The sequence below is a fragment of the Telmatherina bonti genome (assembly GCF_933228915.1).
Source record: "Telmatherina bonti genome assembly, chromosome: 8".
Classification (NCBI taxonomy): domain Eukaryota; kingdom Metazoa; phylum Chordata; class Actinopteri; order Atheriniformes; family Telmatherinidae; genus Telmatherina; species Telmatherina bonti.
Window position 1 is genome coordinate 22,259,958 of NC_136626.1, and position 144,179 is coordinate 22,404,136.

Sequence of the window (144,179 nt, forward strand, 5' to 3'; positions counted from 1 at the left end):
TTTTTAAGAGAAAGGTTTACCAACAAGGATGAATCTCAGACTCTTGACTTGAGGGATAGGGAGGAACTTTAAAATTAGCAATGACAAATGATTAATTACAAGATTTTACTTATTGTGGAAAGAAAAAAATCTGTTTTTAATCAGTTTGAGTTTGAGAAAGTTTTGAGCAAAACAAATTTTAATCTCTGCTAAGTAGAAGTGGGTTTGTCAGATAGAGCTGGGTGTCATCCGCATACTTAGCATCGTATTTCCTAATAATGACACCAAGGAAAAAAACAATTATGAAGAGGAGGAATCCCAGATTCACTGCGGATGACTAGAAGGGGTTGTTCAAATTAAGTATGGCTAGAAAGGTAAGATGGAAACCGAGCAAGCTGAGTATTAGCACTTAATGGTTGAGAAGTGTGTTAGGAGAAATAGCAGGAGTCCCTTTGAGAGGAGGGAAAGTCACCCAGAGACAGCTGATAGATAACTGGTGGCTAAAAAAGTGAATAATTGTCCAGCATGAGTTGTTTGTGAGGATTTTTCAGCTGCACAAAATATATACAAGTATTACAATTTGTAACTTAATAGAAGTGAGACAGAAAAATCTCACCGGCTCTTGAGGAAGCAAGGTTTGGGTGTTTCCACCAACAGCTAAAATTAGGTTGACATAACCTGTAGACTTATGTAACAACAGGGCCGCCTAAATAAAATCTCTCTCGTTGTTTGCATTTTGGTTTATTTTGCTCAATTTGAAGAAATAGGACTTTAATTTGCACTGTGCTGCTTTTCTGTTGTTCAGCCGCCGTGCCGTCCACGCTGCAGAAAGCAGTGGTGAAAATCATAGACTCCAAGGAGTGCAATAAATCTGCTGTGTACAGAGGGGCCGTTACTCAAAACATGATGTGTGCTGGATTCCTGCAGGGCAAGGTGGACTCGTGTCAGGTCAGTACATTCTGGAAACAGCTCGCAGATGGTTGTTTTTGTCGCAGAAGCCTATCCATTTACATTTTCTGACAGCGCTTCCTTGTCTTGAGGCAGTTTTTATTCATAGGCCGGTGCCGTGGCTCTCCTTTTTACAATGAATCTAAAAGTAGGGCCAAAACTGTACATTAATACTGTTCCCACCCTGAAAGTAGGGCCTTGGAGGGTCTGTTTACTGTGATCATCTCAGGCTAATGTTATGTGCTTTGAATACGAGAAGGGATGTCATTACAGCTCAGTGACGTATAATCTATGATACTGTAGAAATCAGCTTCCGGTGCTGCCATCCTAATTAAATACTTCTTACCTGCTTTATTTATATTTCACTAAACTTGAACTTACAAGATTTTTTATGTTCTATTAACCCCTTGATTGAAAAACCAGAGGTTGTGTGTTTTATATGCAGGGTGACTCTGGAGGACCTCTGGTGTGTGAGGGAGCTCCGGGAAGGTTCTTCTTGGCTGGGGTGGTGAGCTGGGGTGTAGGATGCGCCCAGATCAACAAGCCTGGAGTTTACGCCCGCGTTACCAGGCTTCAAAACTGGATTTTAATGCACACCAATCCCAGTTTGCTTCACGACTCTGCCCAGTATGTTGCCACTGTGCTAACTCCAGTGAAAACAGAGCCCTTAGGTCTGACTCCTGGGACTGTTTCCAGCAATGTTGCCTCGCTACCAGCTTCACCTGGTAACATCGTCTTAAGTTTCATACATTTATGAGCTCATTCATCATTTATCGCTATTACAGCATCAGTGATTTATTTGTTCTGGATTTCAGCTTTGAATTGCAGTGGAAACTACCAGTGTAGTTCCACTTTCTGCATTGACAAAGTCAACCCAGAGTGTGATAAAGTTCCTGATTGCCCAAACGAGCTTGATGAAAGGAACTGTGGTGAGTTCATGTGGATAAAGGAAAGTGGATGTTTGTGTTGAAGGACATGGCTTTAAGATGTGTTTGTGCCACAGACTGTGGTGTGCGTCCTGCAGTGGGATCTCATAGGATTATAGGTGGAGTGACAGCTCGGAGGGGAGAGTGGCCTTGGATTGGCAGTCTCCAGTACCAAAGACTTCACCATTGTGGCGCCACACTCATTCACAATAAGTGGTTACTGGCTGCTGCACACTGCTTCAAAAGGTATACATTCATTTACTGACAGAAAAAAAAACTGCAGTCACACACTGGTGCTGGTCTTGCTTTTTAACAGCATCCATGCATAACTCATACCCACAGTGATCCCAGTCCGACCAACTGGGTGGTAAGCCTGGGATCTGTGCTAAGATCTGGTGTAGGTGCCTTGGTCATTCCTATCCAGAGGGTGATCATCCACCCAGAGTTCAACGGCACCAACATGGATCGTGATGTGGCTCTGCTGGAACTGGCAGTCCCTGCCCCCATGTCCTACACCATCCAGTCTGTGTGTCTGCCCTCACCAGTGCATCGCTTCCTGAAGAATGCAGAGTGCTACATCGCAGGTTGGGGATCCATGAGAGAAGGAGGTGAGAGATGAACTGTAGACTCACACCAACACATGCTTTGATTTCAGGAAAACATTTTTTTCCCTGGACTATTTGTCTTATTGAACTGGTATAGTCAGAAAGAGCGCTCTGATTGGCTGTTAAGGAGCTAATTAGCGCATGAGAAAGACAGTAGCTCTGATGACAGAAAGCAATCGCTCGATAAGCTTGTCAAGCAGAATTTTTTCTCAGTTTTCATCACAAAAACAAGCAATATCTCCATTAAACAGGCTCATGAAGAAACAGACGACCAGTGGGAACCATTTCTCAAGAGACCGGCTCTGAATGACATCACTAACAAACAATAAGCTCACTGCTTTGTGTATGTGCTTTAAATCCATGTTATCTTCATGTTTCCATTCCTAAATACTGTAGTGTACTAGCTCTCCATAGGCTGGCAGTTATGTCCTCTTGCATAATAAAGCATAATTAAACAAGAAAATGCTCATACAGCAAAGCATGAACACATACAGTATGACCAAAAGACCTTGTCAATGAGTAAACAAGAGAGCAGTCTTTCATCCCTTCCAGTTCTTACCACAGGCTTGGTTATGACCCGCCCAAGATACCAGAATTAAAATGGATTAGTTGTAGTGAAAATGCATAAATCACTCGTGCTATCATTTCCCAGGTTCACTGACCAACTTGCTGCAGAAAGCTGCAGTAAACATCATTGACCAAGCAGACTGCCAGCAGTCTTATGGAAACGTGTTGACTCCGACCATGATGTGTGCTGGATTCATGGAGGGAGGCAAAGACACCTGTTTGGTAAGATATCCTACACATACACTTTTCCCTGTTCGGATAAGGCTTGGACATCTGCACTGTTAATGTCTTGGCAGCCTCTTGCATGGCCCAACTTCTCAAAGGCCCTGAGAATTGGGAAGTTGAACCATTGCTCAGTTGCATCTTTTTACAGTGGTTGATTAACCAGGTCAGAGCAAAGTTAATCTTATTTACTCTAAAGGTTATCAGGACTTCCTTTTTTTAACAGGAAGTGTATATTAATGTATATTAATAAAAATGGGTTTTTAAACATTTTGATATGAAAAACAAAACCAAGATTAATTACATTTTGGTTTGTCTAACATTATTTCTTTCCTAAAAATACACACTCCACATTGCTCCCCCTCTCTTTTTCCCTCCCTCTAATCTTCTTATGTAAGGAAACACTGATGCATTCCTGTCTCGGTCAAAGCACATGGCATCTCAAAAGTGATCCAATTGACATTCTCCCTGTAACTGCTCCTTCTATATTATTCTCCTGCTTCAAAACTCTTCTGTGATCAATTCATTTGCCCTCCTTCTACTAATTGGAGACCCAAAAGCATTGATGTTGGAAAAAAAAAAAAAACTTTCCTTTTCAATCTTCCAGGGAGACTCTGGAGGGCCGCTGACTTGCCGTCACCTGTCTGGCCAGTGGTTTATCGCAGGAGTGACCAGTTGGGGACATGGATGTGGACGAACGGGTTTCCCAGGTGTTTACACTCGAGTTACATCCGTCAGGCAATGGATATCTACATACCTACCTTTCTAAAGTGGAAGAAACAAACTTGAGGCACAGAGGATTTTAATGATGCATCTTCTCTACTAAACTGTACTGTATAAGGACCAAAATCCTGCCTGAGGCCAGACACACACAGACTTGGTAATACACCATTGTTATATGTGACCAACTGGTCATAGGTGCTGTTTGTTACACTGTGCAATTGTCTTAACTTTTTCTTTTATCATGTACTGATAAATAATCAGAAGCTGTGGGTTATGGACGTTTATCCAATGCATGCATGTCTGAAAATATTTATTACAGTTATTTATTTTCCTGACAGGTAAAAAAAAAATACTGATAATGGTATTTTTGTTGTTTTTCTTTTTTTGTGTGTTTGTTTATTTTATCATTATTTTGTGTGGGTCTGAGAGTATGCACCATTCAGCCACAACATTAAAACTACTGACAGGTGAAACGAATAACATTTCTTTAGTTAACAGGGCCTAATTTTGCTGGATGTCTTTACCAAAAATGGACCTTTATCAGCCACATGAACAGTTACCTGCACTCCAACTGGTAATCACTGGAATATACTGAAAACAGAAACTCAGGAAACTCAGGTGCCCATCTAACTAAGCATCCATGATATGTGCTGAAAAAAGTGAATTACCCACAATAGCCAAGAATACAGTACTAAAAGCCAATTCCTATTCCCAAAGGTCCCAAGTGTGATTTGACAGATCAGAGACAAAATATTTGACAGCTGGTTTTAATGTTGTGGATGATTGGAATATGTGGTTATTTATGGGTAATTTTTTTCTATTTCATATCTGTTTGTAGAATATTTTTACTAAAACTGGTCTTTTCTGGGGGAGGAGAAATAATTCTATGTGAAAAAAATATATATTGAATTTACTTTTGAGTGATCCACTCGCTGACTTCAGGCTGAAAAATTTAATTCATTATGTTAGGTTTTACTCTTATTAATAAGAAACATAAGAAACAACCAACATCTTTACTAGCTTTCTTTGTTTTTTGTTTTTTTTTCCATGGAAATAGTTCCGTTTTCTCACGGTCATACTGAAGTTCACAGGCGTTTTTTGGCTTTTACTCTGCAGGAAAAAGTGACCCGAGGTTCCCAGACACCAGATAAACTGCACACATAGCTGTAAAAAGGTGCAGTATACCATCTAGAGTGAGGCAGACCTGCTGAAACAAGTCCACCACTGTGGAGGGCAGCAGATAGAGTGACACCTTGAAAACATGTCAGACAAAACAGTTTTGTTCTCCTGCTGTACTTTGATATAGGCCTGTCTGGAGGCTTGTGAATGTCAGATTCACAGCTGTAATAAACTCCCAAGTTGCTCCTCATTACTTCTTGATAATAATGAATGAAAATCAAGTTTAATTTTTACAAGCCCATATTGTGTTTATTGTACATTATAAAGTAACAGACCTGAAACTCATTAAAGGTGCAGTTGAACAGATCTACTTAGGAACAGCATTGTGCCAACAAGTTTTAAGCATTTGTCATAATTAGAAGCATAACAAATAAAAAATTATCCATTTTCTTTAACCACTTAGTCCAATTTAGGATCACAGGGAAGCTGGAGCCTATCCCAGCAATCTTTAGGCAAGAGGCCATGTACACCCTGGACAGGTCGCTGGTCCATCACAGGGCCAAAACAGAGAGACAAATAACCAGTCACACTCACTCCTAAAATTTAGAGGAACCAACTTACCTAACATATATGTCTTTGGACGGTGGGAGGAAGCTGGAGTACCCAGAGAGAACCCACACATGCACAAAGAGAACATGCAAACTATACACAGAAACTTCCCCGAGCCGAGGCTCAAACCAGTGACAGTCTTGCTGCGAGGCCACAGTGTTAACCACTACGCCACCATGCAGCCCCAAATAAAAAATTATTAATAATAATAATAAAAAAAAAAACATCCTGTCAACTGTAGGTTGGGACTTGCCAGAGCTGGTGATTGATTCAAAGGGGCAGTAGCTGCAACCAGTCACGAAGAGCAGACAGATCAAGAGGTTATTTGCAAACTCAAAAGGACATTTATTTGGCTAAAGGTTTATTTTTATATCCACGCCATCTAATAGCAAACAGGCATTACTTTCTAGGGGGAAAAAAACATCAAAATGCAATTTAGATTAATAGAGACATGTTTTAGAGGTGTAATAAACGCTTGGAGAGGGAGTTTCAATACATCTCAGACACTTGGCTTTAATTACTTTTATCTATTGTTTAAATATTTAGTGTCTTTCTGAGCACAAAGAAAGAAACACACATTAACTGGGAAACATTTTGTCCAGAGTTATGGGCACTATGTGTCCTAATTTGGCACAAGTGTAACTCAAACTCAGATGTCAGATTGAGTAAAGCATTTCAATCACAAGACATGGTTTTGCCAGTCAAACACATCCCTAGTGTAGAAACATTCAACATCTTAAAAGGATCCCCAGAAGATGAATTTTTGTATTTCTTACATGTAAGAAAAAAAATCTTTATTGGTAAGCTGTTCATCAGTAGAAATTATACTGTCCACAGAGACACTGCTATGGCTAGGAGTCCAAAGGCCTTGCCTGCCTGTCTGTGAGGTATTGTGATAGAGGTTGATGTTGTGCTGCCATGATGCACCTGTGTGCACAGATCATGACTTGCAGTGGTGCGCTGCACTGATCCTCACTGTCCAGGAGGGAGCTCCAGGAAGGGAAGGGGGAGGAGAGGTATGTTCACATGCGAGCTCTTTCCCTCTGCAATCTTGAGTTGTATGTTCGGGACACAGTGTTCCAAGCATCCATATACCGATCCATACACATGGCAATACATTTCTGTAGGGAGGAAGCAGGGGGGTTAATGATAATTATATTAAGCCTAATTCTCACAAAAAAGAAGTTCTGAGTTCTGAATGAATATTCAGACTGTGATCAATTTCCAGTGTTATTCAATTATCTGACAGTTACACTTTGGTTTGCAAAATATGAACATAGAAGAAAGATCATCCAATTATATCTTCTATATAACCAGCAGTCCAAAGATGAAGATATGTCACTGAAATAAACGAACCTGCAGTCTCATTTCCAGTCTGAATCTGAAAACAAATAAACTCATGCCACCCAAACACATACCTGCTCAGAGTTGTCCAGTGTGCTCCCAGGTTTACCTATGCACTTCTTGAAGCATTTATCTGTCATTCTCTGGAACAAAGAAAAACAATCATTGCAGAGTCTCACTTCAAACAGTGCGGTCTGGTTAAGCGTCACTGGTTTTGCACGTTTCTACTACGACAGCTTGTTCTTTGAGCCGTTCTCAACATGTTATAGGGAAACTAGACTGTCCAGCTAAACTGCTGACAAGAGAAATACACCCATTGCTAATAAATTATCCATTGATGCTAAAATGACAGTAGCAGCAAACACTCAGCTCAGTCTAGTTAGCTTAGCAGCTAAGTCCATTGATTTACCTGCAGAAGTTCCTGTGCGTTAGCCACCGCTATTTGAACCTTAACCTGTTCCATTATGGTACCGGTGTCCATTTTCCCACCGGATCCCCCTGCGGAAAAGTCTGAACCAAACCCGTCCATTTCTACCTCAGGAAACGCGATATGTGAGATTTATTGATACTACACGTGCTAACACTAGGTTTGGTAAACGATTACTGCCGATGCCCTTGACAGGAGCGGATGTGCGTCGACGTCACTTCCGTACAAGTAGTTCTGCGTCATGGGAAATGTAGTTTTGTTTTGTATACTTTGCTTTGCTTTGCTTTTTTGCATGTGGAACTTAGATATCCTAGTCTGGCATTAATGTTACTTCGACATTTTATTTTGGTTTATTCTGGATTAACTAGTTTCCCCTATAATTACAGAGTCAGAATAATCTAATAATCGGGATTGATTAAGGGGGATTTTTATCATTAGTCTGTTAAATTTCAATAATTTAACCCTTTCTTTTTTTCTTTTTTTTTTTAAATTAAATATAAAGTAATTGTTAGAAGAATCTTGTAATTTTTAAATAGTTGATTGCATGACAGATCAGAGGTATAGTCTTGCAAAATCATTAATTTTCAACAAACTACAAAACAGACAAGACAATAGAATCAAATTGATCCCTAAAGTTATATCTTAACTGTGCTGTGTTCAGACAGTCACATTTTTAGTATCCTTGAGAAAGAAAAAGTCTGTTGAGCTATGTGAAATTTTCACCCACAAATAAAAGTTGAGGTGTGCAAGATGGTGTAAAATGGACAACCAGCAATAACTGTTTAAACCTTTACATTTAGTGATCTAATAATTTGTCAGTTGTCACACTTAATAAGGATTTATTTAGAATAATTTTGACAAGTAAAATGTGTGTCTTCCAGATAATCTGCCAAAGACATAGAATAGGAAAGAATAAGATAATTTAACAACCTACTTTTGATTGTACACAAGCACCAAGTAAAAGTCCCTTTTTTTGTACATTTTGTGCTCCATCAGAGGTTAGACCAGGAGATTGTTTTTGAAACTTAGAGAGAGAATTGTGCAGTCAGAGTTTACTGATCAAGAATGAAGCCATGTCAACAATGTATTGTAAATAATTCCTAAATATTTAAACAAAATTTCCTGATACAAACTGTTATAATCTTGCATTTCGCATGTCCCCACTCTCTGGAAACCCTTACTGAAATATGGAGTAACAGCCTGGACTGGTGACCAGTTCATCACAGGACCGTGGACTGTGGACCATGGAAAGAAGCAGAGATACCCTGTGAGAACCCATGGAGAGAACATGTTAACTCCACAAAGAAAGGCCCATAAGGCTCAAACTAGGAACCTTCTGTATGTGAGTTGACTACTTTACTATGTGAGGTGACAATGAAAACCACCACACCTTCAGCAGCATTCATGTGTGGTGGTATAAGGATGCAAAGCTGCTCTGACTTATATAGAAAATAAATGACCAACAGAATAACAAGATGAACGGTGTGTTTATTGTTATCACACGGCTGAAAACGTTCACTTATTCTCACACTGTCACATGATGGCCACAAGGTGGAGCTGGATTCCAATAAATCTCTCTCAGGTCTGAACCAAAGTGAACATTTACACCTGGGCCTATTTTGATATTTAAAACCAGAAACTACTTATAACTACTGATCATACAGTATTCTTTTTGTCAACCCATTATTAACTTAACTACTTACCTGTAGGTAAATAAATTATAAACTTATCTGAGTTTGTAACATACAGAAACCATCGTCTTTAAATTCTGAAACAATCTCTGCATTCCAGCTAGAGTTTAACTTAATTTATATCCCGCTTGACAATAATAATAATAATAATAATAATAATAATAATAATAATAATAATAATATATAGTCAAGCATGGCCACTATCAGCTTTTGTATTCTCTTCAACCATTACATGATCATTTTGGATCCACCTTTCAGTGTGTCATTTCAGTGGTTTTGCTTTAAAGTAGAACGTTTGGTTTGTCTTGTGACTTGTAAGAAATGATAAAAATTAGTTTTTTTAAAACTGCATTTGAGAACTGACCTTGTGAAAGCAAGGAGTTGCTAAATACAACTTTTACTAAAAAGTCAAATTACAAAAAGAGTTGTGACCTGTTACTAAAACAGAAAGTCATACCAACCTCTGCATTATTCAGTGCTGAGGCCTTGGGAGAGGGGATGACCCTCCTCCTTCCAAAGACCCTTCGCCTGATGTTTCAGAAGTGATGGCCTCAATGAGAAGGCCACCTGCTTGAGTGAACAAACATGTGCCACAGTGATTATACTGGCAACAATAAGCTGACGGTTAATGTCATCGAAACAGACACTCTCTCAGCGGTTTGATGCTACGCTGGGGGTATTGAGGAATAACTGTGGGGGTCTGATTAGTGGCGTGCCTGCCTGGGAATAATTAGTGACCAGTTATACAATGCATGCACACACACACACACACACACACACACACACACACACACACACACACACACACACACACACACACACACACACACACACACACACACACACACACACACAATCATACAGTCTTCAAAACAGTTTGGTTTCAGGCCACAGAGGTGGAAGAAGGGAGGGGAGGGTTAAAGTGCAGCAAAATGAATTAACCTAAGATCATAATCATGAGTTCATTAATCTAATCTGCTTAAAATCTTAATCGCCTTTATGCACACTTGTGTGTATGAAAGTATTTGGCCCAGTCAGCTTATAAAGAAGGCTGCAACAAGCGTAGACTGCAATGTTATGAAAATGTGAATTACCAATGAGTGTTGATAGCATTGAATGTGACGTGAAGCTTTATAGTTATATCAGATTGTAACCTCTGGACTTCATATATATACAGTTACTTTGAGATATTAGAAGTACTAAATTGTAAATCCCTTAGCATGGAAACTGTTGGAAATAGTGAATAAATGGGAAGATTACCTGAAAAAAACTCACAGAAATGCTCTTATCACACAAACTCTGACAGGTAAGAAACAGCAACAGCTTTTAATCTTCAAAAGGAACTGTTGAGTGACAGTAAGCGGGAGAGAAGAATGGGGAGTCAAGGCTGGGGAAACATGAGAAGTGTGGCATCCACTCTGAAATAGGGGCTCCTGCTGCTGGAGTTCAGTCAGTTCAGTGTAAAGACGGGATGCCTCTTCAACAATTAAAATGGCCGGCAGCTACTGAACAGTAGCCATGCATTTTTTTTAAATCTTATTCTCCTCTGGTGATTTCAGTGTGCTTCTTCACAGCAGACATTTTGACCTGTCAAAGCATGAAAAGCACAGGTGCAGCTAATGACATGAACAAAGGCTCTGCTCCATTTGTAAACTGGAGGACAATAGCAGAGCCTTGAAACTGGCACACCTAAATGAAAAGTAGTCATTTAAATGCCATGTTAGGACAAGGTCCTGCAAAGATTTTTGCAGAAAAATATTTAATTCCTCAAATACTTAAATATATCTGCTGCTAGAAAAAGCACATCTTAAAGGAGAAAGCAGCTGTCGGTGAAGTCCTTTCTTTTGCTGTATATGTGCAGGCTGACCTGACTCATTCCAAACTAACCTGATTGTTACTTTAAAAGTTTGCAGGGACTGGAGAGACATTCTTGATAAATTCTTGTAAACCCCACAAGTACTGAAATCCTTCAGAAAATGCCAGGAATTCAGCTGAAGAAACAATCTCATGCTCCTCATAAGGGCTTGACCTGCAATCATATGATCATTAAGACTGTTGGTTATGTGAAGTTGGCTGTGCCACGCCTGGTACGCCTGGAGGAGTGAAGATGCTGATTGGTGTTGTTGACGGCTATGTAATAATCCCTGTGAATTTGTGAGAAAATCCTAAAGGAATAATTTGCTTGCTTACAAAAGGTGTTGATTGTACACTACCACTGAGAAGATAGACATCATGTAAGTTTTCTGCTGTTATTGCAATAAAATGAAAATAAAAAACAAAGAACATAAAAGAATGTTGCAATAATTCTAATATATTTTGTGCTGGTTTTACAGTGTACAGAAGAAATTATTCAGGAGGTAACTAGAAAAACATGTAAATAATTTAAACTTGTAAATGAGGTCATAATTGTGTAAGAATTGTGATTGGTGTGGTAGATATACACTTGACTTTTTAATTCCCTGCTATAAAGAAGACTATTGGTCACTTCCTTCAGAAGATGAATAGCATCATGTTGTGTGTTCTCAGGATGAACAAATACATTGTGCTGTGATTACCAGTTGTACGTGTAAAAGATAATGGCAGTGGGTTGTACAGTGGTGTGGTACTTACCACTGTTGCCACACAGCAAGGACGTTCTCTTGTTTGAATCTCTGTCCTGTCCTTTCTCTGATCAGCTTGCATTTTGTGATTCTTTCCAGATATCCCAGCTTCCTCCAAGAATGCAAAACCATGCATGTTAGGTGACCCAGTCAATCTAAGTAACAGCATGCATGGTTGTTTGTGTCGTGCACTTTTGTGATAGATCAAGCAGGTATAGAGTATTGATGGTCTGTGAGGGTGTGTAATTGCTGTAAAATGTATTTCAGATGTTAGCTATTTTAGAAATGCTAATAAATAAAGGTTTCACAGCTTGTTTGTATATTTTACAATCACTTGGTCAGAACCTGGACAAATATAAGTCAAATTAGTCTTCTATTACCATGTTGCTAAATTATATTTGTTTTGAAAGAGCAGCTTGGTGTTGGCTTTCTACAGAGCTTTGGCAATAGTGGCAATATGAGCATAACATTAATAACTATTGATAAGGGACACAATACATTTTTCAGTTTTGAGTGGGCCATTTGTATGAAACAATTTTTGTGCAGAGACCAACACAGTGCTTTACATAGTAGATTAATACAAGCCATCTTAAAACATTCTAGTGTCTCTTTCACAACATCACATAGTAACATGCAGTATTGCACACACAAACAGAAAGCAAGTATACATTCCCTCTCCTCTTCTCCCCCCATCTCCCCATTTCTACCTCCCTCTCTACTCTCTAAAGAACTTTAACTCATCAATTCATCAAGTAAAACAAATATTCACACACACACACACACACACACACACACACACACACACACACACACACACACACACACACACATATATATATATATATATATATATATATATATATATATATATATATATATATATATATATATATATATATATATATATACATACATACATATATATATATATATATATATATATATATATATATATATATATATATATATATATATATATATATATATATATATATATATATATATATATATATATATATATACATACATACATACATATATATATATGTGTATATATATGTTTTACTTGATGAGTCAATTTTAGGTTTTTCTCTGTATGAACGTTCATGAGAAAGTAAAACTGAAGTGGTAAGAGGGTGACAAACAGAAGGGCAGGTGTTTCTGGATGATTTATAGCAGTGATTTGCGACAGTAAGGATCCGAGTTAAAAGAGGAGACAAAAGCGTTCCGGTGGCGACGCAGCTCATTGGTCAGCAGCAGCAGGAGTGGGCGTGGTCAGCGTGAACACCACCGCTGCCTCGGTTCCGTCTCTCTTGTTCAGACTCACAGGCTGCGTGGCTCCCACCGACGCTCCGCGTGGAACTGAAGTTTCCACATTTTCCTTGCGCGGACAAAACAAAAGTTGGAGTATAAACAAATGGCGCGTAAGTTTTTGTGCTGTTTAGGACGTAATACAGTTTTAAACTCGGAAAGCGGATTTTTATAAACTGCAGCGCAACTTAAGAAGAAGTCGGCGACGGATCAAGTTGTAGCCGAGATAAAGGCATCCGGGTCGGCCCTGCACCTATCAAGGTAAACATTGGTTGCTTAATGCTCCTAAAGTTACGAGAAAGGAAGATTTGTGCATGTGTGTCGCTTGTTTAACTTCCAACATGTGAGGAGTTTAGTTACAGGCTGTAACTCGGGTCCTTTTTTAAGTCGGATGTTTGTAGCAGCAGCCTGACTGTTTCCAGCCTGATGCTAACTTGGGAGGAAAGTTGAGCGCATGCTGAAAATGCTGACCAGAGTTCCACATTTACTGCACAAAACTAATTGGATTTCACGCCTAGACCCTCCACGGAAGTCCATCGCGCCCCTCCTTTTCTTTCTCTCTTTAACTGGACAGAACAGCCGACTTAAATATATCTTCAATGAAACGACAGGAGCTTTAAAGCGGAACATATTTATGTGGACCTTTCAAAGCAGACGCTCTTTGTTGACTCCTGAGCCTTCACTATTCCTACAGATAATTCTTAAGCTACGGTGACATATCTCCCCAGCTTCTTACATGGTCTCTCAATTTAAATCCATAATTTAAATCATATTATAAGACATCCGCCCACTCAGTTTGGCAGCAGCAAGTCTGCCTAAACCCCGTATGGATGATCAGAGGAGGGATTTTGTTTTGATCTGTTGCAATGAGGTTACATAATTTTTATCCTTAAGCAGCTGGTTTGAGGTGTCACATCATTTGTGGACTTGAAAGCTTTGCCTGTGGCACCATCTTGTATGTGAGCCAGCTGAGGAACAGAGCAAGCTGGCAGGAATTTATTGATTCTCTCTTTGATTGGAAGTGACTCACCACCCCGAGATGTTTATAGGTGGGAGAACAATGTGAATCAAAACACGTACAGGTGTTGCTTTCTGTATTTAATATTACTTACAGAAAGCTGACTTTAGAGAGATGGTGTTGGTGGTCTTTTTTTCCCTCCGGAGCGATGACAGTGGGGTATGTTTTAATGATTGATGGAGTGTGCACTCACTTGCTTTCCGTTAGAGTACTCCCTATCTGATCTCCTTTAATGATGCGAAGTCTGAAGTTCATTTCCGTTGTACTGATCATGTTATATTGGGTTTAATCACAACATGGGAGGAGTGTTACTGGTTGTGTTCACATAAAAGATGCACACATGCATGACCTTCTTGATGTCCATCCTGTCCAGCTCTTATTAAACTCAAACATTGATGTAAAACAGTGGCTCCTTTTTTTTTTGCTGTTTACCAGATCAAAGTCAAGATGTCTGTCAGCAACCACGAAAACAGAAAGTCTCGCTCAAGCTCTGGCTCCATGAACATCCAACTATTCCACAAGACGTCCCACGCCGACAGCTTGCTGACTCAGCTCAACCTGCTGCGCAAACGAAAAGTCTTCACCGATGTTGTGCTGAAAGCTGGCAACCGCTCGTTCCCCTGCCACCGGGCCGTCCTGGCCTCCTGCAGCCGTTACTTTGAGGCCATGTTCAGCGGTGGGCTCAGGGAGAGTCGTGATGCGGATGTTAACTTCCACGACTCCCTCCACCCAGAGGTGCTGGAGCTCCTTCTCGACTACGCATACTCTGCCAGAGTCATCATCAATGAGGAAAATGCAGAGTCGCTCCTTGAAGCCGGAGATATGCTTCAGTTCCACGACATCAGAGATGCAGCAGCAGAGTTTCTAGAAAAGAACCTCCATCCATCTAACTGTCTGGGGATGATGCTGCTGTCGGACGCACACCAGTGCCAGAGACTGTACGAGCTGTCATGGAGGATGTGCCTGGCAAATTTTGCTACGCTCTTCAGGACAGAAGATTTCCTCAGTTTGCCCAGAGACAAAGTCCAGGAGCTAATCCTCAGTGAAGAACTGGAGGTGGAGGATGAGAGCCTGGTGTACGAGGCTGTTATTGACTGGGTCAAAGCGGATATGGAGCGGCGGCACAATGAGCTGCCTGAGCTGCTGCGCTGTGTTCGCCTAGCCCTGCTGCCTGAGTCCTACCTGCTGAAGAACGTTGCTTCAGAGGAGCTTGTGATGTGCCACAAGGTGGGGCGGGAGATCGTTGAAGATGCTGTGCGGTGCAAGATGAGGATCCTTCAGAATGACGGCATTGTAACGGGGTTCTGTGCACGGCCCAGAAAAGTCAGCCAAGCTCTGCTGCTGCTGGGAGGACAGACTTTCATGTGCGACAAAGTCTACATGATCGATAACAAGACCAAGAAGATCACACCGAAAACGGACATCCCCAGCCCCAGGAAAGAGTGCGGCGCCTGTGCCATAGGCTGCAAGGTAAGTGTGTGACGTACACTGCAGTGTGTGCATTTTTAAAAAAATGTTTGGATGATTTTCACAGGTGACGGTTTGGTTCTCTGTGCTTTTAGGTTTATGTTACTGGAGGGCGTGGCTCTGAAAACGGGGCCTCCAAAGATGTCTGGGTTTATGACACACTACACGACGAGTGGTCCAAAGCGGCGCCGATGCTGGTCGCAAGATTTGGACACGGTTCTGCCGAGCTTGACCACATGCTATTCGTCGTGGGAGGACACACGTCTATCTCAGGATCCTTTCCTGCCTCTCCGTCTGTCTCGCTCAAACAGGTTGAGCAGTACGACCCGCAGACCAACAAGTGGACGCTGGTGGCTCCGCTCAGAGAAGGAGTGAGCAATGCTGCCGTCGTTGGTGCCAAAAACAAACTCTTCGCCTTCGGGGGCACTAGTGTCAACAGAGACAAATATCCAAAGGTGCAGTGCTTTGACCCCTGCCAGAATCGGTGGTCCGTGCCGGCTGCTTGTCCGCAGCTGTGGCGGTACACGGCGGCCGCCGTGGTCGGCAACCATGTGGTCGTGATCGGAGGTGACACAGAATTCTCAGCCAGCTCAGCATACCGGTTCAACAGCGAGACGTACCAGTGGTCAAAGTTTGGTGACGTGACAGCGAAACGGATCAGCTGTCACGCGGTGGCATCAGGAAACAGACTATATGTGGTTGGGGGGTACTTTGGGACTCAGAGGTGTAAGACACTAGACTGTTACGATCCATCATCGGACTCCTGGGACAGTGTAACCAGTGTGCCCTACTCTCTCATTCCCACTGCCTTCGTCAGCACATGGAAGTACCTCCCGGCGTAGAGGGCAGTGACTCGCCCAGGATCCCTGGTAAGTGATTATAGTTTCCTTAAATTATCACAAACAACAAAAATGTCTAATATTTTATGATAACATGTGGAAACCATCCTTAAAGACAGAGTGGGTTTAAATTGTAAGACGTAGCTATATAGCTACAAGGTCCCAGGTGGGTGACACTTTGAGGCGGCCACTTCAAAGCCCGACACTGTTGTCACGGTTGCCAGTAGTTGCAGTGGTTATACATTATCTAGTTGCTGTGTGTTGGATAAACATAGTGGAGTTTGGAGAGCAGGAGGAATGTCAGCAGTGCTGATAATTACAAAGCCAGTGCTCCAGTATGAGGCCTCCATCACTGGCGGGAGCGAGGTGGAAAGGCAGAGGGATCAGGTCTGTGCTTGCAGTGCCAAAAGGCAAGTGGGCAGGATGCTCTGCAAGGTCTGACACGAGGGATACATTTTAACCAGGTGTACATTACAAATGAAGGTGTGTCTTCCAGGTGAGCTTGAAAACCCCTGATAGCTTGTTTTTTTGGGATCACAGTATTGGATAATTAAGAGCCCAATAAAATTTTTTGTTCAGGTTTCCATACGTCAGTAACTCTGTCCTTGATAAACTAATGTGTTATCCATTTACAGGATTACAATAGGATTTTATCAGTAACAAATATGTTGTCAGAGCGATTTGTTCAAAGGGAAAACGTCAACTCGGTAATCTTATCAGGAATTCAGAAACATAACAAGAGAAGGAGGTGGAAGCATATCTCGGCATTAAGAAAATGTGATTTACTGACGTGTATCATGCCAAACCACTTAAGAATTGCGAGGCTCAATCTGCCTGAAGGAAGGACAGGTGGCTGTTTTCACAGTTTCGTGTTAGATAAGACATTTCCCTGAGGTGTTTCTTGGTGTTTTGCACAAGGATAGGAAGGGGGAGGCTGGTAGCTGAAGTGGGAAGAGGAAGCGCATTTTGAAGGCATTTGGGAGCTTTGCTGGTTGTTTTTACATGTGCCCTGTGGTTGTAGAACGAGTTTTGAATTTCATGGCATGAGGTCTTTTCTGTGATCTGATTTAAGCAGTGATGCAAGCGACGGAAAATAGTTCAATACAACAAGTTTGCAATAAAAGAACAAGACTGCTGTGTCTCTTTATTGGTTCTGGTGTTTTATCTTTTATAGCGCAGTGAAACTTCAGAAGTCCAGCTGATTAGTTCAGCTTAGTATAATAAGATGACACATCCATGTGTTTTTTTTTCTCCTTTTTTTTATTTATTTATTTTTTATAAAGAACTATGTTTAAGGTGTTCTTCGTCTCTTATTTTGCGTCAGACTCAAAACAGTTTTTTTTTTCTCCGGCAAGGAGTTTAAGAGGAAGCAAGTGAGCGGCAGGGGGCTTATGTGTGGCTTGTGTCTACAGTAAACAGCTAGAGATGATGGAACTGGGGGCTTAGCATTACAAGGCTGCTGTAACCATGGTAGCTGAGGATTTTTTGGTGCCAAGACTGAGACAGTCAGGCTGACTGTGATAGATCAAGGCACCACATCTTAATGAATTCTCACTCTTACGTAGCCACCGGCCACTGCCTTCATGTTTAATCACAGCAGTGATGGGGGAAAAAAAAGCTCAGGTTTCCAGCTCATCAAGTAGACTTCCTTCCGCAACGTTGGCCGCCTCCTTTTTCACCAGAGATGGGATCAGAGAAGGGGTAATGTAGCAAAAGTGACGGAACAACAATATAGACACACTTGTTACCGTTATTCTCTTTTGATTTCTCAAGCATCACCCTTAGGTTACCTGATCTGGACCCCAGTGAGGGTGAGATGGGTAGGGGTCCCAATCAGTTGTCATGCATTGTTTTGAGTTTCTCATTAGAATATAAAGACCGAGACGCTCAGAGAAGCCGAGATAAAGTGAGTAAGACCAGAAGCAGCAAGGCTATATTTTACACGGTTTGGCAGCCGGGGCTAACGCCTGCCTAAAAATACATCGCTCCCAAGGCTGTCAACTTTCAGCTGGGGTTAGAGAGGAGAGCAAGTGCGTGTTTGTGTGTTCCCTTCCCCCTTTTAGTGTTGCTGCTTCTGAAAAAGACCAGTCAGCTGTTCAAGTATTCACTAGTATTATTGTAGGTTTTTTACGCAGTTGTAAAACCGCTTGTTTTCCACTCTTACTACCCTCATACACACATTACTGGCGTCGCCTGGTCTTTAAAGAGCCAGCCAACCTTACTCTAATTTGGGAGGAATGAAGGTGCGGCCTGCATTCCCATTATTAAAGATTTGTCACTGTTGCCTGTATGGGATTACCAGGCCCTCTGCTCTTTTTGTCACCACCTACTGTAGTGTGTTGCCCTTTTTGCATTTCTACCAGATGTGACTAACCGCAGCCTTGAGGGCCGGGCCAGAGCCCACTGCTGATGGAAAAGGATTTGTAAATGTAAAAACGGTTGCGTTTATATTTATTGGGGTCTAGATGAAACCGTTTTCCTCTCAAACTGGCTTAAAACCAGCAGAACTATACCATAATTCATCTCAACAGTCTTAGCAGCCACCATTAGGACTTTTTCATGATACAGCATCAGGGTGTAGTTTGATTAGTTTCTGTTACCAGACGACAGGCAGACAGGATGTAACTGGAGATCCTTGCAAAAGTTTAGCACCCAGTTGCCCCTTTAAACACCAAACTATACCAGCCTCAAAATGCCTGCGATCCACATTTGAGCCTCTGTCCCCTCATTACCCCTCCTCTTCATCTCATTCCTTCCCTTTAGCCAACCCCCTTCTTTGCCTTTAACAACAAAAGAAAACAAAACAGACATAAGCAGCCTTCTCCTTTTCTAACGGCTTTAACCGAAGCTCTTATTAGGTAGGCACAGCTCTGTGATAGAGTACACCTGGACGGGTCAGGGGCCACAGAAGGACTCTTTGGCGGGCTCGTTGTATCCCCAAACAGCTGCTGTAAAATGGAAAGGTCACGACAGGATCAGGGAGGAGGAGTGCAGAGGCCCCAGTCACTCAATACTAATGTTTTATTAATGCCTGGCTGTGAGGGCCACCAGGAACGCAAACTGAATGAGGGTTTTATCGTGGCATCTGTGTACAACAACCTACCCCATCCCGTCCCCACTTTAGCCTCAGATACACACACACACACACTCATGCAGCTAGGGCTAGCACGTGCACACACACCTCATCTTCATTCCCTTGAGTAATCAGTTTGCCACATTACATCCCTCAGCATGGCTGCTTAAATTTGCATAAACCTAATGGAGTTTTTATTGGCCTCTTCTCCACGCCGAGTGCAGCAAAAAGGGAGAAGGAAAGGCGATGCTTAAAATGGCTGAATAATCGCCAAGACTAATTTGATTACACTCTTAAAAAGAGATGAGCTATCATACAGTTACTGGGACCTTTTCAGACAGCCAGCTGGGACGGGATGGAGCGGGTGTCTGTCTGCTAATTAATCTGAATTACGCAACATTTGCTGAAAATCCACTGAAGTGGTGCCCATTCAGTCACAGAGTCGCTCTTTGTTCCAGCCTTGAACTGGAGTTTCTGCAAGGATTTGTCTGTCCAAGCCTCATTATACTATAGAGCCACACCAAGATGGCTCCAATCCCACTGTGGAGACCTTCACGTGTCCCTGGAAACTACTGGAACTCGTGAATTTAGTAACTGGGAGTCTTCTGTTGGTGAATATAGGTGAATTGTAGTTGGTCAATTGTAAGCATGGAGCAAACGTTGTTGCACACATGGGACATTTAAGAAGAGACGGCGTGGCTTTTGGTTTGAGTCTTTAAGGTTAATTGGGCTTCTAGAAGGTGCAGATGTGATCTGTGGGGTAAAAAAAGGTGTGAAAGAAAGTGGGTGTTGATTTAATAGATGTGACCATTTCTTTTGAAATAAAGAATAAAGTTTATCCTTTCTTTTTTTTTTTTTTCTATTTTTCCTTTCTTGTTTTTTTTTTTTTTTTTTTGCTTGTTTGTAGGCTCAAAATGAGTTGGGCTGCACAGACACAGATCAAATCAGCCCAGTTTGTCTGACAGGGCATCCATGCTGAGGGTGTCTGTGTAATCCCAGGCATATAGGTTAGAAAGTGAGGATGAATAAACCGTTTCTGAGTAGTGATCTGCACTTAAATGCAAAGTTTCAATGCAAAGCAGAACACCTGAGTCTGTTCAAACAATTGTAGCCTGAAAGTGGGTAAAAGGTGAACACTGTAACAGACACCGCTCAGTCTTGCATAAACTGTCTCTTTCCTTGTCATATCTAATGGTCTGTTACCAACTGTAAAGGGAAAGAATTTAGTTGAGTCTTTTGTTCAGCAGTTTTTTACTAATTTGTGTTTATTGCGGACCAAAGTCCAGATCATGCTGGAGGCCGGACATCATGCGTGCAGCCTGTTAAAGCCCACTGGCGTTGTGGTGGAGATGAATCATGAATTATGAAGCTACAACTCTTAGGAAAAGGTGTTATATTGTTGTAGTCTAAGCAGCAAAGGATTTCATATCATCATGTGAGAGATCAGACAAGCAGCAGCACAGCTGAGAAAGCTCTGGTTGGTGTCCAATCCGTACAGTGAAACTTTATATCAGCTTCTTGTTGTCCAGCAAGTGCTGCTGCTCTGCTCGGCCTTGCCAGAGTCGTAGGAGTCCTGGTTTGTTTTTTTCTGTTCTTTTCTTTTTAATAGTAATTGTAGTGTTACTATTGTGGATTGGTGACTTTTTGTAACCTTTGGACAAAGGCAGGATTGCTGGCGCAGCTTGTCTTCATTGTGCTACACTGGTTAGGGAATGACAAGGCAAATTTTAAAGACGATCATGCTACAACTTTTTCTAGTTGGTTTAAAGTAAAACTTCTCTTCTTCCTTTGCTAGTCTACAATAGTTTTATATAACTTTCTTCAGTTCTTAAGGTGGAAACAATGTAATTCTAATTCTAAAATGTGCAGAAAAATGCAGAAAGGTTTGGTAATAGAAGGTATAAGCCACTCTCAGTTGTAACTAGCTTGACTGTGTCTTGCTGTTGCTTTTGCACCATAAAGGGGCGTGGCTTATAGGTTCAGTCATTTAAACAGATTTTGTGAACTTTGGATGGTGGTTGAAAAATCAAATCTCACTATCTTTCAAGGCAGAAGAACGATCAGGACGTCTGGCTGAGGTGATAAAGTATTACATGAATAAAGTTGTGTAATGGTGAGTCAGAACATGTATTACTCATCGCAATCACCTCTCCAAATCCAAAGTGAACACAGCACTCTCCTGCTTTTGTATTTTCAGCATCGAAAGCATTTAGGATGAAACTTTACATTGGTTCGCCGGAGTTTCAGACGTCGCTATTAAATTATTTAGATTTTTCAATTTAGCAGCACTGAAACAAGTTTCTTTTTTTTTATTCTGGATTCCACATCTTTGATTAAAGGTATTTATCCCTAAACATTGTTGTGGGTTGATCAGATTACCATGGAGTAGTAATATCTCTGAAACTCGGAGGAGTAAACATGTTTAATGATAAACGGCTCAGGCCGGTTTCTGCCTTGAGGCGATTCAGCTGACAAGGAAGTGAGAGGTATTTTTCACCTGTGTTGTGTAAGCATGTATGCCGGACACCTAACCTTCCATAACTCCCATCAAACACGGTTCCTTTAAAAATATTAAAATTAGGAAGCAGAAAGTATTTTTCCACCAGTTTTTGAAAAATGAGCCTCCACCTTTTTCCTGCAGCACTTTGCTCTGCCTGTGTCCTGCTGACCTGCTTCAGGCACGTTATTCCAACGACAACGGCTTCTGTAGTGTCGGCCATGGCAGTGAGGGCTCATTAGGTTATCCAAACAAACCCCCCCAGCAGAGCCTGAACGTTAAAAGAGTTGCCATCAAAAATATGCAAATTAGAAGCACACACCATGTTTCGGTTTCTCCACCAACCCCCCCAAATATCCAGCGTAACATTCCTCTCCAACAGCAGGCGTGGTGCACTAGCTGCCGAGTTATCTGAGGCTGCAGAGAAAGCCAGAGACGAGAGATTCCAGAGAATTCCTTCCTGTGTTTGTAGTTAAAGGAATTTAGGAGGAAGTGTAAGCATAGAGCGACAGGCCGTAGGAACTATGTATCTGGATTACATAAATGAGCAGATGCTTTTGGAATATGTTTCTATCAAAGCCCAGAGAAGCTTATTTTCACACTACTGTCACCACGCTCAGATATTTATTACCTACAAACATAAATGGCTTGAGCAGCTTAATCCCACATGGCGGGAGGACTTGGTTAAATAATGCCCCATCCAGGGGCATTATTAATGCTATGTAGGTTTGCCTGACAAAGTGGCATGGTGATAAACTGGTGTATAGTACGGGGGGCTGAAATTTCCACGTTCCCCTCCATTCCCTGAGAATGTCCACCCTTTGAGTCACGTGTCCTGCCTTCACACAGACTTCTTGTACAGCAGAGTTCACAGGACCTAAACATTAATCTCCTCCTGTCTCTTTCCCCAGATGAGCTATGGCGTCTGGTATGCAGGCATGTGTCTCCCTTCACTGGCTCCAAGGAAGAGGAGGAGGAGGAAGATGAAGAGGAAGGGGGTTTGTGTATTCTCATTGTGGTCCCATCCAGCCCAGTGGACTTTATATTCAGCTGCAGAGATCCGAAGGCCTGGAAACAGCCCAGAGACTGGAAGTCTGCGCCCCTTCCCACCTGATCTGTTTACTCGTACTTTGTGTAACTTTCCCATGCAACCCGCGGCTTGAGTGGGACTTGTTGCCATGCCAACTGCAGGGACCTTGCAGTCATCTCTGCACAGAAACTCACAGGCTTCTCTTTTTCTTCCTCCTGGGGCGAATAAGCTACTGTGACTGTATCAGCCCTGCACTGCTCAGATGACCTACACCACTATCACACACACAGATCATCTCACCAGTATGCCACCAGTTTAACTGGCTGGTTGTTTTACAGGAAGTAAAGCTTTCCTCCTGTTGCGCTTTCTCTCCACTCCTGACACGTTTACTCAGGTGTAAATTGGACAGAAGTGATTAGACCCTTGTGACGCCAGGCGTTTGGAGGAGGAGAGCATACGTTTGTGGAAGTGTATGATTTTCTGCACAGAAACAATCTTTCTAGCTGTATTTTTAGCATTTGGGCTTGGGCTTCCCTCAATTTTGGTGAGCTAAATTTGTACCTTCCTCCGCAACTTAGAAAAAAATCCAAGCTCATGAGAGAGAATGTGGCCCATCAGGGCTGAAGGAGATATTTATCTGTTTCAAGATGTTATTTCAGACGAGTTTTGTCCATTTTGTGTCTCAGGGTTGCGTTTGCTTTTTTTTTTTTTTCTTTCCACATTTTGCCTGCATTTGTTCAAAGAAGGATTGCATCTTTGTTTATTTTTTCCTCTCTCTGAATGTACTATCTTGGTGATAGACAATTTGAAAAAATCTCTGGTTTTAGAAAAATCTCCTTGCATTGATTATATCAGTGGCCGTTACAAAACTTAAATATTGCCAAAACATAAATGGTTTAACTTAATGTTACTCTGTTTTTTAATAACAAAAAGCTAGTTAGCTTTGTAGCTCTTTTTTTTCCCTTTCATCTTTGAATATACCTATAATAGAAGTCCTTTGTGTATAGTTTGTATATTTACATTGTAATTAATGTGTAGATGCATTTGATTTGCACACTTTGTTCAAGGAAACTTCTCAGTGGTCTTAATTTTTGTATCGTTTGTGTTAACCCAACTTGGGTTGTGTGAATAATCAAAGCCTTTTTTGTAGCATCTCTTCAAGTCGCATCGTTCCAAAATCTTCATCCTGGCTCTACAAGTCACCAACATTTTAAAGTTAATGTCAGTTATACAGATGTATGAAGCTATTTCTGATTCAGCCTGTTACTTCTTGTTTATCTGCTCATAAGTGGTCAATAAAAAGGATCTTGTTGAAAAACCTATTCTTTTTGTCCATTTGGGTTTTTTTTTTTTTTTTTTTCAAAGAAGTGCTGGAATTTAGCAGCTCTAGCGTTTTCCAGCATGTACAGCCATGTAGGTACCCTTAACATGCCTGACATAGTGTCCAAGCGCAGGTTAAGAACAGTTTTGGTATTTGGCATAAACACTTCCTCCTATGTGTGTGCTGTGGTGATTCAAACAGTTCTGCTCTAACTTGTACACCTTCTTCATTGCAGCGGCATCACATGATGCTTGCAAACCTTTACATGTTCTAACCTAAATTTTGAGGAGGATTAAGCTCCTCCACACCTCCCCATGCAGTGCTTGTTGAAATGGAAGAACACTCATTTGGATGTTGGGTGGAATGGAGGAGAACCAGCAGAGACCATCATCTCTGAACGTTCTGCCTGCAGGCTCAAAGTTAGAAGATGTTTGGGAAGCTGCTGTAGAAATCTGACATCATGACTTGTCAGAAACTTTCATAATCTTATTTTTTCAACACATTTCGAAGCAAACTGTTCTTTTGGTTATCAGAGATGTGAACTTCAGCACCTGCAGACGGCTTCAAAAGCTTGATAAGAGAGGGTTGATGTGTGATCCTTAACCCTAATCAATATAAATAAACCCCTTAGATAAATGTAATATTCACTATTAAACTTGTTTTTGCATTCAAACAGTGTATGGTGTTTATTTAAAGGTGAGAAACAAGAACTGAAGGCATAAGAAGACTGTTGAGGTGTCACGTTCCTTACTGATCTTTGAAACGTAAGCGCAAAAGTAAACTGTTAAGCGTGACTCGCTTTGTTATGGAAGCAGAACTCCATGACCAGGATGAAAACTTAATTTAGAAAAACCCCTCTATTTCCATACTACTGAGACAAGTTCTAAGAGTTATGTCATTGTCATGAAAAGACCAGGTTATAACTTCTTTAAGATGACATAAGATAAGTTAATGTTACATCATGTTGGCAGGAATGAGAATTCATATTGACTCGAATCAAAACTGTGGATCACTTCCATCCTTCATCAGTTTTTGCTTCCATTTTCCTTCATCTCTGCCTGCATGGAGGTGAAATGAACTGCCTCGATGATGTGTGAGGAAGATGGATGAAGAGATGTCAGTAGATCTTTGTGTGTCAAATAGGGAGGAGGGGAGAAAAAAAAGAACAAAAAGAGCTGCAAGACACCAGAGAATCAGCCAAATCAGTGCTTCATAATTTGCCTGCCAGTTGCTTTCTAACTTATTTTCAATGCAAATGAACATTTCTTCTCATGGCATGAACATGGAAATGTGGGAATAAACACTCTTGGTAAGTCTAAAATGTGGCTTTCAAATGACTTTGGGCTCCAAGTGCATCAACTAACATACGTTTAAATAAAATGATTTGTATTATAAATTACATATAGCCTTCGGGGTCGCCATGAAGCACGTGACACAATGCAAAAGCATTGTTAAATCTTTTCAAAGGCAGCCGGAAAAGCTCAAAGTGCGCCGTTAATTGGATGTCAACAAAAGGCGGCTCTAAAAAAAAAATTTCCCTCTGCAGCTATGACATCATGCCAGTAACGGGCTCTGTCCACTCAAGCATTGTGCTAGTACGCTTACAGGGATTCATCAAAAGGTTAATTTATGGATTTTAAACGCAATGCAGACAAGCATAAAAAGATGAAACAACCATGTCTGAAAGGAAGACCTGGCACCAGCCTGCAGGATGAGCTGGTCATTCAGTGGCTCCCATTGTGATGCAAAATGTGCAAACCAAGTGATTTCAAATAGATCATGCCCACAACACAATTAAACCACAGCGAATAAATAGACTTTTGAAGTCGGACAAAGACAAAAGAACCTCAGAAGCAGCCAAAACAACAACAACAAAAAAGGAGTGGGGTGGCCAAACTGCCATAACAATCTGGATCTGGATTGGAGGTTGCAATGTCTTTGTGTGTGTGTGTGTGTGTGTGTGTGTGTGTGTGTGTGTGTGTGTGTGTGTGTGTGTGTGTGTGTGCGTGTGTGCGTGTGTGTGTGCAAGGAATTTTATGTGCTTCACATGCATATGTGTTTGAGGTCATGTATGTGTAAAGTGGGGAATGAGCTGTACTGCTTCTGGTGAATCTGTAAGAAAGGAAGCAGTGAGGTGGAACAAACACGGACGCTGCTCTCACCTCTCCACCCAAATATCGGCGTGTGTCTGCTGGCCTGAGACCCCCTGCCGAGCCCTTCTGCTTGCCTTGGGCAGGGACACGACTCTCTGATGATGCAAATATCGACCTTCTCTCGCCTTCCCCAGAGGGTCTGAAGGTTGCCTCTAAGAGCTGGCAAAGAAATCCCCACCGTGCAGAAAGGATCAATATGAACCTTCTGGTCACTTCATATCTGATCAAACACAAACACTTCACTAGCAGAAACACACTTTGGTAAATCTGCTGATCTGTGGCCTGTTTCTGAAATGGGCTTTAACAAGTTCTAAGTTTGGTGGTTCAGGACCTTGTGCCATAAAATAGTCATACTCAGTATATCTTGATCCAAGTGCAGAATGAGGTCAAGTCATTGACTTGTGCTTCGCTGAGCACAAAGTAAAATAGTGCAAGTTTATTTCATTAAGTAACAAGTCTGCTTGAGCATAAGTATAGCACATGTACTACAAACTACGTCCTTGCAGTGTACTAAAAAGTATACTTAGTACTTCAACAGACTAAAATGTGAACAACAAGGATGTAAGTGGTGCCATGGCAGTAATACACTACCAGTTAAAAGTTTGGACACACTTTCCACTGGATTTAATGGGAAAAGTGTGTCCAAACTTTTGACTGGTAGTGTGTAGCCAAGATGAGTGTACATGTTGTACTCTGGAAATGTACTTTTGTTACCTTGAAACTACATAATAAAGCATAGTTGTAGAACTAGCCTCAACTGTTTGAACATCAGTTGAAGGGCAAGTTGTGGCACAAGCTGACTATCAAATGTCACGCTGTAGCCAATAAACTTTTCTTTTTTTGTGGCATTTTGCATGAAAAGGGATTTATAAATAAATATTGTAAAATTATTTTGAATTTGACGATGGTGAAATCCTAAATTTGCATACCCCACTTAGAGGAAATAAGGACGTAAAACTATTGGGTTTTTTCTCTGTATTTGACACTGATCAATTACAAGTAATTATTACATATGGAGTTCCTGACAAATATTCCATCTGCTGCATCTTAAACATTAAATTTCTCATGCATTGACAAACGGTTGCCTTGGAAATGTGCTTTACATCACCAATACTGCACAGAAAACTGCCACTTCCAAAAATAATGCAGTGTGATACTCATACATGCGACATGAGATGAATTTGTGGAATATTAAATTAGGCCTGTGATCATTATTCAGATAAATAAAAGACTAAATGGTAAAACAAACGTGCTCAAACAGACAATCATCTGACAATGATGAAATATCTAAAAGAAACATGATCATCCCCTTACACCAAGATTCCTGCAAATATTTTGTGCCGTGATGTTGACTTGTCTTTAAAGAAAAGGACACCCCAGCAATTTAGTTCAATCTGAATGTGCAGCTAAAGAGGATTAACTCTGGGTCTAAACCTGCCAGCGAGCAGGTTAGTCTCACAGAGTATGTTACCATAGTAACTGGCTCAGGCTTCAGCTGCACTCACTCACTGTACACAGGAAAGTGGAAAAAGTTGGTTAATGTAAAAAAAAAAAAAAAATAATTATCTCTCTCTCTCTCTCTCTCTCTCTCTCTCTCTCTCTCTCTCTCTCTCTCTATATATATATATATATATATATATATATATATATATATACACATAGAGAGAGAGAGAGAGAGAGAGAGAGGAGTAAACTAAAAGAAAAGAATGAAGCATGAAGGATCAGAGGTCCTAGGCCATCATTTCCTCATTTTGAGCATCTGTTTCAAGCACATGTTCTGACTCATCAGATTTTGTCCTTCAGCCAGTGACTCAAAAAATGAAAAGAGGACAGCAAAGCATTTTGAAGTGGGGGTTTTCTGAGTTGTGTTGCAATAAATAAATTACAACTAACTGGAGGTCAGAACGAGGTCTAGAAGACAAAGAAAATATTCAAAAAAGCTTCCTGTATGACTACAATAATAATTTTAAAAAAATTAAACCTATTTTCAGCTGAGAAACGAAAATTATCTGGAAGATTCAGCAGATTCTGCTGGAGACGCAAAGACATCTGCACAAAAACTGTATGACCTCAAGGAAAGAAAACCTCTCCAGAGTCATCAGCACAAAATTCAGCATCACAAGTTGAAAAATGTGAGCCATTGAAGTGCAGCATGTTTGGAAGAAAGAGAAAGTAAAACTATGTAAAGAAAGTCTCTCTAACTTTCAAGCCAATGTGTATTAATAGAATAGAATAGAATAGAATAGAATAGAATAGAATAGAATAGAATAGAAGTTTATCAGTCCCAACCTTGGTAATTTAGTAAATTGATCATTAATTATGGTTTACAAGCTCATTCTGAAAGTAAACATGACACCATCTACAGAAAAGAAGCTGAGAAATCTGTGAGAAGAGAACACCTTCGACACAAAGCGAAAGATCCCAAACACAAAAAGATTCCACATTTATTATCATCTCAAGTCTTGGGATTTTTGAAACATAATAAAAAAATCTGTGGCTAGACTTCAGAAGAATGCAACACAAAAGATGCTCCAAGAGAATGAATGAAAACGCCCACATTAAATCTGAAACCTTCTCTGCAGCTCTAGAAAGGGTGTTACAAAGACGGCAGGGTGCCTAAACTTTTGCTTCAAGTCATTTCCTAATTTATAAATTTAAACTGTGAAAAACATAAATAAAATATTTTTACAAAAACATTAAATTCATAAGTTTACTTTCATGTCTGTGTAGTTTGGAAAGAGTCTGTCTTCAACATACTTATTTTGTCAAAGTGCCCAAATATTGTCATGACACTGTAAAGAGGCTTCTTTTTTTTTTTTTTTTTAAAGACATATCCCTTTGTTTGTGTATCTTGACAGAACAGATCTTATGAATGTGAATGCAAAGTATGTGTGTGTGAGAGAGAGAGATGAAAACACCAGCAGGAGCCTCATCATAAAAATTGCAGTCCATCTGAGAAGAGCCTTCACTCTTATATAAGTCTCCCCTGCTGCAACGCTGTGTAAGCAAATGTCAATCTTCCTCTGGAATATTCTCCATCTTTTGCCTCTCTCGTGATTTCTGTTCTTTTTTTTCTTCTTTCTGGGCTGGAATAACAAGAAAAACGCAGAGATTGACAAGAAAACGCAGCCAATGACAAGAAAAATGCCTCATAAGATACATATGAATCTTTACAAAACAGTGTTGACCCTTTTCTTATTTTTGCTGCTGCTGTTTGTTGTTAAAGCTGACTCTACATCCTCATGCTACCTCCCCCCCGCAAGCACCCCCCTTCCCCTTCCCCCACTCCCACCCCATTCCACCCCTGACTGTGGGCATCTCAGTTGGCAACAGCTCTTAGGTTTCAGAGCTGACTGGTTAAGCGAATGAGGAGTAAACAGAGTGCGAGACAGCCAGCCAGCCAGTCAGACAGTCTAACCACTGGAGCGAAGGCAGGGGTTGTCTCGTCTCAGCCGTCTGAGCAGGAGATTGTCTTTGTGTGTGTGTGTGTGTGTGTGTGTGTGTGTGTGTGTGTGTGTGTGTGTGTGTGTGTGTGTGCAGGGGGCTCTCAGGAGCTGACAGGTCAACATGCACAGTAAGCAGAGAGAGACCTGAAGCCGGTGTATTGAGTGTGTATACGCTAGCTGAGCTACAGACATTGAGTTATGTGTATGGAATGTAATTTTCTGTCACAGTTGAGTGCAGTCAGATACTGTGATATAACATGTTCTGGCATTACCTTTTATCATGCAAGATTATGAATATGCTGAGCAACATGATAACCTAAAAAGAAAGTAATATGATGAAATGATCATTTCCTTCATCTTGTCATTTAAATAAACTTATATTACACATTCACAATTCTTCAGACCTGTCGTTAGAGTTATATTTCCCAGTAGAGACATGGAGAGTCTCATGTGGAGCACACGTCCCACAATCTTTTTTTTTTTTTTTTTTTTTTTTCATCAAATGTTTTTCTGCCTTTGTAGCCTAATTTCACCAAACTGGAAGGCAAAACAGAAATCCTAATCATTAAAACACATACACACAATTTATAATCTAACAAGATGCATAATAACAGCTTGATGCAAAGGTGCAGTCTCTGTATGTTCCTACAGACTTCCTCCCTTTGTTCCTTTCCACCAGATTAATTTCACTACCTCTATTTCTGAGTGTGTTTGCAGCGAGGACCTGTGGCTTTGACAGGCGGGAGGAGAGAAACAGGAGCTCTGTGACAGAAGGGCACTTTCAGACTTGCCAAGATTCAGACACTGAAATAGCTGTTTATACAATAGAATAATTACCCAGCAGCTGCAGAGGAGAGATGAGGAGGGGAGCGTTCTGGTTCTGGCAGTGGCACCATGCATTTAACCATAAGAAAGTTGATCATTGAGGATTCAGGCCTTTGATGAGCTCTGCTCTGTCCATTTCGTTTTGCACTGAAGTTTATTTTTTATTGAGAAAACCAATATTCTGCAGATTTCTTCCGTTTTGTCAAATAGCAATTTAATAAAATGGTAACAAAAGAAATTTGTTTACAAGAGTTTATAAAGAGTGGGAAATTAGACATTTTCATTTTAGGACTAAACTCTTAATTGAAGCCTAATTTTGTTTTATTTTAAACCACGTAAAATTAGCTGGAGCTTTCACAGCAACAATCATGTGTAGCAACCTCCATTTTTATTCTCACTCACAAATCTTCTCATACTGTGAATTCTCCACTTGAGACTTTAATTCATTTCCATGATGTGAGACTAATAATCTGCACTTAACTCGCAAAGCATGGGAGATTTCTCAGTGAAAGCCAGTAGGGCCACATAAAAAAAAAAACATTAGCTGACTAAACTGGGCACCGTATCTTTGCTGCCCTTTTGAAGATCTGTCTACAAGAGTTATTAACTGAACTGGTGACAAAGGACAGCCTAGATGGAGTCCAACATGCTGTGGGAACTGGCCTGACTTACTTAACTAGACTTTAGCACGGGTGGTAATAAAACCTCAGCTCAGAGCAGTGGACCACCACCAGGACAGAACTTATGAGTACAGTCGTAAACCACAGAGAAAACTCCCACATGCCTCAGGGTGTCCTTCACAGGGTAAAGAACTCGTCCAGTGTTCCATGTTCAGCTTGCAAATTGCATTGTCCATCCCTGAGCCCATGGAAAGATGGTCAACCAACTATCCCAATATTATTCCATGTATATTTTAGCATTTATCTGCTGTTTTACTGTAATTCTGTCCCAAAGAATGACATTTCTAACATATTTCTCCTGTCCCGTGCAAACAAAGGTGGGAGACCCATCTGAAAAATGTGCTTCCATTTGCAGAAGGCCCCATTGTGATGTACCGTCGTCACGTCACAAAGTCAACACGAGGATGGTTTTATTCACAGAAAAAAAGCACACAAAGACTGTGAGGGTTGACCATGCATGATGAGCAAAAATGTGGGCTGAGGAGAGACGAGCCAGCGGACATTCCAGGCGAGCCTGGCATACTTGGATTCATGTGGTACAAAACGATGCATTTCTCTTTGTCTTTATGATAAGGACGTCACAAAGCTCTTTGTTCTTTGCATGGAAAGAGTTTTTTTTTTTTTTTCAAATGTAATTGCTACTTCCTCTGACTCTCATTAATAAAACAGAGACTAACTCCCAGTTGGGTTGAAGCGAGGCATAAAAAGGGGGTTTGCTAGAGGGTGAGATGGCATGGGGAGGGAGGAGGGTTGATATGTTGCCTGAGGTGACACACATGTCTCCTCTCTGACACACACACACACACAAACTATAAAACCATCTTGCTTCTCCAATCAAAAACCTCTTCTCTGTTATAGAAAAGAAAAAGTTCAAACGCATCCTCTGCAGCCTGAGAGATGGAGCTTGGCAGATGTAAAGCGCCCTCTTACATTTACAGTTCTGCAGAAAGTCACACCAAACAGAATTATGAAAATAAGCCACATGCTTGAGTGTGTCTGTGTGTGTGTGTGTGTGTGTGTGTGTGTGTGTGTGTGTGTTTGAGGCGACCACTTCTGTTGAGCTGTGCTCAGTTGACCACTGCGGATGAGATGTGACACCGAGGATGAATAATACAATAGAGAGATACTCGGACATGTCAGCAGCATCTGTCTGTGTCTGGGGCTGACATGTGTCATCCTCCCTCCTCATTCAGAGCACAGCGCAGAGGCTTATACAAAACTAATGAAGCAGACACACGCTGTATTAACACACACGCTCCCACTCACGCAAGCACACAGACATCAAGGGGCAAACAAGTAGCTCTGATTGAAAGAGACGGTGCCATGTGGACGCATCGTGACCAGCATCTCATCTCAGATTCCTTAGATTCCCCTGGGCCACTCAGTCTGCTTCTGATACACAAAAATGAGTTCCAGCTCAGGTTCAGAACAGGTTGGTCACTGCAAGCAGGAGCAAAACACTGAATATTTTATGACTTGACTGTTCTGAAAAGCTACTTTCTGCTGGGTGGATCATTCAGGGTTGTAACTGAACTGAAAGAGAGTTTTTAGTCATGTTCACCGCTCTGCTCTGATTCACTAAGACCTGATGGGAGGATAATAAAAAGATATATAGAAACTAAGGAAGGAAGGAAGGAAGGAAGGAAAGAGAAAAAGTTTTTCTGCTCGTTTAGAGTAGCTGGCTTCCTTTTGTGGTGGAACAGGTTTTGGTGCTGTTACAGTAGATGAAAGCGCTCTCATTGGAGCTAATGTCACATTATCTTTTTATCCTACTTAATACGTCTCAACCCTCTGCCAGGAATCTCAACATGTTAATGGACTGAAATAAGATCCATGGTTTAAAAAAAAAAAAAAGAGAAAACGTGAATTATGTGTGTTTGGGTTTACACTGTTTACACTTCGCTGTGTGTATGCACATGCACCCTCATGAGTGATTTGATTTGCTTAACAGTTTCATGCTCTGCTTCGTACATTTAATCCAGAAGTGATGACAAGTGCAGCACCTGAATGTCAGCCCTAAACTGTGAACAGAGATCAGAGGTGTTGGCTGGACGGTTTAACTTCAGTCAGAAGAGAACATATGCTTGTGAGGACAAGTTTTAGAGTGGGATGCTTGGTTAGAAATGTAGATTTGTTTAAAATTTCCTGTATATAATACAAAAAGCCCTGTGATGGACTGGCGAGCTGTCCAGGGTGTACCCTGCCTTTTGCCCAAAAGACTGCTGGGATAGGCTCCAGCTTCTCCGCAATGTAGGAATGAATGAACAATACAAAAGGTCTGGAAGGCTTGTTTTTATTCATTCGGTTTTTTTTTTATTAGTTTTTTTTTTTTAAAGATACAAAAAAGATTTTTAAAAAAAGAAAAGAAAAGAAAAGATAAGAAAAACATCCAAACTTTTTTTAGAAGTAAAGCTTGTATTTTTGCTGATTCCTCCCTTTTTTCAACAGAAATCCCAGCAAATGTGACTATATGAAAATTAATGAAAAGTGTGGCAACAAAAGATTGTGGACAATGTTCGAATCACGATTATACTTTTTCTCTAATATCAGTTGCTCCAATGTTTCCTATGCTGAAGGGAAATGAAAAATAAAACAACTCCGCTTCTTGCAACTTAAGAGAATTTGGTCAGTTCTTGTCTCATGAATTACTGCAGGTAATTTCACAAAGTGAATGATCAGAACTAGTAACTACTGTTATGAAATCTCAATCTACTGATATTACGACTTAGGTCCCAAATGATTTGAACAACAACATGATTATAATTTGTTTTGGGGTTTTTGTTTGTTTGTTTGTTTGTTTTTTCCAGCATTGTACACTGCTGCTTTGTCTGGACTTTTCAACATCACAAATCAGTCCAGATGAGTCCTGGTCCACACCGGCATGTAAAGTGGTGGACTAAAACTGTAACCGTTCAGGTTCTTAATGGTTTTAAACTCAGAAGTTGGAGTTTACGAATTCCCAAAAATTCATCTGGAGAACACCATGAAATCAGATTTCTGACTCTGAAAGCTAGAAAAAAACCTCCCATCCTAATATTTTAAATCACATAGCTGACAGTGATATTTGTGTATGTGTGTCTAATTAAATCACAGCCTTCTGCGTCTTGTATTTGCACGTAAAACAAAACAAAACAATGAAACATGTAGTTTAACTTCTATGAATAATAAATAAGTAACTCTACATTTACAGGGGGGGTCATTTCTACAGGAAAATTCTTTGGTTGATGTGTGACCAAACAGCTCCATGTTAGACATGATGTAAATGTTTTACATGGTGATAAGCAAAGCAAATCAATGTGGGAGAAAAAAAACTCACGATTAAAACACTGTAACTTTGCAAACGAGGTCGTCTTAATATGTTATTTCTGGAGATAGTTTTACACATATTTCGCTTCTGCTCTGAACAGCTGGAATACATGCTGATGATAATAATTCATAATGGATACTTGGTTGAAACTCGTTTAGGATGACTTTCCCCAGTATGCATTTGACTTCAGTGTCTGTGCTTAACTGCAGCACCTTCGAGTGATTATATAAACGGATTTTCACATTCTGGATGCAGGCAAACAAATCCACTCAGCCCTTTCTTATTCTGGTGTTTGGCATTGCAGCAGTTAGTGGCCTTTTGGTTCTTTGGCAGCGTCTTCCTGTCTCCACTCACTCGCTCCTCCTCCAACCCCTTCAACAGCAGCCAGACAGCCATCCGACCCTGCCAGCTCTGGTGGGAGGCTGGCGACCGCTTGTTCCAGCTCCTAAATCAGAGAAGCTGTGTTTAGATCCCCCCCATAGTGCACAGCTACACTTGCAATACGAGCACTGCTGAGCTCCACTCTTCCAAGATGAAAGAGGGACGTGCCGAGGAAGCTTTGTGCAGTTATTCTCATCCCTGTTAGTCCACTAAAAGCTTGATTTAAATCTGCTTTCTGTTTTGGCAACTTTACTGATTTTCCCTCTCTATGAAATAATGAGATAACAAAACTGCAACACACTTAACAAAAACCTCAAATAAATGCAAGATGACAGACAACATTATGCAGACAGATGAAGAAACTCAGCTGTTTCTGATGATGTTGAAAGGGTCATATGGGCATAAAGTGCAACACCACAGGCTATATTCTTTGAAAGAGATGACAAATCCTCACAGAAAGCCCCTGGAGATAATGCATGGACGTTTAAGTGCACCATCAACAGAAGTGCATCTACTTCCAGAGCTGCTCCTGGCTCCCATTCACTCACTTTACAGCCATTTTCTGTCACTATCCTCCTTTTAGGGTTTCCTTCAGGCGTTCCTGTTATTATGGTGTATATGTTATCATTTTTCTACTTCTGATTCCCAATACACATATTCCCCTGACTTCAAAAAGCAACTCTGATGATGGCTAAAAAAAAAAAAAACTTTACACAAAGCTCCTGGGTCTTTCCAGGGAGGGTGAGACTTTGCAACTTAAATTACCCACGTTTCCTGACATAAAGAGCTTTCCACTCAAGCTGCCAAAGGACTATTTTCCTTGGCACCACTAGCAATTGACTCTAGCTAGCAATGCAGTGTACATTTGTGTGTATGTGTGTGTGTGAAGTACGTTCTAATTCTTTGAAACACCCTGGAGACCTCCCACACTGCACAAACTTGAACAATAGTGTATCCTGAAACAGATGCAAATCACTTCAAGTTGTGGACAGCAGGATTGCACCACCTTGTAAAATGTTAAAGGGGCCATTACTGATGATTGAATGACTGGAAAACTGACCGAGGTTTATACATACCGATAAACCACAACATTAAAACAGCTAACAAGCAGGTGACGCCAGGAACATATATTATACATGAGAGCCAAAGTGATGTCTGCACAAATGGATCAAAAGTGTTCCCAGTTCGCAGTTAATAAAGCAGTCCGTGGAAGGACTGCTGGTGATCTGGCAACAGTCATGGCAACAGCACTCCTTGTGCTGGCCTTTGTGGTGTGTCCACATGAGAGCTACCCTTGCACAAAGAAACGAGAACTTTAGTGCTTGCACAGTACATGGCAGCAGTAGCTGAATATGGGCTTGAATAGCTGCAGATCAGTCAGTGTGTCCATGGTGACCCATTATCACAGCCAAGTGCACCCACAATGGCACCTGGGAGTGAAAACTGGACTGTGGAGAAAAAGGAAAGGGACATGGGGACCATGTTGTCTTTTACATCATATAGTTGGCTGCGTGATTAGCAGCAACACGCATTATGTTCTTCCAAATGAGTCAAGATTTTGCCTCCAGCAGCTGGAGGATTACAGAGCAAAGTGTGGAGAAAATGCAACCCAAACCAAATGCCACCACTTCGGTGTCAGTTAATGATATAGTACTAATAAGTTTCCTTTGTTCAAACACATATCATTCAATATTATTATTTATATAAGTATAAATGTACCTATATACATACACATATACGTGTCTACATACATACATACACACATACATATACCTACACATTTACATACAAAAATACATACATTGAATTTTTGTTTCATATTAATAAATGTTATTACATCTGTACATAAACAAACAAAAAAATAAAAATAACACCAAAAAGTAATATACCACATACCGGTACATACAAACTGCTGTACTTCATGTGCTTATCTTCTTTAGTTGGTTTGATTTATGTAATTATTGTCTTGAGAGTAGGTTGGTGAAAGGCCTAAGAGGATTTTAACTCTGACCAAATTAAACAACAGATGAAGAAATAAGCTAATCCAAGATTTTTCTCGATGGAAAGGTGGATGGAGCCAGGTTAATAGCATTGCCTAGTTTCCAGCCTTTATTCTGTGATAATCTACTGAACTCTGCCCTACAAAGTTAGCAAACAGTAACAACACAAGTACAAACAGCAGATTGAATTTTGAGCATTTTATGCCCCTCCAAGCAAAAGGTGTTGAAATTATTTGACACTGTGCATATAACATGAAAAGTAAGCAGTTATATTTCTATTTAAATCAATGTGACATTAATATTTAACAGTTAATTGCACCAAAAAAGTTTAGACATACAGTTTCTGTACTTGTGTTGCATATATTAAATTTGGCTCTGTGGATTATTTTTCCTTCATTGCTAAGAACTCTAACCACTAAAAATAAAATAAATATAAATTACACAAGTATCACTTACCTGGAAGACAATAAACAGAAAGATGTATGTCAGTAAGACTCAAACAGATATAATATGAATATGCGTTTACTTTTCTCTGGAACAGGCGGATCTGTCACAAAGATGGTCATTAATCGCTTTCCAATACAGTGTAATCAGCACACGGGGCTAAAACCAGTCCAACAGGACAGTCACCGGGCCATAGCTGACTGCAAAATGCAAATCCTGTGAGCACAAAGGGCGAGTCAGCACTAAGCACACTTCCTTTATAATCCATCTTTTCAATTCACCTGAGGCGTCTCTTGTGAGAGAACAATAGCCTTCCATCTGATCTCTACCTGGCTTAATCTTTCTCTGTGGAGGCGCTCTCACCATGGGCCCCCACACAGGGACTTCCTTTGTTGGGGTACAACAAGAGATCAGTTGAACAGGTTGGTGGAACAATGACTCTTTCATCCAAGCCAAAACTATAACAGCTAGTTTTTAGATCTCACTTTTACAACCCATGAGAAATATCTGTATATCAGCAGGAACTGCTGCACTAAATATACAAGCTGATGCACGCTGCAGGCCATCACTCTTCTGCTCTTATATTGCTGATAAGAGCAACATACAACCTGAAATACTTTTTTATAAAAAGAAAGAAAATATTTCCAGGGTGCCAAGGAAGTTATGTAAGCTGACTTTGAAGCAGAGACATGTTTTACTGTTGGCCATCTTCCTGCTATCACCTGGGGTGCTTGAAAAGAGGACAAATAGAGGTTTGTGTCAGCCAGGAGGAATAAAACTACACTCAGATAAGCAGTCATGTAGAACATTCCTTCACTTCATCACTTGCAAAAGCAGAAAGAGAGGATACTGAGGAAATAGATTCAGAAACACACCTGATATCCAACACGGCTGAGAAGCTCACAAAGGTCTGAACAGATTAAACTGATGGGTCACACAAAGAAACTTAGGATGTTTTTCTTATTTCCTGTTTACTTTAGCTGTGCAACACAATAAACATAAACATCGATTAGCAGTAACGAGACTCTTCTTCATTTAGAAGACAGCAGATGTAAAAGGTGGAAACTGGAAGAACAAAAGCAAATCCAAAACAACGTGCTGACACAAAGTTAATCAAACTAAGATTTGTTTCAGTGTTTTATGATGTTTATCTGCATGTCTGGCTCTGTGGAGAGTCTATTTGTTCAACTTTGCGGTGAGAGCAGCCTGACACAGAAAAACAGCAGCCAAGACTCCGGGCTTCCTGCAGAACTGCATTACATAAAACGCCTCCGAGCTGCGAAGCGGTTGGGTCGAGGTGGATCAGAGACACCGGACGAGAGGGGAAGCGACAGGGAGAGATGAAATGGGCAGAACAGTGGAAGGAATGAGACAGAAACAAAGACAGGGGGAAGCAGCCTGGAAAAATAATTGTTGAGAGGAGACAGAAGAAAGCCACTAATGACAGCAGACAATAAAAACTGGCCACTATTGTAGCGTCTGCCCTGCCAGAATGACAATAGGGCAGGAACCAACAGTCCTGCTGTTAGTGAGGTCTACAGAGGGATTGAACAGCCACAACCACAAGGCCTGAAAATAGAGCTTTGTCTGAGAGAAGGCTGTTATTAGCTCGTCTAAACATGGGGTCAATAACACTGTTATTGCACCTCCTAGACACTGAGAAACGGGTAGGCAGCCATCTAAATGGGTGGTCGGGATTACTTTGATGAGCAGTGAATAGAAACCTCAATAATGAGGCAAAATTATATGTCGATTGTTTGCAGACTTGCTTTTTGGCATAAACAATAACTGTCCAAATATTCGCCAAAACAACTCTTTTAAAACTCACGCGGTGATAAAATTCAGACAAAACAGTTTCAAAGCTTTTTATTACTAAATTTCTCTAAGGCAGCAGTTTGTGCTCACAGGTCTCTAATGTGGCAAAGTGAAAAAAAAAAAAGTAGAAACATCAGTTTTGCTGTGTGCTACAGATGTCATCAGACAAGTCTCGGTAAATAAATGTTTACAGACAATAATATAATAAACATTAACATTCATTTTCCCCTTCAAGTATGCTACTATCCAAAGTGACTAGTGTAAAATTGGCCGAGGAAACATAATATATTCATGATTATTTACATGTTACAGGTCCAACAGGTGTGTGTGTGTGTGTGTGTGTGTGTGTGTGTGTGTGTGTGTGTGTGTGTGTGTGTGTGTGTGTGGTGGTTGGGGACTGGAAACAATGCAGTTCAATTTGTTTCCACACACATAGATGCACAAATACACGTACACACACATGCACACAGTGATATGACAGAGGATCTGCATGACACAAAAGCGTAAAATACACAAAGCATTTCATGACAACAATTAAGACTTCATTTGATCAGAAGAGCGGCAGCCTCCACCTCCACCTCCGCTGAGGTTATGACCATTCTGGTGCAAAACTAAAGTGTTTCTTCCGCCAGTTCTCCTGTGGTCTGTCGGCACTCAAACTCTACAATGAATTTTCTCCTGACCCTGGAAAATTACGCTGAAGGTTCTGCTTTCAGCAATTAGACACGGCCCACTTCAGCAGATGGAATTTCCTCAGCTGTCATGGAAATAGATCTGATGGCGTCCCGCTGTAAGAGTGGTCACGGTGTCATCTAAATTTTAAAGTTTTTGGAATAAGTTAGCAAAAGCAGATTGTGGGGTAAAAGTTGGAAAAATGAGCTTTGAACTTCAATTATTTTGTCAAATTTTGGAAAAGCATTTGGCCGTTTAGATTACACACTAGAACTGTGTGTTAAACAATATAACCAAAAATTTTGAGCAGATTTAGAGATGCCAGATATGAGTGGATGACAATATTCTGTAAACATGCTTGTTATGAATACTTACTGGAGGACTTTTTGTTTTTTGAACAAGTAAAAACACTTTGTGGATGACCACACAATCAGCAAGGTCATTAATCCTTCATGCAGGAGCAAAGAGGAAGACACAGCGTCAGCTGGATGTTTCTTTGGTTAAACCCACTGAAACAAGCAGACCAACTGGTTTAACTGCAACGTTACATCATGAACTGAACCAGAGGCAACACAGTCAATGCAGCAACATCAACACATATCAGAAGATTAAACATACACTTTTGATTTCAGTTTTTTACACAAATGATTCATAAACTGCCCAGATTCTACAATGACTGGGTACCATACTGTATACACACACCAATGTGTGTACTTTAAATGTTTACAGAAATCAACAAATGGGTTTCCGTTTCATTTTGACATCATGATTCACGTGAGACTTTTTTGTACGTATAAGAGGGCGAATAATGCCCGAATCATCACCTGCACTATGTACAATAATATACATAATATACACACAACCTGCTTCACTCTGGCTTATGATTTAAGCATTTGTCAATATTTTCCTTCAAGAGACAAAAATATCTTAATGGTCAACTGCTTTAGGATTTATAGGATTTTTTCAATGCAAAGGGAAAACAGGGACAGAAAGCTGTGTTACCTTTTCTTCTGAAAAGAAATAAATGATGGTCATTCTATTTGTAGAACCCCTGCATCCGTCCGTACGTTTTTATGTCGTTGATAATAACAAAAAATACCAAAATGAGCCCTCATCCTTAACTCAAAGCGACATCATCACAAATAATCTGAAAAATAGACCAAGAAAAAAAAAAAGGACCCTGACAACTTCACAAATCAGCAAATTCTGGACGAGTGAAACAAGCTTTTAAAAACAACCTGTCATTCACATTAATTTTTCATTGGATTTATAAAAACAGTACAGCATTGGATTGAGCTGTGTGTCTATAAATGTTAACCTGCTTCAGTTCTGCATGCTGCTCTGGCATCTCCACTTAATATCTAAAGATAGTATAAATACATCATTCATATGATTTCAGAACTGCTCAGTACGTCATTCTGATTTCTTTCTAAATTTGTGGTCCAACTTTTCCCCACTGCAAACTATCCTCAATACACAGCTGTTATTGTCTGATGGACTTCTGATTGTTATGTTTTGAGAAAGGCCTCCAACCAGCAGACTGAAGCAGCCCAAAGTAAATGTTATTCGAACCGAACTGTGTGACATACATAATGTACAGAATGCTCACTAGTGCTTCAAAAACATGGAAACAATGATTAAAACGATGATGAAAGACATTAAAGGGACACTTTTGGGAAATGCATCTCAGATGAGACAATAAAGACCTTCATTGCATCTGCAAAGTACCGACTGCAGCCGCGTTTAGCCACTTTCCTGTATGTCTAACTAGAAATCCAAGTAAAAAGCTTTCAAACATTAAAGTCTGAAGGCAATTTAATTTAGGTCCACGCTCAAATTTTGCAGATTTCTCCCATCACGAACAAAAGATGTGATCTTTTATGGAACAGTTTAGCTGCACACCATTTAAAAAGCTAAGAGTCACAGCTGATAGTAAAAGTCAGACTATGCCTTAAAATGTTTAAGAGACAGATAAGAAGCCAAACAGTCACTTGATCAAAATAAATAAAAAGAAAAAAATCATCATTAAAGTCAGCTTGTACAACTAGCTGCAAAACTACAAGTCTAATCCACAGTTGAAGCTTTCTGTAATGAGCATAATTAAGACAAGTACCGATAAAAATGAAATGAAGCTGCACAATCAAATTATTCTCATTAGAAGTTCCTTCATTTAGCCTGGAATGGAGCATTTATATGTGCAAATGGAGCTTCAAGCAGAGCTGTTTCACGTTGTTCCAGGTCCAGCAGAAATGTGCAGTGAAGACCAGGAGTCCATCGCTGCAGTGTTCATGCCTCACTAAACTGGACTCGCTGCACTCCTCCCTGGAAACACAACCAGCAGTTCCTCTTCTTTGATGCTCCTTTCAGTCACATCCCATTCAGCTTTCGTGGCTTTAGTCTTTGGATTGATTAAACTTCATTTTCTTTCTTTCTTTAATAAAAATGCTACAATGCCTTTGTTTTTCAACAAGTCATCTCCCCATACTTGTGATCAAATTAGATATAAAACTACAAATTAAATAAAATATTATTGGCAGATTAGAAGCAAATGTGGAGTAGCAGTGTTAAAAAAAAAACATTTTCTAAAACATAATGTCAAGTTGTTGATTGGTGACTTGGTGATTGTTTGGGGAAGACGGAAAATTAAAAAAATATAACATCCTCCTTGTTCAGATCTTCTATGGTGATGGTGTAGGGTGGTGGGACGCTGTGGCTGAGCCCAGGAACATTTGAACTGAGGTTCTGCGGCTGCAGGTGGGCTTGCAGCTGAAGTGACGTGGGAGCTTGTGCGTGGGGAGGAATGGTAGGAGGCTGTGTGGAGGGCTGAGGATGGAACTGTGCAGAAGGCAACGGGGGCTTCTGTACATTTTGAGGGTGGGAGGAGGTGATGGAGGTGGTGGGCTGTGCATCTGGTCCAGTGTTGTCTGGAGGACTCAGCTGATCTGTCAGGCACAAAAAAAAGAAAAGTCATTAGAGAACAAAGGATTAGTGTGTAAATGGCACAAATATAAGATTAGTCTGCAATGGGTAAATGAATCTAAATCGCAATCAATCACATGAAATTGGTGGTCGTGTTGCGAGAGAACAGGATTAAAATGTCTGTGTCAGCTGTACAGCCGGCCATTAATCAAAGGGGAGCATATGAAACTGATAGGTGTTTACAGAGGGAGAGGCCAACATGAAAGCAGGCATTAGGGAGGAATGTTATCGGGTGCGGTCAGGTTTGCCCAGGTGAGAACGCATGCCTCCTTGTTTATGTCTGAGAACTAAGGATTAATAATGCAGCAGAAAACACAGACATGAGGAGATTGTGATTGTTACCTGTGTGGTGATGCAGGGAGTGGGACTGAGGAGGAGCTGGCAGAGGGAGCTGCTGGTGGGGGCTGATGGACCGTTTGGCCCTGAGGGCGTTGTCCTCTCTGCCGGACAGCTTCAGAGGAAGCATCTGCTTCATGTCCACTGAAGCTGAGAGAAAAAGCCCAAGAAGACAAATGCACAAAGAGACGTTAGGTGATTTAAATTAGATTGCCAAAGCAAACTGGAGCAATCCGACCTCTCTTATGTCAATACTCGATAAACAGTTGGTTTACCCAAATTAAGACAGCTAATGCGATTTTAATGGGGGCAATCTGGTCAAGCTCGCATCAGGCAAGAGGAATTAGCAAGAAAAATCCATTTTTACATGGTTTACTGCACTGATAAACGTCACCTGCTAGCATGAATGCAACACTCATGATGCATATTTAAATGGACTGAACTTTTAAAACGGTGAGTCTTTGTTGCCATCAGCTCTGACTTAGACAACTATTGCCCAAACGAAAGCATAATGCATTTCAGAGCTCTAACTCCAAACTAGCACAGACAGGCATAAAGGCATCTGATATCCCTCCCTTTAGCACATATTTGGTTCCATTTCAAAGAGTGACTCAAAACTAGCTTACATCTCGACATACAGCGATGTTTCCACAGGCTGACAGCTCTGACAGCATCGCTGCTGCCAAAGGCTCTGCAATCATGTTCTAGTGAAGGGAGCCGCTAACTGTCAGATCCACATTTTTTGTTGAGGTTTTCATTTCACTTTATGAAAACCTCTTCTTGTTGTTGAGTAACTTGGCATTGGTTCATCTGAGAACTTTCTTTACAGTATTATTAACTTGAGTCCTCACCGGTGCTGTCGGTGCGATGTGAGGCTTTGCCGCTCTTTCCCCCTTTCCCTTTGCCGCTGTTGATTGCTGCCAGTTTGGTGGGGATCTGCTGCTGCACCCCGACCGGTTTGTGCTGCTGGTTGGTGGTGCTGAAGAGATGGAGCGGCACCTCTGTCTTCAATGGCAGTGGAAGTGTAGAAGAGCCCGTCTCTCGCCGGACAGACACTTCAGGGCGCTCGGGATAGTCAGCTGGCGCCACGGACAAACTGGCACGTACCAAGGGTTTCTGGGGTGCAGGAAAGTCAGAGACGCTGGTGGAGGTGGTGAGGCCAGAGGATGAGAGGAGCTCCCCGTTCAGACTGCCAGACATAGGAGCCACCTTGAGGAGAGAAAAGTTTATTATTTGCTGGGACGTGACTGAGGCCTGGTTCTTGCTGCAAATATCATCTTTAAAGACTTCAAATTCAGGATTTCAGTTCAAAGGGTGGTTTCCAAAGCCTGAACTATAATTATCTGGATCTGCGGTCCAACTGGGTTTGTCATAAGAGTTGTGCAATATCATGTCTGTGTGTTGTGCGTGTGAGCTCTAATGAGCCTCCACTGTAGGTTTCATATGGAAGCATCTTATAAAAAAAAAAAACCAACAAAAAAAAAACCAACTAATTAATTAAAAACTGAATCTTTAGAAAAAAGAACCAAGAGATAATCACAGTATAAATCACCTCAGTGATTGGCAAGCCATTACGGACATGCAGTCTGTGTAGATAAAGAGTATTTATAGGCTATAGAGCTTCTGAGCTTGCATTTAAGAAAGCTTTTTTTTTTTTTTTTTTTTTTTTTTTTAACTCATTTAAAGAGAGCTCAAGGACAACTTGCATGCACACACAAACACAAAATGAGAAACATAAGACCCATAATGCTCCCTGTGCAAACAAAGGCATGTCTAACAACACTGACAGGTCTGTTGGATAAGGAAGGAAACAAGAAAGCGGCTCTCATAACATTAGAGGATAAAAGACATCGGCGGCATTGTATGCAAGATTACTAAAATGAAGGAAAGATGATCTCCAGATCATGTGAGCTGTATTCAGTGTGAAGTTTTATGCTCAGAGGCTTGTGTTGAACAAAGTACATAGAGCAAGTTTCAAGTCTTCCAACAGCCCACTAAAATAGCAGCAGGAAATGCTGTTTTCTGCTTGGCATTCGATGATATTTTCTTTCCAGCAACTGATATCTCTCCACTTAAATCCACTATAACTGACACCTCGGCATACAACCTCAGACAGTTCAGAAAGCCAGTCGCAGCTTTTCCTCTGTGATTTCTAGAGTAGACATCTAATTCTTGATTTATTTATCCTTTGTTTGTGTGTAAGCACAGAGAAGGCTGCTACTTAAATGACACTGCACAGATTCTGGCTGACATTACTGTTTAAATAGTTCCCATTGCTAAAATGATTTCCATCAGAAATGGGCAACTTCAATTTTACATATTTTTAATAATAAAAAAAAAAAAAAAATTTAAAAAAAAATCAACTGAATATTTTTGGATGCTTAAATTGTTATTTTTAAAATAATTCAGGATATGAAAATAGCCAAATATTATATCCATGTTGATATTAATTTGTAAATACATCTACAGACGCTCCTGCCAGACACTCAAAATGCCTCAAACTTTGTAAACAATTAAAAACAGTCTTAATTGTACAAAAAAGCAGCTTCAAAGCTACTGGGATTTATGCTGACATAAAAAAAAAGTCATGATGATACATTTTATGTCGGAAATAAGTTAAAAATGACTATACGAAGGAGAATGCATTAATAGGATATGTGCAGATGTGACACAGGCTTATGCTGCGGTGGTCAACACTGCAGCCTCACAGCAAAAAGGTTGCTGGTCCGAGCCTCGCCTGGGGGGGAAGTTTCAACATCAGCCGTTCTGCGTAGTATGCATGTTCTCCCCATGTATGCCTGGGTTCTCCCAGGATGCTCCGGCTCCCATCCACTGCCCAAAAACATGCATGGTCTTAATTCATTCGGTGTGTCTTAACTCTGGTCTTCAGGACCCCCTGCCCTGCAGCCTTACTTTAACACACCTTAATGACATTAATGGCTCGTTGACAGGCAAGCAAAGAATGCGTAGGTTAATTAATGTGTGTTGGAGAAGGAACACATCTAAAACAAGCAAAACAGTGGGTCCTAAAGACCTGGATTTGGAAACACTGGGTTAATTGTCACTCTAGTCTAAATTCTCATAAGGAAAATGGTCGTTTCTCTTGGCTTTGTGGCGGACCGGCGACCTGTCCAGAGTGTACCCTCCCTAACTTAACTGAAGTGGCTGTAGCCTTAAAAGTTTAAGCATGACATCAGTCAGTACCTGTACTTTTGGTGTAAAACCTGATTGATGGTGATCCTAAATACTACCTACACATGATGACTGTTTTTCCCACAGCTGTAACTGCAAAGCATGACATGATGACCTCAGGAAGACAGGGGCCCTTGTGTAGGGCAAGTCTCCAGAGTCTCTTCCCCAACCTTACCTTTCCCCCATAAATTCTCCTCTTTCAGTACATCAGCACACAGATGTTCCATTGTTGCCGGAACAAGGTGATCAGCTTTAAGTGACATAAACAGCAGGTTTCCAGGGTAGCAAATGTGCAGAAGCTGAACAGTACAATGAACCCTGACTGACATCACATAAACAATTAGCACTGACTGCCTTCCAGAGGGCTTTGGTAATGACAGGTTTGGACTGGTTAATTATATGGCCAGGTTTCTCCCATCCTGAAAACCGCCTGGATCCTCCCATATCACACATATCTCCACTCACACTACTCAATGTGCTGCCTGTGCATTATGGACAGCACCTGGAGGCAGGTTAAATCTTACCCAAATCAGATAATGTGTACAGCAGTAACATGCCAAACCCTGAGTTATAAATGTGTTTTACGGGCAATTTCATAGAACATTATAACAATTAGCAAAAAAAATGTAGGCTAAAGGCATTTAATCCAAATTCAAGTTGTTTTCAATAAAAGTCCTTTTTGTTGTTTGAACAGAAGGATTACTCAGAGCACATGCTGTTCTGTGCAACACCATTAGGCTTAGTTATGTATGCAAGCATGTAAGCAAAAAAAATTGAATTAATTATTCAGTTCGACTTTTAATAGCTGATTAATCCTCTAATCTATTTATCGAAAAATTCAATATTTTCAAATTTTGTCACTCCCAATCAACAGAAAAGCAGCTTTTTTTCCTGTTTAATATAGGAGTTAAATGAGTTTTTAGGAGTTAGAAAAACCTGCCGGATAAAACAGCTGAAATCAACTGCTGCTGCTTTGGGCAGGTTTCAGCGTTTGTTGGCACATCACAGACCAACAAGCTGCAAAGCAGCACTCAGTTCAAAATGACTTGCTTTACTTTTGAGGGTTTTTTTTTTTTTTTTTTTTAAAAACAGCTCATGTACATGGTGTTGTTCAGCAAAGTTAGTCAGAGTTCTTCTCATCCACACAGGTCTCCAAAACCCAGTGAGGACTTTTCTTCCCTCACTTGTTTTTTTTGTAATACACCAACACTACTAACCTGCTGCCCAGGGGTTAGTATTAGTAATGCACATTAAGAAGTATTAGCAGCTGCTCTGCATTAGACCAGTTTTGACCAGTTGGAGGCTTTAAACTGGAGGATTGGGTCACCAGAGACAAAATGAAGACAGGATGAAAAGAGCTGCCACAACAAGCAGCATGAAACCAATGTTTTGTTTTGCTCCTCTTAGCTAGTAAGCTCCTGTATAAAGTGATTACCTTCTAAATGGCCATAACATTAGCTGTTGGATCAAATAAATAATTACCATAAACATGACATGCAATCATGGTAAAGCCATTAAAAACTTTTCTAAACGAGTGATTAAGATCATAAAAATTGTCTTAAAACCAAAATGAAAAAACAAAAAATAAAGAAAGGCTTATTTTTACATTTGATACGAGCAGCATTTCTTAGTCTCACACTATTATATATAAATCCAACATGCGTTCTTAAATGACCACAGCTATCTTGTTTATTTCAAGAATATTAATCTTGAGAACTCCAAAACACTTTCCTTTACTGCAGCGTGTATTTGCAGATTGACCAGCAGACAACTGCATCTCCACTGTGACAGGAACCAGCTACTGAGAAACATTTCATCTTAGTCAGGTCAGACGCAATTCATAAAATGCTTTATTCCCCAAATAATTTATAGCACTTCAAAGTGGCAAAAAAAAAAAAAAAAAAAAAAAAAACCCACCTTATGTTAGTGTATAACCTTTTTTTGTTTGTTTGTTTATTAATGTAAAAATATATATTTAATATATTTAATATATTATTATTATTATTACTATTATAATATTATAATATTAATATTATATATATATATATATATATATATATATATATATATATATATATATATATATATATATATATATATATATATATATATATATATATTTTTTTATTTTTTATTTTTTTTTTTTTTTTTAGTTTCCAATAATCTCTTTTATTTACAGCTTCTAAAAGTGAATAAAATAAAGCACTGGTTATTGATTCACTAATAGCACAAAGGGTCAACTACAAGTAGGAGCTATACATGTTGGTGGATAGGACTATACACAGTTTTTCACTACTAAGCACTGACACATGGCCTCAGGTAAATGTCCTCCGCTAAATGCTCTGTCTCAAGTGAGAAAAGACCAAACACACAGGCTGATCACAGAAGTGTATCGCTATTGTTTGCATGTGTGCATGATCAATGACAACTGATTTTTATTGGAGGAACATAAAACTCAATAGCTGAGTATGGAGGAAGGCCGAGGTCAAAGGGGGGGGCACTGGGAGCATTTAGCATCCTGATGTAATCTGGGAGTTTTCCTAACAAACAAAATGCACAGATATTCACAGCCACAGTTCCTGTAAAGGCCTCTATAATTAGAAGAGCATTGCTCGTCACGGCAGATGAAGTCAATTCATGCAGAGGCTTCCACTGCATTGCAGCATAACTGCATGTGGTTTTCCATGAGCCACTGCAAAGTATTATAAGCTTAATCGCATTCAAGGACTTCTCTAGTCAGTAATAAGTTGATAAGTGGCATCATTACGTCTCATGTTAAGACGCCAGTTAAATTAGGCATTGACATGGTTTAAAATCTTCAGAGTGAAAAAGGCAAATCGCTGAATGTTTGACAAAGTTATTTGTAAAGTTACAGTATGTGGCTTTAGAAAAAAAAGCCAACTTGTAAAAAGAAATTGATTTTTTGTAGTTTTTCCTTGAAGGGAGTGTCAGGTCATATCCTGACCTGTGTTAGTCAGCTGGTATGCTGGATGAAAGACACATTGCTGAGGGGTCTAACCGCATTACTGGAGACACTATTCACACAGAAAACATAGGTATGATAGCGTGTACTTGTACCACAATCAACTGAATGTCACACAACAGGGACAGTGACTCACTGAGCTGAAAACTTTTGCCCTCATTTAAGAGAACATTAGTCAAAGTAAACAAAACATAAGGTGTGTTCTGTGTGAACTCCTGATGACAGAAACATGTTAGTCAGGTAGTACGGCTGACTTCTACACTGCTACAAAGACAAAACCAGTCTCAAGATAAAAACCTCCCAAGCAGCACAGCAAGCATTACCTCTCCTCAGCTTGTCAAAGAGAATGCCGTCAACTAAGCGGTGACTGGATGATACGGGCCTTTGAAAACACTCAGGGGTTGTGTTAAGCAACATTTCTGTGACTCCTTGGCTGATCTGTTAGCACCAGGCATGAAATTACAGTCGGCAGATCTGACTCAAAATTCCTCTCCCATGAAACTCACAAACAATGGCCCGCATTGTAGATCACAGGGGGGGAAACAGAGATACAAGGGGAAAATAATCATGGGGAAAATAAAAAGAGAGGATGTGAAGGGAAGTAAAGAAAGATGACTCAAAGACTGGTTGGAATCTTCTGCTGAGTATTTAGGAATATACGCGACTGTCCATGTGTTTATCAGCTGAAGCCATTCATGAAATCAGACAAGTTGTGTGAGCTGAGATTGCGGTATTTTCTTTAGAGATGAACATCAGAACACAGGAACTTAAACCAGTTCCTACGCTGGGCCCAGTAAGCTCCTTGACCATTAGGTTTAAAACATTTCAAATGTTTTGATAACGCTTATAGTTATGGTTAGCTCAGGTGACCTTTAGCCATTTTTTTTAGTTATGCTGCCATTGGCTTAGACTGCTGGAGGGACGCCACATGATGCACTGAGCACTTACTACTACTTGTCTTTGTTTAGTCTTTATCCTCCGAGCATTATTATTACTGATATTAACAGATTATCAAGAGCAGCTTATCAATTTTGTTAGTGTTGGTGACCATTCTTTCCTTTCCCCTTCACCCACAACAGCTTGAGGCAGATGTTCGTCCTTGCTTAGTCTGGTTCTGACAGTCTGACTGGTGTCTGTAAAAATGTCTTGAGATGACCTTGTTGTGGTTTGGTCCTATGCAAATAAGAATGAATTAAACTGAATCACAGAAAAAAAGAAGATATCAGACAGATCAAGAACTGGTGAGAAATAAGTGAGATAATTTGTGCCAAAAGAAGTGCTCATCCTCGTTTATCATCACCAAGCTGATGGAGCAGATTGGGTCCCAAAGGCAGTAAAAAACCTCTGTTAGACAGAATATCATAAAATGCATCTAAGATTTAAATGTACATGGAAAACATCAGGCTTCTTGATCATTTATTTATATATTAAGTGATGCAACTGCTCATTTGCAATGTGCAACCATTTCTTTCAAAAACTGTGTTGGGATCTCATTATCTTGGACACTCGATAATGAGTTACTTAATAAATTGAGTGTTTTCCAAGTTACTAAAGCTTGCTGTGTAATCAGTTCTAGTCACTGTTCCAGACTAATCTGGCTGTGACTTAAGTCTGATAGAGTCTGTTACCAGGAGTGGTAGTCTCTGTAAAATGCAGCAGATTTTAAACAAGTCTCATTTTTCAGTATTTTCTACTTATTGAATCTGGTAACGGTGGCACAGTGGCCTCACAGCAAGAAGGTCACTGGTTCGATCCTTGGCTGGGGCAAGGTTTGGACAGTGGCCTTTCTGTGTGGAGTTTGCATGTTCTCCTCGTGGGTTCTCTCCGGGTTCTCCGGCTTCCTCCCACCGTCCAAAGACATGCATGCTAGGTTGATTGGGTACTTTAAAATTGTCCCTAGGAGTGAGTGTGAGCGTGAGTGGTTGTTTGTCTCTGTGTGACCCTGTGATGGACTGGTGAGCTGTTCAGGGTGTACCCTGCCTTTCACCCTAAGGCTCCAGCTTCCCTGCGACCCTGAATTGGATTAAGCGATTAGGAAAATGAATGAATGAAAGAATCTGGTAACTGCACGGTTCCCACTGCTGATGATGTTAAGTGGAAAACAAATACCAAAATTAAAAAACAAATAAGATTCACAAATGTTGTCAGGTGACAAGCTTACCCTGATTTTTTCACTCTTAAAAAGTACGTAGGAAGTTATCTAAGTACTGAGTTAATAATGCAAATGTTTGTTTGATAGGAATGTGACGATATGCTTTTGTCCCGATTCGATTTGATTCTGATTTTTTGGGTGCTGATTCACAATTCTTCAATATTGCTGATTTTTGTAGTCTTAAAAACAAAAAAATGTATAAAACTTGTTTTTGTCATTTTTCTTGATTTTAATTAAGAAAAAAAACAACAACACAGCAGCCAGACCATCATTCTGCTGGTATAATGCCCACGAAGACAAGTAAAAAGATCAATAAAAACAACTATATTGGATTATTTTATTTATTCAAAAGGAAAAAAAAAATATTTTTTTTTTTTTTTTTTTTACAAAAAAATCTATTTTAAAATTGTGAAGCAAAACATCCTGATATTTGATTTTTTTATTTTTTTTATTTTTTTTTTTTTTCAAATTCGTTTCCCATCCCTGTTGTTTATTATATGAATATCTTCGGTCCTTATGGCTGGCATCCACAGTTTTGACGACTAGATAAGTGCACTGCTAACTATGTTCATCAGAGATAAAGCAGTCTACGCTGCCACCTTCTGATGACAGTAAACTAAAAATAAAGAAACATAACAGATGTGCATCATTTTAAATTTTTCTTCAAGTTGGTTTGATAAATGGATGGAATCAAAGCATCATGAAGCATCTGCAACAGAGCCCCCTCTCTACTTCCAGAATCAAATAAGTGAATATTTGTTGTGGGAGAGGAAAACACTGTCTCAAGTTTCATTGGTTCTAGCTGTTGGCTGCAGCCTCAGTCAGGCCTGAAACTGGAGTTCTTATGAAATGTTACATGAATTAGATAGCAAAAAATGTAGTCCAGCAGTGCTTCAACACAAAATGCATTAAGTATGAACCATTTCAATTCATAGTAAACACAAAGTACATGCTCTGATATAAAGTTCGTAGTATACAGGTGTTTAGTTTGCAAGGCTCAAGGTAACGGGATATCACTAACAATTCATGTTTCACTACAGTCTTAAAGAATTTACTTCAAAACTAAATTTAACTGTTTTACAGAAGTTTTTTTTTTTTGGCAAATATTTTATTGTCGAAATGTTTTTCCCTTTGTTTTGTCTTTGCTGTTACACACTGATATGTTTAGCATTTGTATAAACATGTGGACATCTCAATTTTTAAAGATGCAGACCATTACTTTTCTATTTTTGTAAGTAAGCAGAAGCTTATTTGCAAGTCTTTTATGATGAGTTTCTGCTAGACGCAAACGATATTTCAAAAAAATGTTGCAATTTGTTTTACTGCTCTTGTCTTTGTGACATTACCATGGGCATTACTACAGGACTCCCACCTCAATCGTTTTCCTCTTGATTTTCTTCAGGTGTTCCAGGCGTTCCTTTTCTTTCTCCACAGCCCTGGTGGACTCCCTCAGTCTCTCCAGGTCCTGTTGGTACGTCTCCCTCTGTCTGTCCAGCTCCTCCTTTTCTTTTGCCACATGTTCCTGCATGAAATTAAAAAAGAAAAAACACAAATCAATATTTCACCTTTTACATCTCATGAGTACACTGGATATAAAGCAGAATGAAAATTATTTGTACTCCAAGTTAAAGACATTCAATCCTTGGCACACATCTAAAAAAGTGCACCAAAGCCCCATTTCACCTCCAGTCGTCTGCATTCCTCCTCTCTTTGTCGTAGCCGGGCTTCTGTGGCTTCGACTTGCTGGCGGTGCCTTTCCCTCTCCCTCTCCCAGCGCTGCTGCTCCTGCCTGTGCTGAGACTGTAGCTTGTGGAAGCTGGCAAGCTCCTCTCTCTGGAGAGCCAGAGTTCGCTGTTTCTCTTGCTCCAGCAGCACATTTCCTCTGTGGCGACCAGGCAGGGAGGTCCGCTCGGTCAACGAGGCCCGCTGCAGCTCAATTTGACTGTCCTGCTGCGATATGATGGCCTGATGGAAAAGTAGAGAATAGAAAACATAATATGATGGTAAATTAATTCAGATCTTCAGTAAATATATTAGACAATGTTGGCTGTTGAAACATAAAACGTTTTGGGTTTTTTTTTTTTTTTAAATTAAGGGAGAGAAATGGCAATAATAAACCATGATCCTAATTATAACGTGTAAGAGTTTCAGATGTCAGTTCACAAATAAAATGAGTTGATCCCATTACCTGCAGACTATAAAGTCTCTGGGATAGCATCAGCACTCTGTCAAAGAACTGCGATATAAAAAAAAGAAAAGATTAAAGAAATCAAATTATTGCTACAATCATTAAAACTATAGTGATTAGTGGATTAATAAGCTGTTTTTTGTCCTTCAGTGCACATGGTAATTAAAATCCTACAGTGATGTGTGGAAAATGGTAACATAAGAAAAGATGCTTACCTCAGCCTCGGGAAAGGAGTTGGACCAGATTCGATTCCATCTCGCTGGAGAGCAACAACTTTCATCAACCTGTGGAACAGCAGTCAAATGTCAATGATGATGTTAGACAATGTTAAAAACAAGAAAAGGACAAAGCCTCCTGATCTGAAAGGTGCATTCTAGGGAAGGACCAGCAGGGGGAATCAACCATTATGGAAAAAAAGAAGCCCACATGTATAGAAGTTTATGATAAGATTATCTAAAACATTTTCTTCTAGTTTAGGGTCTAAATCACAAATTGGACTTTCTTCAACACAACATAATGTTCATTTTGTCATGCATCGTCCCATTTACATGGCAATGGAAAATATACGAGTGTTTTTTTGTGGAGTCCATAGATATCAGCCTTTTATTACTTTCATCTTTATTTTGTCAGTGTTTATTACATTGTATCTTGTCTAGTGCTCCACTTTTGCTGAATGTGATGGGTATATTTTCTTTTCTAATGCTGTACAAAAGTGCTACATAGTTCAGACAACTTTGCACTCATTTTGATCGAGTAAGTATGTAAAAACATTTGACTGGTACTACACATTGTCACCAAGAAATAACCTTGTACATTAAAATCCAAGAGGGAACTTGCCTTACCTTTGAGTAGACGTTCCCATGATTGTTTATTTGAGACGTGGTCAATTGACCTTTCACAAAACCCCACCCCTAAACAGTCACACGTTGTTAGCATCTCTGACTATGTAAGCTAAGTCCGACATTGCCCACGATGACAAAGTGATACACCCATGGATTATGTAAATCAGACAGCAGGTATTCTAAGAATTTGTCTGGGGAAGTCGTGTTTTTTTTTCTTTCCGAAGCCAAAAACACATCTGGAGCAGTGCCTACAATAGGTAAAACATGCAGAAGGCCTCACTCCCAGCTGAATGTCTTGAAATATAAACAAGCATACATACGTGTGCTCACAGGTAAGGCAAGTGTTGTTCTGCTTGAAAGGTGATGACATCACCAAAATTGTTTATCAAGTTATGATAAACAATACATATTGTGTATTAGGATATCACTGCCAGAAGATTACACCCTAAATTTAGTAAGCCCATTAGCTAACTTTGGTGAACGTCAAAGTTAGCTGTTAACTGTTGTGTTGCTTCTCAATGCTGGGAACCCTCTAATGTTATGTTTTTTCAGTTTAACTAGTTGCGTAAAAGTAACTAGCTAACTAACCTGTTAGCCTCTAACAAGCTATTTGAACTCATTTTGTTTTAATATTTCATTCAGCCTTTTAAGAATGGAAAGCCTTCACCCAGTAGTTGCTGTGTATTATCCCTCCACTACATATTGGAACTCTTTTTGCCTCGATCTGGAGGATATTGTACTGGTATTGCTCCAAAACCAGTCACTAACACACACTGCTACACAGGCTATCCCCATCATGACTTTTGCTAACACTCCATTGGCTACAGAAAGCTTGACAGGCATAGCAACGGTAAACAAGGGGCAGGGCTTTTGCGAAAGGTCTACAGGGGCTGTAATATAATGTACTTTAAAATTTACCAGTATAATTTTTTCTGTCCTTTAGAGGAATGAGAACAGAACAATGTGCAAACTTTTTATGAGCCTTTTCACCACATAACTGTGCACCCAACTGCCTGACTTATAAAGTCACTTTGTTTCAAAAGAGCGCCAACAGTCCTTAACTTGTAATTATATTTAGTCTGTGTGATTATTCTCAAGGACCAACGTTCACTGGAATTAACAGAATGTTCTGATGCTTTATCTATTTATACACAAATGAAGTGACCTGTGTCACCAGTAAACATGAGGACATGGAAACTTCCCAGATGACTTGGCCTGGTTATTTCTTTATTACAGGAAGTAACACAGTGACTCATCCCAAGATTCTCAGTGTGCATGTGTGTGTGTGTGTGTGTGTGTGTGTTTGTGTGTCTCCAGAGCCCCTACCGTCTGCTCCAAGGTGTGGCTGCCACAAAGGTCTTTGAGCTGAGGGTCAGAGCTGGCTCTCTGGCTCCTGTCTCTGTTTCTGGACTCACCAGAAAAGTTCTTCTTCACAATGCCATCTGGTATAAATACACAGATAAATACAAAGACAGGAACAGCAACACAAACAAATAAACAAAACAAACTCACTGGATTACATAGAAACATTTACAAAGGTTGCACAAAAACTTCATACAAACACAGAAAACAGATAAACTATATGGAATATGTATGTAATATGTAAGCCACTTTGAATATTTGTGTTTTTAAATGATAAAAAAAAAAAACCAAAAACAGTCAATCCAATGAACAGTATTTAAAAATTTATTAGAGGTTGTTTAATAAAAAGGCACAATTGCTACTTAAATACAAATGAAAATCAGTTAGATGATAGATTTCCTCAGGGCATTAAGTGTGCTGGACTCACTCTTATTAAGGATGGTGGGGCTGCTGTCATAGCCTCCAAAGGTGTCTGCTCGCCTGGGCAGAACCCCAGAACCAAAACTCTCGTCTGTACGAGATGGTTGAGTCTCTTCTCTCACTCCAGACTGCAGCAGGTTCTGAAGGTTTTCCACTGAGGTTTAAAAAATTAAAAGTATGTTTTAACATAATGACTGGACAGAGTATGGACGTGAAAACAAATCTATTCAATGATACAGACTGCTAACATATTACAGGATTGGGGTGAATATAAAGAAAACCTGTATCCAAAGTCATTAGTGCTGCGTCTCTGATCTAATGGCAGATGCATATATTGTACAGCATTATCATACCTTCAGTGATTGCTCCTTTGAGCAAGTTCTCCCCCTGCTGGAGGTCAGAGGCATCTCCACGAAGCAGCAGTCTGGAACGGGATGCCGTGTCCTCAAGGCCTCCCATGCACTCTGCCATGTCTGCAAACAGCTGCAGCTTCTCAGTGAGAGCCTGAACGATCACTGCATCTTTCTGGCTTAGCCGCTCTATAAACGAGAGACACAGAATGAGACTCATACCTTAAAAACAATTTACGATTCAAAATGTGTGACGAGTTTATTCTTTAGGACATTAATTCAACTAATTTCACATGTCTTCTGAGCTACTTCTACTCTGATGCTCTGACAGTACTTAAAATCAACTTTAAAATTGACACATGACCACTTCCTGCTGGTTTCTCATTATTCCCCAGGAGTTTTGTTGATGTCCATCAGTGTTTATTTGATCTGCACTTACCCTGAAATTCTTTAAGCCTGGACGCTCGTGCCTCTTCTTCCTCGCTGAACAGCCTCTCTTCTGTGTGTGGACAGCTGAAGGAGGAGAGAGAACAGATGCCACAGCAGATATAGAGTTAAAGACACAAACACATAACTGAGTATTGCTTTTCTTTGTTTAACGTTTGGCTCAACACTGGAGCAAAAAATCCTCAGAATATATTGGTCTTTACTTTTCACATTAAGCAAAATATTTAATGACACAACCAGTGGATCAATTTTGGACGAGCCCAAATAATAATATAATGGGCTGATAACAAAGAAACAAATCTCCTGTGCAACTCAGTCACCTCTCAACAGCTTGTCTTATGTGTGACATCCAAGTGTTCCTGTCCTCCTTAGAGGTAGTGTGAATCTCATACATCTCTGGCTCACTGGAGGATGCACAGATGAGAAACATGGCTCTCTCCTCATGGGCCACCTCCCTGACTATCAGCTTTTGGAGAGAAACCACTGACGGCTTATTGTCCTGTGTGGATTAGGAGACAAAGAGGAGGAGAAGGAGGACATTATCTCTAATTACTCTAATAATTATGGTCATCACTTTCAATGCATCCCTCTTTGATTCAAATATTGTTTTAATTGCGTCATCTGGCAGAGAAAAAAACAAAATCACTCACCACTGTGGCAAATACATATCTCTGATCCTTCTCTTGGAGTAAAAGCAACACATCAGACAGGAGAACAGCGAGTATATCTGAAAGGATAATCAGAAGACACCTTTAGAAAGGCAGACAATGAAGGATAAAAGAAAAAAAAATCATGCTTATATTTAAAGAGAAAGTGACTATATCTGCTTATCGCTAAAATATATTTGATATCAGCAGCATACCTTTAAGTCTGCCAGAGGCAGCCTTCCAGCTGACTGTACCCTCATGAAGCAGCCTCCTTCTCCCCTGTCCGAGGTCCTCCCTGCGAAACACTCGACCATCTTTGATTTTTCCCAGTGCCTTTGGCTCCATCTTGTTGTGTATGTCTCTGAGTCGAGAGTTTTTCTCATGGAGATTAACCAGTGCGTCCACCTGTACGATGGTGTCTTTAATCAAACCCAGTGCCCGAGTCAGATCCTCGTGCTCCTCTGAACCCACTAGATACAGGAAAAAAAAAAAAGTTTATCTGTTTCTGAACATCACAACTGTTCCTTATAAATTGGAACAATCTGGAAAATAATTGTAATTCCTTAAGAAGAAGAACCTTCAGTGTTGAGCAGAATGCGCTCCACCAGCACTGGATACTTTGTGATTCGCTGTGTCACTAACAAAATGCACTCCGTCACTCCTAACCGCCGCACAATGGGCAGGTTGTTGATTTTCTTTCAAGAAAAACAAATCATTTATTTATTATTTGTCATTTATAATTATTAAACAGTTCGATGAAATCAGTTAAACGAAATAATGAATCTTACCCTTATGATGTTTTGAAACCTTTTATTGTTGTGCAGCTGATCTTTATAGTAGCTTACAGCTTCCGTGTGGTGACTACAGAAGTCTCCATAACAGTCCTTCATCCTTTCTCCGATATCACCCGAGAACTGGACAACAAAGAAAGGTGTCAGTTTTTTCACCAACACAGTGTTTTTGTTCTGGTTTAGACTGCATGGTGGCATACAGATATTAACATGAAAAACTATGCATCACACTGATTATGTAATGAATTGTAATGGAAATTGTGACTGGTTAGACATGCGACGGTAAAAACGTTCTCTGTACTTGGTTAATTAGGATGTCTGCCACTCTGTTAATGGTGTAGTTCCTCTCGCTGGGTAAGATTAGGTTTTCTCGCCGGCGCTCTTTGAGACTTGACAGGAAATGCAGATGAAGTTCAAGGAGGTTCTCTAAGCGGGGGAACAGGCAATCCAGCCTGATGGCGTCCATCTGAAGGTTCTCCTTTAACTCTCGGACGTACACTCGCAGCATTATCTTCAGTGTCCGCACATGGTGCATCTCTGTCTGCATCAGTTCTGTGTAACAACATACGTGTGTTATGGACAACAGTACTATGGGTTCTGAAAACTGGTGCAACAAAATGCACTTTCCCCTTAATTTGTTTGTTTTTTTTTGTTTTTTTTTGCAGCTGAAGATGGTGGTGTTTTAAATATAAGAATCTTTACCAAGTAATTTGATGCTGCATTAGTTGTTACAGGCGTTAAATAATCCTAAGATCCATGGACATTTGCTAACCTATGGCTTATTGATCGGACAGACACTGTACAAGTGTGAACAGAACTCACCATAAATCACATCCTGCCTCTTAACTACTTCTTTTGAGTGCTTCTTCAGATACTGCTGGTCCACAGCCAAACTCCACGAATCTGCTTCCAAGTCCTGAGCGTCTGACTCCAGATCAGCACGCACTGCTGCATAGTGAGCTTCTGAGGACAGGAGGAGAGGAATCAAACCTTATGGTGTATGCAAACATTCAACAGTTTTCCATGGTCAGGTTCAGTAGAGCAGCAATCGAATAAAACCCATATTCTTGACTGGGGACGATGAAGGTGTCCCTAACATAATACCAGTGATATACTCAAATGGACAGCTAAGACACGACAACCAAACATACTTTCCTTTAAAGGATAGCATAGAGTCTTTAGATTAATTTACTTCTCATCATTTACAAATAATTAAGAACCACTTGCTAAAGATGTGCAAATGTCTTGAATTGTAGAGGATCCAAGTCTGGGGATAGCTGACTGCTGAGTTCATGTCTTACTTTTTAAGGTTTTGGCGGGACTGAAAATGATGTATGAACGTAGTGACAGCTTGGCAAAAGAAACCAAGAACTCTTGGCTTAAATGATTACTTTAAATGAAAACTTTACTTTTAACAATCACCCCACACTCATGACACTACTGAGAGGGTAGACACATCCTGTCATGTGATACATCTTAAGTGCATTCATTAAGACGGAAAAAAAAGCAAAAGACAGAAACTCTGCATCTATAGAAGCTACTTCGTGTTATGGGTGTGTTTTATGAAATAAATGACCCTCGCAGCGTTCCAGTGAGGTAGAATACATGGAAAACTAGTATCCACTTATCCTGTCTCCCTCTCCCACACACTCCCGTTTAATAAAACTGGTGAGGTCACTCCTGACTCCACAAAACATCCACCACACTCTTCTCTCGTTTTGTGAAAACTCCCTGAAGGAAAACAGTCAGAGGAACTGAAAGTCTGGCATGTTCATTTTTTAAAGAAAGAAAAAAAAAATGGTGCAAACTAAAGCCAAAGGGTTGAATTCATATCCATGTAACAGCTCACCTTCTACGATAATGGACTCGGTAGTGGAAGGAGCAAGGGAGATGGCGTCTTCGTTGCAGCGTTTGGACCGCAGAGCATCTGTTTCATCCATTTCCCCGGGGATAGATCTAAGGGAAGACAACCACAGGTCCAAAGGGGCACACATGTGACAACAGATTCAGTTTCATTCAACTACCTGCTGGAAGTCCAGATACACCAAGAAGCCAACACATCTATTTACCAAGAGCAGCAAAAAGGTTGACGCAAGATAATCAGAGACACGAGAAATAACAGTTATGTTCTGTCTTTCCTTCTGTCTTTCAATCATTATTTTTGCATATCTAAGACACTATGTGTCCCTCTGTCTCACCAGTCTCCCTTCATGGGTTTTTCTTTGCATTGCAGCTGCAAAACAGTCTTCTGAGAATAGTCTAGACTCACTTTCAAAGGCTGTTTTATTAGAAGAGACAGCTTGTCTTTATAAGTTAGCTATGAATACACATCTAACAGTGGCACAGAGGAAATCATATCTGAGCTGAAAGACAAGAATCTAAAAATATTCAGTATTTTTACAAAATCCAGAAGATTTTGAAAACATGTAAATCATTATACATTTGAGACGAAGATTTTGTGTCCTTTTTGGTTGTTTTCCACTTGAAAGATCTACTGTCATACAGAGACAACTGTTTGAAAAGGAAACTAGCAAGAGAAAAGAAAAAGTAAGATGACTAACTTTTATGGCTGATGTACTCACCCTGAGCTATTGTGACGGAGGCTGGATGCAGGAGCTGAAGTTGAGCTAGTATTATGGGCGGCAGTTGGCTGGGTACTTGATCCCCATGAACTAATGGTCATACCTGAGGCACTGGGAATACCTCGGTGGCCATCCAGGACTTGAGATGCAGTTGTGCCTGCCTGATCTTTGTCTCTGTCTCGGTCTTTTAGCGCTGGGAAAGAAAGACGAGAAGCAGGTGAACGGAGGAAAGTAGATGGGGTTGAGGAGGAACGTGAAGACAAACAAGGAGAGGACAGAGAGAAAGGAGAAGATGACCAGTGAAGTGGAGAAGAGGAGGACTTGTTTGAATCCTGTCCGAGGCGACCCCAGTACTTCTTCAGCCAAGATCGTGGCAGGAATCGGAAGAATCGGCAGGTGATCATGTCACGACGCATCAATACTCGCATGCCCACACGTCCAGACAAACCCCACGACGAGGCAGAGGAGGATGGGGACGATGGTCTAAAAGTCCTGGCGCAAGCTTTAAAGGACTCCGTTGTTTGGCTGGCAGAGCCTTTGGCAACCGCAAGTTCCATTGTAAATTGTTTAATTATCCAAACTCCAAGATAAAGTTTGAAATTCTCAGCTGCAGTTTCAATGAGTATCACAACATGTGTAATAAATTGTGACTTCTAGGGTGTAAACGACAAGATGAGGAGGAAAGCACAAAACCTGGTTTTATATGCGACCTGCCCTCTGACTCTTCTTGTCCAGGGTCTTGTAGTGATTTCTGGAAAGATGTTCCCTTTTATATTTCTCGCACATTCGGATTCTTTACTTTAGTTTTCTCTCTCTCCTTGTCGTCTTCCCGACCCCCCACACAAGTCACTGATTGGCCAGAGCGAAACATGAGGAGAAAGGAGTGTGGCTGACAGGACTCCAGCTGTTCAGAGAGGAATAACAACTGCTACAGGAGATTAACTAAAGCTGCCGCTGCTGAAACCGCTCATGTCTCCTGTGGGTTCAATCACATGCTGTAGCACCTGCTCAATGCTACAACAAGCAATGATTTGCATTACATAGGACCTGACCACTTCATAATAACAAACAACAATGAAATAAGACAACACAACGCTGACTCTTAAGCTAGTCAATATAAAGCTCTAAATAGAGCATATCCATTTTTATTATCGTGAAAAAGTCATGAAAAGACATTAGCCAGTAATAATGTTACTTCAACTGGGATTGTCTGTGTAGCAAGTTTTTAAATATATTTTACTTATATATTCATAATATAGAAAAATGCCTTCCAATGCATCTGTGTACTGGCACCAAACATCTGTCTTTAAAAACTGTTATTATTAAGAAAATATGTTTAGGGTGGACTTTGGAAACAAGCTACAGAGATCTAAATTTTTTTGCTCCCTTATCATCTGTGATCTAACAAATTTTTGCATTTACTGTATTTAGAGCATTTGAAATTTGGAAAAGTGGGGAACAGCAAGAACATCATCTGGCTCTTCTTCACAGCAGCTAATCATCACCTTTGCCAACTGACTGTTGGAGACCAATCTTCTCCTCCTATGCTCAGTGTGTAGGCAGACACACATTCACATCAGAGACCCAAACCCACATAGAAACAGCTAGCCAGGTTTTAATTAGACAAAGGAGGAACTTTAACCATCTTGTCATCCATCAACGCATCCCCCTGTACTTATACTGATAGTGTGGTCAATAGGATTTATGAATGCTACATCTGCTTATAAGTAATGTTCTGCTTACCAAGGTTAGGAGATCCAGATGTGCCAGTCCTCTGAAGAGAGTCTCTCTGTTTGGAGAGAATTAAAGATTAAGATTAATAATGCTTTTGTTTGCAATAAGCTTTAGTCTTTTTTCTACTTCCAAGTTATGATATACTGGATAATTCAGTTGTGTGTATGACACAGCAAATTAAGTTACTAACGTGAATTCACTACAGGCTTAATTCTCATTTATCTGTGTAGTGATGTTTACCTTATTCTTGCTGTTGGTGCACTCCCCTAGCAGAGACTTGCAGCTCTTATGAACATTTACAGCACAATCTGAAAAACAGGACAGGAACTTGGAGTGAGTGTCTCAGTCAACCTGAACCAGATTTATACAGTAGAGAATGGTAACAACAAACGCATGGAGGCTTCTTAAAAATGTATTAACTAATCACTTTGGGCTACATGAGACTAGTGCAGCAGTGCTTCCAGAGCTGAAAACTGCAGCTTCTTTTTGTTTACATGATGCAATCAGGACTTCTTTTTACACAGTAATTGGTTTCTCTTTTTGCCAACTACTCTACCTGTGTGGAAAACAAACCGAGTGGCAACGAGCTTAGTTGAAATGAATGATTATATCTATGCTGATTAGCAGAGATACAAATCAGAGCTGTTGTGGAAAAACACACAACAGGCAGTTAGCCTTCCTGTCTTTTTACTCAGTTACTGGAAAGACAAAACATTGTTGGGGAAAAACAACATCAGTCTTGCAGCCTGGCTACATGTTGTGTAAGGTAAGCAACAGAAGCCTTTCCAGAGAGAAAAGACTGCCAAACAAATTAAGTTATCATCAATATGCAAACTATGAGCCAATCCCATCCCTGCCAGGTAAAACCAGGCTGATGCTCAGTGTGTAGGCAACAGACACAAGTGCATAAATGATAACTTTAGCTGCTCCAATGTAAAACCTTATATAGCACAGTTACCAAAAAAGTAAACTAACTGCATCAAGTAGATCTTCTTTAAAAAAAAAAAAAATAGCATGACACACAATACAGGACAGAGTCAAACCAGAGGGATGCAAAAGTGTTTTTTGTTTTTTTTGTTTTTTTTTAAATTAATTGTGTGTTAACCATGAAATACTAATAAAGCCCCACACCTGAACTTCAACAAATTTTCAGACTATGGAGCCCCTGAAACCAGGAGAGTCTTCAGGTCAGAGAGTTTTATAGTGTTATATTAAAATACTCAGATTTCTAACCCCATTTCCAACAGTTGGGACACTGAAAAATGTAAATAAAAACAATTAGATTGATCATCCAATGATAATTTCATTAGACAACACTTCTCAAAAGATTAAAAAAAAAAAAAAAAAAAGTCAAATGTTGAAAGTGAGACATTTTATCATTTCATGAAAATATTAGCTAATCTGAAATTTGGCAGCTACACATCCCAAAAAACTGAGACAGGGCTATGTCCATGCAGTTTCCCAGGAGTGTGTGGACAACAGTCCACACACTCCTGGGAACAGATTAGACAAGCTGTATTCGAGAGACATACTGTCCACCCTTGTCTTATGTAGATTCTGTTTTTAACTGGAGAACGTTCTGAATTACAACCAGGCCAGTTCAGCACATCAAGTCCTCTACAACAAAACCAATCTGTTGTATCTACGACAGTAATTAGTTTAACAATGTCGTTCTGAAATATGCAAGGCCTCTCCTGAAAAAGATGGTTAGATGAGAGCAGATGTTACTCTCACATCTTTTAATTTAGGTAGTATCTTTCTAGACATGACAGCTGCCACTATACACTCATATATAATCAGAAATACAAGCTTTAAACTGAGAGCTAATACAAGCTGAATGGTTCTCTTTAGTCCAGAATATGAAGTTTTCCACCTTGCCTTGGTCCATTTTAAAAGTTTTGACACATAATGTACTTCTCCTGAACTCAACAAGTAATTTCCATGATAGAATCATGCCTGTTTTGATGCCATCTGAGGACCTGAAGTTTGTAGGTATCCATGACTGTTTTCTTATTCTATCAACTACATTAGATCTGAATGATATGGACAAAAATGTAATTGTGATTTTTCGTACCAATACTGCTGGTTTGTGATTTTATCTTTAAAATTTCAGCTGCCTTGTAATGTTTGTACAGAAATATACTTTCTATATGAGATGGATGACTGTCACATGAAAATATAAACTGATCTATATCATATTAATAGCTTCACTAACCAACTACATGATGCTCCCTGTGGTCAAAACACTGAAGCCTGAGCAGTACATTTCCCTTAGAACAGTATCATATTTTGTCCCTACAGTAAAAGCTAAACAGTGCAATGCCATTTCTCTCTGTGTTTCTGTACTGCAAACAGCAGAGATTCATCTCGATGGTACACACACAGAGACACATCCCCCAAGGTTGAGAAGCCCATCTGAAAATATGATGGGAGAGTAACTCGCACTTTCTCCAGTTTTGCACTAAACAACCTGTACATAAATACGTAAAATCTATTAATGAAATGAAAGTTATTATTGTATTTCACAGGGTACGGCTGACAGATGTCTCACAACATGGAGGTACAGCTCTGAGACACAGACTTAGGAGTAGCATGAATTTATGAGTTTGCCCTCACCACACACTGAAAGAACACTTTTGTCATATGTGAATGAGTAAATGGCATAGCTACAATGTCTGGATGGGTAGGATGAAACATTAGCACAACCGTTGCATGAGCTTAACCTCTAAAAAAGAAGACCCTAGTGTCGCACGAGAAAGACAAAAGGAAAATGCATCTAAATCAGTGGATTTATAGAACTGATAACCTGGATCAGGTGTAACACAGACTGTATGAAAAAAGATGCATGGAGCCTCTTTGACGTCACCCAAAGTTTTCAGAAGATCTGAATTTAAACTTGGTGGGCGGTTCCTAACATCGCCATCTTGGCGGGGTCAAGCAAGTCGTCTCGCCCAGAAAATACAAATATGGGCAAAGAGGAAGAGCTGAGAGGGGGGCTGTGAGCGTCATGGTGGATGATTGACATCGAGCGAACTCTGTGCTGCCTGTAACTAAGAGCTAACTGAGCTAACCCGGAGTTAACCAGCTAACGGAGGTAAGCAGGCTAAAACTAAGTTACATTGTTAACCAGCTAAAAACCTTGGTTATTCTATGTTCTTCTTACTTGCAATGGGAGATCCTATACCTGTCAATCAAATGAACACGCCCCTAAATATGCTGAATTTCAAGATTAAAATTACTTTTAAACAGGGGAGTCACAAAAAAAATCACTACCCCACAGTTGTCATCATGAAGGTAAACCTCACCTATTAAACCAAAAATGGATTTTTATACCAGTAAACATGTTTATTTCTGCTGTGAAGTTGGCCTTTTTAACGTGGGAGTCTATGGGGATTTGCTCTGTTTTGGAGCCAGCTCCTAGCGGATCAGGTGGGAACTGCAGTTTTATGCACTTCCCCATATAGGCTTCACTTTTGACCGTAGGAGGTTGCCACTTGGTGTAGCACAAGGGTGTTCAGCTCTGGTCCTTGAGGGCCACATGCAGGTTTTCCATGCATTCCTGCATTCAAAACACATTACTCAAATTAATCTGTCATTGTGCAGAACTTTATTGGCTGTTGGATCCATTTAATGGAAGCCAGGTGTGTTGGAACAGAAATACTCTGTAAATCTGCAGTACAGCCCTGCTGTAAAGCCTGTTGCATACTCCACGAGAAGAGAGAACTTTTTTCTTGTTCTCGAGGCTCCGAGAAGAAAATTACATCATTTTGTTCTCGCGGACGTGTTTGAGGACAGTTCTTGACACACCGGGCTGGCAGAACTTTTTTCTTGCGGGACTGTGAGTATCGTGTGATTGGTCGGACACTGGAGGTGGGCGTGGTTAACACGGAGAAAGCATGAAGCGGAGTTGCTGCTTCCGTGTGTTTGTTGTTGCGGGCAAAATGGATTGTTTTGATAAAACAGCTGATTGAGATAGTGAGAAAGTACGAACATTTTTACATGTGGCATTAAAACACTCAGACCCTGCCGCGTGCACAACCCGCCCAGCCGCGGTTGTTAAGTTGCTTGTTAAATATGTAACTAGAAAAGCACGGAGAGAGCGGAAACCTCCGCCAAGCACAATGTTAAAGAATCCTTTTTTAAAAAACTCCTGGATCCAAAATTTAATCAGTTTTTCAACAACAACTCTTGAAATATTTATAAAAATCCGTCCGTAACCTTTTAAGTTATTTTGAGCAAAAAGACGCCGGGGAAAACAACCTCCTCGGCGGAGGTAACAACTGGGTTCGCACATAAAAGCAGACATCGCCCCCCGCAGTGACCCCTCCCCGCTGCAGACCTGCTTCTCGTGGAGTATGTATGGACCTGCCGAACAAGACGTTTTTTCTTGTTCTTGCAGCCTTGAGAACAAGAACTCATTTCTTGCGTCTTGTGGAGTATGTAACAGGCTTAACATGTAAAACCTCTTCAGTTTACTAATCCCAGGGTAATAAATTGTGATTTTGATTACAAAACTATTAATAGTTCAAACCTAACCTAAATGAAAACAGATTTTGATTATTTTGAAGACATTGTGTGTTATAGATGATGGAAAATTTAACCTGATTTTATCATTAGGAACATTTTTCTAAAATTCTGGCAGTTTTTTAACTAATTTTCTTGTTGATTGCAAAACATCTTCACTCCAGAAAAACTCTGCCTCTTTACAGTGCTCTTTTCATGTACCTGACTTGTTACTACTTCACCAAACAAGGTGCAGCATGTTCATCTAGCCATTTTTTTCAGTAAAACTTATACAACCTTTAGAAGCTTCATGCCAACTTTTTAAAAACCTATAGCTACCATCAAATCGACTGAGATGGTAATTTTCCACCCAAAAAAGTAACATTTTATATGTTTTCTAAATTTAGAATAAAAAATCATATTGGGTAATTGATAAAACAAAAAAATAAGTAGAATGCCTTCTATTTGTTTTATTTATGGTATTAAACTAACTCACCTGTCAAAAAATGTTAAGCAAAGAAAAATCTAAAAAGGTTAATTCTCTGACACGGTCCTTTACATTATTAATAATGTTACATGAGGCATGACAGTGGCAGCTTGGTGTTTGTTTAAATCATAGCTTGTTGACAAAGGTGTACCACTCCCGTCCTTTGAGCAACACAATAAAAACATGAGCCAGACTAGCAGCTTCCACTTGCTGCTGCACAGCCTGCTGTGAAGGTTTCAATTCCTGCTCCCCTTCTGTGTTGGTTCAAAGAAGACTATGGCAAATGGTACCATATTGTTTAAAAAAAAAAAAAAATTACTGAGACCAGTGATCTTCTTTCTACATGTTCATGGGTGAAATCAAGGATAGATCATTTTAATTGTAGGGGTAGAGTATTTGCTTAAAAACAAGTTTAAAAAGTCCAGCTTTTACCTCACAACAATTAGCTTTTTCATCAACCTTTTTAAAAGCTGAATTCAAACAATAGTCAGCACACTGAACAGGCAAATGTTCACCATCTAAAAACCTTGATGGCTGCACTGGAACTTGTGGTAGCCCACAAAGGCAACAACAGCTAGGAACAGCTAAAAGGTTTCCAAACTGATCTTTAACCAATCCTTCTCCTGTCTGTGTTCAACTCCTTCTCCAGTAAATGAAGAACAATTTTTGGCTGAGCTAAAGGATAATAAAATAATAACTAACTTCTTTGCCAGAAGTACTGTGGCCCCTTTTGAGTCACGTCTAACAGGAGAGGCCTGACACAGAGCAGAGAGCAGGCGTCACCTTAATAGCAACAGTTTTTTCGACTGTATATCAGACAGCCCCTCTTAGAGATTAGAGATATTCATACTCAGTATTTACACCTTTTTTCACCTTTGCTCCAACAAGTGTTATAGAAAAAAAGAATCTCTGAATCTATTTAAAAGGCCGAACATATCAAAGCAAAACAAGCCATAAATGACTAATGAAGTCTACCAGTAATTTACTGCATGTTACCTGCAACAAAGCTTAAATCACACTAGTGATGCAAGGTTGTGAAAAGTGCTGCAAACAAAATCAAAAGATAAAAGGACATAAAGGCCAAGTAAATCTAAATGATACATTAAAGCATGTCCTTGCAATAACTTTAGCGTAAGTCATCAATGACTAAATTAAATGCCTCAAAGTCTTGTCTGTTGAGGTGACGATCCTCAAACTACATCTGAAAAAAAGATTAAGTGGAAATCAAATGTTAAGCACAGATAAGAAAGTACACCATGTTTTCTGTTTAGTGATATGACAGAGTTTATCAGTTCTCACTGCGGCAACAGACCACCTTGATGCTTGGCAAACGCACAGTTCATGATATCCAGGCCAGTGCCTCAACAGAGCGTATGCAGTCGCACAGCTCGGTTTCTGAAGATAGGATGATACATGGTCAAGTGGATGTACTTAAGTGGCTAAGTGACAGCTCTGTCACTCTCAAACAATGTGATCAATGATCATGTCAGCAGCTGATCCATGGGATATTCTACCCTCATCATAACCATCAACACACCCAACATCTGCTGACTGGTAAATACCTGCACGCAATAAGTAGCCTCGTGGTGTACAGTGAACACGTGAGTCACTCAATGAAATGCAAATGAGGCCTCGCTCAAAAACATTCACTGTAGAATATGTAGTGTTATGGGGTAAGGCTGCTCAAGTCAGGCTCCAAATAGACATGGGTGAGTTCTCAGAAAAATGTGAGTTTGTAAATATAAATTAAAAGAAGCAATCATACATTCCGTAAACAGTCTTGAATTTAAGACTGAATTCTACCAAATGATTAAGCAAGCACTAAAAAGAATTTTTAAATGTGTTAGTAAATGCTGATTTTGCTGAGAATATGTCATCCCAAAATGCTTTAAAACAATATTTTCACAACACATTGCCTGGTTAAATGAAAACTGATCAAAGGGAAATCATCCTACAATACATGAAGAGGCAATAAAAGGAAACTGGGTCACAATTATTGCACCAAAATTCTTACTTTCAGTTCCAGCAGCTAAAATAAATGTCACTAGCTTCCTGTTTTACCATAACCTCTTTATTTATAAAGCACCTTAAAACAACCCCAGATTAATGCTGCACACAAGTAAAATTCATGCATGTAATAATGTGTAAAACAGGTCATTTTAAATTCCTGAGACAAACGCCACAATCTCCAAAATAGAAAACCAACTTGTGACATCATCTAGTAAAACAAGAAAGTGGAAGGAAGGAAGATGCTAAAACGGAAAAACAACTCATCTTCAAAGATCACACCTCTTACGTGCTAACCATAATTACCCCAGTAAGATCTGAAATACTCTGTCAACATGGGAACTGGAACACCCAAATGTTACATGAGCTGTTAATGTAATAAAGACAAAAACAAGTGGACATGAAATTTCTATGTACTACTGCAAACTGAAGAGACCCAGAATTTCAGGTATGAGAAACTAAAGAGGGAGAGATGCAAAGAGGAGCGACTAACAGGGTGAACTGGGTGAGACCTGGCTGTTATGCACTGGCAAACCTGCCAAGCACAATTAGCACCATGTGACCCAGTCAGAGAAAACTCCGTCTATGATCAGAGCAAAGGGTTGAAGAGTGAGGGGACAAGTTGAAACGTCCCCTCAGGCTAATTAAGCTAGAACAGACAGCGCCACCTGCATATAGTAATAGCAGGGATTTGTCACAAAAGTATTAGTTAAGACATTAAAAGTTAAAACTATTTCGTAAATTTGAAATAGTTGGCTCCAGTAGTGTATAATACAATAACAACCCTGTGAGCAAAGGCAGTTCAATAAACTTTTGTAGACAGGCAACTAGAAACTAAGGCTCATTTGCACCCACCTACTATCCAAGTTTACCAATTGAATAAGCAAATCGTATTTCATAGCACTTATAAGAAACAAGTGCATTTTAACAGCTGACTTCGGGTCAACAACAAAAGTTATTTCTGCAGCTAACTAACTAACTAACTAACTAACTACGTTAGCAATCACCTGTTGAGTTTCTCGCAAAGTCTACGTGCAGCATCCACGACAGATCATCGAAACTGTGCATAAAGTCAAAGTCCAATAAAGTTGTGAAGCAGATACTTTGATATTTTACGCAGTCCTATGTTGTGTGTTCACTATAAGCTAATTAAAGCTAACAGCTTACTCAGCCAACCTTGTTTTTCAAATAGGGGCGCAGCTAAGACGCTAGTTTTGCTAAATGCTAGCCAGCAAAGACTAACTATGCTGTAGTATAGGATACTTAACTACAAACTCAGTTTAAAGGGAAAATACTTCTAAATGGCATCATTTTCATGACGGCTTATTTAGACACGGATATAATACAACGCAGTGAAAAGAAAACTGTAAAGCGCACTGAGCTGGATATGATTAGCTATTAGCTTCCCAGCTAGCGGCAGGATGTGAGAGAAGTCCGTTGAGGGAAACAACGGGAGTTCAACCACCTGATCCCGCTAGAGCAGCTGCTTCTTACCGTTTCAGCAAGACTCGCGTTTGTCTCTATCAGCTGCATCCGAAAGGAAGTTTAAACTGCCAAAAAGCTTAATAAATCACATTACCAGAGGAGCTCTAATAGAATTATGTATCCCACATTCTTGGTTTTGTCCAGTTTAGTGTCTCTACTGGGAACAATCTCTGGCACACAAACGACGCATTCCACAGGCTGAATCCCCACAGGGCTCGGTTCAAATTAAAGGGACACTCACTTGTTTTCACACGTTTGTGTGTGTGTGTGTGTGTGTGTGTGTGTGTGTGTGTGTGTGTGTGTGTGCGCGCGCGCGTGCGTGTATCACTAACACAGCAGCGTCTAGATTTTGAAACTTTATCGCACTCTGGAGACATGCATCAAGAGAGATGTGATGTTGTGTTCTGGTTAATGTCACACAACTGTAATATGGATCACACTGAATGTGTGGAGCCATGCACCTCGTGAAATATGCCAGAGCACATTTGTATAATAAACAGCACATTAGACATAATCATACATTAGATACCCCTCTACCAGACTGAAGGATTTATAGATATTCTGGGCATATTATGGCTCTCACCACATTACATGCATGTAGGTCTCTGGGCATAAAATAAAGAAGTGAGAGCACAAGATGACTTAAGGTGTGTGGCCTTGGACTTCTGTATGTGGTTTAGTTCAGTTAAGGAAAAATAAATGCTACTAATACTGAGAAATGGTTTCTGTTTTTGATTATGTAAAATTCTTTGCCCAAAAAAACCACGTGGCTTACAAGAAGACTATCTACAGTTACAATAATATAAACAGACTCATAACAAAGGTCCTCACGATAGATTTCAGTTTTCTGTGTCTGAGGATAATGAAAACAAATAAGAGAATATACTCTATGGGGGTTTAAAAGTATCGCCTTAAATCCAACAATTGCTGAGAGATTAATATCGTCCAATTCTGACTTTTCAGAAGCAAAAGTGACACTTTTTAAAATAATACAAGAACACTTATGTTCAGAGGTCATTTATGTTTTGAAGATGTTAAATCTGAGATATGTTTTTTTTTTTTAGATATAATTTTTTTTTTTTATACCAGTAGTATATTTTGCTGCTTTTGCTTTCTGATTTGACGTTTATACACACTCTGCATAGTGATTAGTGTTGTTTTGCTTTGGGCTCATGCAGGGTCAAAATTAAACAAAGTGATTACATAAATGTAATAACACCTTCAGGTCACTCATTATAATTAGGTTGTACTTTAAAGTAAAAAAAAAAAAAAAAAAAAAAAACTGATCATGATCATGCTGCTTTGATGCACTTAGTCAAATATCTATCCAGAAGTGGTCCAGACTTCTGCATGGATATTAAACTAAAAATTAGGGGGCTTTCTATATGTGTTTGACTGTGTAAACATCATTTTGAATATCTGTCGATCTTAGAATACTTATAATTCTGAGGTACTTTTGTTACTTTTCCTTCCAGTTTGTGCAACCAACCAGTTCCCCTGTAAACCATCACGCTCAGCAGCCATTTTTAGGCCAAATAGAGGTCACTTTTACTGCTACTCTAAATTATTTCCCCCTTTACTAAAGAAAATCTTTCTTCTGCAGAACAGTTTAAAATAATTATTAGAAATCCAATACTGACATTTTTTACTCATGGTGGTCACGTGTTCATCGCTAACTGGAACCATTTGTACAATTTTAAAGTTGTTTAACCTTGGCAATTTTTTATCCTGTTTTAATTGCATTTAATGTCAGTCACTTACTTATTCATTTGAAAAAAACATTTGATTTAATTTTTATATTTTTTGTGTGACACTTTTTAGCTCTCCCAGTCACTGCAGCCTCAGATATTAAAGTGGCTCTAGGGATTTAACAAACAACAAAATTATAGCCCCCATTGTTTCTGTTTCATAAATCCTCTGTTCAAGGTTCTTCCATACAGCACAGTACCTACCGCCGCCTTGTGCCAAACAACCTGTTCTATATGTCTCATTAGGTATCGCATGCTTATCACCTGACCTGTAGGCTGCATTGGTAGGGCTTAGGACTGACAGACAGAGGAACCTGGAGGTGTTGAAATGTCTTACACAGATCTACTCCAGGTATGTTTCCAGAAAAAGCAGGGCTTACTTTTTTTTTTTATAGTAAAAGTGCAGCCAGTAGAAGAATATTAACATAACTTAACAAAAGATCCAGAGCAATGATGCAGTGAGAAAAAAAAGTGCAATCACCTCAGAGGGCTTAAGTGGAAAATACTTTGCAAATATGAAGAGGAAATGAAAATAAAAACCAAAGCCCACAGTCAGTATGGTAAATGGCAGTTGCTGTATCATGCATATCCTGTGTTTTCATGCCATCCGATTCATAAAGTTGTGAACAAGTGTTCTGGGATGAAATAAAGTCAGAAAAAGAGTGTAAATGGATATTCAATTCAGTTTCTTGTGTTTCTTTTTGAGGTGGTTACAGTGCTCCAAAAGGTGGGAGTGTTTGCATGCATACACTAACTAGGGTATAAAAACAGAACAATACATTATAAGCACAACACCTGTGCATTTGTTTGAGGCAGTAAACATGCGTGGGTGCATGTACACCTGTGACTGTGGTGTTACTCACTCATGCACTGCAGGCCATGCTTTTTCTGCAGGGTCTTGCTGCACAGTGAGCATGTAGCACAGCTGGAGAAGGAACCCGGAACCAAATGATGCCCGCTACTGCTGCTGGTGCATGTTTTCTCTCTTTCTCTGGTCTCCCTGTCCCTCTCCTTGGCCCTCTCTTTCTGCTGCTCTTTTTCTCGGTTCTTACCCTGCAGAAAATCAAGAGAAGCAATGAGTTGGTTTTTTTGTATGCATATTTCTGCAACATCCTACATGCTTATGTGTTCCATCGCATAACCGTGTCAGAGGCAGGCTATATAACAGTGTATGTGTGTGTGTGTGTAAGAAGATTAAAGTGCATAATTGCAACATGCACCAAGGGAACTGTTACCAGTTTGTTGTCGTGATACAATAAAATACCAACAAGGGGAGCAAATTGAATCTCTGTTCTCTCACAAAGAAATAAATTGTTTCTCTTATTATAGACAGTTTGCCTCAAACACTGCTTGTCTGTAAGATTGTTTACCTTGTCCCTATTGAAGGAGCCAGTCATCCTGTTCCTGAGAGAGCTGAGAGTCCTCTTCACTTTGGTCCCTTTTTCCACCTTCTCTGTACGGTCCTCTTCTTCCTCATTCCTTGTCGAGAGAGAAGATATCAATTTATATATGCAATGCATACAATACAGTAAAATACAGTATATAATAAAGTATAATCCATATATAACATTTACATCCATTAACCAAAAAATAAATCACTAAAAATATTTAGTGTGTAATTTTTTTTAGATTTAAACACATCATAAATCTTTGTAAGCACCAATTGTTAACAATGGAAATTTGAGCAAAATTACCATTTCATGTGCATCTTTTGAGTTGTGTCCACAGAATTTTACATTTACTTCTAGCAGTCCATTGCAGATTTTATCTATTATCTGTTAATCTGTTGCAGATATCTGTTCGTATCTTATGTGCCTTCCATTATGCTTCTCTGTCTCTTTTTGCTTATTTAATTTCTATTTAATGTGTTATCGTTCAATTTATTGTAACTATTCCTTTTTTTTATTTATTTTTTTTAGAAACTTTGGTCTTTTTTAATCCTCCAGTTTAATTTATTTTGCACCATACTGGGATTCTTTAATGTCTTATGTGAAGCACTTCAAGTCTTTTACATGAAATGCGCAATAAAAATAAACTACAAATAAACCATCCAAGCACAGATAGTGTAATGTCCACCTACATATAATGGTATCGGATTTTCTCCCTGCCAGTCAAATTTTCATCGCACCACTTACTGAAACACTGGCCAATGTATGATCAATCCACCACTAGATTAATTGGAAAAAGTTAGGTCACAAAATTCAGAACTTTTTTTTGTTGTTTTTTATTCAGATTACCCTCCTTGAGGCCAAAAATTGTATTCTCTCAAAATAAACCCACAGGAATTGTTTCTAAAATATTTGATGTTTGATTAAATATTGTGAGTACAAGAATGGGTCATTTGAAGGCCTTTCTCCTGCACAAAAGAACAGTGTTACATCAGAGCCAGCTAAATCTTTTGCAGGAACTAGAGTTATCCTTATCTCTCTAGCAACCAGAAGTTTATTTTCTTTTGTCAACTTGGTCACCACTATTACAATTTAATGTCATTAACTAATGACATCACACACGGATGAAAAAGGAAAACCTAGAAAAACATAAACTTTTGATGCATTTTTTAAAAAAAAAAAAAGAAGCTGTTTTTGCTAAAAAATCTTTCCTTGTTGCAGTCTGACAGTCTTACATATACATACACACACAAAACCATAATATGTCATGTCACAAAGACTTTACCAATTTCTGCAAAAGACTTTTGCAGAAATTTGACAGTTTTTGCACACATGAAATTCACAACCAGGAGACACTGAGTAGTTGCAGTTATTACCATTGCTGCAACAAAAGTAAACCACTTTATTAACCACTTTATTAAATAAAGCTTCTCTACACAACCATGGTAGAATTCATTTGATGTCACATTCATAAAGGTCAACACCTCCACAGCTTTAGCTACAAGAAAACAATCAAGAGGACGATACTTACTCATTGAAGAGGAACTCGTACCAAGTGAGACTTCCTGAATCTTTGGTCTCTGGTCGATTGTTTCTCTGTTTTGCCCTGTCAGGACAATGACACAAGTTATTACAGAGTGAATATCAGTTTAAATGAAGGACAGGCCCAGATGCAAACCTTAAATAACTGTTAGTGAAAAGCTTGTCACAGCCACATTTTTGTAAAGAAGAAAAAAAAAAGGCAAAGTGAAAGGTGGTTTTAGTAGCACATAAAATTCAGTTCATGATTATATAGCAATTAAAACATTTCAATGATTAATAGATCCTTTTTGGGATTATTACATACAGCCCTGCGCAAGTGCACAAACAGGCACATGCAAACCTACATGCAAAAAAATAAAAAACATGCAGGGACTCATAGTGCCATATGTACACAAACTCAGGCACACTCTCTCTCTCTCACACACACACACACACACACACACACAGACACCCACATACACTTCCTTGTCACAATGTGGCTCTCCTGCTGCTCTCAAAACCAGCAGGTTGCTAGAACAGCAGCAGGAGCATGCAGACCTCCCTCTCCTGTTTACTTACCCGTGGTACAGCTTTAGCTCCTGCAGAACTTTCTGTACCATCAGCCTAAGGCAAACAAAACACTGACACTGAGTGGTGGCTGTGAGAGGCGAGGAGAGGAAGAGACTGCTGGGAACTAGGTGTCAAACTATGATTTAGAGAAGTATCCGCCCTTGTCTGCTGCCTCCACACAATTGCCAGAGTACACACATATATTACACACAGACACACGCATATAGACTGAAGGGCCATCTAAGGAGCTAGAGAGGAGACATGTGGGAGGGGGAGATTGCAGATATATTACATGGAGGAGAAATGTCAGAATTGGGAAAGCCCCTCTGTTATGTGGGAGCTATGAACAGACTATTTACAACTACAGAACAGTATGTGCACGAACCACTCAAAGCTGTAAGTATATTTTACAGTTCCTTCCTATGAATCAAACCAGACCCGTATCCTTTTTCTCTTTCAAGCATCGCTAAACCTGCGCTGCCAGTCAGACAGAAGCCTCTTCTGGAAAGGAGGGATATACTCCTCGTATATTCCATGTCATAAAGGGTTGTGTACCCTTTCTCAAGTTGCAGGTGTAATTGATGATAATGTGTCCTTACATGTGGTTCTGTCCTTCAGTAGAGTGTAAATTTTCTTCAGGGTCAAACTCTGCCACTGCAAAGAAAGACAAACAGATCTGGTAAATAAGAGTAGCAGCTTGCAACGTGTAAAACACACAAACCTCTGAATGCAGAAACACTTAACCCCCCCCCACCCCCACCTCCGGCGGCCCTGGCGGCCTGTTTGGATGTCTGGACAACACGAGAAATGTGCGCCGCACGGGAACATTCATCTGTAGCAAGGATCTCTGAGCGAGAGTACAGCTGCTTGCCAGGAACACTGGTGGCCTGAAAGAAGAATAAACACACATATATGTCTCATGCATATCTGGTCTGTTTTACATCCACTACCCAACATATTGCAGCTATGTATTAAGAGTCATTTTGTTCCCAGTGGTTTTACGGAGTGCCTATCTATGGTACATTCAATTTTTTGCTCTTCTAAACCAGGAAGCTCTCTGCACTTCAGCAAAATATAACAAATGACAGACATTTATCTGAGTGTGTACTTATTTGGTATTACGTGTCTAAGTTGTGCTCATCTATTGGCCTTATTGTTTTCAAGAGCCAAAATGGTGCTCATGCACAAGTCCTAGATAATGTTTATATGCTTAACTGCTCCAAGAGCAACTTGTTTTTCTCACACTACAGTACAGCACTGTCCATTGCTGTCATCTGTATGTTTTTTTCAGTGCAGCTAATCTCTGTTTTTTAATCTAAAGAAAAAATTGCCAGCAGGGTTGCATTTGTGCTACATGCTGGTGTAGACAAGTAAAAGACTAAAAGCATGGACTTAAAACAGGGCATTTCAGTTCAGTAGAACTCTCTGTGGGGGAGAATGTTGCAGAACTTATTATGCACAACAAGTTCAATAACGCACAGAAAGAAAAGTTAAATAATTCTCAGCAATACACTGGAAAAATGAATACACAGAATTCTTAGCAGAATCCAAAATGGTTTGACATGAATCATCTCATTGTATCATGGTGAAACTCACTCAGGTGAGGGAAAATAAACATATATTTCTTGCACATGTCAATCTTCTAGCAAAAAAAAAAAAAAGTTGTGAAAGTTACTAAAAATTAAATGTAGACAATCTTCTTTCCGTGTTCACATCTGATTAAAATGCTGAATATATGAGAATTAACATGCTAATGAAATTTAAAAACAAAAACAAAAAGAACATTAGATGTGTTTTTGCAGGATAAATCTAATCAGCAAGTTTCCTTGTATCATGAAGGTCTGTTTTTGCCCAAAACAGACATCGGTTGGCTGGACTTTTTCACTTTGCTGAAGCACAAAATGTGTGTTAATCCTCGGCTGAAAAGTGAACAAAATAAATTCTCTGTACACTGTTCTGTTGGCTAGCTCTGACAGCTTCCTGCAGTTTTAGGAAATTACTGAGCTTCATTACCACCACCAAGGAGCTTATGTTTTTGCCCGTGTTTGTCTGTCTGTATGTCTGTCTGTCTGTATGTTAGCAACTTTACACAAAAATGATTGGACAGATTTTTATTTTTTATTTTATTTTCTGGCAATGGGTTTTTTTCTAACACAGATTCCAGTACATTTCGGGGATCTGGAAGGAATTTTGGAAACAGGAATTTTGAAACAGATTCTTTACAATATGAGAGGAAATGAGCTGCTTGCCGGAGGACAGACGGTGCTCTGTGCTTTTCTAGTTTTAAATAGAAACAACTTACTTGGGATTACTTTTTTAGATTGGTTCATTTTGAGGAAACTCATTTTGTTAATATGAAGGGAAGTTCAAACATATTGATAAAAAATTATTTTTGAAACCGTTACCTTCAGATTGGGACCATCAGGCTCATCTTCAGGCTGTTCAGACCAGCTGTCAGATTGCAGCTGGCTGGCCTGGAAAAGAATCTGTTGCTGCTTAATATCTTCTCTGTCTTCATCGCTGTCAATAGCCATGGTATCCAGACTCAGTCTGGCAGCGCAGCAACACACACAGACAGCAGCAGGTTAACCAGGCAGTGTGACCAAAAACAAAGGTTTATAATATGAAGGCTACTTAATTGTGTGTTTACTTTGTTTCTTTTGTTTGTTTGTTTTGTCTTCTTTCTCATAAGATATTTGGTACAGTATTCATTTTAACATCTTAATGAAAATGAAACCACTATACACAGCCAGGAGAGAACAGTGCTGAATGAGGGACAACATTTTCTTTCTCAAATAGAAATTTAAGACAAATATCTATGAATAATAAATGTAGTTTGAGCAGAATAATTGAAATTCTTCTTAATTGTTTACAACCATCCATCTTACCTTCTGCCAGAGTTAATGGGCGACAGAGGGACACCCCAGCTGTGCCTCCGAGATGTTGACATGGATCTGACAAGAATAGGAAAGCTGTCCAGGTCTGGTTCGCCATCTAAATCCATCGCTGGTTGAGTCTTTACTTCTTCTTGTCCTGTTATCGGTTCAGCTGTTTCCATTGATCCCAGCAGTCCATTTAGATTAATTGTCAAGCTTAAACCTACTGCAGGGCCAACCGAGTGACCACTATCAATGATGCAACCTGGCAGCAACTTAGGGGTAAGCTGAGTAACCACAAAACTGCAAGGGAAGTCCTTTACAGACTGGTCGCAGGAAGGGTGTGATGGTTCATTGACCTGTGGGGTGTGTGTGGTCAAATTCTGCAAAGGTTGGGTTAAGGCTGGACCGTCTGTTTTTAGAGGAACCTTTGGGTCAACAGATTCAGGGCTTGCAGTGGTTACTAAGGATGTAGTAACCTGTGAGGCCAGTGTACCTCCCTCCAGGTCTTTGAAGTACTCAGAGTTTCTGAAAGAGGAGCTGAAGCCCTGCAGATCCTCCACACTGCTGCTTACTTCAACGCAGGGGCAGTCGTAGTCACTGACTACTGAAGATGTATCCTGCATGGTAGAGGGAGGAAGAGAATTAATCACACCATTTTTCCATTATAAACTGCACATACTGTATGAAGTCAAAATATCTACTCTCATGTTGCCATCTGGGTTGTGAAAAAAATACTTTAAACTGTCACTGGATGGGTTAGTCTGCAATGGACTGGCAACCTGTCCAGGGTGTACCCTGCCTTTCACCCAAAGCCTGCTGGGATAGGCTCCAGCTCCCCCACAACCCTTAATTGGAATAAGCGGTATAGATAATGAATGAATGAATGAATGGATGGGTTAGTTCTATCCTGACTGTGTCTATGAGCCCCAGCAGATATATGTAATGGAACTATTTAAGAGAGAGAAAAAGTGTCTTATGAGAGTTTTACAACCTAAAGGAAAAATTAGTTTCCTGTTTGCAAGTCCATGAGAAAAATGCAAATTTTTCTCTTTATTTTTACTATTCGCCCACATGCAAACGGGGGCGCTGAAAACAATATTTCAGGAGAATATCCTATGTTTGGACAATCTGACAGTGCAGTTCATGTGCATACAGAATGAGCACCATTTTGGGGCTTGCAGCATCAGGTTGTGTACCGCTGCCTGTGTGCAAAGATTGTGCTCATAATCTTATTAACAGGACTCTGATAGTTGTCTGAGAGACTGTTAAAAAGTATAATAAGTTATTGTTTTTCCGTTTCTCGAGTACAAATTTAGAATACCTGTGCTGAAGAATTGAAATTTTCTAACTACATTCAATAAATATGAAAGCTGGGTAAAAAATATAAAAAGAAATTTCTGCAGTTAAGAAATTCTTCAAATTATTTGTTTGGAAATGCTTATTTTTGTATGTTTATTTTATAGCTTTGTATAATGAATCTACTTGTACTCAAGTCTACTTGTTAACTTAATGCCTTTCAGTTTTGCACTTTAAATTGTACTGATGAGGTTAAAATGATTGAACATTTTTAAGAGCTTGTTGGTTAAATTGTTTTGCCAGTTTCCAGAAGTACAGTGGAGTCGATCAATAAGCCACTGAACCCAAGCAAATAGAATGTGGGTTATTGTTGAGGTTTGAACAAAAAGGAAATACATGTTTTGACTTCATGGAGCTTCTTTACCTTTCTCATCTTCTGACATGTATTATATCACTTTAATAGTGATGGGCAGAGCTCACAAACTTTAGGTCAGAAAGGGGTTGTATTTTATTCTTTTTTTTTTTTTTGGTTTGCATTAGTTTAAAGTTTTGACATTATATCACTAATAACTTTAGTTATTAGTGATATAACTAATTTATATTTATATATTATTTGTTATATCCATGGTTTCTATTTATTATAAGAGCTAAAGTCAGTTTAAGGGAACCCAGAATATAAGGATTTTTCCAAAAGAGAGAGGACAAAGCTTTACCTGGTTGTCACTGGTGTTACCAAAGAAGACATCCTCAGCGATGGAGGCTGGGGATAATGAGGAGGAAGATCCTTTTCCACTGGGAGCATGAGGCCGGACACTGAGCTGGGCACTGGGATTCTCACAGGGCTGACTACATGGTTTGCACTCAGATGCTAGACAACAAGGATTTAATTCATTATAAACATATCTCAGTAGCTAGAACAGTGCAAGGAAAAAAGAAAAAAAAAGTGCAAACAGGCAGACAAGCTGCAGATTTTATCAGCTTCACAACATCAATGTACTCAGTCAGATCATGTTCTGTGTACGGTTACATGTTCTGCTCCAGCTACTTGCTGAAAGCTCCTTTATATTTCCATTACATAAACAGATTCCTTGATTCACATGATGCCCAGCCACCGTCACCACTAGCAACCGCTCAATGAGCCAGTATAAGTCTCCATGTCAGTGGTGGACGGGCTGGAGTTGATTCCTTCTGCCTAAAAAGTAGCCAACCACTAGTAAACAAATAAAGTGCAACGCTAAAAAAGAATAAAGGGAACACTTAAGACATCTTAGATCTTGATTAATTCAATATTCTGGTTGAAAATCTTCATTGCTTACGTAGTGGATGATATATGGTGTGAACAAAGTACCATAAATAATTTGAATAAAGAAACAAGAGCAACCCATGAAGATCTGGTTTCAGAATCATCTTTACAATAAAAGGTAGAAAGATCTGGTTTATAGGTTGAAAAACTTCTGCGAAAAAGTCTTAAGCAAATTAAAAATGAGGTTCATCAGTGTGTGTGACCTGCACATGTGCTCCCAACATCTGGCCATGCCCCTGATGAGACAACAGCTGTTCTGCTGAGAGAACTCCTTCTAGACTAGGATCAGGTCATCAGTCGACCCCTGGAAGCTCTGTTTTTAATTGCAGCGGTGGATGGATAGAGACTAGATGTCATAGAGGTGTTTGGATTCAGGTCTGGTGATGGCCAGGCTTGTCCACAGCATTGATGCTTTTGTCATACAGGAACTGCTGACACACTCCAGCCACATGAGGCTGAGTATTGTCACACATCAAAAGTAATCCAGGTCTCACTGCAACAGCACATGGTCTGAAAATGAGTCTAAGGAGCTCATCCTTGTACCAAATGGCAGCTAGGGCACCTTTGACTAACACATGGATGTCTGTGTGCCTGTTAATCCTGGAGCCCTCTGGCAATCGCCAGTTGGGCTGTGTGGTGTTGGGCTGTGAGCACAGGCCCCACTTGTTAATTTCAGGCAATCATATCTCCCCTCATGGAGTCTGTTTCTGACTGTCTGAACAGAAACATGCCCACTAGTGGCAAAATGTTCCTCCTTGCACAAATGAGCAGATAGTGGTCTTGATGAAGGGTTGTTGTCATCCTACAGCCTCATCCACATCTCCTGGTTTACCGCTGTCTTCGAGTATCTCCTCCATGCTCTGAACACTGGGAGACACAACAAACCTTCTTGCCTTCCTGTGTTGATGTGCCATCCTGGAGGAGCTGCCCTACCTGAGCACTGTCTGTGTGTTGCAGACTCTAGTTTACGTGACCTCTAGTGGTGAAGCCATTGGCAAAATGCAAACGTGACCAAAAATCAGTAGAAGATGAAGACAGACCTGTGGCCACCAGCTGCAGGACTATTCCTCCTGAGGGGTTGTATTGTTAATATCCTCTCATTTCTCCTTGTTGTCACTTTCATTTGTACAACAGCAGGTGAAATTGATTCATAATCGGTATTACCTCCTACCTGGACAGATGGACATCTCAGAAGTGTGGCTGACTTTGTGGAACATGATATGATTATGTGTCCCTTGTATGTTTTAAGCATTATAAGATACTGTAGCAAATTCATGCACCATGGATAGTAAAATGGAGTTAGGCAAAGCATACCTGTTGTAAAGGTGTGCAGTTTAGAAAATGGAGCTGAAAATTTTTCATAAAGTCAAGTGAATGTTTCCATACTTCCCATGAACAGGATTGATTGACTACCTTACTGTGCTGATTGAATACTTTACTATTCTATTACTACTTTTACAGATGGAGTTTGGTCTTCTTTGTCTGTACTGATGTGAAAACATTCATCAGTCTTATGTCCCTCCTGCAACTTATAGTAGTGGTACTTTACAAGATGGGTCACCTCTAAAGGCCTGAATGAATGACCCATTTGATCACGTAAACTTGATGGACTTAGGTTAAGGAGCAAAGTAGAAAAGTGGTGGAAGCAAATAAAAAAAAATGGTTAAGGATGAAGTTCACAGCAGCAGTCTCTTACTTAAAGGTCAAGGGCTCAATACCATCCACCCCCCAACCTGCTTCCAAATATGGCATTTGTTGTTCTAGTTCAGATATCACTGTAACCAAATAGCAAACATTTTCATTCATGCTCGTTTACTGATTGGTTCCATGAAAGCAGAGTGCTAATCGGAGTACAGATAAATGATCATATCACAGTAGTAGAGAATTTAACTTAATGATGATTCTGCTAATGGCATTTATGCATATCATTGTTGTTCTGTGGGCTCACACTTTTTCTTCTTTTATCTTTTTAATCTGCTTCAGTAATTTGTTCTCAAGTCTCTGTTGCAGAAGAGGCTTTGATCGCAGAGAGACTTCCTGAATGAATAAAAGAGACATCCTGCGAAAAATCAAAGCTTTTTTCAACAATGAAAGAAATTCTAAAAAAAATAAACATAAAATTGAAAGAGGAATCTTTTAACTTGATCAGAGTTCCTCTGATAGTCTGTTTCTATGTTTCTTCTGTGGTCAGAGCCTGTTTTGTGCTGGGAAACAAAGTGCAGACTGAGTCCTGCACTATGTCCTGCTGTAAACCTGCAGCATCCACTCCCATCTTCTGCATGACAGCCAGAGATGCTCTCGTGTAAACACGCATACACACTGGGGACACACTGTGGATCCAGTCTTCTATATTTCTAAATCAGTGTTTAAGGCTGCAGGGGTGGCAGAGTCCCTGCTGCACGGAGATTTTGTTTGCGTCCAAACCTCTCTCGTGTTAAGTGTAAACTTAGACATTCAGTACAGAGACTGCAGCGACTTCTTGATGCTGTTCTGTGGAGCCGCTGTGGCCTTTTATGGTTTGTCTTTCATATCTCCTGAGACATGACACACTTCAGAGTGTGTGCGTGTGCGTCTGTGTGTACATGTGCTCAGGTTTGTGCTTTTGTGACCTTGTAACCATTTTGGCAATATTACAGTAAAGCTTTCTTCTTTTTTTTTTAACAGTTTAGCTCCACATAACTAAGGGTGGTCCCACTCTGAAGCCAAAATTAGAGACTATTTACAAAAAATCATGTGAGGACTTAAACACCTCACCTAAGTCTCTTTGATTAATTGTATTTATGCAATAAATTACGTACTTTCATTTATTCATATGCTTAACATTGTTTTATTTATCTGCACTTTAAATCCACTTAATTACCCTTTCCAGACCAGTCTTACAGGACAATATATTAAGCATGTTGGTGCACATGTGCAAAAGCTAGCAGGGTTGTGATTTTATGTTGCCTGTTGATTTATATGCAGGTCTTAATCAACTGGGACTCACATCAAAGCACAAAGGCGATATGTTCATGAACATCAGTGGACTGAATGGACTAAAACTTTGTGCCGCGTAATGCCATCTTCCACATGATGCTGTCTTTAAAAGCATCTGCTGATATGTTTAACTTGTGCAATATGACTGTCATCGCAGTTTCACAAAGCACAAAGAGGGAAATGTTGCAATTTTGCAAAGTAAAACCTAGGTACATGTGATGATTTTTTTAAAGTTTTGCAAGTCTTTTTAATCTGAAACTATATGCTTGCCAACATAAAACGGATACGGATGAACAAATAAACCTCAATACAGTCAGCTATTACGCTGATTTTATCTAACTAAAGCAGTCAGTTGTCTGTTAGTGTTTACTGAGATCAAATTTTGATCTTTTTCTACACAAATCTACAGGGTCATATTTGAAGTGCAGCATATACACCTAAATTGATCTCTTTACAACACATTATCCTTGATTCAAAACTTTAACTAAAGCTATGTCATTACTTATACAAAACAATAACAATGATGATAATGCATGAAAGAAACACATACTAAGCTTTAGAACACTGTTTGTATATTATTATGATTACATATATGGTACGACGTGGAGTTTGAAGAAGAGCACCGAACACATTTATCAATTGAGGAAAAAAAATTCAGACCAACCGTGGGAAAGAAGGAAATGAGGGTGCATATGCTCTGCAAACTTTGCTGTGCATGTCTGCAAAACTACATGACAATCACAAAAGAAACCATGGCATCATGTGAGAAAGTCCTATGATTTTTTTAAAAACACACATGGTGTCTTACTTTATGTAGACATAGTATGATTATAATGACACCTCCTAAATAAAGTAAATCAGTCAAAAGGCAACCTGAAAGCCAGCAGCTGAAACCACAAATGCTAAAATACCAGTAAGTGTTCCACATGTGGGCCAAAAAGCTTAAATTAAAGTTGTGGTGACCGTTTAGTGCCTGCATGATTGAAGGACCAGTGTTGCTTGTGTCTCATTGTGCATCACAGATGAGTGTGTTGGTGAAAACAGAACACAGAGATCTGAGCTTGAAGCAAAACATCAAAACAACAAGCAGATCCCCTTTGATCAGAAATTCATCTGCCTACAGTTTGAGAGTGCCGAGCCACAGAACAAAATGGAAGCCTTCTGCATCGGGCTTGAAAACTAAATTCTGCGTGTAACATAGCAGGCTATTAGAAAACATGACCTGTTGTCTATGTTGTGTGCGCAGATCTCATCTGCATATAGGCTGTAAACCACACAGGTCAGAAAGTAGGTCTCATTAATCATCACGGGTTTCTTTTTAAAGTCCATCATGCAATGTGACATTTGTGAGCTCTCACATTTTACACGATGCACACAAGTGTGAAATGACTCAGTGCACTTTGTGTCAGACTCTCACAGACTAAAAAAGTCATCCACCACAAAACCCAAACAGGGCAAAATGATCAACAACAACTTTGCAAAAAGAGCTGAATGGAGCGCAGAGGAGAAGCAAGGAGTCACAATTCACACACACACCAGGGGTCGCTTGCTGTCTGCTAAAATACAGTAAAACTCAATTTAACTCAGATTACCTCTCTTGAAGGACCATCTCTTCATCCAGAATTTGGAGAAGGATGGCCAGGAGTGATTAAGAGGCGAGTCGGCCATAAGAGCAGCGCAGTGGGGAGGCCAGCTTGAACTGGAGCTCGCTCACACTGCTGCTCTGGCACCCATCGAGAGGAAGAGGGAGGTGAGGTGAGAGGAGGGGAGGGGAGAGGCTCAGATCAGTGAACTGCTGGTTGGGGATTACCTCCAGCAGAAAGAAAGAAAGAGCGGGGAAGAAAAAATGTTTAAAAAATTTAAAGGGGTTGAAAGAAAAACAAAAAACGAAGCAATCTAGGGAGAAAAAAAAGAATAACTGCATATTTACTCCCTACAGCCTGATTACGTTTTAAAACCATGATCAGGAGTAAAAGGAGGTATTGTAGCTCTTCTTTGTACCTATAAATTCTGAATATCCATGGATCTTTAAGTTTATGGTGGGTGTTTGTTAAGTTTATCTCTAACAGCTGACAAACCAAAGAGGTGAGTAGCAAAATGAAGTAATGTTTGCATTTAAATGTCAAGCTTCAGTCCAAAATGCACCATTTTTACTTGCTGAAACAAGTTTTAAAGGAAAGACTCTGTTTTGGGGAAACGGAGCAGAAACAGAAAAAGAGAAGGAAGTCCAGCCAATGAACTGTGCAATGACATACTGTGTTGTTTTTTTCTCCCATTTCTGACTTTTGTCCAAAGTAATAAGACATTAGTAAATTATTCATCATTAAATATGTATTAAGAAACAAAGAGGTATAATTGTACAAAAAAAAGAGCATAATGCATATCTTCTAAAGCAACACAAGGACAAACAGAGTTAGATATTTTTTGCAACCATTACGCTTTTTAAAACTGCACCAGTACAACTGCTGTCAATCAGAAACTTTTTCACACTTTTCCACAGATGTAGAAACAGAACACTTGACACTAACAAGGTGAGTGTTAATGTGTTACAACAGAACTATACTGCATGTTCACATGCATAAACAACAAGGTACTGGATCATAGTAACGGATAACAGTGTTTGGAAACCGACGGACTTTCAGAAAAGACACACACAGACGACTTACTTTAGATGATACAGCAGATATCATGTGACCATGTGCAAATCCTTCCCTTTCATTAAAATAAAAAGAAAAGAAGAGGACAAGACGGCTGAGCTCCTTTGGGTTTGACTGTGCAAACGGCTTTCTGGTCCCTTTAGTTCATACAGCCAACCAGCTGCTTCCTCTTTTGTGCAGCTGATGGGTCACACTTATAGTTTCACACATCATTTTTGCTGTAAGGCAGCTGACGCACCCGATAGCAGCGCAACACTGCAATGAGTGCAACTCAGCACAGACATCGAGTGGCATATTGACAGTAAACCTTTGTTCTCATCTCACAAACGTTGTGTCTCATAAATTCAAAGGGTTTACAGCAGAACACTGAAGATGGATCATCACAGCACATTAACACTCATCAGTTAGCAGCATTATGCCATGCTATCTGTTATCTCTCACCTGCAAGAGGCTCTTCAGTGTTTTAAACATTTGTGGTTTTACGCCTCCCCTGCACTGTCTTGAGAAAGAATTTCGGAAGACCTGGCAGTGTTTACGGCACTTCTAGTCTGAACAAAACCTCACCACCATGTCTGCTACTCCTCCACTTCCAGAGTTAAATGTGAATTAATAAGATCTGCCTTTTTTTTTTACCTCAAGGAATAATTCACATGCAGTGAAAAGAATAAATGAATATTTGTTTGTATTAAAAAAAGTGACAAAATTTATACTAACTGCAGAAACAGAGGTGCGCCTTTTTATTTCTCCTTTTTTCTGATTTAGCTCTTTTGTTATGTATGTGTTACTGGGTTTGCAATGAGAGAATCCTGAGTGAATAGACTTTGACATGAAGTTAAGAATACAACCTATAAAACACTGTCAAGAAGCCCTTAAGCCAGTCATTCATGTCTTGTGAAATAATCATTTTAACAACCCACAACTACAGGCCTGTGACTAATCCAGCATGAAATGTTGGCAGTTGTGGCAGAAATTTAAAAAGCAGAAAAAGCGACAAGATGTGGAGAAATGTTTTCCTTACACTGCAGCAGTCATGATATACTTGTTGATTGTCATTTACTAGTGTTTGTTGCTTCTCTTTGTGAACTGTTTCATGTCTTTTAAAAGAATTATACAAACTTATAGTTTGTGCATCATAAATGTGCAGAGTGCATCAAAATCAAAAGTCAATGGCAAACTGTTTCTATAACTATTGAATTGCTTTAAGAAAATAACTGTTATTTTGTTGTTCTGTTAGACTGAGCCATTTGTATGTACTTGTCACAGACCCACATACATGGAAGCTGCTATATTTGTGCCAACATTTTCACTGTAATATCTGAGTGGAAAAACACTTGTGTGTGTGAATTTAGAACTGTCTAAGCTTTAAAGGTGCAGCACCCACTTTTTATATGTGCCAAAGCACCGTCTGGGATAAGTAACACCTGAAAAGGGACATAGGAGACGACAATATACAATTTTTAAACAGTTGGCTGTAGTGCTGTTGCTGCACCTAAGGCCATCGTATCCACACACACAGATGAAAATGTGTTTATGCCCTGCTGGTGGCCACCAAACATTCAGAACTGTGCTTGGTATTTGAAGTCATTTTGTGTGCATCTTTAACACTAGAGTAATCAATATGTCAGTGAAACTGTACCCAGAATGCTTTATAGAAAAAAAGATCCAGGACTTAATTATTTTAAAACAGTGTTTCTCATTCCAGATCCTCAGGACCCACTTACTGCATGCTTTAAACATGCTCCAACTTCAAAATGCCTGAGTCGGATTATTGAACTTCCTAATGAAATACTTTGTGAGCTTGTTAACCAGCCTTTTATTTCATTCAGGCATGTTAAGAAAAGGTTCCCTGTAAAACATGCAAGACAGTAGATTTTACTGGACCGAGAAACACTGAGCAAAGATAACCAAGTGAGATATTTTTAATAATTCTGCTGTAATACCACAATTTAACACTAGAGGTGATAAATCTGTCCTGACATACACTGAAGAAGGAGAAGAAAAAGAAGAAATAATTAATGGCTGGAGCCCTGTACTGTACTTTCCAGGTCCTGCACATGACTACCTACTTTATCTTTCCATCTCACCACTTCCACATGTGGACAGTATAGAACAGGTTGAAATGCCTTTCAGTGCATAATAATAATAACTACAGTTTATACAATATCCTTATACGATGCATATGTTAAAATTGTGCAAAAAAAGAAAATTAAAAAGAAAAGAAAGACAAAACTTAATTGTATTAACTGTTCTGTGTTTTGCAACCAACACATACAATAGAAACACCACAAAGATTTAAAAAAAAATAAAAAATTGGGGTATTTTCATCTTGCTGTTAGTTGTTGGTGAGCTATTTTCTCATAATCAGGATTATCAGTTAAAATAAAAGAAACACGCAGTAGTTCATTTCACAGATGCCATGAGAACTCCCCAGACTGGGCTCTTGGGAATTTGACGACCTTCACCCCAAGCTCTCTGTCTGGGTTTCTCATCATCAGGCGCCATGAACCCACGGCTGTCCTATTTGAGGAAGCTGTTGCCGTACTGAGATGACTCTGGTGTACATAATGTTTTGGTAGGAAGCAGATGTCAAAATGAGTTCCAAATATTAGAATGTATGTTTTCCCAAAGGAACACTGCATTACTTTGACCCATCAACCGTTTCATATAGTGACTAATCACTGCATCCTCACTGTGACCCTGAACTTATCAAGTAGTAATAAAGAATGAATAGATCATAACCTGATATTCTTCCACCCATTTTTTTTTTTTTTTTTCAATTTTAAACTGAGAATTTCCTTAATTATTCAGTTTCCCTGGACCATTTCCTCCAGTGGTAAAAAAAAAAAAAAAAAAAAGGAAGAAGTCTGCAGTAAGATGGTTTTCATGCATGTCAACATCCAGTCCCATTTAATCTTTGGCTGCAATGGCTATATAAGTAGAGAAACCTATGGTATGGTCACCATCATTCCCTGACCTTAACCCGATGGAGAACACACTCAAAAGGAAGATCTCCGACAGTGGGCAGCAGTTCACCTCAAACAACAACTTTATCCATGGATATTCAGTGGATCTCATTTCCATGGCGGTTCAGCAGGGGGAAAAAAGGATTTTCTGCAAAATGAGGAAGAAATTCTAATAGATAAGGTTGTAAAATGTAGAAATATTTCATTTGGTGGACACGGGATGTCATCAGCATCGCCAGAAAGGCAGAGTTCTGTGCGAGAGTTTGTATTTAATTTTGAACAAATGTCTCAAATTTCAGTTAATTATGGTTTTAATTTCTGGCTTTGGTGTCGCAGTTTCCCGTTTCTCCAGATTTTGTGCGTACGCCAGGGTCAGAGTTGGCGTGGAGGTAGGGACATTTTCCCGCCAAGTCGTGTTTTGACAAATCCCAAAAGGTGACTATTGCCTTACGCAGGGTGTGTACGTGCGAGAGCTTAATAAATGAGGCTCCAGGTCCTGGAGGTTTTCGATGCATCCTTGTTCCAACACACTTGACTCAAACTAATCAGTCATTGGGCAAAACTTCATTAGTTGTTGGATCAATTTTATGCGAGTCAGATGTGCTGGAACATCACAAACCTGCAGGACATCGGCCCCAAAATCCGACTGTGGGCGCCCCTGTACTCAGGCAACATGAAAGAAAGGGCTATGTTGATATGGAACTTAAATAAACTTTTTGTTTTGCTTTTAGAAAAATTTATCTCCATTTGATTTGAGAAAATAAAAATAAATATATTGATTTTTAAAATCAATATATTGATATTTTCTCCTCAAATCTATTGCCTCCACCCAAAGCAAAGAAGTGCAAGAAGACAAACTCTCCATTAATTTTATTCATAATTTTAATATAAACAGTTAATTGTTGAATAATTTACACACAGCAAGGTCTTTATTTTCATATCATTGCAACATTTTCTTTACATGTCACTTCTTGGCTCTCTTGAAAACATAGAAAAAATAAACTGTCAAACGTTCTTTTAGTCATGGCACATTTTTGATCCTGTACAATATGCATTTATTTCTGTTTGAGTGTAAATTCAACATGTTGATATCTGTGATACATAAAGATAATGGCACATTTGGATCCAGTGTGAGGGATGAAGCGATCTCTGTGGGTTTGGACTGTACATACACACGTTTACATTTGTCGTGTGCACACGCACTAACATCTCATCATAATGTACACACAACCTATCCCAAAATGAACACATCAGCATATCCATCTGCAATAAAACAGACTTTAATGAAAAGGTAACCTGCAAGACTACACACAGCATTCTGGGGACCACCTATGTGCACTGAAGAGAAACTCAGAGAGGAAGGAGGAGAAAGAGGATCAGCAATCAAAGACAAAGAAAGCCAACACAGAATCAACTCCACTGATATAAACAACACAGAGAGGAGGAACAAAATATAGACATATAAGGTGAGTAAACTGGAGCAGACCACTGACAGACAGGTGACTCTTAATAGGTCATAAAATGCTGTTTTTCTCATGTCATCTTAAAAAAACAAACAAAAAAAAACAAAAACAAAACAACAGGATCACCATTCCGACAGTCCATCACACTGATTTAATTAATTCATAGTGGGAGGTGTTCCATCTTCATACTCGGCATCTAGAGGAGCAGCTTGAGGAAGAATGACTACTCTTTGATGCACCTCTAATGTTGCTCTTCCAAGATAACAGAAAACTGGGGAGTCTGGCTTACAGCTGTTTTAGTGACATGTTAAAATTAGACTGAATCTTCAATCTAAGCCTTTTAAGTATAGAAATTATTTGTTTGGCATTGCAACACTATCTTTAGGTGCCTGTTCTGCAAAAATAGTACATTTCTTATCAAATTCAAAGGCCAATTCCTTTCCAGATCAACATCTATGAGCTTTTCAGGGCCATTCTGCAAAATGAATGCGTTCAGTCCTCTTCCTCAGACTCCCCATCGTACCAACGTACAGTTACCCTGAGCTGCAGAAACAAACACTGGCTTTAAAATGGGCTTCTTTGCATTTGGAGTCATAGCTTTTTTCATCAGGTCTCAAAAATATTTAGTTGGATGCAATTTGCATCTTTGTCACTAGATGTCTCTTATTCCTGCATAATGTTAATGTAATATCTATGCAGGATTAGGGAAATACCTATAAAACTATTAATATTTGTTTCAACTCATTTGAATGTAATTTACTCTTAAGAAGGAAAATGAATGCAGTTCCCAAAGTATTGCACAATTCCTTTAACACCTCCAGTTTTAGTCTGAAATATGCTTCTTTTTAAAAGGACTGCCTTAAATTTTCCTTTTAGCTTATTCTCGTGTCCTCTTCTTTGAAAGGATGTGCAGTGGTCTTTTCCAGTTTTTCACATAATTAAAATGACAGTAAAAATAATAATAATAAAAGAAAAACACATCTGCTAAGAAACAATTTCATATAAAAACAGAAGGTAATGTCATGTGTGACGCAAGAAAGGCTGTGATGGGTGGCATGCTGCTCTGACTGGGTGGAAGGGTAAAGGGGGCGGGGGGATTCAGTGGACAACATTCAGAAACATGCGTGGGATTTCTGAGCAGGGCTGACAGCGAAACGTTTCAGGCCACATACTGTTTGTTTTGTTGACAAAGCCCTCATCTTGAGTTGTGCTGCTTCTGTTGAATACATCGACAGAATCAACTCTTTACTGTGCGGTGAGTTTTTGTTTTCAGAAAGAGAAAAAAAAAAAACAACTTTAAATTTAGAAAAAGCTATGTACATATTGATAATGTTAAATTCATAATGTACAAGAGTAGTAAAACTTTACAGTCAGAAAAAGTAATCGTATTTGTCCTCCCTACTTTGGCTAAGAAAAATAGAAATCAACATCTCTAAAATGTAATACTTTTTCTCTTTAAAATGAAACAACACAATGATTTGTTCTCACTCTGCACTGCATCCATAGCATGCTCTGTCCAACCAGAGTTCAACAAAACAAAAGAAACTTCCCTAAAATCAAGTGCATTATTATTTTTTCCCAGGCCTGATAAGATTTGCTGCTATTTACAGAAAAGAGCTTATTAATCAGTTCATTCTTCTTAAATAATGCAATATATGAATGTATTTCAAATTCTAATGCAATCATTTCTTGCTGATTGTGTTGGTTGTTTTTTTTTTTTGTTTTTTTTTTGCATGTGCTTTGGAGTTTTGCTGTCATGACAGACAGATGAGAAGCTAAATCAGTAAGCATCAAATTATTAAGCTGATTGAAGTATTTCATCCTCCATGCGCAAAGCAAGCCAGAGCTCAGCAGAGTAGAGACACAAGTTCAACAGTATTTTTTTCTTTTTTTTTTTTGGTAAAATATCATCAGTCATGTAATTCCAAATTACAATATTTTTTTTCTGCAGATCACAGCTAAAAGAAAACAGAATGCAGAAAAACACAATTGTTGTTTTCATGTTTTGGGGATGGAAAATCCTCTTCAATGATTGATGGAGACGAGTCAGTCCGGGCCCAGTTCAGGACTGGGCAGGAGGGGTCAGGTGGGGCCATTAGTCTGAACAAGGCACTAAGGGTTGGTGGCCCTGTTTGCTTTGCCACCTCTGACCTGGCAACACTCCCATCCAAACACTAGAGGGCAGTCAGAACCACATCCCCAGCCGGAGGAGAGGACTCCTGATTATCTTCTAAAGTTACTTGTTGAGAACTTGTCCTTGGGCTGATCATGGCAATTATACTTTTTGCAAGAATTCAGAAAACTTGCGCTTCAGTCATATTAGATAAAAGATAGGTAGTTCTTCCTCCTCATCCTCTTACCACAAAGCATCAGGCCGCCTCCCTGAGACAAAAACTTACAATCGAGATTTTGTGTATAGAGATTTTCGATAGTTTGTATGGCACACAGGACTGTCCCAGTCCGGCTTTTCTCCTTTGCAGATGGGAGGGGGTGTGGGGTCTTCCTCATTATAAATTCTTTACCAGCCCACGCATCTGTGTCCTGATCAGCCACAACAGACCCAATCCATGGTGTTGACATATAATAAAGGTCAATTTTTTTTTTATATTCACAGTAGAAAAAGATATATACATAAAACAAAAACAGGACAGGAAAAAAGACAATTGGAGGATATGTGGGGTTTGAACTGAGAAAATGTCAGACTGGAGAAGAAGATGAAGAGTAGTGCTTCGTTGTGGTCGAGATGTGATTTAGAAAGCATGAGGTCTGTGGCTGAGCTTGGTTAGCTTTGGCTGTGTAAAAAGGTATCAAAGATATGCACCAAGTCACAAGACTCCCATTATGCTGCTGTCAAATCACCAGATATCAGCAAAGAGGCAGTCCGGAGGTGTGCAGCTTCTTCCAGTGCATGTGGGAAGCAAAAGGACAGGCTGTTTATGACGCCAAATCACAGACTGCCTGGGTTTGAAAAGATGAAAGAAGATTTTAACGCCAATGTCTGGAAAAGAGCTGCAGGACTGGAATTTTTAACAAAGACATGGGCAAATATTCAAATACTAGAGCTTCCCCATGACACAAGGAGGACCAAAAACAACAAAACAACAACACAGGGAAGATGTTAAACCATAGGGAAAGGAATTAATCAGTGGTGTTGGTAATGTACGATGACATGCTGTTTGATAGGATATCCAGGAGATGACAGAGGCTCTTTGAACTGATTCCTCCATATACACTGAGGTAGACTCTGGCCAGACACAAAGACATATGACCTACAAACTAACAAAAAACAAGTGCACCTGCTCCCCAACATAACTTACTCCACCTGGACAAAAACCAACATCATCGCCCTTCTCCTGAACGATCATATATGCTCCACCGCAACGCTAGCTGGGTTTTTTTAAACAATGACAATAATCATAATAAAATAAATATCTGGTATTTTAAAGATATGGGCACTATTGTTATTAAAAATTGCATATGTGAGCATAAACACCACCATAAAAAAAGGGATCATAGATGGAAACGAGTCCCACTTTCAAACCACAGCGTATTTCTGCAGCTTAGTTAAAAAATGTTGAGTACTTAATGCTAAAAGTGTAGGTTTTGTGTGGAAACGTGACATAAGTGAGTCTAGGTCCATCACTGTTCGTGTACCAACATCTGAAGGGCATCAGATGTTTTCAATGTTATCCTCCTGATTCAATCCTCTATGTCACAGATTATGTACAAAGTACAAAAACCATAGATCACATCTGCTCTGGCTCAGTAATCACCTAAAATATACATCCTGACCTCAGAGAAATGCTGACAATGTCAGTTGGGTTTTGCAACCAAACCTTAATGCTGACACTATTATATATATATATATATATATATATATATATATATATATATATGTCAAATATGTGCATGTGTGTGTTGTACTAGCAAGTGTGATCAGCCTGGAAGTGTCTCTGGGTTTGAAAAGGCACTATATTGATATGGAGACTGCTTCTTTGCCATCTCTAACTGGATTCTGTGGGTGCTTGCTGTTGGCTGAAGACCGCCAACACTTTGGCTGCTCTGTAGGTGCTGATGGATGTTCAGTTGGATTGGCAACCACACTGGTTTCTGTCCAAAGTATATATACACAAGTTCATCTTTGTTGCTCAGCTGTCGCTTTGATGACTGCAGTGCTCAGAGAGTGTTTACTATTGGCTGTGATGCGCTCTGAAAGGATGCCGGGGTCACTTTTCCAGATCTAGGCAAAGCTAACAGGCAGATTTTTTTTATTCCTTGCAGGCAGGAAAAAGATCTGAAAAAGTAGGAAAAAACATATGTGCGATGGTGTGTGATGACATCTGCTTGGCAAGCAGGTGGGCTAAATAGGAAGTTAGGGAACGAGAAGTTTTGTCTAAAACCTGAAATGTCAGACCTGAGTGAAATAGCTGTTGCACACTGTGACCTGACTGCTTAAACTGCATGTGATAACAGAGAGAATGACAGGATTAACAATCAGCTCACAGTCGGCTTTGTCAGATGCATTGGAACAGAGGGAGAGAAAGGCTGCCCACCTTTTATGAAGCAACATTACCTCCAGTAACAAACACCCCAGCCTGATCCAGCCACAGATCGACAGCAGACTGAGATGAACCAGATGCCCTTTGAGCTAAAAACCCCCCAATCCCCTTCACAAAGCTTTTAAAAATAAAATAAACTAAAATAAAAAATAACTTTTTTTTTTGTCAATGCAGCAGCGAGGTTCCCTTCAAATACTGACTGCTGTAAAGTTAAAAAAGGTTTGTAGAAAATGTTTTCAGTGTTCAGTATTAGAGGGCTTTGTCATCCAGATGGAGCAAGAACTCATGGGAGGCTGCAGGCCTAAGACACGGAGAGCACTGATGGTAGATTAATGTGATTTCTGGGGCTAAAAGATAGAAACAAAAAAAGAAAAAGAACAGAAAACCTAAAAAAACAAAACACTAGTGAAGCCTCTGATGAAATATTACAAATATGAACTATTTACATAAAACATCAATGTCATACAGTATATTATATATAAAACATTGGTCAAAGACCAATATTTTATACATACTATATATATATATATATATATATATATATATATATATATATATATATATATATATATATATATATATATATATATATATATATATACACACCTAATAAAGTATATCAAAGCAGCAGCTATTGGTCAATCTGAGGATCTTTTTTTTATCCAATTATTAACTGTTTAAATATCCTTCAACAACATAGTGAGGACAGAAATAAAATGAAGCAAAAAAGAAATAAAAGTATAAAGCAAATAAATTAAAACTATTCACCAAACACCAGATGAAATCTGTGTGTTGTTTGGAATTCTGCAGAGCCAAAAAGAATAAAACCGAAAAGAAAAACATTCCTCTAGGAATAAATGTTTGTTCTAGGATCAAGTTTTTGCAAGTCATTCCACTGATTAAGTCATCGTACAAAAGGAACTGAGTGTAAGCACTGACAGACACTTCTCTTTGTTTATAGGCCACGTATAAAAAGGCCACGATCTGAGTAAAAAGATTTCATTTGGAGAGCAAAGAGAAGGAGCACAGAAATGTGGAAATGCAGATCGGTGGGAGACTTGGGGAAGGTTGAGCACGAGCAGCCTTCTTGGTTGTACTGTTTGTTGTGTTCACAGTTTTTTGGGTTTTTTTTCTAATTTTCTATGTTTTTTTTTTTTTTTCTCACTGTTTCTGTCACAAGAAGTCCTGGAAACATGTTGAAAGATACTGGTAACATTAAGTCTGATGTGTCATGGAGCAAGTTAAAAAGTGTTTGCATCCCGTGCTTGCCTGTGCTCGGCAGCCGTGAGGAAGAAAATAAAAAGTCCTGAGATCTGCGTCTTTATCTTTTCATTTTTAAGGGCTCCTCCAAGAAGAAGAGGAAGAAGGAAATCAATAGAAAACAGAGGAACATGAAGGATAACAGGAGAATGGATTGGAAGAAAGGGGGGGAAGGGAAAGGTTAAAGAAGTCATTTCAGGAATCAGGAAATGTTAGGAAGGGCTGGATCTGGGCAACGATAAGATTCTTCCGTTTTTTTTGCCACCGTTCATGTGTGTGTAGGGGACGTGCTCCTCGTAGTTCCCCCTCAGGGCCACCGAGGGCCCGCTGTCCCTGCCTAAACTCTCCTCTCTCTGGGAGTAAGAAGATGGGTCCAGGGGAATGCTTTCCATGTTGTCCAGGTCCAGGTCAAACTCCTCTGTCTCTGGAATTTTGTTCTCCTCGCTGTAGAAGAAGGAGAACTCCTGGAAAGAAGGGTGCAGGTCGTCCCGCAGTATCTCGATGATCTCGTGGAACGTCGGACGCATCTTGGGATTGTACTGCCAGCACATCTGCATGAGGTTGTGCCTTGGAAAGGAGAAAGAGAAGAAACTTACTGAAGGTGTATCTTTGGTAGACGCTGAGAAAAGCTTTAAAATGTATGTTATGTTAGGTAAACATCAATCAGACTATCAACGGCTGATCACTCAGGGACATTCCTTAGAATAAAAAATAAAACAGTCTAGTATGCACTCACTGATAAGTTTAAAATACAGTAACTGTTTTGGTTAGTACATCTTTCATTGTTATATATGTGTTATTGTGAAAGGAGTAGAAGTCTTATTTTATTCTGAAGGTATAAAACGGAAGGTGTGGACGGAAGTAAGTTTTGGTCTGTGTAGATGTGGTAAACATGGCGTCAGTTAAATAAAGTTAACATTCGACTTCGAAAGTGAGTTTTTTTTTTTTTTTTGTAACACTTACATCCTCTCAGGGCAGTTCTCTGGTCGGTCCAGGTATCCTCCATCCATAACAAACTTCAGGACTTGCTCATTGGATAAACCCTGGTAAGGCTGCTCTGCTAATGTGCTAATCTCCCATAGCACAACGCCAAAAGACCTGCACAAACACACACACACACACACACACACACACACACAGAAATACAAGCAGATGTTGTTAAATGCTACCTGTATGCCTCAGGATTTGGAAACGCTACACATTAGCTGCTGAGGTGCCGCTTACCAGCAGTCTGAGTGGGCCGTGAAGACCCCGTCCTTCAGGGACTCTGGAGCCATCCACCTTACAGGAAGCAAGCCTTTCCCTCCTTTACGGTAGTAGTCTGTCTCGTAAATGTCTCGCGTCATACCAAAATCTGAAGAAAGACATGACGAATGAGACACTTCTAGCATCAAAAGCTACACTCCCTGACAAGCAAGGAGCTGATAAAAGAAAAGGCATGCATCTGCACCTCCTATCTTGACGGTGAAATCCTCTGCCACCATGCAGTTTCTGGCTGCCAAGTCTCTGTGGACAAACTTCTTGGCGTTGAGGTAAGCCATGCCGTCTGCAATTTCTGCTGCCATCTGGAGCATGTCCTTCAGAGTGGGCGGTGAACGGCCTGACGGGTTGTTCTACAAACCACACGAACCAAAACGAAACGATGAAGTTCGTCAACAGCCTTTGAAAATAATTCTTGCTTTTACTCAGGCCAATTTCAAGCCAAAGGGGTTGTAGTCGGTGCATTTCAATTTGATGTTCGACCTCAAGTTTTACTGAAAGTAAAATAACAGTGAGGAAATGTGTACCTCAGAGTCTGGTCTCAGGCTCCGCAGGTAGCTCTTCAGGTCGCCGTGAGTCATTAGCTCCATCACCACCAGCGTGGGTTGACCTTTGGACACGACACCCAACAAACGGACCTGTGAAAAATAACATGAAAATCTTTTCTTTATGGCTGGTTTAGTCAACAAAAAGGTTCAAATTACATTAGTATGTGTTTCTAAAGACTCATTCCTGCAGATACACACATAGAAAAGACAAAAAGAGTCGGGCTGATGATACCGAGCATCATGCTTGCAAAACAATGACTCTTTTGAAACATATTAAATATAAATTATGTTTAACATTTAAAAAGGGCCGGTGTGAGAGTCTAACTGTTTACCAGATAGTGAAACTGCCACGTTAATAAATCATTGCTACACGTCAATTCTCTCCTCATCACGCCGTAAATAATAAAGAGACCTTGTAGATCCCAACAGGATTTTTACAGCGGACGGCGAAACACATGGCGGTTTAATTGGTGCCTCGTAGGTTGTGTAATGAAATATTAATGGCAGGCAAAGATGCAATCCGAGTGTGAACATTTGTTTTGGAGTCAAACTGTGAGTCAATATGGTGGTTTCAACACAACGAGCCAGTCATGAGTCTGTGAGTGAAACATGTTCAAGCTGGTTTTTGCTGTAATATTCTGTATCCAACGAGTGCTCATACAGTCCTGTCAGTCAGAGCTGAAGTGCACAACGAGGACGGGGTTTAACTAAGTGATTCGTACCACATGGTGACAGCTGAAGGCTTTCATGACCGAAGCTTCGTTGAGGAACTCGATCCTTTCTCGCAGGCTGGCCGATTCATTAACAGTCTTGACGGCTACGCGGGTCTCTGCTTCTCCTTTCACAATGTCTTTGGCGATCCCTTCGTACACCATGCCGAAGGAGCCCTGACCCAGCTCTCTGAGCAGCATGATCTTCTCCCGTGGCACCTCCCACTCATCAGGAACGTATACTGCAAGAATGACCGAGACAAGGCGATGATTTCACAGAAACAAGCACAGAGGAAGCAAATCTGGAAGGATGTTACGATATTCTCCTCACTGTCGTTGGCACTGAAGTACTCAGGGTTAGGTGAAGTGATGAGATCCCCTAACGGGCCTTCTGTTTGCCTGCGACACATCCACACAAAGAATGTAAGACACGGCAAAATTTATGAAGATGCAAATTTTCTCCAATATGTCCTCTATTGTTTTATCCCGTCGCTAAAAACTGAAGTATTCTTCAAGCATTGCTATAGGATCGTGTCATATTACACACTCTTTAAGAGTTTACCTCTTCTTGACGACGATAAACACTCCACCTCCCACAATCAGTAGAAGAATCAAGCAGATGACAGGAGCGCTTACAATCCAAGCTAAACCTGGATTAGCTGCATCAAACAAAAAATGTGTTATGATGAGGTTTTTAACATTTAAAAATACCAACAGGAAGCAAAACAGAATAATGGGCTCGACACACGGGGGGATTCCTGTGATGCGGCGAAAATCGCTGCCCTCCTCCCGCCTAGCAACAGGTGACATTCCTGCATGTGAAATTTCACCCGTTCACCTCGACGTCGTCTTGCGACGTGACACAAGAAAGTTGGGAAATGTTCAACTTTTAGCGCTGTTGCATGACTCGACAACCAATCAGCCAGGGTTTCACTGACTTATCAAGCAAAACGTGAATTTTTCTAGATCAATGTTAAAATCTGAACTGAAATGATGATATTCACCAGGATGTTTCATTGCTTTTAAAATAGGATCAATCTGGGGTTGGTTTTTTTTTTTTGTTTGTAAACTAGAGTTAACAGCAAGATTTGTCCATTTGAGCAAAATCTCCCGACTCGTCATTTTATACGCCTCATCTGTCACATACTGCAGGGAAAAAAGCCAGAATTCCCTCCAACATCATAACCAATGGAATTTCTTGGAGACAAGTGATCTGGGAACGTGATGCGTTGTCACTGCTGTTTGTCGAGTTCCACCCCCCCCCATGTGACAAGCACATAAAACTTGACATCTTATATGCAAAGCTGGCAGTTTTAAAAGAAATGTCACTTTACATTTTCCAAAAATGAAATAACATTTATGAAGTAACAGCCAGATAAATTAGTTTCAGAAAGAAAACAAACAACTGTAAATGTTGGGCAGCCTTGTGTCTTACGATTTGGCATGAAGAAGTAAGTTGTTGCTGTAAAAGAGCCATTTCCTGCCAAAGACGTAGCTCGGACCTTCACACTGTAGTTTCCAGGCTGCACAAGTGGGAGTTTGGTGCCATTTAGCTTGAGGTAGGCTGGCCGTGAAACACAAGCCGTGTGATACTGAACAAAAACAAAATGAAATACAGTTTAGCAACATTAGTCATGCCTAAGCAGGTGTGTGTGTAAGAGTGTAGGAGAACAGAGGTTACCTCAAAGGTTAATTTACCCCAAAAGAGTTTTTCTAAATAGAGTTCTGCAACCTAAGTGGGATCTTTTATAAGTAAAGAAAGTGCCATAAAAGCAAACTAGTAAAACACTTACAGATGTAATAATGAAGTGTGGAAAACCAACTTTTTTCCCCCAGATCAATCACTTAAAGGGTCAGAAAAACTGTCTTGTTAAATGCAGACAGATTATATTGTTTGTCCAGCTTACATATAAAAAGTTGTTTCCACCCAAAATAGCCAGGAGTTTTAGTCCCAGCAACTTTCTTTTAAAGGAACTAGAATGTCATAAGCTCCGACTCTAACCTTATGCATCCAGAGAGCAACCCTATGAACCTCTGTCATTTATCAAGCTCACTTATAATTAAAACAATGTAGTATCAGCAATAGTGTGCAGGAGTAGAAAAATGATGGAAAACAAAGTAAATAAAATATGATGCCACTGGCATGCATTAGGGTGTCATGCTGGGGGATGCTGGGATGTTTTTCTGCACACTTCCATCAACACATTGCAGCGATTTACAGCACTTTACACAATAAAACACATTTTCTACTGGTTTTCTGTGTACTGTATGTAAATATAAGATTTGCAAAGTCCTTTTTAATAACCAGACTTTTTGTAGGCTCAAAAACAGCTGTTAAAAAGTATTTAACTTTTGAGCTACCAACATGCTACAAACCAAACAAGCATTTCAAACATCCTACATGCTTTGACTGTTGTTTTAAATAAATCTAGACTGGTATCCCTGGGCTGTTGGGTACATGCAGCGGATGTTCTCTGTGCAGTGTAAAAAGAGACGTCGCCTGAGATGCGACTCCATCCCTTCCACTGCACTCTAGTCTTCCTTCCTGCCTCTGTTACTATGGTAACAGAGCAGCTGCTGGCTCGTAAGGTCAGGCAATGCAGCAATGAATAGCAATGAACGGTGAACACACTCATTTACAGCACGTAAACAGCAAGAGCAGTTAGCACACTCTGCCACAGACAAGAACTTTTATTCCCAAATACGATGAAATTTTAATATGCAAACACACGCAGCCGGAGACATGAGTGCATGCAGAGGTAGCAATGGGAGATCCTAAACAAATATTTCCTTTCTTGCTTTCCCTACTTGAGGAGGAGACACTGTAAACAGTAAACATTTCCTTTCCTGTCTACCTTTTGTCCCCAGATTATACCAGATTTCTGCCTTTTCCCCCCTCGACTTAAGCTTTTCCTCTGCGTCTGTGTTATCTCCTGAGCAGAACATAACATTGAATTAAGACTGAGTCTCAAGAATCATTGAATTCAAGATCATTTCTGCCCCCATCTTGCCCACCTCACTTCCCCTTTCCTCCCTGTATCCTCGCCCTTTGAATGTTTGATAGTTGTTGGTACTGACCTCTGCGTCTCCAACCTTCTTGTAGAAAACTTCATAAAGGATGATGAGGCCATTGGGGGAGACCGGTGCATTCCACTTAATCAACACATAGGGAGGCTCAGCTGTCACAATTTCATGGGTAACAGGTTCTGGGATGTTGTCTGCTTTTTCTGCAGTCAGCATACAAAGAGGAAAACTTTCAGAGAAAAAAAATGTTTTGTGTACAAATGACAACTGCACACCCTCAATATCTATTTACCCCCCACTAAAGGCTGAAAGAATTTGGTTTGTGTGCATGAAACATGCAAAAGACACTTTAAATCGATGGTGCTTTTGTTCTCACCCTCTGGCATAGTTCGAGCACTAACATATGTAGCCATGCTGCAGCATTTGAGGTCCGTCAGATCGTTGCAAGCCATTATCTCTATCTTATAACTTGTGAAGTGTTGTAAGTTGGAGATGACTGTTGATTTCTTCGAGAACACCTTTAGCTCCACCTGGAGAGAAACAAAAAGAGACCGAGTTGCGTCAACGGTGTCTGTAATACAGCTACGATGAGTCATATCAAATTAATTTCTTAACGCGGTTTTGTTTTTCTTCCCAACATCTTGAAGTAAACACAAGCATTAAAATTAGGTGAGACCTTGGATTCCTCTTGGTTTTCCTCTTTGCCTTTAGGCGAGGCAGTGGTGGAGCTAAACTGCAAACTGGGGATCGTGGTGAGAGGCAGAGAGGATTGGGTGGAGTTGGCAACCCCCACTGAGCGGCGTCGACGGGATGATCTAGAAGAACAGAACAAGTAAAGAAGGAACTGGGGTAAATGATAAGCAGGCTTAGAGGGTTGTCTGTTTCATGTTTGCTTATCAAACATGAAATGAACAAAGCAGAGATCCACAGAAAAAAAGAAAACATTTAATGTGTATTGAACTCTTGCAGATGACAGATGAAGCAGCTGTTGCAGAGACAGACAGAGAAGACCTGTGCTCACACTAACCTTTACAGCAACAAGTCTAACTTCATGACATTTATCTAGAAGTAACATCTACTGCCCTGCCGGAGGAACCAGCAGCCCCTTCCACTGGATGGTGCCAATGAGCAGATTCCATTTTACACTCAGATAGCTAGACTATCAGTCAACCAGAAGACCATGAGGTCAAAACAAAGAGAAAAATCTTTGCTACTCTCCAAAAGTGACATTAATAAGTGTCATTAGATTCCTGCAGTGATGCCTCGTCTCTGCTGCACTGGGCCGGACGGAGTTAAACCAGAGCTGATGCTTACAGAGGGAACTACCTGCATCTTCCTTTTTATGCCACGCGAAAACAGCATGAGAAGTTCTGCCTGTACCAAGACCTTGGCTGGTTCAGAAACATGGGTTCAGCTGAGGTGTGTGTGTGTGTGTGTGTGTGTGTGTGTGTGTGTGTGTGTGTGTGTGTGAGAGACTGGGAGTTTGTGTGTCTCCAAATGCAGTCTGCATGACTGCACCCCTGATTGGCATGAATGATAATGGGCAAAGTAATCACTCCCCTAGGGCAGCAGAGACACTCTGGATGTTTGTGTGTGTGTCAGGGGAAAAGGACGGGACACTGGAGTCCAGACACTCAGCACCTCCCACCTTTAGAGCCCACCCCACTCACCCCAGCAGTACCCAGTCAGAAAACAAGGGTTTAGGAAAACTACACACACATACACACAGATCCAGATAGAGGAGACAGAGTTGGCATGGAGCAACTTTAAGACACACACTGTGCTGTCTGGGACAAAAGAGGAGTGATCTAGCTTGACTGGAATGAGGGGCACAGCAATCGCAACAGAAATGAACAAAGCAAGATGCTCCAGTGCTGTAATGCCCGTTGTACTGAGTTTTTAAAGGCCACAAGCCTTTTAAAAACAGGCATAGAAAGTTGTGATGAAGTGCTGGAAAGTAGCTGATTTCTCATTCTTCATTCAGGTTCCTGGAAATTCTCATTCTGAGAATATCCAGGAACAATTACAGTCATAAACAAGTCGCAGCTACAAGAATAAACTGACATTTCCCCGCTTTGAAAGTGAAGTTGAGACATTTTGGCCATGAACCGTGTACCTGCTCTCAAAGACTTCATTGTGGAGGTAGTTCTCAAAGGTCTTGCGGTACTCTATCTCCTCCTGCTCCTTCTTCAGCTGACTGTCTGTCTTGGGGCAGGCACAACACTTTCCGCCTGATGTGGGCTCATCTGTGTGGTTCCATTTCTGCTCATCTTCACTGTCGAGGTGTGTCGGGATACGAGATGGCAGCTTCATGCCTGGACAAGACAGACCGCAATGAGGGAAGGTTGAGCAAATGACTAAAGGGAGCAGCTGATAAGTGAATACTCCATTGGCTAAATGGGGAATAAAAACCTTGTAGGCAGTAATCAAACTTGTAGAGGTCGCTGTCCTCTGGTTGCTTACGACAGATGACCCGGTAGTGGGTAATATTGCCGTTGGGATTGGTGGGAGGCTTCCATTTCAGGATGATCTGAGAGGATGAGTTGGAGGACGAGATGGGGTCCAGAGGCACAGAAGGCTCTGAGGGGCGGGGGTAAAGGTACACAAACATACAAAAGTCATTTAGTCTTCTCAAAAACAAAATACGCTGAAGTCTTTGTTATAAATTGGATGACACATCAGACAAACACTGAGGAGATGCAGACAGAAAAGCTCTTTTTTGGTTTTTATCACAATTTCTTTTGCTAATCTTTTTGCTAAAAGGTTTAAGGACATGAAGCCTCCTACTGAGCTTTCCTGCATGGAAGCAATGCAGAGTTTTACCAGGCAAAAAATCCTGTTAAGGATCTCTAAGGGCTGGGACACATACAGTAAATTTGTTAAGCGTGTGTTCTGTAAGAAACATTTCATGGAGCCTTATGATGGTCGGATGCTCAAAGTCTTAATAAACGCATGAAAATCTATATAAACAAGTTAAACTTACTGGAAGCATTGGTGCGGACATAAATGATCTCGGTCTTGGCTCCGTGAACCTGGTTGTCATCAGATGATGACAGCTGGGTTATGACCATAATGGCGTACTGTGTCCATGGTTTCAACTGTTTGATCAGGTGCCTTGGATCTTCCGCCTTCTTAGTATCCGAGGAGCGAGGTGGTGGCTCCACATCCGCAATCATCCAACTGTTAGAGCCACAGGCATCTTGCCCGTCAAACTCTGTCACATTTTTAAACGGTCTGCAGCAGGTCGAGAAAAAAAAAAAGATGTATCAACAGAGCTTATTTAGCTTAACAACGCAAGGTTATGGTGGAGAAAATATTTTTACTCACGCCTCCTTGTAGAGAACCATGAATCCCAACAAGTCTCTAAAGTCTAATGGCCAAAATGGCTCCCATCTCAGCATAATCAAGTTTGGCGAAGTCTTGATTGAGGTGAATTTCAGCAGCTTTGTCTCACCTAAAAGACAAGAAAGACGAATCAGCCTGTGACTTTCTATTAAAAAGATAAAAGATTTTATTGCTTTCTTGAGAGGGACACAAATTGAGTTCTTTAATGTAAAAAAAAGAAAGCAGTTTGTGTTTAGCCAATGAAAAGCTTAGAATTATATACAGTCTGAACTGAGCATGTTAAGACTCCTGAAAGGTTCTGCATTTAAAAAATAAACAACAAAAAATTGACCTTTTTACTAAGGTTTTTATTGTATACTTCTTTTAGCTCGTAAAAAGTCTGAAGACACCGAGCTGCTTGGACTTTATTTCCTGGACTTGATGATGACATCACCATTGCACAGAATTAACTAACACCAATTTAATGGCTATCTTAGTGTGCTATGAAAGACTTAGCAGCTGCTCATACACCATAGGTCACAGAAGGCACGAGCAGGCTTTCAAGAGATGTGTAATGCAAAGAAGAGATGTAGATTCTGGCCTGTAAAGTTCAAGTAAATCCTCCTGACTTCTTCAGTTTTCTTTAACTGTAACTGTCCATTTATTGTAATATCATCATTAACAGCAAGGTACTCAAAACTGTACTACAAGCACACAAAGGAACTAAAATAAACACAAAAAGTGACAATGTGGTGATCTTACAGGAAGCTTGGTCGCCGTTGTTGCGAGCGATGTCCCCCTTCTGGTTTCGCTCTTTGGTTCCCGTTACCTCCTCCATCTTTCTGATTTCAGACAAACAAAGTTTGGAGTTGTGGAGGAAGAACGTACGGCCGCGCAGGATAGTCAGGTTATGCTTGGACCAATCCCACAGCTCACGCAGGTTGCGGTTGTCCAATGCATAGAAAGCATAGGTGCTAACGGAGACAGATGGAACGCAGATTAATACCAATCACAGTTGAAGAAACTAAAACAAAGAACAGAGTATGGAGAAGGACTTACTCTCCCTCAAGATGTTCCCCCTTTATCATACGTAGCTTTCTTAGGAAGGAGAGGGAGACCAAGGCGTAGGCTCTGCGCACAGCAAGGTAACCTGTGATCACCTCAAGCTGTCCCAGGCTAGCCTCCAACTCAGCTGCTATATTATCTGTAACCCGAGACATACACACAGCCAGAGACAATTACAATTAGAGCAAACCCGGGGGGGGGGGAGGGGGGCGCACCAGGAAGGAAGGGGTGGATGTGTAATATTACTTACTCCCTCCTTGAATCTTGATGATCATGTTGCCTTGAAGAACAGTGCACCCTCTTAAAGCCTGTGCGGAAGTTATGGAGTCGATTGTCTTATTTCCCACACACAGTTTAGGACACAGGCCTGCACATGGTGAGCATGTCAGCCTGCAAAGAGGAATGCAGGTTAGTTCAACATCTAATTCAATGTTTATGAGAAATGAGAATAAATGTGACAAGTTTCTAACATGACAAGTATCAACTCAAATGTTTCAGTGTGTAGGAAATGGCGAATAAAAAAAAGACTGAATGGTGCAACGCAGGAATGCACACTGCTGCAGTGTTTGGTGTGGGTTAAGATGCTGGCTGACTTCAAAATTTAATCTTTTCAATGGGATTTAACGGATCTAGATTTCGTCTAGTTTGCCTTTTGGTGAGCTAGGTATTTAAACATTTCTACAAAAAAGAAAAATTATGAAGAAAATACACACATTTTTAAGATTTCACATTTTCAGAAACAACCATCTGATTGTTACCAGGTCTAAAAATCATGTAATCACATCTAATAGCAGCAAAGAAATACGTTTTCATTAAGGAATTTATTTTTTTTAAAAAGGAGAGAGGAAAAAAAAAAAAAGGTAGGCGCATATTGTTTTAGAGACCAATCTGAGAAAAGTAAAGATTGTCCTAAACCTGCCTGATGCAGCAGGAAAATGATGCCAAACACTGCAACAAATCCACCACATGATAGCTGAAAAAGAATGCAGGTGTTGAAATGGTCCACCCAGAGTCCAGAACGCAGCTTGAACTGACTGAAATACTGAGATGGGACCTTAAGACAGCGAGCAGGAATAAGTGCTGCAAACCTCAGAGAGTTGAGGCGACATTGTAAAGAAGACTGGGTCGTTTTAGAGAGTTTTTTCTACTTGGAAATCCTTGTGACGTCCCGGGGGATAAGGTTCAGTGATTGTTTACCTTCTACTGGTTAACAAGGGCAGGTAAAAATACATCAGGCGGGTGGAAAATGTCGGATAAAGTTATTTCCAACGATGGCTGGTGAGTTTACCAAAGAGAGACATCCTGCTGCATTTGTTGCTGTGGGTTGCTGTTTTCCACTTCGTTTTCAGGGTCTGATTCAGGTTCCAACATGTAGGGCTGTATGATGTGTGTTGACATTGTATTTTGTTGTTTTTTATTGAGTTCATATTAGCCTAATCCTTCTGTTTATGAGATGTTACAATGACGGCGAAAGCAGTTGCGGTGTGCGCTTCCGATGTAGTGCAGTGGCGGGAGGCGGGGCTTAATGCGGAAGAGTCTCAATCCACTCGTTTTGCCCGCAGGCTGATCTGACAGCCTACGGAGAGGGTCGGTCTGAAGTAAATAAAGCCATTTGTGACAATAACTCGATCAATCCCAGCCCTTCTGGTCTCAGAAATAAAAATAAATTAGCCTGAAATGCACATAATAGTTCCACTTTAAGTGCTTGAATTTACTTTTGTTAAATTAATAATATATTATGTCATGTATCACTGATTAGCTAAATTAGTATTCATTTAATTTTAAGGACAAATATTCTTTTACACATCCTGGAATAAAATCTGACATTTAACTTCACTAGGTGACAGTTATTTGGTATCATGGTAACAGCATGAATTAATTCACCCTCTGATTGGATGCACTGATGCATTTGAAAGTCTCTCAATAAACCCATAAGCTTTTAGAAATGAAATCAGATTAAACAAGCCGTTCTCCACATTGGTACGGATGCAACAGGCAGGAATTCGCAAAGAATCTGATCACAGAAACCCAAAGGCTGAAACACCAGCTGCCGCTCCCAACAAGCCTTCCTCTGTTTTTTCCGCTCAGTTCTGCCAGTGACACCCTCTCTCTGCAACCATGTGCTTTTGCACAAAATCACATACACACACACATATGTGCTGCACTGAGGCCTTGATAGCGCCTTTCAGGGAAATTCATTCACTAAAGATACGTCTCGTCTAGAGAGCAGTCAGGAATACGTTGTACAGACAAAAGCGACCCTGCGCTTCATTCACAAACAAGCACTTTGTCTTTGAAACACCCTCAAAAGAACCTAATCCTCCTTTTTATTCCACTTCCAGCCTTCACCTTCCTAACAAAGGTTAGCTTAGGCATTGCCTAAAATTCTGAGTTTTGGTTGGTTGGCAGGAAACTCGAAAACAACCTATAATCACACTGATTTTATCATTAATTAAAAGCAAGAAAGTTTATTTAATTTTCCCAGTATTGTGGAAAATAAAACCACGTATCAGCTGAAGGCGAGCGGATTGGCAATGGATCATCATGGTGGATTTGGAAGCTTTCAAATCTGTTTAATAACTCAGAGTTGAGAAGAGTTTTATCAAACAGTCACCTTTATAATGCAGCCCCTGCACATAAGGATCAGCTAACAAAGAAAGCTGTTGTTCACTGTGGGACCATGTAAGCTCTGCATATACTGCCCGCTTCTAATTCTGTGTTTATGCAACTCTTATTATAATCCCCTCTCCAGGAAGCACACACACACACACACACACACACACACACACACACACACACACACACACACACACACACACACACACACACACACACACACACACACACACACACACACACACACACACACACACACACACACACACACACACACACACACGGTTACCCAAATTTTGCCAGTAACCATGCTGTCCTCACGATGACTTTCAGTAAAAATACATGAAACTCCCAGAGGTCCTTTTCTGGATTTTGCCACACACTAATCTTTAACACACCGGGCTCTTCTTTATTTCAGTCTCATCAAGCTCTCAATACTTGACTCCAGTCAGAACCAAAATCCTTGTTTTCCCTACGACTTGGGGTCAGAAGAAACGCTGTAAGAGGCCCTCTAAAACAACAAGAATATAAACAAATTAAAGGGTATGTTGTGTCTTTTTTTCCCCCACTTGGAAAATTGTGTATTCAGTTTCTTAAAAAGCAACGCTCCAGTTGCAGCGTAGAAAGGGAGAATGTTACTGAAAACGCAGACATGCAGGCAGACAGGCCAGGATGAGAGACAGCTCTTAAAGGGACAGTGTTAATCTGAACTCTGTGACTCAGACTCCCGGCTCTGTTAAAGCCATTGAGAACTGAGACCACAGCTGACACTCAGGTTTGGTTTGGGCCCAACCCTGGCAGAGGCAAGTTTGTGTGTCTGTCAACACACAGTCATACTACAGTCACACAGTTCTGAAAATATGAGAGAACTTGTCTCATACAGTAGGAAAAGGTAGATAAAGCCAATGATACTCCCTTTAAAAGATCAGACGTGATTAACATCTGTGTAAAAAAAAAAAAAAAAAAAGCACGTTTAGAAAACCTGAAATCATTTTCCAGTTAAATCTAACAAAGAGTTTCAAGCTTCTTTTGGACATTAGGTACCATAAAAATATTCATTCTTGTATGAATTTCTTTAAGTTTAAACAAATATTTGTACATACAAATTATATAATTCATCCAAACTTGAAAAAAAAAGAAATTAATTTAATTCACAGTTGAATGCAGTTCTCTTAAAAGTAAAACTTTAATTGCATGTATGCTGCAAAAGATGAAGTAAAATCTGATTAGTTGGAAGGCTATGACATGTTTAGTAAATAAAACAACAGTTTGAACATCTGAAACATTTTCAATTAAAGTCTGTTTAACCATTTTTTTATTTGAATAACAGTATTTGTTATCTTAAGACGAAAAAGTGTCAGAAAATGTAAACATAAAAAAAATTCTCTTTAAGATAGAAACAATTTCAATGCGAAAGGCCTTCTTGCTTTCTATGTTGATTTTGGGGTCGAGCACAGCGAAAGTGCACTTCCATTTACATACAAAGGGAGCGGGGCGATAGGGGGAACGGATCTCGAACAGACTGCTGTAGTCTTGTCCACTTCTCTTAAGCTACTTAGATACTTCAGTGGGCAGACAAAGGAGGTTCTTCTAGGTCTGGTTTCTCCTAGACACTGTCACTAGAACAACATCTGCGAGCCAATTAACGGAATACAAACACATCTACTGAGGCACCGTTATCTAATCATAATAACGACGACAGTGGTTTTGATTTATTTAGCACTTTTTGAAACATTATTTAAAGCATTATTCCATCTTATATTCACTCCATATCCATACGTGCTGGCAAGCTACATGTGTAGCAACAAATGGCCTGCTGGGGCAGACTGATGTGGCAGCCAATCCACGGCAAAAGTTTCTCACCAATAATAATTTCATGTTCTTTTAAAATCTCTTGCACCAAACAGGTTATTTTTGGTTGTAACATACAGTGCGGGATCATGTTACAGCTGATGTAACAGATATCTCCCTGCCTCATTCAGAACAAAACACTGATCCAAGCGGGATCTGAAGCTTCAGATTGTTGTGTTTACATGTTTTGTTCTAATTACCCTTTTTCATCCAAATGCTGGTGTCCATGTAAACATGGTAAATAATGCACAAAGCTAATCAACATTGACAGAAATGATTTGTTAGACAAACTTAACATGTGCCATTGTTTAAATTGGTTTAGTTTTAACAAACTAGTTTTTTTCTGCGAACAAGTAACAATGGAAGTGATTGTGTGAAATCAACACGTTGCATTTTCTCACATTGATCGCAGTCCGGTCAAAGCAACATACCATGATGGCAGAATTATTAATATCTGTAAATATAGAATTATCTTCTATTGAACTAAAATAATTTATCTTTACCAAAACTGTGATTTACACACAAAAAAAATGATGCAAACCTTTTGGTCGCCATGGTGATGCATACTGATGCGAGTGTTTTTGGTCTACATATTATCAATAGCCTCTTTCCCACTGTAGGAACCATTTGACGTTCCTGTAACCTTTTCAGTTCTTTGGCGCATTCGGACAGATCGGAACTTAGGGACCATGCCCCTGAGTTCCTATAACCATTTCAGCGCCTACTCAACTTCCAGGTCTTTCCTTAGTTCTGTAGGAACGCATCTGACGAAGCAGGCTGACGTAGGTGATAGCTACGCCCTCGCGCTGAGCGCCGCTACTTAATTTCCGCATCGTCAGACCCCGCCATTTTTAAAAACCACTGTTTACGGAAGCATGGAGAACGCAGCTGATAAGTGGACGGACGACGAAGTCAGAGCCCTGCTGGCCGTTTTTTCAGCCGAGGAAATCCAGAGGGGGTTCGAAAGCACACAAAGAACACGATGGCCTTGTCGCTCTCCATTTTTGCTCCTTTGTGGTGTTTTCCTCTTTGCGGTTTGTTTTGTTGCTGAGTGGCGCTAAAATAACACGTCACTGTCGCAGATGGTTGCGTCAGATCGGTAGCGATCGGGTCTCCGACTCAAGTCCGAATGCAAAGTGACACGGTTCTCTGGCGAAGGACAGTTCTTAGAACGCTTTAGTTCTCAGAACACAGTTCTTAGAACGTCTCTGTCCGAATGAGACTAATGGTGCAGGGACATGGATCTGTACTTTTATAATGGGAAGCTAAAGGAGACAAAAAGCCACAAACTCCCACTTCTTTGCAAGTGAATATATTTAAGTATGACAACTAGTAATTAGTCAAGATAAATCTCCAGGTAACTGATGCAGGCCTGTATGATATCCTCTGACATCATGGCTATGGAAAATTGTGTATAGGAGAATGTGTATCTATTTCTGATCTAACATCTTTCTAATTGTGTGTGCAGCTTCTCGCCAGATTAAGTCACCGCAATGATGATTGTTATTGCTGCTGCTAAACAGCATGGCAGCAACACTGACACAGACTGCAACATTGCAAAGGAATCTTAACTGTTTATCAGATGGTGTATATGCACACAAAGTGGTGTGCAAATGTTTTCGATGCTTTGGAGGTTTTGTTTCTTATCCAACATTGAGTAATGGCAGGAAGCCATAAGCTTCAAAATTCATTGTGCACCCCAAAGAAGCAGTCACAGTCATCATGATGAATGAAAGAGAGAGACAGACGCTTTGAACAAGGAGTCTGGAAACAGTCAGCATGGTCCCCACAGAGCCCTGATCTCCACATCAACACATCTGCCAAGAACCTTGAAAAACTGCACCCAGGAGAACTAAACTGTGACTGGTTCAGTTTTTTATATTTACTACAGTTTGTATTTACAGAAGGGAAAAACGACATTATTTAGTAAATCATCCTCATGTTTTGCAACAATGAAGCTCAGTGAGTGAATGATCATGCCATTAAAACCGGCTTTATCCACGTTTCAATGAATGTTTTCATCGCCTAAAAAATTTATACCTATTTTGCGCAGAGGGTCCTTCAACAGAGGATGGACGCAACATTTCTTTTGCCACCATCGTCTCAATATGGACCTACCTTGCTTTAACCAGCACCTTGTGGTAATTCTTTACTAGCAACGTAAAGGAGGAAACAACTTACCAAACCATTCGCCAACCGCAGAAAAAATAATAATGCAGATGAGTGAACCGCTGCTCTGGTACAAAGTGTGTTGCACTTTAAAAATCTATTCTAATCGGGTACAACTATGAGAACAAGCAGAACCAAAACGGCAAAATTGCTCTGTGTGGAACCCGTTCAAGAAAGTTAAAACTAAGGCCCAGTGTAACCTTTGCCAGGGAAAGCTAGCATGCAGGTCTACCACAGCTACAGACCACTGAAGAATGGAGCATTCAACAGAAGGTCCATCCACAAACTGGCAGTCAATGGCTAAGTTTGTCACCAGACAAAGTAGGTTTGATGTTCTGCACGAAGAGCTCATCACAGATATGCTAGTCAAAGACGTGCTTCCCATCAGCAAACTTCCCTCCGCTCTCCTAATGTCTTCTCCTCCTTTTTATTCATCTTTTTGTTGGGACAGATCTCTTCTCTTTTAGTCCAGCTGAAGTAACGGCTCCTCTGATCGCTGTGGCATGAATGTTTAAGCCACATAAATATTTTACCCAACTGGAAGACATGCTACCCTCATTGCACAAGCCTCATGTATGTGTATTGAAAGCATGTAAACAGAAGTGGTTTCAAAACACATACTTGGCCTCAAAACAAATGTATGTCATCTTTGTTTGGCAACAGCTACTGAGATTAAATCAGAAGGTCAATATTGTCTTCTGTCCTCTTTTATAACTCAACATCCTGAACAAGGTTGCACCCAAGCCTTTTGCACATGCACATAAAGCTGTGAGAAGGTGGGACAATTTTTGGTTGACACTTTAACACAACTTTATTTGCAATAAAGGGCTCAAATATTCTGAAGGACAAAAACCTCTTACAAGAATCTCTTCCTTTCACCTTTAACTTGTGTAAATATTCTTTGACACACTGAAATACTAGCAGCGCAAACCAAGTCTGCAAAACCTTCAAACAGACCCAACAATTCTTCCCATTCATACAGCATGTCTTATTACTTCAGCTGAATAATCCATTGAGCACCACTCAGCCAGACTAAATAAACCGGTTCCAAACAAACCTTCAAGCCAACTCAAGATTACAATTGAACAATTCTTTAAAAGAGGAAAATAATTGGCTACAAAGCTCAATTCACATTATTTCCGCCCAAATACACCGTTGTGTGCTGTTTCCAAAATAATCAACACTCGCTAATTACAAATGATCCATGCTGATAAGTATTTTGCTTGTTACCACAAACATAAGCATTGATAAACATATCTGCTCAATAAACTGCATGAAAACAGCCGTCTTTGTTCTCTGGTGTAGATTGGACTTTCTGCAGCGCTACATACAGTAGGGACCTGTTTGCAGGGAACTTTGCAGGATTTTGGAATATAAGAATAAAGAATAGAAAGTAGGGGTGGCAAATCGAATCGAAAAATAGAATTTTGAGATTTTTTGCTTCACAATTTTAAATTGATTTTTTTTGTTAAAGAAATGTATTTATTTATTTATTTTTTCAAATAAATAAAAATAATCCATTATAACATTATGTCATTTTTATTGATCTTTTTACTTGTCTTCTTGGGCATTATAGCAGCCGAATGATGGTCTGGCTACTGTGTTGTAACAGATTTTAAATTAAATTGGCACCCCAAAAAAAAAAAAAAAATCAAAATCGAATTGGGATTAAAGCATATCATCACGGCCCTAACAGAAAGTGAGTTTGAACTCTTTTAACTTCTTTTTCCTTCAAAAAAAAATTTGATTCACTTTCATACTTTTCCAAGAATCAGAAAAGTTCTGACTGGTCATTTACAATTTTTTTTCTTTTTAAATTCAGTCTCTTGTACATAAGCGTGTACATGGGCTTTTCACTAGACACAACTATTAAGAACGTTTCAAATAAAAAAAAAAATAAAAAAAATTATTTGATTGCCAATAATATAAATATCTTTATCAGCTTTGTGTGACAGCTTACATTTTCCAGAATTTTATACAAAACATAAATTCTATTTTAAATCTGCTTTTGGTAACTTTGCTGTTTGCCAAAATTCCAACACCATCTTAAGAGTACAAATGCTATTGTGTCCAGTGACCACAATGCATTTATTTTTGCTGTGTTGATAGTGGCATTTAAGGTGTGTGTGCGTGCACAAGTGTCTTTATGTGTAAACATAACGTACGTAGTGGAATTTAAAGTGGTGTATCCGGAAGGACACTCCTGAATGCAGGCCCCATTGTGGATGATGTACTCATCGCAGTTGATCTCTTGGCCCTGGTTTTGTTGTTTCGCCTTCTTACACTGGTTGTGAAGCTCCTGGATTAAAAACATAAAACAAAGCGTAAATCCACAACAACCACATTAATATTATGATTTGGGTCAACAATTTCACTTATGGCCAACCTGGCAGAAAGAGAAGCTAACGCAGCGCCAGCCTCTGAAGATGTAGTATCCAGGAGGACATTTCTCTACGCAGGTGTTCCTATGTAGGAGGTTCCTGCAGGCCACACAGCTGCTGGCGTTTCCTGGTTCAGAACAGCCTCCCAAGCACTGGTAGTGGCAGCACTGGCCCTGGCTGCTGCATGGAGCATGCTTACATTTATCCGAACACACTGCGGAAAAGCAGAGGAAAGGGAAAGAAACAGTAAATACCAGTTCTTACAGGTGGCGAGGACTGCTATGTTAACCGTTGAATCTTATATGGCAGCGGGAAAAGAGACCTATTGGACAAAAAACATACAAATAACCTGCTCAAAAGCAAATCTAAGAAGCATGGAACTGAATATAGGCAAACATGTTGCTTTATTTAGTATAAAACAGCTTACAACACAACAGAGCATAAATGGGGGAGAAGGAACCAAACAGTGTTTAGATCTGATCTGAGGACAGTGAAAAAAAGACAGGTCTACCAATATCTGAATATAGCTGCACAAACAATACCCAGCAGCTGACCGACACCTGAATTCCTACCAAGGTGATCTTCTCACCCTAAACCTATCCACTACTCAGAAAGAAGAGGTTTATAATAAAAAAATATTTAAAAAAAAAAAAAAATCCAAGCTGTATTTGCAAAACATCAACTGTACAAAAGCTGACTTTCTGCCTCATGTTTATGAGCACGTTAGCAACCATAGTTTACACACGATGGTCAACAGCAGAGGTCTATAGTACCATGGAAACAACTCTTGACTGCCAAACATTGTGTCGCTGCCTCTTGTCAGCTCTCAGTTGACCTATTGGGAAACAGCGTTTGGTCACAAGAGCCTGATTGTCATTTGTGATAAGATTAGCAGTCAGGTCTGACTTGTGCTCTGTGTGTGTTTTTAAAAGGCTCGTCTGAGAGTTGCAAAGACTCATTAGATCTCACCTTAAATCAGACACTGACCTTTTAAGCATCTGCATATACAAGCTGGGAGAAAACAAGAAAAAAAACTCACTATAAGCCATGGATAGGTAGGGATTTTTTGGGATGTAAATACAATTATATATCTAATCCATAATATAAATTCACCTTGCACGCACACGCAAAGTATTTTGTCCAGACGTAACCCCAAACTGAGTTTCCTGTCCATGACTGTGTTAATCAGGGTCTCTCTCAGGTAAAGACTGTTGGGAGTAGCGGCAGACTTGGGTCAAATAACAAGCTACAAACATTTGTAAGAATCTTCATGTTGCTTTGGGATCTTTAAGGTGAAAACCAACTACTCCAATTAAATGAAGATTTTGATCCTATAATGAACAACTTCTGTAACATTTCAGTTATAAATTCAGCATTTATGACCAGGCTAAAGATATAATATAATATAATATAATATAATATAATATAATATAATATAATATAATATAATATAATATAATATAATATATCACATCACATACAAACAAACATGGCCAACATCTAGGGTAGTTCATGCAAGGGTCACTCCACTACATTTTGTTTCATATGAGCTGTAAACTTACCACAGCACACAATTGGCTCCAACCCACAGAGAAAAATGCATAGCTCTGGCTCAGCCCTCCCCTCTCTGTCTGTCTCCTGTGTGTACGTGCGGCAACCACCACCTCCTGTGACAGAGCAGGGAGGGCTTCAGCCGAGGCTTCCAGTTCCAGCCAGGGATCCATGCCGGATTACCACTCCAGCCTAAGATCCACCCTCAGCTTCAGCCAATGTGTTTGCTGGCTGGGGGAGGCAGCCATTCAGTGGCCTCTTCCATGTTGGGGAGGAGAGACGGCCAGGTTTAACCCTGGCCTTGCTGGGGCAGACATAGCTAAGAAGCCAGCATACCAAGGAGGATGAATCTGCTGCTTTGGGGGAATTACAAGCCCAACACGGGAGCTAGACCAAAAACAGAGATGGGTGGAGTTAGTCAATCTATTTCACATCCACACTAGAAAGGATCAGGAAGCGCATGGAAGATCTGCAAGTTCAGTTCAGCTTTCAGGGGGTTTTATGTTCTTGTTCATGGGTATAGATCAACAGATACATCCCATGCTTGTCTGTCTCAGCTGCAGCAGTACAGCAGGATAACGCCACCACAGCAGAAGGATTATTCCTCATTCTGCTCACGCTAGCACCACTACACAAGTTAGCTGCTATGCCAAACATGCTTCAGTAAGCTCATTCATTCATTCATCCCCCTCCTCCTCGGTCCTCACCCCCACAGCCTCACCCAGCCCTGCACCACTATCTTTTGCTCTATCTGCCTGCCTGCCTTTCTAGGCCACTCAGCCCCTCCCACTTTCATTCATACAACAGTGTTTTGTGCTCACGCAAGGGGGGGGGGGGGGGGGGGGGGGGGGGGGGGGGGGGGCTGTTATAATTTCCCTTGTACTTCAACAACAAGGAGCATCGAGCAGCATCTTGGAGAGGTTATCTCTTATCAAGCTCCAAAAGACACACACACAAAACTTGCTTGTGTCAGTCCATTCATGTGCTTGCCATTTCCTTACACACACCTACACACAGTTCCAGTAAAGTCTTTAAATCCAACGCCTGATCAAAGGTGTGTTGTGTTTACCTTTCATTTGGCCTTGGCAGTAAAGAGTCATAGCTGCTCCGTCCTCAGGGAAAGAACATGGGAGAAGCCACACAGCCAATAGCATGGAGCCACACACAGCAAAACTTCCTGCTCTTAACACATAAAAACCTCCCATTTAATTGGCAGTTTTGTCTAAAGGCAAAAGTGCTGGGAACAATAACAAACATGTTTTTACCCAGGGCCTTTAACGCAGGAAAACACATGCACGTACATGCTCATCCACCCTCTTCCATACAAACACACACACACACACACACACAGCTGCTGGATTCACGTTTACTATATTTGGCCACGGTGGGAGTCCTAAGCTTCAAAAGCTTTGCTATAAATGCTCTGAGTGATCTGATGTAAGACATTTGCCCTGAGACAGTCAAGGAAAGGGATGGGGGGGAGGGGAAAGAGTGTAAACAAACACACACGGATCGCTGAGGAGGAGAGCGACACCATCATTAGAAATGTCAATATACACGGAAGCAAACAAACACACGCAAACTTAACATACAGGCAGAAAAAGAGTTCTATTTGGTGATCAATGAGCAAAAAAAAACAGAAAATAAGTAAAACAAAGAGGCGGAGAATGAGAGGAGAAGTGATGTAGAATAGAACAGAAGGAAAGGAGTAATGGTGATGTAAGGCTCTCACGAGCTTTCAAGTAATACATGGCATCAGATCTTTTTGCAAGATTTATATTATTATTACTAGTCCACACAGAGAACGACACATAAACTCCCTGATACTACCATCTCCCACTTGTTTCCTTAGAAGCTGCATTGTGACTCAGTATCACAACATCTTCTATTCAATCAGCTCTATTTATACACTGTCTGGTAAGATAAATAATGACGGAATGGCTAACATGAATTTAAAAATAAAGTCCTGCTGGATTTAAGCAAAAAAAAAAAAAGAAGTAGTGAATCATATTTTTCAGCTGGAAACAGGTTATTAAATCCTTCTTGTTCCACAACCATGTGAGAAAACACATCCTGTGCATCAAGAAAAAAAAAAAAATCCAAAACATCAAAACTGTGATGAATCTTCATCTTTGAGAAAGTAATGTGGTCAGAAGAAAAATCCTGAATGACTTGAGTCAGCAGAGTTGAGTCTGTGGGTTGCACCAATTTAAAAAAAAAAAAACAAAAAAAACATGCCAACTCTTTCTTGCCATTTCCAGGTCTAGTCCAGTGTGCATGGACTTTAGGCACAGAGGCCTAAATCCAAAACAGTGTTTGTGCAAGACATTTATGCATGTCAATAGACCAGTCTGTGCAGGGACTCACCTCTGAAGAACACACACACACACACTCAATAATGAAATTGGGTTATTTACCATGCTGTTATACACATGTCCGCTAGTAATTCATGTCTAATTCAGGTCTAAACTACTCTACCAACCGTACAAGCAGAGAACAGGTAATGTTAGATTAAACAATCAAGAAGCATGAATTCTATACACTTATTGAGAGATATGTTCATGTTACAAAAACATGCTGCTCTAAAGGCACAGGGCAGAGAACCCTGACGTGAGATTTTCTTTTTAAAACCCAAGTGTGTGTGTATGTGTGTGTATTACACTGTTAGCTTAATGACTTAGACTATATTGGGTTACTGACAGTTGAACCTGGTTGAACACAGCCTGCAGCTATACTAGCTCACTTCCGTGTCCCTCGGCTACTCCTATACATGAGCTATTAAAACAATTAAAACAGGTTTTTAGGTAAAAAAAAAATAAAAAACTTTCTTTTTTTTTCTTTTAATTTCTAGTTGTTATTCTACATCACTGTTTATCTTATGACCCCCACCCCTCCACCCCCCAAGTCACATGCACACAAAACTACCACACCCTGCATTCCTGCCTCAACATGTCAACTTGCTCTCTTACATAAACAGTAGCATTCAGTCCATCTCTCCATATAAACAAAAGAGATCCTCTATGTTCATACGAAGGTCACGATACAGATTCTGTTTAGAATTGGGCAGGGTGGGGTGGGTGTTTTTGTTTTAGTCAAGTCATTAAAAACTTTACTTTGGGATGTTTGCTGTAAGGCTGGAGTATTTGAGTGACTATTGCGAGCAAAACCTGTTAAATCAACCTGCAATGTTTTCATCCGTCCATGGTTTAATAAGCACACATGCGTTTTTACCAGCAACGCTGTGTAATGAAACACTTTTGTTTATTTTGCAGGATCGTAGGAAGTCGGCAAATAATGAACACACAAACTCTCTGCCCAATGATTAACTCAGCGTTTTATTAACCTTGCAGCACAAGAGTAAGCACATCGGTTAAGGCACTTTTCAGTTTCCAGCTCTTACCGTAACGCAGATAGGTTGGGGAGCCCACAACCCCGGTAGAGAGTGCCAAAACCAGCTGGGCGTCCTGATTAGATAGACCCGCAGCAGACTCCACCGAATCTGGGGCTTCTCCACTTTATACCCTTGCACAAACAACACCGTGCGAGAGCAGGTAGAGAGGTGGCCAACCTTTTCCCCACATACACACAGTGGCTGACTCAGTTGTGTTATTGAGTCTTCTCAACATTCTCATGACCTTTACTGACAGCTTAAAGCACACAGTTATTTCACACGCTCAGTTTACCTTCTTCAGTGATATAAGCAAGCAGCTCTGCAAAACAGGATTCTCTTCCCACAACACCATTGAATGAGGGCACACAACATCACAATAAAGTTTATACTTCACTTTGCTTCTCAATATATAGACACACTCATCCAATAGTTTTTAAGTAAAGTCACATCCTACTAATGCTGCAGCTACTGAACACCATAAAGCTCCATCTGTGCAATTACAGACCTCTTGCTGTGTTCAACAAAGTTCCACAGTAGCTCCTAAAGGAACAGGGGCACTTTGCAGCTACATTCAGATGTTAAGTGACTTTTGATCTCCAGATACCTCCATTTTCTCATATAAGGCCCCTTTTAGAAAAACTTTGGTTGTTATAAACAGTAAATAAGTCATTTATGGGTCATTGATTCCCTGATTCACATGAATCTGGTATTTTAAGCAGTTTTGCTCTCTGCTTCGTCTTCTGTCCATCGATTTCCTTGTCTGTGTCTTCCCATGTACTAGCCAGCCCTGCTGGCCCATCCTGTTACCATGGAGATGAGTCCAGACAAAGACTGTCTGCAGTAATTAGCTGCGTGCTCCTGACAGGCGTTTACTTCGATTCCCCTAGTCATCATGTGTTTCATCAAAAAGAAACTCTTTCTTCTGTCCCCTTTAGCATTGTGCCCTTACTTCCTATCTGACTTATTTTTAGCAGTCTCTTCCCTCTTCCACCTGTGCTCCACCCTTTCAATCGTCCAGTAAAAAAAACCTGCTCCTTCAGGAAACCACAGCAAGTAGATGTCATTACAAATATTTGAGGGTGAAGCTGCAATTAATACGCCCCACTGAAGGCATTCCACCACACTCCCCCTGTTCTTTTCTGCTTTTCTCTTCCCTTTTTTACTATCCTCTCTCCTCACATATCACTATCCTTTTCTGTAACTTCCTCCTATTTACTGGCCTCATCCCTCCTCCCAACTAATCCCTCTTGCCTCGCTTGTCTGTGTCGGTCTTTAATTTTGTCAGGCTGCCACCAGACCTGGCATTATTGCTGTTTGCTGCACTTTTTTTCCTCACATCTAGATGCAAGCATGAAACACAAGCACAAACAAGCAAAGGGTGCACACACTATTATGCAGACACTGCTGCAGTCGACAGATTAACTTTTTTTTTCCTTTACACAATTACACAAAGCAATGAAAAAAAGGACAAAATGGTCATTAATGTAACTCATCAACATGCTCTTTCTCTCACCCTCTGACGCATACACACCCCATCACACATATAGGCTTTTGCTGAGTGGACAGCATGGTGACAGCAAGAAGGTGATCGAGAGAGGCAAAGGAGGGGGGGAGGGGGGGGGGGGGGGGGACGACACATCCATCTGGAGAGCGAGACACCTGCGTCACAGTCTTCATGATTTTCCTTCACATCACATAGACAGACAATCATTTACACACACACACACACACACAACAAAAGCTCAACGGCATGCCCATGCTGCTGTCAGGTCCAGCGGCCACTACAATTTATTGAGGCTGAGAGACACCTACATCAAACAATATGGACTAAATTGGGACACAATCAGTGTCAGTCAGTCTTCAAGTCTCCTGTCTGATTAACAGAATTGTGATTTCTCTCGCTGCAGGATTATCACCTGCAAATGCCTCTAGTGAGCCTCGCTGTCGATCAAAAATGCAGAACGGACCTGCAGATATGATGTCAAACCACCCGGCACTAGCGCATGGAAAATGTCCAGCTCTTTAAAAAAAATAACCCACACCAGCAAAATCCATTGCATCAAAGAAAAATGAACATGCTTGTACAAAGGACACATTTCTGCAGCTCTCCAAAAACACAAGGAGCTGCAAACAGAAATCTGACATGTCTAAAGTGAGTACTCCCCATGTGCCATCTTATAGATTGTTATTCTGATTCTTATTCTGAGTTAAAATACCTTTTGATTCTCTGTAATATAATGAGTGGTGCTAAATGGTGGCTCTGTCATGACTAGGTTGCTTTTAAATCTTCATACAAGCCTGAAAAAAACTAAATTGACTGCAGAAAGGACAGGCCTTCTCTGTCTTCATTCAATACAGAAAAGTTATCAAAGGAGTCATTGTTACAGATTATTTCTCCATCTACCTTCTTAACTCCATGATTCATTCTCTCCATCCTCTTGTTTCACTGCTTCCCGCCCCCCCAACACGTCTTGCATTTCAGGGGCTTCGAGTTCACTTGGTCCTTGCAATCAGGAAAAACACAGCATGTGGCTGAAGATGCTACAAGCAACCGTTAAAACCCCATGAGGCCACCAGAAGCAGGCTTTCTCAGAATAAACACTTGAGACAACTAAGCTGGCAGTTTTTATTTATAAGGAACACAACAAAGGTAATTATGATTATTTGTAAAGGAAAGAATCATTCTGGAGGTTTATGGCTTTTTTTTTTTTTTTTTTTGTTTTGTTCGAATCCTTGCAGCTCACCATTTGCACTGATCTGCTTGGCAAAAATGTGGACAGACGGTTACGGACAAGGCTCTGGTTCAACATTAAAGATGGAGACATTAACAACTGTTTTGCTGACTGTCATAAAGAGCCGTAATAAGAAACCTGCACATTGACCAAATGGCACTTGTGCGAGGCAGTGAAGGCACCACAGATTAAGCCACCCTTCGCGCTGAAAGCTAATTTGCACATCACTTTAAATTTGTTCTCTTTATTTTCAAGTTTTTAAGTTTTTCCCCCTACTATACCTGAACTAACTTCTTGTTCAGAGACAAAATATATAAAATTAGGCTGAATTTCTGAACTGTATCATTTCTTACACTAAACACAGATTTATTTACAGGCAGCTTACAATGTTGCAGAACAACATATGGACAAAAAAAAGCAAGTAAACACAAACTAAGTCTCTAAAAGTGCCACAAACAGGGAAATGAACCCACACAATGAGAAATGAATTAACAGACGTAGCCCTCTTCTTCCTCCACACACGTTCATACACACACAAATAGAGTTCTAGGTTTCTGCATTTCTGCAGGCTGGCCAGCTGCACCGAGCAGTAGGCACAGTTTGGGAGCCGGGGTGGGACGGCTGCAGTGCAGATGCTAGCTGTCCTATTTCATATTCACAGCAGTGCACTATGCAAAGCCACGGTACGCACGCAAAGCAGGCACACTCACGCATATGCCGAAAGAGCAGAGCAGAGACCAACACAATGTGGCTGCAGTCAGATGATAAAGCTCCTAAAAACATCTGAATGACCATCAGGAGCACTCGGATGGATTCACAGAGGGACACCAAAAGAAAATGGATGGATAGATTAAAGCCAAAGATTTAATTTATTACCTTCACGTTTAGATGAGAATACAAGGCTTTTCAAAACTTCAAAATCCTCACTGTTCTTTGACTAGTTTGTTCATTCCTTCCTTTTCCCTGTTATCCAGCAAGGTCTCAGGAGGGATTTTATTCTGTGAGGAAGGAATGAACCACTCTCCACCACTCAGGGCACATTCACATCAGCCTTTCTGATTCGAATCAGAGTCCGTTTGCTCGGAAAGTCCGCTTCGTTTGGGGAAATGTGAATGTGCCAAACGAAATATGATTCTGACCAAAGAAGCAGACTCTGCACGCCTACAAACACAAGTCTCGGCCCGTTTCAAGGGGACCAAATACAGGAAGCGGACTTCAGAAAAAAGTCACGTCCTGCATTTGACTTAGCATTGCATTGTGGGTAAATACATAGCTATCACGTTAAAAGTCCTCTGCTTCGTCTGTTGTTCATACTGCGGTCATTGTTGAAGTGTATATCTGCAGCATACTTGCATGAGACAAAATAAAAAACCCAAAACAGCGATAGTTGTTAATGTCCACCTCGCAAGAAGAGAAAAGACTTTTGTTCTTCACGCGGGTCTTATTCTCTTTTGTTAAATACTAGTGCAGCACCCCTTATGGTGGGAATGGTGATATATTATTGTCAAGGTTTGGTGCGTTTGACCAAAGTGCAACGTGAACGCAATCTCGGTCCACATGGATACACCCCCCAACTGGACCGAGTCTAGTGGACTACCCTGATGTGAATGCACACTCAGACAACAGGCTTGTCACAAGAACACACATTTGTATATATTTCCTAAAACTGCAGCTCAATTATGCCAAAAATACAGTAGAATGGGAACATGTAACAAACACCTGGATGTCACTCAGCCTCTTGCATCTCTTGTCTAAAAGACAGTGATCACAATATCTGCCCACAGTAACCGAAGCAAAAGAAGGAAGGACCATCAACCCTCACAACTTTACATGGAGTTGACAAAGCCTCAGTTTGACCTCAATGAGAACATCTTCCCATCAGCAGAGTGAGCAGCCAGAGAAAACAGCTGAGCAGACCAGCCATGGGTCTCATGGGTCATTGTGCAGGGACTGTATGGAGAGTGTTAGTCATAAGTAAAACAGCTTGAACTCAGAGTATACTGAGGGGAATTTGTGGAAAACTGGACTATATTTTGCTTCAGTTCACTTCTCATTTCATCAGTGCGATCATAACCTTTATGTTGTCTGGGAGTGGAAAAGATACCAAACCAAAAAAAAAAAAAAAAAAAACCCTTTCACTGAAACCATATTAAGGCCTAACAAACAAATGATGTAAATGCAACCAAAACAAATCCACATAAAATGCTTAAAGCTGCTACTGCCACTTTAAGTAGATGTTCTGTTACATATATATCCAAACAAAGTTGTTTTGGAGCAGAAGTGACAAACATGCTGTGAAAGCAGACAGAAATGTATGTTTTCTGACTCCATTTTAGGTCAAATTTGAATCCAACACCTTTTGACAGGCATCGACATGATTCAATCAATCATCCCAGCACCTCACTTCAACAACAGAAGATACTGCTGACAACGAGAAGCCTCATCAGGTACCCAAAAAGCCTGGACAGAGGATGGCTGTTGCAATCGACTGGGAAGCCAGAAATCTTCAAAATGAATTTATGCACAGAAACATCCACTTCCCTGCCAGTGTCAGGCAAAAATAACACCCATATTACAGTTTACATTGCTCTATGTATACCAGGAGTAATATGTCAGTTACACTGACGGCTCAGTGTCTGCTACAGTGTAATGCTAATGCATCATGCGCTACTCTAAAACCTCCCCTAATTAAAATCTTAGTTCCAATAACTGCCAGACTAAAGAGATTTGCCATAAGCACACAATATTAACAGCCAAGCATGGACTGAGGAGAGATTATGTGTGCAATCACACGCCAATGAAGAACATTATATTTGGAATGAAAGGATGTAAATTTATAAGATATCCATTCAGAAGCACCTGCAGCGATCTGGACAGACAAACAAATACCACTCTGGCCATCTCCTGTGTCCTGACACATCTATGATGACGATGGGAGGGGGACAAGAGGCGAGGGGCCAAAGCAGAATGTGAAAACAGAGTGTGACATGCAACCGAATGCAGCAATATGCATGCACAGGGAAGTGAGCGCTGGATGGAATGAGGGGGCCAGGCGAAAGGGTGAAGCTCAAGGGGAGGGAAGGCGCTGAAAGAGAGAGCCAGGGCAAAGCTTCGGCGCGAGGGCGAGACACAAAGGACAGAACAAGAACAGACGGTGCGGGAACATGACCGTTACGAAGAAAACAATTGGAGAAATAACAAAGCTGAAGTCCGATTCTGTCAGATTCCTCACTGAAAAATTTCCTTAACCAGGCTGGATTTCCTCTTCCTGTACAGAGATTTAAGAACAGTGTCCTGTAAAACAAAATTTCATCTTTCATGTCAGAACAGCGAATGTGAATACGAGATCTGGTTCTGCTATGCTTTACTTTTTTCCCTCCGTCACTAAAATAAAACAGCTACATTTTATCACATGAAAAAAAAAAAAAAAAAAACTGTACTTCCTCACATTTGTTTTTCCTAAAATTCACATCAGAACCACAAATAAATAAGTTATTTTCCATTAGTCTGTGCTTTATTCTCCAATGAATTAAATTTAGAAAAATAAAACAGAGTTAAAACCTGACTTGATGTTTGCTCCCTTTATTTAGCAATTTCATTAGAAGATGTAGATACAAACGCATGTAAAGGGTTTAAATGAGGGACACACGGCAAACTCGTGCTATCATCAGTTTCTCACTTCTCAGTCTTTCGCTGTATGGTTCTGATGCAAAGCTACAAAGTGGGAGACTGTGAGTAAAGAGGAGGAGCTGCTTTTTAACTGCCAGGCCCCGGAGGATAAAAGAAAGAGCTTCTGCATGTGCACGGCCGTTTGTCCTTTTTCATCTTTAATTTTCCTTTTTTTTTTTTTCCATCTTTGATTTTCATTAAAGAAACACAAAGAGTTTTGCTGCTTTTCTTGGCTCACTGTATTTGTTGTTGATAGAAAATCCAATTTGTCTATAATAAAAATCTAAAAAAAAAAAAAGAAAAAAAATTCATATAATATAGATATATATTAAAAGCTACAATAAAAAAGAGTATCTACATAAAAATAAAATAAAATATTCTCACCTGTGTGCAGAAACCAATTAAATATTCCAATATGCCAGCACAGTAGACTGCAGTACCAGTAGACAGTACACTTTGTTACCAGTCACAGTGGCAATAATTCATCAAAAATACAAACATCCCAAACTTCATCGAATAAAACATATCACAATGGTGCTAACTTGTTTTGGTTTCTTCTTTTTTTAAAAAATCTGTTTTGATTAGATATTCTTGCAAAAAGTGGGATAAATATCAGAAAAAGCTTGTGTATTTTCCACCAGCTGCAGCTTCTGTCCGCATGTTTGACACCCAACAGTCGCTGGCAGCAGGCACTGCGACAGCAGAGGAGCCATTTACTTCTGAAAACAATGCACACACCATCATGGTTACAGATTAGGCATGATGTGGACACTCTAAGCAGAAAGTAGAGAAGATCCGGGTTCTTGGTGAGGTTTCTCTGGATGACAAGTTCAAGCACATGGCGTCCTTTTAGGGGCCTGACTCCAAAACAAACCCAGGCTGAAGGATTTGCACAGCAGGTGTTGGCTGGAAGAGAATGGTCCAACTACAATAGGGTTTCTATGTGTGTATGTGCATAATGGTGTATGCACATACATAATACATGTACACCAGACTGTAGGACAAAAGAATAAGAAATAAAGCACATACATTAAAAAGAAAGAAAAAAAAAGAGAGAGAAGAGGGGGTCAGGGGACTAAAGAGGATCTGCTTAATCTTGGGGGTGCAGGTGTTGCGAGCAGAGCTCCAACAGGCAACCAGAGTGAGTGGATGCCACACAAAAACAAAAGCTTTCACTGGAGCACAGCGGTCAGAGGTAAACAAAGAGAAAGTAACACGGCAGATCCTACCTGGTGTAACAGGTATCAGCGGCAAAGACAGGCTGAGCAGAGAAAACGCTCCAAATACTCAACATTGCACTAAATATCCACATCATCTGTCTCTGTAACACACACAGTTCATTCATATTTAATTCTGACGAAATAAGAAGCTGTTTCAGACTAAATGACAACAAAACACTTTGGTACAGTCTCCTGTTGGTGGTCACAGAAACAACAATGTAACTAAAGTTCAGCACTCAGCTCAGTAGTTTTGGTAGTAGTAGTGGTTTTATGACTAATTTTCTCTGTTAGATTACACTCGGGTGCCCTTTAAGGATCTCAGCTTAGTTGTTTAAAAATTTGAGACGAGGATTAAAGGCAGAACAAAACTTGTCAGCATAAAATGTCAACAGCCTAAATCACTCATGTAACTTAAGCATAAGACAAATCCACATGACTCATCTGAACTATGAATGGATCGTTCAGTCAGTCGTGTTCACTCAGAGCTGCAAAGCCAAAAAACCAGAAGTGACGCCCAATGTTTTGTCCATCTACATAATTAGGTGAAGTTTGCGTGATGTCATACCAAAAAAAAGAGTCATTGATCTGAGGGGCACACACAGCTCATTTACACAAATCTAGCAAACAATGAAAGCAAAAAAAAAACAAAAAAAGGATTTTTTTTCTCTAGATGCTGCCAAAACAATCTATGAAAAAAAGAAAAGAGAAACATGTAACCTGTAAAACATGCAGCCTGCAGCTCTGCTGGCTGCTGCACAGTGGTTATCCTAAGATATGGTTTGTTGTGAAGGTGTGTGTGTGTGTGTGTGTGTGTGTGTGAGGAAAAACATTCCCACATGACAGCAAGAATGGTAAAATGGTGAGTATGGATGTGGTAACTGGTAACCGAAGACACTAAAATCATTGACCTGTGACGTCATTTACACTAAATTTCATCAATACTCAACACTAGTGTTGTACAGCTCTGGATGCCAGCATCCATAGCAACTGACCAAGCACTCCTTCCATGGTAACAGCAATTCCAGTCTAATGACATACAGGATGCAACCAGGAGTCCCAAAACTTTTAACTTATAAACACCACAGATCCCAGCAGGAGAAGCTGGAACAAGTCTGACCCACAGAAGCCCCACAACTATCCACAAGACCCAAAACATCCACTGACATCATTCTGATGTGTGACGCTGCAGGACACATGATGGGTCAGAGTTGTTTTGGCGACAAGAAAGGGATCTACACTAAATTAGGCAGGTGGTCATTGTCATCTGTCATGTGCTCTACAGTGAGCTTAATATTAAAACCTACAGGTATATAAATACAGGAGGTCAATCTTCTGCCTCTACCCATTGAGGTCAGAAGAAAGGGTTTTGGGTTTTTTTTTTTTCCCCTTGTGTGTCAACTCCTCGTTTTTGCAGTTAGCTTCTAAATGTGACACTTGCTTTCACTCCACTGTGTAACAGATGCAACTCTTTGTCTCAGGACATTGGAAAGGCAGCGGTAAACAACCGTGTGTGCCTCGCTAATGAGATTGTAAAAAGTAGAATGAGGATTAAATCAAATCAGTGCAGAAGGCATAGACTGGGCGGTCAAGGGAAGAGCAGTTAGCAGGAGGCAGTAAACAGGCACCAGTGACTGATGCTATCAACAAACTAGGTCCTCTTGACAAGGTGAGGGCAAATATTTCAATTCACAAAAGTGAGAATACAAGAGAATACAAAAAAAAAGAAAGTTTTTTTCCCCTTCTATGTAAATTTATCGCCTTTAATCTAATACATTATGAAATATTGGGGAGTTTCACAGACTTATTGGCAGCCACATTAGCATGAACCCAATCCCAGGGGGAAAAAAACGAAAAATGAAAAGATGAATGAATAATAAAAACCTTACCCGTGGGGAAAAACACTCTTTATAGAGACAAACTGATCTGCAATAACTCATTTCCATCCTAACCAATTCTATTTCTCGCTCGCATAAGAGTTCAATTTAGAACAGTCATTTAAATCTACTCTCCAGTGTGATTAAAAAAAGAACAATACTAATGTAAGAGAGAAATTTGTGTGGTATTAAGACTGCTGCATCACAAAAAAAAAAAACCCTCTGCAAGCAACAGAGCCAGAAAGCTACTTGCACAGATATGGTCAGCTTGTGCAGATGAAGGGTGCCATGCATCAACACAGTCATTTTTCTGCAGACCAGAATAGTGCTATTGGCTAATTTATCTCTGTCAGTGGTACACATGAGACAAAGTGACTCAAGCATCTGTCTCAATCTACAGATGCTGCCCACAGAATGGAGATATGGAATGCCACAAAGTCCCTCCTACATCATGTCAAGGCAAACTGGGGATTGACTTTGTCATCCAAGCTGTTAGCTGCACTCAGTCTATTGCTGCTATCCAATCCTGAGACGGGTCACAAATGCAGAGACAATCACTGACGCTCACAGCAGAACACTGACTTTGAAACGCATTAATAGAGGCTTTAAGGATGGGCCAAGTCGCTGAGAGAAGCACCGCCGGGCGCTGAAGCCGTGATTCAAACATCCACTCCCACACTCAATTAAGTCCATTCAGCCACACATCAATCTGCTGATTCCACCACATATTTGACTCCAGAGTTATTCACTCCGCCTCAATGGAGGAGTAAATTTTTTTAATAAACACTTTTCAATCTAAATCAAGGGCAGCCTACCAGGAATTTGAATGAACACAGCTGATGAAACAACTTACCAGCACTTGGTGGTTAAATTTCCACAGCTGAATATCAGCTTGACCACCAGACTTCTCTTCATCCATTTTCTTTCCTTTTTTTTTTTTTTTCTTTTTTCTTTTTTTTTATAACAAAAAGCAAGAAGAAAAATTTTCCACCATCAATGATTTACACTGGTATTTTATGATGGTGGCTACCAGTGAGGGTCTTCAACCAATCAACAGATGCTTCCACCGTCTGGAAAAAATCATGGTTGAGTCACAGTGATGTTGATCCAGTCACCTGTTTGTTCACATCTTCATACAAACATAGATATTCAACTTCCAGACTCCCAACAACTCACTAACCCTTGACATCAATTAGTGTATAGAATTGGCCAGAAGGGTGTGCCCCCCCCCCCGCTTTGCTAACCGTGACAGCACTGGTTGGGAGAGGCAACAGGAAGAAAGATGGTTGCTGATAAAGAGAACCTAACCCAGCATTCCTTCTCAGGGCTTAACTTTTATGTGGGTGACAGGAGATTTTATCAGATCTGTCATGAACAAGTCATACTCCAAACCAGTTGAGTTTTACACTTACACACTACCAGCTCCAACACAGTCGATCAACATGAGCCTACAGAAGAAGAAGAATTCCCTGGGGAAAGTATTTTTTCTGATTTTTTCTTCTTCTTCTTTTTTTAATTCTTCAGGCAACCACAGTGGGAGGGGAAAAAGCTGTTCCAAAATGGTTGTGGTTTGTGTAGTAGGTTAGTTGGCTGCAAGCCTGTGGATGGACGGGAATTGTTGTTGTGCGGCCGCTAATGTCCGCTGCTCCTCCCTCGTGACTGATATGAATTACACCGGATCACATGCTTGCTGTCCACACACCAGAAATACTTTGCTTTCAGTTGATCTCATTAACAAAATTCCTGAAAGAAAGCAAAAAAAAAAAAACAAAAAAAAAACCCTCATTCAACTCTGTCAAGATATGGATCACACAAGAAGTCTGATGATAAATGGGTGTACACAGAGCACAGAAAACACAGGTGCATTGCACTTTATCCCACTTACCAGAAAAAGAAGAAAAAAAAAAGCTGGCGGTGTTCTAAGTGTTGTGTGTGTAGAACAGACAGGTTTTGAGAGGGGCGGCAGAGCAGGACCTTTTTTAGTTGCAACAAAGCCATCACAAGGCCCAGAGCAGCGGATGCCGGAGAGAGGAGGCAACAGCCAAGGCATGTCAAATATTTGCAGAGTTGGACGTCATTCTGCCTGGTGATGCACACGCAAACACATGTCGTAAGATAATAGCTCTCTAGTTCATAATCTATATTAAGGACAAGTTATGGGCTCCACTCAATGTCATCTTCAATATGTTTTAGAAGGGAGCGTTTGGATCGGGGATGAAGCTGGTCCTTCATAGTAGCAGCGTCGGAGACTACACATATGAAACAGCAAAAATCCTGGTTTATTTGTCATTTTAATGACAAAACATCTGATCCAATCACAATCAGCTTCGGTCTGTTATTAAAGGCTTGCAAGGGTTTTGTCTACATGCTTTGTGTATGTGTTTTATTTTAATCATTTATCTGTATTTTGCATCCATTTTCTTACTTTTATTCACATTTTACAAGCACATGTGGTCATTAACATCAGAGACTTTTCAGCAGACAAAAGCGCTCTATTATACAGAGGCAGGGCAAACACGGACACGTTTAGCTCACCAGGATGCTCATGCACAGAATAAATGTCATTCCACATGCATTATGGATGCATCAAAGCTGTTGGGGAAAAAAATAGACTGCTTTCTAGTAACTAAATGGTGGACTAACAGTATGGCTTGTGCTGTGGTTCTGAGCAGATCTTGGATGAATTTATCATTTATATGGCCTTGGCAAAACTTGTCAATTACCAAGTGAGAGCTGACAAATTCTATGACAACAAGGCCTGTCGCAATAAGCAATAAGTCAATTAATCGCATGATAAGAAAACGTGTGCAATAAGTTTGCCGGACGCAATCATTTCCATTTGTCTCTCTTTTCTCTCTCGAGTGCCACATTTGTTTTATGACAATATGAACTAAATACAGCAATACAACAAGCTTCCATCTGCACTTAGAAACCCATCATCAACTGCAGTTTTCCCATATGGGGAAAAAAAAGACATTAACAAACAGGCTAGTTCCATCTTCCCGACAGTCCACGATCATTGGGGTGTTTGCCAAAACCCCAGGAGAAATCCTGATCTGTTTTAGCAGACTGGAGACGGGATGAGTCTTGTCTGCACATTGAGCTAAATATTCTTCAGAAATTAAAATATGTTGACCTTTGAAAGGGTGTACTCGCATTATTGTGGCATTTATTGTTATTTTATTTGAAAAAAAGGGTCCAAATGACAATTATTGCTTAGCGCAATATTATCGTCTATCGCAACAATTTCTGAGACAATTCATCACATGGCAAAATTTGTTACTGTGACAGGCTTAATGACAACCCCTAAATCTGGGATTGGGGCAGTAAAAAAAAGTTAGCAAATAAAATTTCTCTTACATGACTAGCAAACTGGAGATGGATACAGGTACCAACACACATATGTGGAAGATGATGAGCATTAAAGCTGCACCAAGACTGAATAAAGTTACCTTTTATATCAGACTATTGGATTTAACTTCTTGGTAAAACAGACATTTGGGTTATCTGATAAATTATCCAAAATGAATGTAATATTAACTTTTTTTCCCCACATACTGAGCTGCTTACTGGAAAGTCTGGGACATAAAGACAAAAAAAATCTCAAAAAGGTTCAAAACCTGAAATAACAAAGCTCAAAGAAAATATGAGAGTCTTAAGCTGAAAACAGCTTCTTACACACATATGTTTAAAAAATAAATAAATTAAAAAAAGCTGAAATTTACACATGCCAACAACACATGACGTGTGGACAAACACTTCATAACCAATCACATAAGGAGTAACTCAGAAGTGCACCAATCACAGGCGCAGATACTGCCAGAGCAGCCATCTTCAGTAACAGGAGCCAGGGCTGACAAGTTTGGTCTATCATTTTGAGGCCCAAAAATTCCTGCATGTCTGCATACCACAGTGCACAGGGGAAGGAAGAGGGGGAGAGAGGGAGAGCACAAAGCAAAGGAACAGAGGAAATGCACATGTATGTTGCTACTTTAGCTATCTGGAGAAAAAAAGGGACCTTAGAAATTTAACATTTTTATAGGATCATTTTAAATCTTTAGGACACTTAGAATGTTTGTTGGAACCAACAAGTAATGAAGCAAAATGAACAGAATGAAATGGAGAGGTCAAAGATTCAGGCTCCTTCATGATTCAGTAAACCCTTCAGTTAAAAGAAAGTCTGGGATGAAACTTAACTTCCACACACACAACATCTCACTTTAACTCTACTATCTTGTCCATTAGCTAAACCAAATTTCAGCACTTTCCACAACAAACATGGTTTTTTTCCCCCCATTTCCGTGTAGATTCCCAATCCAAGTTCCAGAGTAATGCTGCAAGTCTCAACAGAAACAAGCAAGGTGCAGGTCAGAGGAAAGTACCGGTTTTGCAAACTGAAACCATGCTGATGTGTTTACTGTCGCCAACCTCCGTTTACCACAGCGGCAACGTGCAGATAAAACTGACCTCTTACTAAATGCTTCCCGGGATTATTTCCTCACTTCTTGAAATGCAAAGTTTTCTCCAGGATGTTTTAATTTTGCTCTGGTGATAACAGACAATGAATCAAATAGGAAGTTCACACAATCCTGTTCGCTAACAGCTCACATATTTACCTGTTCCTCAGACAATCCAGAGCCTGTCTGGAGTGGATGTGTGTGCTTTAGTCAGACCCTGTACAAGTAGCCTCCACCTGGCCCGTACGTTTCAGCCTTCCCCTCCATCCTGTACTCACTCACCCCTGACCTGTGTGTTTTAACCCAGGGTCATATTCTCCCAATAAGTCTAAGCACCCCCACAAACACACACACCTGATCTCAGGTGTCAGGAGTACTGCCTTAAATAGATAAAGGTTCTCTGCACTGCACCTTTGCAACCTCAAGTAGAGTCTTTGACAATAGTCACCATCAAAGGTCCCTTTTTACTGAAAATGATGCCCTTTCTCAGACACACAGCACACTCTGATTAAGGTGAAACTCTACAGAGGATACTGTGGGTATTTTTTGCCCTAAGAGAGACCTGTTAATGGTTTGAGGAAAAGAGCCATTTCTTAAAAAGCCAAGGACATGACATTCATGGAAGTGAATGGTCTGGACATAACTAAGTGGACATAGTTTGGTTTGGAAGGGACTTGAAGGATGGAGAGGTCAAGTAAGGACAAACAAGTTCAGTTCAGGGAAAATCTCATTTAGAAAGGCAAAAGAACAAAAAAAAAATCATCTCAGAAACAACAAGGGTTTTGTGCAGCAGAACTGGTGCATTTCTGACCAAAAAAGTCCCAAAAAAGGTGTTAAGTGAGCAACTAACATCAAATCCACACACCACTACTAAACCTTTCTTACACTGTGGGAAACGCTGCTTTCCCAAGAAGGTGATGTAAGAACAAACTCCCAAAGAATTTCAAATGTTCCCCAATCTGTCCCAGACCACGCAACCAAGCCGTACCAGCTCAAAGCAGAACATGAAATTCCAAGTGCTTAATGAAGCATAACATTACCTACTGAACATGCGGTACAGTAGTGGTTACATACGTTAAGCCCCTAACGCGGGGTTCACAGATCATGTATGCATGAACGTACAAAAGCCCCTTTGAGCAGAAGTGAGTTAATGACTAAGTGGCAACGAGTGATTCCTCTACAGAGGTTTATGGGAAAACAGTTTTAACATCATGCCATGCCGTTCTGATTTTGCAGTGGCCTTGTTTTTCATATTCGGCATGCATTCTTATAGAAAGTATCACCAGTATAAAAAGACTGCACACGCATGACAGCTTTCAGACCCCTGCTAGTAAAGTCTTGCTTTGATGATCAAGCAACCTCACCTTCCTTGAGGGCATTCAGCCACAAGTGAGGGCTGTAAGTGTATTTGCATTCACACAACCGCTGAGCTTACCAGGTTTCTGGAGTATGCAACTTGTGCTTCATGCATATAAATGTCATAGTCTGCTCTGCTCAGAAATCTGGATTAGTAAAGCCGAAGGTTGGTTTGGAGAAAACCCAACCTGCTACCTGCAGCATGTATGGAGAGATGCAATAGAAATATTTGTAGTTTTTATTGTTTATTATATTTATACCCTACGACGTTTACATTAGTTATTCACCTGTTTTCAGTCGATAATTATAACTTCTATTTTTATCATTTTTCTTTCAAATATTCTTTATTATCATCAGGATTGTTCCTTTTATTTGACAGGACTGTTTAAATGTGAACATCTTATGAATCAGAAAATGAGAACATCTTTACTCATCTAGAAATGCTCAAACAACAGTTTAGGAGTTAAAACCCTGGTTTACAGCGGCTGCATTTAGGCCTGTGCGGTGCTTCACGGAGCAGGAGGAGTTTAGCCATTTAGCTGTGAGAAGGTTCAGTGTGTCCTTGCATAAACAGAAATGTGCAGTGTGGTGTTGATGTCAGATCTAGAAGCTGGCTGTCACCTGATCTGCGCAAACACCTGAAAACAATCTCCTCTCCTCAACCTGAGGGAGGGTCGTGTTATTTTCCTCCCTCGTCTGCCAAACACTTTATGCAATCTTCACCTCTCACCTCATCTCAGCTGCCTGTATTCTGATGTCTGACACAGTACTTCATAGCTTGTTGGTTTACATTATGTGGTTGATGAAACAACCATTTGCAGCGCTGAGGAGATCTGCGTTCTTGTTAAACAGTTATGCATTCATCCACCTAATTTTTCTTCTTTTTATTCCCCTTTCCCCAAATCACGCATAAAAGAACCCTCTTCCAAATTGTCTCCCTCCGCCAACTTTCCCCCAGGGCTCCGTCATACAGCTCGGCAATAGGAAGTAGTTTGGACAAAGGCAGGAAGTAATGAGGAAGTTCTCTCAGACAGCTCTGGCTGCAACAACCACTCACCTGCCAACACACATCAAAACCCAGAGAATCAAACTGTCTGCCTCATTAGGAACCAACATCATCCTCCATGACAGCACCTGCCCGTCGTAAGCTGACAAATGGGAAGTAGATGTTTTTAAGGAATGTAGAGAAGCAGGTGAAGGATGCTTCCTCTCTTGACACAGAGCTGCAGCATTAACTACACATTTTGTTCCAGCGTGGTGGGACCTCACCACGCTGCCGGCTCCTGTTTCTATAATCATCTGGTCTCCAGTAAAGACAGATGAGCATTACTGGTTTTGTTATGATGAGGTTACACTACTGTTGTAGTATGTGTATTTTGTAAGTGTGTGTGTGTAGAGCAGGATATGGGAGTGCCAGCCCACTGATGAGCTGGGGGAGAGAGGAGAGCTGGTTTCCCAGATCCCCCGAAGCGCTGGGCGAGCACTGCCTGCCTGCTACTACGCCGCACAAACAGAGCACACACTCGGCACATGCACGCACACAGCCGATGCCAGCTTGTCAAAGTTAAGTTGGATTTGATAACAAGGATGCAAGCTCCCAAGAAGGAAAAGAAAAAGAACAGAGCGTGGCAACTACATCCGCCCTTCTAGCTGTTTCTCTCCTTCGTTTTGCTCAGTTTGTCATCTCGTCCTTCACCTCCTCGTCCTTTTGAAGATATTAACGGTAATTTAAATGGAAGGGAATGAGCGCGTGTGCATGCTGATACAAGGAAAGCCACAACGGAAAAGCTTTTACAATCACAACTGGGGACCATCAAAGAGGATCTCGCTTGCGTCGACTGCAATAAATGGGAAGAAGATGAAAACAAGTCTTTGTTCTGTTGGAGCGAGTGTTTCACTATCAGAATCACATCAGCTTCAGTTTGCTTTACCAGACAATGGAAAGGGAAATTGGGAACAATTTAAAAACTACGTCTGAATGTTTCTTGTTTCAACTGATGAATAAATTTCTGTTCTGCAGTTTTAAATGTGCAGCAAAATGACTGAACCAGAGAAGCACAATATGACCATATATTTATGAGTCTACTGTAAATTAGTAGGAACATCTAGAAAAACTGGACTGGCGCGCAAACTTTACAATAAGCTCCCATTTTCAGGAAGCCAATTTATTTCCAGTGAAGGATAATCTGTCCTCACACAGTGTCAGCGTTCTAGTGGCTCCAGGACTTCACGCTAAAATCCATTGCTTTCTTTTTCAGGAATTTCCAAGTAAGGAGACAAAATATGAAAACAAAATTATCTTTAGGCGTTTACTTTTACTTCACTTACTTTACTTGTTGTATACATGTACATTCTTGCTTACCTAATTTCCACAACTGCTGACAGAAAAACACACATTCTGACATGTAGTGGCATTCAGTGATTCAATGTATGAGTTAAAAGTTGCATCATTGATTAAATTTAATGAAGCATCTGAATATAAATCCTAAGTTATGTTTCCATTTTCACAGAATACACATTTAGAAGTTTATAGTTTATAAGACAGTATTCTGTAGCTGATATGCTGTAAGTCCAAAGCTACTACTGACTCCAACAATGAAGAACTTTAGAGCATTTTACAGAAACACTGTCTGTCTGTTTGCCCCCCTTTTTTGCTGAAGAGAACACCTGATTAAGATCAGCAGCTTCAGGAAGACACTTTCATTTAGCTCTCATTATAAATTGCAGACACTGAACTAGGAGATGGTGAGTATGAAGTGAGGCAAGGCCAGCCTTGTGTTAGGTGTGGGTGACAGCCAGTGGCACACTCCAGAGTTCTGCAATCCTTAATACTTTCATTTTCTTTCTCTTTTTGCAGTCCTTTAAACTTGTCCCCTGGTAAAAAAAAAAAAAAAAAAAAAAAAGTGTTTGTATAGTTTCTGAGTGTGTTTTCCGTGTGTGTGTACCTGGGAGCTGCAGTTGAAATGCCCCGCCATGTTTGTTTAGCTCTGTTTGTTTTGCTTCGCCCGATCCCTTCTTTTCCCCTCCTGGTCTCCTCATCTTATCCACATCCAGGTTCAGCTTCATTTGATAGCATGAGAAATAAAACGCTGATGGAAATGTCACTGATGGAAGTTTCCACCAGCAGAGACCACAGACCCCCAGCTGAGATCAGCTAAAACACTTAACTGTGAAAATAACCAACAAGATATCATAGATAGAAAAGATAATCTTCGTACAACCATTTTCCGAGGTTTTCACAACCCCCCTTTCAGAAATATGTGGAGGAGACATATGCTCCGTTACTGTTGCTGGGACACCATACTGGCACAAGATGAACACAAATACAGAACAAAGATAGCAACTGAGTGAACTCACACTTGAAAACAGCCTTGGCCTAACACTTCGATGTGCTTTAAAGAAAAGGCCATCACACACACACACATCCAGGAATCATTTTAAAATTAGTCTGCTGATGCAAGCATTGGTGAACGTGTCCAACTTTCTAACCCTGTCCTATATCTGCTAAAAAGTGCTTATCGCTGTTAGAGGCAATAAACGAAAATAAATTTACTTCCGTGGAAAAGAAACGTGTGTCTAAAGCTGTAAAGGTTTAAAACCTACAAGTTACGGAACAGGGTTGACCCCAGTTGTCTCACTGTATGTCGCAATTTTTATATGTTTTATGTGTTTTAATTCATTGTATTTTAATCTTAGGTGGCGCTTGGTGTCCTGAAAGGCACCTATAAATAAAATGTATTATAATTATTATTAGTAATTGCAGCATTTGTACCTAGTTAAAAGTCCCCATACTATGTTTAGTTAAAACCAGTTCTGTTTGTTTTGACCACTGAGGCGTTGGACCACAGATAAACCTATGCTACATTGGAACCAACTCCTTTATTAGGCCAAAGAAAAGAATGGCAGCGCTATAGAGGCGACCTGGACCTGCTGAACGCTAAAGACAATTATATTTAAAACCTGTACTTATCTGCATGGATGTGAGGTGACGCAGCAGTAGAACAACTTGAAGCCACTAGTTCTTTAATGTCTTATCTCTGCACTTTATTCTGTAAACGCTGCACAATGCACTGCAATTACTATGTGCATAGCAGCTGAATAATAAAGCAGCTAAATTTATGAACACTGCCAAGTATTTTAAAGGAGTCAGCTGGTGTTTATATATCCAACCAAAATGGTTTGCATAAATCCAGTTTATGACTTCATACATTACATTAGCGTTTGGAAATGCCCCTTTTGTTTTTGTTTTTTTTATGTAGACTCGTTTAAGACGTCAGTTTACATGAAAAACAAGACCGATATTGCTATCGGTTGAGTTTTTGGAATAATAGGTCTTTTCCCTAATTCACCGTATGGAATACACTAGTCAAAGTGTTTAAATCGATGTGGTTGTTTCGCTGCAGGAAAACAAGCCAATTTAGAAATGGTTTTGGCACCACACCTGCACTGTGAAATGCACTGTGGTAGAAAAACCCTAAAACTGATTTAGATAACTAACAATAGACGTGAAGAATGAATTAGGACTGATGGGACTTGGAAGGTTCAGAAGCAGTGTCTTCAGAGGAAAGAAAAAACCTCCCTTGTAGAGCTTTCACATGCAGAAAAACCTTTAAAACACACAGAAGGAAAAGAAAATAAGCCAAAATGCATTTCATGTCCTCTTGAATATGATTTAAAAGTTTCATGCTGACAGAGTCTCATGGACTTGTTCTCTACAGCTGGGTGAAGGCCAACTTAAATTCACCTCTGGTCAAGAGCAGGATCACAAAGCCATGTCTGATGACGCATGGGGACCCATTTAGATTGACCACCATCTGAGAGGCATCACCTGCGTGACTCCGGTCGCCACAAAAGACTACGTGTGATACAGAGAGTACTTCCCCTCTGTGACGTTTTGTCATTTGAATGTTGAAGCGGAGGCTCTGTTTGTGTCAAAGAAAACAATCACGACTAACAATAAAGCACGTAGGCGAAGGCAAAGTGAACTCTGACCTGAATAGCTCTTTCTCCTCCTGATTATGTGTGTATGTTTTGTGTGCATGAGTTGTGCAAGCAGAGCGCTGGCTGGTGCGTAAGGTTGAACACAGTGTGCCAGAGCCCTAACTAAACAGAAGATGCCCTGTTTACTCCCATTCTGCCTGTCTGTCTCCTTTCACTCTTTTTTTTTTTTTTTTTTAAAAAGCAAATCTGAAATTTTATTACTGCTAGAAGAATGAAACAAATTCATTTTACATTTAAATGTTTAAAAATTATTAATAGTTTCAACAAAACAAGAAATAAGAAACATCTATCGGATCACACCCACCCGTTTAACTGACCTACTGGCTTTGTTTGATGCAACAAAGTATTTTCTAAATCACTGTGTGTTTTACAGATTCTTTGCGTTTTCGTCATCCTGGATTCATTGTGTCCAAACATGTATTGCCTTCAATACAAACCTTGCAAGTTAAAGCTACTTCGATTAACTTGTCTTATCTTCTATCAGATACTTCAAATCTACCTACACTGTGAAATGACTGCGCTGATTATCACCTTTTTAATATTTTCCTCCATGTGAGGAGTCAGGATTGGCAAATTTGGATGGAGAATTCATTTCGACAGATTCAAGTAACACAAAGGGAAAAAGTATTAGAACAAGCTCTACAGCGCACAACATTAACTCTCACATTAACCGGCAAAGCAAAACAACTAGCAACATTCAACCAGGCAACAAAGCTGCACACACTTGTGACAGTTCGTAAAAAATCTGGGGAAATTGCTGCTTGCACTTGACAAAAAAAGAAAACAAAAACCTACTATACTGGATCACCACATCTGAATAACAACCTGCACAGAGTTGTAAATATACAGTACACAAATTACATATGCAAACCAAATACATGTGTATCAAAAAGTGAGAAAGCAGCACCGGGAACTGCATGTCACTTCTCATTGTTGAGTGTTTGGATTGCAAACAAGTGAGTTACATGTACACATACTTACATGTTCACACACGTTTACTGTGGTTTTTTTCTACTTTTAAGGGGCAGTGGAAGATCAGACGAATGCAGGCTCTGCCTTTTCACCTTAGGCGAGTGGAAGCCCATAAAAACAACAGAAACAGTGCCACATTTTCCACTCACACAAACTTGCTGCATGCTGCATCTAATGTTCCTTCACGCTGCTTTGGCATCTGTGTGCATCCGAGTTTCTAAACTGAGTTTTATTCACACAAGCTCTGATTAAACAATATAGTTTTTCTGCATGCGCCTTACTGTGATGGGCTGAATATTCTCATCTAAGCTGTCACGTGCCATGGATTTCCAGAAAATTAGCAGCCATTACTTCGACTGCAGTTGCAGATATATTCATCATTAATATTCTTTTTAAAAAGCGGAGTAGCATTGGTGTGGTGGACCACCAACATGTCTGTAGGAACGGGGAACTGAAGCTCTTACTTCTATTAGGGGACCATCAAACAAGGAAAGGTTCAAACATTTACAGAGGTATACACATATCATTCTTACTGTATTTGTAACCACCAACTCTCTCCTACACACACTCACTCACTCACACACACACTCCCCTTGCATTGCATCATGTTCTAGAAATGGCTCCTGCTCTAACAGTCAGCTCTTGGCTTAACTAGCTGCCTGTTGCATTACACAGAGCTCATCGTCACAGCTGCTCCCCTGACCTATCTGCTGTGTCTCGACACCATTTACCAGTCAGCATTCGCGTCTTCATCGGCGAGTGCTTGGCTCTGAATAAGGTTTAAATTTGCAATGTGTTAAAATGGCTTGAAAGAAGGAAAACCAACGAAAGCAAAGCACAACCTAATCAAACTTATAAAGGAAAATCAGATAAAAGCTAAGAGCATTTAAATTAAAACA

The 144,179-nt window shown here is 40.1% G+C and overlaps 5 protein-coding genes across 5 annotated transcripts in view; 2 read left to right on the forward strand and 3 right to left on the reverse strand.

The window, feature by feature from the left end:
• The window catches only part of tmprss9 (transmembrane serine protease 9), a gene marked incomplete at both ends in the record, with an annotated part of 6,968 nt that extends 2,952 nt beyond the window's left edge, over positions 1 to 4,016 (forward strand). The window contains 7 exons of the mRNA XM_079244757.1: positions 785 to 927; positions 1,373 to 1,652; positions 1,743 to 1,856; positions 1,931 to 2,099; positions 2,196 to 2,461; positions 3,111 to 3,247; positions 3,855 to 4,016. Coding sequence (XP_079100883.1) covers positions 785 to 927; positions 1,373 to 1,652; positions 1,743 to 1,856; positions 1,931 to 2,099; positions 2,196 to 2,461; positions 3,111 to 3,247; positions 3,855 to 4,016 — 1,271 coding nt within the window. The remainder of the gene's footprint in view (positions 1 to 784; positions 928 to 1,372; positions 1,653 to 1,742; positions 1,857 to 1,930; positions 2,100 to 2,195; positions 2,462 to 3,110; positions 3,248 to 3,854) is intronic.
• Positions 4,017 to 5,377: 1,361 nt separating this feature from the next.
• timm13 (translocase of inner mitochondrial membrane 13 homolog (yeast)) lies at positions 5,378 to 7,653 on the reverse strand. Its single transcript, XM_079244882.1, has 3 exons — positions 7,452 to 7,653; positions 7,117 to 7,185; positions 5,378 to 6,819 (listed from the first exon to the last, which is right to left on the reverse strand). The coding sequence occupies exons 1-3, from the start codon at positions 7,569 to 7,571 to the stop codon at positions 6,721 to 6,723; spliced, it is 288 nt and encodes a 95-aa protein (XP_079101008.1). The 5' UTR covers positions 7,572 to 7,653; the 3' UTR covers positions 5,378 to 6,720.
• A 5,457-nt stretch (positions 7,654 to 13,110) lies between these two features.
• On the forward strand, positions 13,111 to 24,251 carry enc3 (ectodermal-neural cortex 3). The gene is made up of 4 exons (XM_079245753.1): positions 13,111 to 13,332; positions 14,525 to 15,559; positions 15,652 to 16,425; positions 22,877 to 24,251. The coding sequence occupies exons 2-3, from the start codon at positions 14,537 to 14,539 to the stop codon at positions 16,396 to 16,398; spliced, it is 1,770 nt and encodes a 589-aa protein (XP_079101879.1). The 5' UTR covers positions 13,111 to 13,332; positions 14,525 to 14,536; the 3' UTR covers positions 16,399 to 16,425; positions 22,877 to 24,251.
• A 17,809-nt stretch (positions 24,252 to 42,060) lies between these two features.
• On the reverse strand, positions 42,061 to 86,875 carry arhgef18b (rho/rac guanine nucleotide exchange factor (GEF) 18b; the record flags this gene model as incomplete). The annotated part of the gene is made up of 32 exons (XM_079245746.1): positions 42,061 to 42,981; positions 43,361 to 43,504; positions 44,206 to 44,563; positions 53,054 to 53,203; positions 53,365 to 53,646; positions 53,870 to 53,917; positions 54,085 to 54,153; positions 56,038 to 56,153; positions 56,501 to 56,647; positions 56,847 to 57,032; positions 57,283 to 57,356; positions 57,611 to 57,789; positions 57,941 to 58,017; positions 58,153 to 58,407; positions 58,515 to 58,632; positions 58,726 to 58,851; positions 59,030 to 59,280; positions 59,551 to 59,691; positions 60,578 to 60,684; positions 61,311 to 61,503; positions 63,054 to 63,099; positions 63,285 to 63,352; positions 74,138 to 74,327; positions 74,645 to 74,753; positions 76,194 to 76,268; positions 76,763 to 76,807; positions 77,353 to 77,407; positions 77,514 to 77,640; positions 79,159 to 79,303; positions 79,642 to 80,249; positions 81,642 to 81,796; positions 86,800 to 86,875. The coding sequence occupies 32 exons, from the start codon at positions 86,873 to 86,875 to the stop codon at positions 42,683 to 42,685; spliced, it is 5,019 nt and encodes a 1,672-aa protein (XP_079101872.1). The 3' UTR covers positions 42,061 to 42,682.
• A 10,605-nt stretch (positions 86,876 to 97,480) lies between these two features.
• Positions 97,481 to 144,179, reverse strand: part of insrb (insulin receptor b) — a gene marked incomplete at its 5' end in the record, with an annotated part of 50,770 nt that continues 4,071 nt past the window's right edge. The window contains 21 exons of the mRNA XM_079245639.1: positions 97,481 to 98,676; positions 99,073 to 99,207; positions 99,334 to 99,463; positions 99,560 to 99,722; positions 99,897 to 100,007; positions 100,640 to 100,869; positions 100,959 to 101,026; positions 101,190 to 101,286; positions 102,063 to 102,219; positions 103,706 to 103,854; positions 104,028 to 104,181; positions 104,328 to 104,466; positions 105,768 to 105,966; positions 106,064 to 106,231; positions 106,635 to 106,885; positions 106,979 to 107,105; positions 107,738 to 107,949; positions 108,035 to 108,179; positions 108,291 to 108,430; positions 116,842 to 116,975; positions 117,063 to 117,271. Coding sequence (XP_079101765.1) covers positions 98,322 to 98,676; positions 99,073 to 99,207; positions 99,334 to 99,463; positions 99,560 to 99,722; positions 99,897 to 100,007; positions 100,640 to 100,869; positions 100,959 to 101,026; positions 101,190 to 101,286; positions 102,063 to 102,219; positions 103,706 to 103,854; positions 104,028 to 104,181; positions 104,328 to 104,466; positions 105,768 to 105,966; positions 106,064 to 106,231; positions 106,635 to 106,885; positions 106,979 to 107,105; positions 107,738 to 107,949; positions 108,035 to 108,179; positions 108,291 to 108,430; positions 116,842 to 116,975; positions 117,063 to 117,271 — 3,473 coding nt within the window. The 3' untranslated portion in view covers positions 97,481 to 98,321. The remainder of the gene's footprint in view (positions 98,677 to 99,072; positions 99,208 to 99,333; positions 99,464 to 99,559; positions 99,723 to 99,896; positions 100,008 to 100,639; positions 100,870 to 100,958; positions 101,027 to 101,189; positions 101,287 to 102,062; positions 102,220 to 103,705; positions 103,855 to 104,027; positions 104,182 to 104,327; positions 104,467 to 105,767; positions 105,967 to 106,063; positions 106,232 to 106,634; positions 106,886 to 106,978; positions 107,106 to 107,737; positions 107,950 to 108,034; positions 108,180 to 108,290; positions 108,431 to 116,841; positions 116,976 to 117,062; positions 117,272 to 144,179) is intronic.

Bases quoted from the DNA above. Each gene is read 5' to 3' on its own strand.
- timm13 (XM_079244882.1), bottom strand. From the start codon at position 7,571: ATGGACGGGTTTGGTTCAGACTTTTCCGCAGGGGGATCCGGTGGGAAA. The intron at 7,186-7,451 runs GTAAATCAATGG...TCTTTGTTCCAG, and splicing joins ACGCACAGGAACTTCTGCAG to AGAATGACAGATAAATGCTT. The intron at 6,820-7,116 runs GTATGTGTTTGG...TCCTCCCTACAG, and splicing joins CACTGGACAACTCTGAGCAG to AAATGTATTGCCATGTGTAT.
- enc3 (XM_079245753.1), top strand. From the start codon at position 14,537: ATGTCTGTCAGCAACCACGAAAACAGAAAGTCTCGCTCAAGCTCTGGC. The intron at 15,560-15,651 runs GTAAGTGTGTGA...CTGTGCTTTTAG, and splicing joins CCTGTGCCATAGGCTGCAAG to GTTTATGTTACTGGAGGGCG.